Genomic DNA, 137,584 nt, shown 5'->3' with positions numbered 1-137,584 from the left:
CTTCCCTCTGAGTCAGTCTGTCCATATTCCCTCTTCTTATAAATCTACCCATTCTATTGGATTAGGGCTCACTCATATGAACTTATTTTTAAAATTCCTTAAGTATTCATAATTTTTTTGAAGACCCTACCTCCAAATAAAGTTACATTCTGAGTACTAGGGGTTAGGACGTCAATATAGAGACTTGGTGGGGGCAGGGAGAGCACTGTGGCCCTTCCTTTACCGCTGGAAAGTGAGACCTGGAGGTCAGAGTCTTTCCTGAGGCCACATTGTCATTGGACGGAGACTGCAACCCCAGGCCTTAGAGTCCCAGTTCTCTTTCCGCAGCAGACCCTGTCACAGGGTTGGCTGGACCTCCATTCATTGGGAGTGTGGGGCCTTCAGGAGAGCTACACTTAGAATGTATCAGTGATCTTGCTTGGAAAGCAATCCTTCCTGTATCTCCTGCCTTCAATTGGATTCCCATTCCCCTAAAAGTAGACCATGATTTGTAATTTTCCCCGGGGAAAGGAAACACCAACAGGGAGTGGGAAAGCGATGCAGGGAAGGAGGTGGCCTGTGAAAGATGCATGACTGAGCAGGTTACTGCTGTGGGCAGCTGGGGCTCCGTCCTGCTGAGGCACTCTGGGCGACTGTGTGCAACATGCCACAGAGGCGTCCTCCCAACACCTAGGATGAGGGATCCAGGCTGCTTATCCACTAACTGGTCATTGGTTGAGAGCTGCCCCCCTGGAGTGTCAGTTCCTCCAGCATGTCCAGCATACCCTGGAGAAGGCCGTTGGTAAGTACCACAAATTACCACAAACTTAGCAACTTAAAACAACACTTTTATCATCTCACAGTTTCTACAGGGCAGTAGTTGAACCCGAGCATGGCTTGGTTGGATCCTCTGCTTCAAAGTCTCTCTCAAGGCAGAAATCAAAGTGGCAATCTGGGCTGGGGTCTCAGCTGAAGGCTTTGCTGGGGAAGGATCTGGCAAGATGTCACCCTCAGTTCCTTGATACATAGATTTTCCTAACATAGTTATTTGCTTAGTCAAAGTACTCAAGCCAAGAAAGCGATCAAGAGAGTCAGCTAGTAAGATGACGAATCTTATGTAATGCGATCACAGAAGTGACATCCCATCCCCTTTGCTGTATTCTATTAGGAGCAACTCACAGGTCCCACCAGCACCTAAAGGAAAGGAATTACACAGGGCATGAACACCAAGAGGTGGGGACACTGTGGGTGTCTGTTACACTGCCATCTGTTCTCTTTACAAATTATTGCTGGCCAGAAACACTTTTGTAAAGAGATTTAGAGATTAGAAATAATTTATTGCAAATCAGCCAGAAAATCTAATTTTAAACTGGCCACTGGGAGCTAGCCAAATGTGATTTTCTGGGTGACATGGAGTCTCCTATGCTTTCCTGTCCCTGTTAAAAGCCAGGCATGTTAGACTGTCTGCAGTGGGAACTCCAAATACTAGGGATCTTCCCCGCACAGCCTGTGGAGCCAAATACGGTGATAGTTTCTTTCATTGGATTTCAAAGTGAATTTGGACTTAAAGGAGAAAGAAATTCAACTAAAATTTCATCTAGGCTATTAATATGGAAATTAATATAATAGTCTCATTTTCTGTCTGGCATTTGAACAATTCCTAAAGTCACAGGATGGTGCTGCTCTTCCCAGCACTCATAATATTCAGAGGTTGCACTCAGATGGCATCTGGGAGAAGCTGGAGGGATTATTTTTTTTTAGGACTGTTATGGCTAGACGAGCAGAATAACTTTTTTGGGTAAAGGAGAGCATATCAGCCTTATCAACTTTATCAGAAAGCCCTCAGAACAGTGGCAGGAGCCAAGAGTTTGCTATTATTAGTTTGAAAAGGCTAAATAATACACCAGGAAAAGAAAAATTTGAGTGATGGAAATGACCAAGGGAATTTATGAAACCTGTTATTTGTGGATTAAACAAAAATTCTCTACTCCTTTTTTGGGTTCTGTTTCAGAAAAGGGTCCACTATATCTGTGATTTCAGGGCACTGGAGAAGGCATTCCCTAATTCCCAGATATTATTAGTCCATAATGTTAATGCACAGATACTTAAAGTGTGTCAATAAACACATCACTTCTTGGTTCTGTCCAGACAGACCTTGGGTTCTGGTGGGTGAGCTGCTTATAATTGACATGATAATGGGGAGAGAGCTTGTAGACTCAGTGATTCTGAAGATGAAACAAGAATGAGTGAGAAGCTCTGAGGGGGGCAGGGTGGAGGGTGTGAAGCAGTGGTTCTCAACCTCCCTAATGCCGCGACCCTTTAATACGGTTCCTCATGTTGGGGTGACCCCCAACCATAAAATTATTTTCATTGCTACTTCATAACTGTAATTTTGCTACTGTTATGTCTTAGGTGACCCCTGTGAAAGGGTCGTTCGACCCCCAAAGGTGTCGTGACCCACACAAGTTGAGAACTGCTGGTAGAGACTGGGGGATGGAGGGATTGGAGGAGCTAAAGCAGAAAGACACAATTTACTCTGGCATCTGAAATGGGATCCCCGCCAGTTGTTTTAGGGTTGCTGTGCTAGGCATGCTCTCTCTCTCTCTCTCTCTCTCTCTCTCTCTCTTACATCAGTAGTGGCTTGCATAGAGTGGCATTTCTCAAATGTTAGTGTACAGAGGAATCACTATAGGGATGCATGTCACTAATACAGATTCCTGGGCTCACCTCCAGATTCTGATTCCGCAGCAGCACTGTGGTGGTGGGGTCTGGTGATTTTGTTGTTGTTAATCCTCACCTGAGGATAGAGACACATTGACTGGCTGCCTCCTGCAGGGCTCCCCTCAGGCCCTGGTCAAAACTGCAACCCAGGTAAGTGCCCTGACCTGGAATCCAACCCACTGACTCTTTGGTCAGAAGGTCAATGCTTTAAATGCTGAGCCAAACCCACCAGGGCAGGGTCTAGAGATTTTTAGGGGAGTATCTAAGGGATGTGGTGCCCCATAACCCAGAAGGAACAGAGGAGCCATAATCTTGTTGTTGGCAGTGACGAGAGGCTTTTCTGGAAGCTGTACTTGCCCTGAAATCACATTTTTAGAAACACCTGGAGTGAATATTTATTTAGAGGGTACCATTAGAGAGCTGGTGGAGATTATTGGGGTCTAAAGTCCCAAGATACCACTTGTTGTCCCTGCTTTCTGAGAAACACTGTCAGAATATTAGAGATGGGAGGTGCCTTAGGTACTGTCATTTTGCAGAGGAAGACAATAAGGCCCAGAGAGGTTAAGTGACTTCCTTGAAGCCACACAGCTAGTTAAAGACAGGTTGGAGACTGACCAAGTATTCTGATTCTCCACCCAGTTTCCCATTCATTACACACCCGTTTCCTCTAGGGTGGGGAGGGAAGAAGGGCAGGAGAGGAGGCAGAGAGAATTGGAGGGAGCTGGACCCACAGTCCTAGAGAGTAAGTAGGGCAACTACAAAAATCAGAATTAGGATAGGGGAATTTTGCCTTGGGATTCAGCTGTTATCATTAACAGTGTTGTCTTCTAAAGGCAAGATGTTCCCCCTAGACAAGAAATATTCCAGGTGTAAGACTTTTCTTTTTCTTTTTCTAAATCCCAGGAAGGTATCTTCTAAGGGAGCTCCCATTTCAGATTTTCTTCCTAGTAACAAAATGTTTATATTGGCTCCTGGCTGTCGGGGCAGTCCGTGGTGCTGGTGTGGACGTGGGCAGAGGACCGGGCAGCAGGACTGCGGCAGCGCGCGGCGGGCACTGCGGGCGGGGGCACTGCAGCACCAGGCCTCGGGCGGCCGGGCAGCGGCCCGCTGGAGGGGGCGCTGTGGGCACCGCCAAGCGTCCTTTTGTCAGCGCGCACCGCCAGGAGAGCTTTCATTTCCTCCCAGCCTCGTGCGGGAAATGGATTTAATTCTGACGGCAGGGCTGTAAGGGACGAGCGGGAACGAACGCCTTTTGTCAAGGAGTGGCAGTCTCTGTTGTCTGTGATCACCAGTGACGCCAGAAGCTGCATTGGTGGTGGGCTTCCAGCAGCTCTAGTGCGGGGCTGCAGGATGGGGAGGAAACATTGCTCTGCAGATTAGCTGGGTGCGTTCATTAAGCAGATCCAAAAGAGAGGGGGGAAACCAACAGCAGCCTGCAGTGGAAGCCCACAGATGGATAATAAGCCGTGCAGAAGGTAAGCCCGTTTCCGGAATGGGCGCCGCGGGCTGGCCTCGGTTTTGTTTGTTTGAATGGAAGGATTTGAGACCCCCCAGCATCCAGATCTGTGAGCGTCTGCAGTGAGTGCGTCTGCGATGCAGCCCTTCCCCGCGGCTGTGCTCTCTGCCTGAAGGTTTCTGTTGATGATGTAACCTTGGAGGTTCTTTGGAAAGCGGGGCTGCGGAGCGCTGGCCTCTGCCTGGGGACGGTCGGACCTGCTCGCCCTGAGCGCAACGCCTGACAGGTGGGGCTCCCTTGCGCGCAGGGCGGGCGGGCGCTGGGCTCGCTGGGCCGGCCGCCCTCCTCCCCTTCCGGCTCGGCCACCGCCCTCCGGGGCGCGCTCCCCCGGCCTCGCCCTCTCTCGGGCGCCGCGCTCCGCCGCAGCTGCGGGGAGAGCAGGTGGGGCGTCGACAGCCGCCTGCTTTTGGAGCAGGGAGCTGGCAAGTGAGCGGGTCCCGGTGGGCTTGGATTTCTATGCGACTCCACCACTTTGGAGGGAAAAAGACCACTGTCCCCGAGGAGGTCTTGCTAGTCTGTTCATCTCTTAGCTTCCATCTTCCCTCCCCTCTCTTCCCCCGCCTCTTCTCCCCTCCTCACCCCGGGTGGAGGCCACCCCGGAGGTGGGGGCGAGCGCCTGCAGGTTTTGAAACAGCGACCACAGCCTACCTGGTGTTGGGGGAAGGGCGGGAGGGGCAGACTGCTTTAGGATGCTGATCAGGCGCTCGGGTCTAGCCTATTGTCTTGCCTTTACTCCCCCTTCCTTTTCTTCTCTGATCTCCACCCCTGCCCACCTCTCCCCACTTTACCCCCCCCCCCAAAAAGGAGAGGGGAGAGAAAGAAAAAAGCCCCAGCCCACACCCTATCAAATTCTTTGAAAAATTGTCATTTATCTGTGACACATGATTACCCTTCTGTTTCTTTACACCCACTCTTGCCTCCTCTTGCAGTTTGTCATTTAAAATTCAACGGACTGAAATGAGCCTTAGAAATAACAGAAACCAAATCTCGGTTTCTGAAATAGACATTTTGTGTTTTGTTAGTAACCTCAAAGGAGGGAAGCAAATGATTAGAGAAAGCTAACTCCCCTCCTCTAGTGTGTGGGTCCTGCTGGGATACATGAGCTATTTAACTTGGGCCGGGAGAGGTGTCCTCAGGAACGGGATTTGAAAATGATGTTTCACTTGAAGGGAAAAATAGTTGGTCAACATTAGAATTGAAAGTACAGACATTAGAATTGTAGTTTAAATGAAGAAGACCAGAGAAGATAACTGAAGTTTCAGACTTGCAAGCCATCCACCCACTAGCATATGAATAATAAATGTTAGAGATTTTAATATGTTCACTTTATAATATTGTACCTTCATTCCGCAACGTGATCGGATATTTCTCCATGCCTGAAGCCCCACCCCCAATAGGGCACAGTGAAAATAAACTTTTCAGTATTAGTGTGCTGTCAGTACATTTTGGAGCATCGCTAACAATAAATCATTCTGTGATCCAAAATCCATAACATTTCTGTAGCAAGCCCTGTGTTGTTTCTTGTCCACCAAATTGCTTTACGCTGTTAGAAATGGACCTGTCACATACATAACACTGCCTCAAATGACATACTGCATGTAGTTTCTAAGCTTGGGCTGAATTTGCTTTAAATATTAGTATAGTGCTGGAGTTAACAAACCTCAGATATTCTTAAGAGTTTCAGGTGATTAAATGTGTTTATTGGCAGAGTTTAATGTTAAGATTTTAAAAGGCTTTGATACATATATTTATTACTTTCCTTGTTCCACAAAGGGTTTAAGACAGTTTACGGGAATTCATAAAATAGAGCAAGGCAGACTAAGAAGTAGATGGGAAAGAAAAACAGGAAACTAAGGGTAGAGACATACAATGGTATTCAGAGTGAGATTAATACAAAAATACAAGTATAAGACCCTCTACACCTTTCATGAGGGGGAAACAAATCCAGCTCTCAACTTTCTAGTAGCTCATGCAAAAGGAAAACTGACCTGCCCATGATCATTCTTTATTTATTTGTTGACTCATTCACTGGTTCACTCAACAAACTTTCAGTGAGGACCTACTATGTGCCACATTCTGTGGGACACAGACATGGTCTCTGCCCTGATGGCACTTACAGACGAATGCAAGAATCAGACTTTCATGACAAATCTCTCCAATGAATATATAATTACAAATTGTTTTAAGAGCTGTGCAGGGAAAACACAAACATAAAACATCACATGTTCAGAACATAAAAGCACAAAATAAGAACTTCTTAATGGAAGCACAACCATTTTTTTAAATTAAATTTATTGGGGTGATACTGATTAACAAATTTATACAGGTTTCAGACACACAATTCCACAACACATCCTCTGTACACTCTGTACAGTCCTTCCATCAATTCTTGACTCTAAGAGCAGAAAGGAATATTTTCCAATGTGAAACAGTGTTTGGAATGATGTCTCTTTAATCATGTCCTCATCAGACACAAGGGTGGGTTGTTTTCAGCTGTTTTTTGTAGTATCCCTTCATGTGAGCTCGTGATATCACAACACCGGTCTCTCAGACCCCTGGGGTTCTGAGGATACATGTCTTTTGAGGGATCTGTGTCTTCTCTAAAATTAGTGGTTTCATTTCAATGAAAATCTTAAATAATAAATAATAAAAATGTGTTCTGGATCATCTTGGAAGCCACCCCCAAACCAATGCTGGGCGGAACCCTCCGTATCTTCCCATGTGAGCCAGGGGCAGGGTGGCTTGGGTCGCAGCATGGATGAGGGGAGGGGAATTGAAACAGGGACATGTAGAGAGAGAGGTGAGCCCGCATAGGGCACAGGCTGCCAAATGCAAAAGAACAGCTCCTGGCAACCACTGCTGCATTGGCAAGGAACACAGCTCTCAGGCTGGGTCTACCCACAGCAGGTGTTGTAGTAAAAACTCAGTAAAAAGTTACTGGTACCAGTCCCAGCACTAATTGGATTAGACCCCATTTAATTTAGAGTTAATAACCCTCCGATAATCCAAAGCAATGCCATAGGTAATTTGGTGCAATGGTTAAGTGGAGCCAGACTGCCTGACTTCAAATCCACTTTTTTACTCACTAGCTGTGAGACTTCAGGCAAGTTAGTCAACTTCTCTGTTCCTCAGTTTCTTCTTATGATAACATGTGGATAAATATGTGGTATTGATTTCATATGCTATTGTGAGGATTAGAGAGATTACATGTGAAAGACTTGGAGCATATAGTAAGGTTCAATAGACGTTAGAGATCATTACCATTTTTATTAGTACAAAATGGCACCTCCTGTACATAGGCACTGCAGGATGGTTTTGATGGTAGACTCTTCCACAGACACATTTTGGATGTTATTAATATTGTTTTTACAGCATGCTTTATGCATTGTCTGCATTCGGATTGTTGATGTCAAAATTCAGAAAATGATAACATACAGTAACTAGACCCGAGGTTACGTCTTTCCATTGTTGAACCCAAAATGGTGGTGTAGTTTCAGCCAAACAATATTATCAGTGTACTTATTTGCATCTTTGTTTTGGCATTTTAGCTATGTAAAAACTATAAAGTATAAGTGTTTAGAACTGGCCTTTATAAGTGTAATATTTAAGTTACATTTCAATAAAAGTGACTTACGTCAACCCTGCCATGAGAAAATTTTTTATCCTTCAAAAGGAATTTCTATGCAGTAGATGCATTTTAAACTGTGTAGGACACACCCAAGATTCTTGGTAGAATTTTGAAATCTCTAGAAGAGAAATTGCAGCTCCCAACGTTGACTCTGTATACCTTAACTGCCATAGTTTTAGTCTGAAAGAGTTTTAAGGCAGTAATACCAAAACCTGCCTCTGTCTTCAGCAACATAAACTACACACGAAATGTTAGCCAATGTTATGAAATGAGAAAAGTCTATTCTCTGTTCAACTGTATGGATTAAAACATGTTTATTGATTGTATTCTTCAGATCTATTTTAAAATTTTCTTTGTACCTAAGTGATCTGTCAGAGATTATAAGAAATATGTTAGTCTCCCATTATAATCATGTTTTTGGTAGCTTTCCTTTTGATATATATGTATCATAGACATATGTACATCTCTCTCTCTCTCTCTCACACACACACACACAGGAGTTATATTTGATGCTGTGTCACTAGGCCCTGATGACCGGACCTGGTGCATTTTCTGGGATGAGGGACTTGCAGTACTAAAATCAAGACAGTGCCAGGCAAAGCAAGACCAAGACAGATCCATTTTCGTTTGAGAGAACAGGGAGAGAACAATGGGCCCAGATTCTTTAAGGACTCTCTAGAAGATATGGTACAGGTGGTGCCAACCAACATCAGCCAGCCCATGATTCAACAATGGTCCCTCCTGGGAAGAGGCAAGGATGTTCTCCCAGTTGAGTCCTAGAATATTCCTCAGCTCACTGCAGCAGGTCTGGATGGGGTTGTGGCATGGTTGGGGGAACAGGAACGGGGAGGACTCTGGCATCTCTATCAGCACCTTCTACTTTGAGTGTCTGGATACCCCAGTCTGGACATGTGCTGAGAGAGCCCCCGGTAAAGTGGGGCTTCAAGCCAGGTCAGTTCTGGTCACCCCACCAGTTGCAGCTAAAAATAAAGACACGTAAATAGATAAATAAATGCTGCATAGCCTAGCAGTAGGTATTTTTAATGTATTTGATGTGACACAGGACCTCACCTACAGTATCCCAGGCAGGACCTAGAAGCGAGGGACTTCAGGATGTGGCTGCCGAAAACAAATCTCAGTGCTCCAGGTGACGTCAGGAATGGTCTTCCCTAGGCCCAGCCTTGAAGCGGCTGGGAAAACTTACCAAGACATGTAGCAAATCCCTCTGGCTTCTATGAGTGACATGCTCTTAGGACCGTGTGACACCCTCCATCCCATCCCTGTGACAGCTGACTGGACCAGGCACGGACCTGTGAGGACTTGGCATCTCAGGGCTGGTGGCCATATCAGACCAAACAGGGAGGGGAACAGGTGAGGAGGCTGAAAAACAAAATGAACTCCCTCAAACAAAAAGCGGGCATGAGGGGAAACTTCCCTGGCCAGTTTAGAGAAGAAGCCACTGGCTGCCTTGAGGTGGTCACAGTGATTCCAGTTCCAGCTGCTCCCATGAGTCCCATAGACTCCGGGCCCCTTGAGGAGGCTGCCCGCTGTCCTGCCCGGGCTGGCTTGCTCAGTTCCTGTTCCTCGCTGCTCCTGGCGCGGACTCTGGATTACTCAGTCCCCCTTCTCCTCTGACACTGAGCCCCACCTCCCTCCGTCCATCCACAGCGACCCTTCCTGGGCAAACGTAGAATCTCCTCATTCCTCTACCCTCAGGAGAAAGCCCACCACATAGACAAACTGGTAGTAAGCCTAATTAGGATTTTAAAAATTTCACAACCCTAGAAATGATATTTGGAACAAAGGGGAGAAGACGAAATTTGGAATCATAAGAACACTATGCATTATTGTAACCTAAGTGAAAATCTTGATGAAATGGACAATTTCGCAGCAAATATGAACTCCCAATATTTACCCCAGAAATCACACCGTGTTCCTGGATGGGAAGAACTGATGTTGCAAAGATGTCGACTGCTCACAGATTTGGCCGAGGGGATGGCAGCTTCCTGGCAACCAGAAGGATGCAGATTTGTTCCCATTTTCATGTTCCGTTGGTGGTTTTCTGCGGAACTTTGAAAGGGCAGTTAAGTGCTGGTGCGGAACTGCGAACCAGTTTATTGAGGGGACAGTCGATACACGTGCATTTGAATGACTTTTGTAAATTGTTTTTCTCGAAGAGCAAATGAGGTTGTTAAACTTTGAAATGCATGGGGCTTTAATGAAGACAGAATGTCATTTAACAAGGGACATGCTTTTCCGCCCATTTGAGTATGAATTTCATCGTGTTTTCTTCCCTTGCTCAGCATGGAGCCCCTATAAGAATCTCTTGTCTTTTACTTTAAAAAATCTGTGGTGAAAAGACACCAGAAAAGTGAGGGTGGGTTCAGTTCTTCCCTCCTTTACTTGTGTCAGATGGCAAAGCATGCGGAGACTATCTCGGCATTCCTGTATGAATTTATCTCCTTCCCTCTTAGCACCACATTTCTCCTAGAGCCTTCCAACACCCTCATTTGTGTCCTAAATTAGCTACATCTGTTACCATAGCTACGCAGTATCCAGCTTAACCCATTCCACGCTGTTCCAATAGTACTGTGCGTGAGACTTCCTTTCTCATGTTTCATAAAACGTGCCATTATTTTTCTTTATCCTTCTCCTGTCCCCATACAATGTGCATAGTTAATCAATCAAATAGGACTGAAGGGCTGCTAACAAAAAGCAACAATTCCTGCCTCACCCCAAATCCTTTATCCACAGGCAAACCACTTTTAGCTGTGTTTTCTATTCTGCAATAGTTCCCTCTGTACCTCAAAATAATATGCAGATACAACTGCTCTTTTGAGTTGATCAACTTCGATGATCATCTAGTGACTTCCTGCCATGAGAGCCAAGGATGTAACTACTTCCACCTCACATCTTCTCACCACCTTCCCTCCCTGCGGCCCCAGACAATGCCTTCATTAAAACCAGATTTCTCATTCCGGGGACTGTCGACTGGGTCATTTAACTCTGCACTCTGTAAGACAGGGGTATTACCACCACCTCTCCTTGCCTGCTTCCTCCTTCCCTCTGGCCGAACATTTACTTTTGCATTATCAAAATGGATGAAATATTCATTCTGTTCCATAGCCATAGTTGGTTTCCATGATTTGTCTATGAGATAATTCTAAAAGCTGAAAACTCTTCAAGTGTCCATCATCTGACAGGGTTGACATTGTTCACTGCACAGTAAGTAACAGGTTAGGGTTTCATCTCCTTCTCAGGGACCCCACTATCTCGTCCCTTGGGCCACTCAGTGAAAAGTGCTCCCAGGGTGAATTTCCAAAGGATTCTGTTTCTCTGGGGGCACCAGCACCATCACAGTGTGTGAAGACCCATCCAGTGATCAGGTTGATAAGTTCAGAACCGGGCGCACATGCATACTATTTTCAGATACAAAGGTAATGACAGCTGAGTGTTTGGCTGTGGCCCACTGTAGGTGGAGGTAGGAGAGGGAGTGGAAAGGGTCTCCTCCTCCAATTAGAGACCTGCAATCAGTCTCCCTATTTTCTGTCCTCCATAATACCTGCCATCTCAGAGTGTGGGACATCGTTAGGGCTCAGCCAGACAGATCACCTGGCTCCTTGGCTGCAGCATCCTCTGCCTGAAATCTAGGCTGAGGCTGCAAACATTAGTCACCAGCTCCTCATTTGCTTTTTGTCCTCCAGAAGCTTGTTGAAATCTCTCCTCCGGTCATGAACTGCTTTAATTTGTTACTGTGGAATTAGGTATTTGTATTCCCTTATGATCAGTTTAATGGGGACTCAGGAGAGAATGATAGGTAGGACAGGTGGGTTAGGCCTGCCATCTGGAGTCAGAAGCCAAGGATAATCATTTTCAGTTGAGTTCTGCACGGTAGTGATAAACTGCTGGCATGGCTGTGATTTAAGTTCAAACTCTTGTGAAACGTTCCCTTCTGTGTCCTGCAAATGCCTTCAACCAGCTGCAGTAACTACCAACTCAAGTCCAATACCTTCTCCCAGCTAGAGAAGTCCAGGTACCGTGAAACACTCTTCTGTTCCACGCAGAGGTAATGAACTTTTAGTTGACATGCAGTCCTGACAAGCTCAGTTGCTTCTCTTCAGAGACTGCAGAGAAGTGGAAGTGGCAAGTTAGAAAGGAGAGTTTGGCTGACAGTCTAAAAGAGATCGGGATCACAATGAGGGTGAAGGGAAGATGGCAACTGCCCCCAGGGACCCGGGCCGCAGTTATGGCCCAAGTGATGTGGAAGATCACTTGTAGAGTTTCCAGTACTTGGTTGAGACCTAGAAAGTAAACGCCTGATGGAGAAAGTAAGTGAACTAACAGAGTGTGTCCTCGCAGGGGGAGGGGCGGCTGCCTTTCTTTACCTGGATGAGGGGGGACCTAAGGGTGCCTAAGGCCCTTTGTTCAGAAAGTAAATCTGCACAAGACATTTCATTTGCCTCTGTGTTGCCATCCAATTCGGAGATTATTGCTTCATTTTTCAGCCGTCGCAATCACTGTTAAGACTGAAACAGTCTGGGGATCCTGCTGTATATATCTTAACTGTGTTCAAGTCACCGGCCGTGGTCAGCCTCGAAGCCTGTACTTGTTATATTTAGTTCTGAACTGGAGATCTATCAAGCTGAGGGATGTCAAAGAATTTTTAAAATCTTCTTTTAAAAGTCTATTATATTTATGGGTGAAATGATGTCATAGCTAGGATTTGTATCAAAACCATCTTTTTTATTGGGGGATAAATAGGGTTCGAGGTGAATTAAGATAAGACCGTAAGTCGATAATTATTGAGGTTGCGTATTATTATCTATCATCTAAACTGGCACTTTTTAGTGTGAAAGAAGGTGCCATTAACAGCTGCATTGGAACAAATGGCGTAACCTGGCCCCTGTTAGGCAAACAGCAGACGGCTCTGAAGCTGGCTGGCGGGCCCTGGGGTACATTATAGCATGCTCTCTAATTTTGTATACTTACAAATTTTTCCATAGTTAAAAATGTCTGCTGCTTTGTTCTGTTTACTGTTTTATTAACATTGGAGCTTTTCATCTTAACCATGATGTTAAACATTAGTCAACGTCAAACCCCAAACGAAAATAGCTAGAGAATATTGTCAGAGGACGCGTCGGTGAGGGTGATTGATAATCATGGGATAAAAATTCATAGTTTCTGCAACTGGGACACCCAGGAAGCAGTGGTTAATTAAGTCGACAGTGTTATAAAGCAGATCTATAGCTGTAGTTATGCAAAGAGACCTCGTTTTCATTGTTTGGAATTGGGATCATCAGGATTTTACAGAAAGATCACGCCCGCCGGGAAATGGGGAGCCGGCCCACGCTGATCTGAAACTATCTTGGTGTCGCTCCTGTTGAGGTTCCCCATCACCTTTTACCTGCCAAAATATTCTTTCAGTTAGTCAGAGTTTGAGGAGAAGACATCCATTTCCATGCTGTAATGCCCATTGTCCGTCATTGCACAGGTGAGTGATGCTTTGCTGCCGTATTTGTGAGGTAGTGTGGGTGACGCATAGACAAGGCAGCAAGGGTGGGCTCTGTCTTTCAGGATGTCAGTCATTTTGATTCTGCCAGTCAGAGGGCTCAGGTGGCTGTGGATTAGAAGTAAGGTCCTTTGTGCCCTATTCAAGGAGGGGCTGAGATGGATGACAGCCCAGCTCCCAGAAGGCACCTTGAAAGGAGCCTGGGGTACTGCATCATCCGCGGGGTATTTCAAGCCGAGGATGCTTGAAAGCCAGGTTTTAAAAATGACCCATTCTTATGCCGTTTGTGTGGCTGGTATATTTACTATTGTGTTCCCCATTATTATACAGAAGATCCTTTTTTTAAACAGCCTTAAATAAAAACCATGCAACGACCACAGCTGGAGCTGGGTCTAGAAGGTCATTTTAAATTTTATTTCTTTTATTCATTTTTTTTTGGTAAATGCCCCTAGTGGGAACCGAACCCAGGACTCCTTGGTCCGCAGGCCGATGCTCCAACTGCTGAGCCAAACCGGCCAGGGCTATTTATTTATTTTCAAGTCAAGCTTATTGAGATATAATATACATATAGTAAAATTCACCTTTCTTAGATGTTGAGTTCTATGAGTGCTGACAAATGTATACAGTGGTGTAACCTCTACCACAATCAAGATAGAAAACATTCCCTTGTGTCCCTTTATAGTGTCTCCTCCATTCACCCACAGCCCCTGAAAAATACCCACCTGTTTTTGGTTTTGCTTTTTCTAGAATGTCACATAAATGGGAGCATACAGTGTAGTCTTTGTGTCTCACTTCTTTCACTTTGCATAATATTTATGAGATTTATCCATGTTGTCACAGTGTTAATAGTTTATTTCTTTTGATTGCTGAATAATATTCCTTTGGATGGCTGTACCACAATTTGTTTAGCCGCTTCCCCATTAAAGGACATCTGGGTTATTTCCAGTTTTGAGGATTATGGATAAAGGCACTGTGTATATTGGTGTGCAGGCTTCTGTGTAAACACAAGATTACAATTTTCTGCCCTGTGTATGCTTAATTCTGTAAGAAACTGCCAAATGGTTTCCAAAATGACTGTTCACACCATTTTGCATTCCCACCAGCCATGTATGAGAGTTGTAACTGCTCTGCACTTGGTATTGCTTGTTCTTTTGTTTTTAATTTTAACCATTATGATAGGTGCTGTGTATTATCTCATTGTGGTTTTAATTTGCATTTCCCCAGTGATCAGTGACATTGAGCATCTTTTCATGTGTTTGAATGTCACAGTCTCTCTTCTTTGGTTGTGTCTTGTCTTTTAAATGTCAGCAAGGCTCTGCCATTCTAAGGCAAACAGGGGAAGCATGTTTTCTTAGTCTCAAAGGGGGAGAGAAAGCATAGCAGAGGGTGGGGAGGGTGAGCAGAATGAGGGGATGTGGGGAGAGCTGCCGAAGAGGAAGGTGATGTCAGGGGAGTAAGGTCAGGTGCTGGGGTATCTGATCCTTCCCTCCTGCACAGGCTGCTTCTGGAGTTCTTCTCAGGGTGGGGGTGGGGATGTATTATGAGAGGCTGCTCCTTAGGGAGGGAGGGAGGAACTGAGGAAGACAGCTGAACAGAGGAAGACAGTTGTAAGAGTGATTTCATTATTTTTTATTTGCTTACTCCAAGTTCTGGTCTTTATACCATTAGTTCAGTAATATTGCTTTCAAATAGATACATTTGGCCCAGAGAGCAGCCCTACTATTAATTTTGGGGGGATAGAGAGAAAGGAAGATTACATAGAAAATGTATATTAAAAATTTTTTTTTTTTTTGATATTTTGTTCAGATAGAGTGGGAGGGAGAGAGAGAGAGAGAAACATCAACATGAAAGGGACACATTGAGTGGTTGCCACCCGCACGACCCAACCAGGGCCGGGGACAAACTGCAACCGAGGTACATGCCCTTAGCGGGAACTGAACCCGGGTCTCTCCAGACCGCAGGCCGACACTCTAACCACTGAACCAAACCGGCCAGGGCAGAAAATGTATATTTAAATTTGACTGATGTAGGGACTCGAAGCAATATTGGTACAGCCACGGTAATGGCAGCTCTACTCAGAACAGCTAAGACATGGAAGCAACTCAAGTGTGGGTAAGGAAGATGTGGTATGTACATACAAGGGAATATTATTTGGGATTGAAGAGGAAGGAAGTGCTGACATACTATAGCCTAAATGAACCTTGAGGACAGGCACTGCGTGAAATGAACCAGTCACAAAAAGACAAATACTGTATGATTCCTCTTCTGTGAGGTACTTAGAGTAGTCAAGTGCATAGAGACAGAAAGTGGTGGTGGCCGGGGCTGGGTGCAGGTGCACGGGGAGTTACTGTTTCATGGGCACATTTTCAGTTTTACAAGATGAAAAGCGTTATGGACGTGGATGGTGGTGATGGTTGAATGTAGTTAATATTCGCTGAACTGTACACATAAAAGGGTTAAGATGGTCAGCATCATGTGTATTTTACAGCAATAAAATTTTTAAAAATGGGATTGAGGTAGACTAGCAATGATGAGTAGAGTATCACGGTTGTAGGTAAGTGTGTAAGCTTCAACTGTGCATATCAGTCGGTCAGTTCACAAGTGTTTACTGAACACTCTCTATGAGCAGCTACTGACCCAGGAGCTGGGTGCCGTGGTGAACCAGGAGGTCACGCTCTAGTATAGAAAGATACTAAACATGTGAACAAACAGTACCAGACACTAATATCTGTTATGCGAAAGGTAAATTGAAGCAACTTCACTGGCTGAGAGTGGGGGTGAGGAGGATGTAGGGGAGATTTGCGGAGAGGTGAGAAGGTGAGAACTGATCTTGAAGAGTCTACGCCGAGGAAGGGCAGGCTGCCTGGTAATGGTAAGAAATCACTTGAAAGGTGTGCAGGGAGTTTTGCAATGAGTCCAGTCCACACAGTTGTGTGCAGGGGTCAGCTGCTCAGATGCCCACCTGAGGAAGGTCATGTAGCATTTAACCAAAGGTGGGACACTGTGAGGTGAAAACAGTGGAGGGGAGAGGGGCAGAAGAGTCAGAGGTGTTTTGCAAGGGAATGTCTACCCAGCTGGAATAATTTAAGTTAGATAAAGAGGGATGTGAAGAATGAAGCTTGGGGGTAGATAATGAAAAAGTGAACAGAGTTCTCAGAGATGTTGGAGATTTGCTAGAGGGGGTGGGGTATCAGAGTAGGTGGGCTAGAGGGGGATGGTCAAGGAGTAGGGTGTGAAATCCAGATGTTGGAAGTGGTGATCTTATTGGTGACATCAAGATCTAGAGTATATGACCACGGGAGGGGGTGGCTGAGGCTGGGGTGAATGGAGAGATGACTGGTGTTAGAAGCCAAGGAAATGTGAGGCTGGGTGGCAGGTGGATCATTGCATGGTGTGTATTTGAAGTCACCAGGAATGAGAAAGGATGTGATGGAGGGGGAGATGGTGGAGTCATCAATGCATGAGTGGAGTGACTGGGAGCGGTAGAGGACAGCCACAGGGGGAGTGTGATGGGAAGTCTATCTAGGAAGATGCGTGCTCCCAAGACAATGAGGTTTTTGAAGCAGTGGAAATAGATGGAGGTGGGTTTAGGACACAGGGAGGCTGTCTACACTGTATCCAGGCGCTGAGTGTGTGTGTGTGTGTGTGTGGGGGGGGTGTTGTGAGAGAACAGTGAGCTCAGGGGAGAGTCAGGCTTTAGAGCTTTGATTTTTGGATCACAGAAATGGGCTTTATGTAGCAGGATGAGGGAATGCAGTGAAGAATTATGTGATTGTTCAATGACATTGGTTTCCAAGCTCGAGGGAAGGTAACCAAGGAGACGTTATTGACATTAGGCTTGTTCAAAATTCACTTAAAGGCAATTAACAGTATGTGGTGGTGTTTACCAAAGCACTAGTCTCTTGAGAGACCTAGCAGTTCTTGTGAATTGTAGAAGGAAAAACTTCCTCTCTTGAGACATCCTGTGTGTTCATGTCATTAGAGTCCTGCATCACCCCCAGCCGTAAATCTCGTGAGTGAGACAAAAGGCTTCTGTCCTCTCCTTTCACCATCTTGCTGGGGCTCTCCAGTGACCCCTTGTCTAGCCTTTCTCCGCTGATGGTGACCTTTAACAAGTAACTGCCTAGGGAATGGTGAAGATTGATGGAGAAGATGCACTTTCTCATAATTCGTGGCTCATGCATTAGAACAGGACGTTTTTGGAGAAATGAAGCATGTGATGGGAAAGCGTGGGGTTTCTCCAATGCGTGGCCAAAAATCTCAAAAAAGCACCCTACATACACTACCTGGCAATCCTGAGGTGTTTACTTTCACACTCTCCAAAATCATTAATTCAGTCTCTCTTTCTTTAAATCTTCTTCTCTCCCCACCCCCACCCACCTTGCTGCATGCCTCAGACTTCATTGAAAAACAGAAGCAATCAGCTGAGTGGCCCTGCTTCTGTCAGGGGCTGACCTTTGGGCTCCTGGCCCTCATCCTTCTCATCTTCTCAAAAACACCACTCCAGCAATTGGTTGGTCGTTCTCTTTTTTTTGCATCATCAGTCTCTCTCTCTCTCTCTCTCTCTCTCTCTCTCTCCTTCTCTCTCTTCCTCTCTCAAGGACAGCATTTCCATTGGTATTCAGGCATGCTCCATGTCTCCTACCTAAACACTGCAGATACTAATCCACTTCTCTCTTTATGCTCTCAGCAAAACTCCTTTCAAGAGTTGCCTTTGCTCACTGTCCCACTTCCTCTTCTCCATCGTCTATACTTGGTCTTCTGTCCTCTCTATGGTACTGAGGCTGCTCTTGCCAAGGTCATTGATGACCTCTGTGTTGCCAAATCTTATGGTCTCTTCTCTATTCTTATCTGACTTAACCCATCAGCAGCATTTAACACAATGGACCACTTCTTGAAACATTCTCTTGTCTAGCTTCTGGGACCATTCACTCTCCTGGTTGTTTCTTTGCTTCACTGGATGTTCTTCCTCTTCCTCTGCGGGGTTCCCTTCTCCTCTCCAGACCTCATGGGAGAACCCCACGACTCCGCCCTGGGCCACCCAGTGTTCCTTACATACTCTCCCTAGGGGAGCTCATCCAGGCCTTAGCTTTAACTTCATTTATATGCTGAAGAATATAAAGTATCTGTCTCCCTAGAACTTAGCTTAGTGCTTCTCAAACATTCACGTGCATACAGATCACACAGGGACCTTGTTAAAATGCAGAGTCTGAGTCCATTGGTCTAGGGTGGGTCTAAGACTCTGCATTTCCAACAAGCTCCTAGGTGACGCTGATGCTGCTGGTCTTGGGATCTTACTCTGAATGGTGTTGAACAGTGAGGCTGCAGACATGTATACCCAACTGTCTTCTTGACGTCTCCACATGGATGTCTTACAGGCATCTCAGACCAAACTTAACATGACCCTATTAGAGTTCTTGACTTCTTTCTTCAAACCTGCTTTTCTTTGCATTACATCATCCCCCCAGTTGCTCATGCCCAAAATCTGGAATTGTCCTTGGTTTCTCTCTTTCCTTTCCTTTCCCTAATTCATCAGCAAATTCTGTTTGCTCAGTCCTCCCAAATATATCCCAAATCCTTCTACTTGGCTCCATAAGGATAGTAGTAGCCGACGCTGAGTACTACCTACATGTTAGACTGTGTTCGTGATTGCTATAGATTGAATGTTCCCGTCCCCCCAAAATTCATATGTTACAACCTATCCCTATTTGTGATGGTATTTGGAATTAGTGCCCTTCTAAAAGAGACCTCAGAAAGCCCCCCTGCCTCTTGCCCGTGTGAGGACACAGTGAGGAGATGGCTGTCTAGGAAGAAGACCCTCGCCAGACACTGTAACTGTCAGTCAGCTCCTTGACCTTGGATTTTCGGCTGCCAGAACTGTGGGAAATTAATTTCTGTTGTTTATAAGCCAGAAATGGGATTTTTGTTATAGAAGCCCAAGCTGATTAAGACAATAATATACATTTGTAAATTTTTGTATTTACAGTCTAAATATTATGGAAACCCTATAAGGTAATGATATTATTAATTTAAATTTTTGAATTAGAAAAGTAGACACGTAATAGGCAATACATAAATCTTTGTAGATTGAGTAAACAAATGAACTTTATAATTTATAACCCAACATAGTTTATGTCTTTAAAAAATCCAATTCATTCTTTTGGTTTATTTTTTAAAATATAATAGTCAATAGTGCTATTGACATACATAGAGAATTAGGGAGACAGTATCTTATTTTAAGATTTCTGTGTCCTTGCTAAGCACAAATTAGTGGCAAATGTCCACAGAGTGTGCATGTTAACAGAATTTATAGTCTCTTTGGCTTCCTGAAACCACCAATGACAAGGGTTATAAGCATTTAAAACATTAAAAGTACTTATGTCTGATCAGTACATATTGTGATGTACCCTATAAAGACATTGTGTCTAGTGTATCCTTGCAAAAAGCAGGGTTACTTTCATTTCTCATCACATCACTGCATGTTCTGTAACTTGTGGGATATATTGAGATAATCACATTTAAGCTCCAAGATATATTCCTTTCCTAAGCTCCCTTTGTGTATATCAGTTCTGAGAGTATTGTGCTCTGTGTTGAACATCACACTTACAAAGTATGATGAAAAGTGGCTGGGGTTCAGGAAAAGGCAACCTACCTGGTCAGGTGGATGGAGGCTAGTTCACATGAAGGCGTCTGAAGGAACAGGTGCTGTTTAGGTTGGAGAAGAACGGGTTAAGCTCGTTTGCTATGCTGTTTAATTTAAAGGATGTCTTTGGTAACCTTGGTTGTAAAATAAAAACAACTTTTGTTCTGTGAATAATATACTTAGTTTTATAAGTGTGAGTTTCTCTTAAGGGTGAGAAGGGGTGACGCGCATTCATTATTGTCCTGATTTCCATCACAGCCTCCTCTTAAATATCAGATGCCTCTTCTAGAACTTTCAATATGCCAAGGCAAACACTATACCAAACACAGCACTGCATTCCTTTCTCTAGATTGGTTCAAAGACATATCCTAGGAAGTGAGATTCTCAGGTATAAATGAACTCACAAAAGCTCAAAAGGAGCCCTAAGCATTAGCGAGGGCCTTGCTGTCTTTATGTTTCTGAGCGCATGCCTCACCTGTCACACGTGGGAAGCATTCCCACTGGAGTCCCAGCGTGTCACAGTGGAAGGGACCGTGGAGATCTCCAGTCCAGCCCCTGAGTCACAGAGATCAGACAAATGAAGCCGAGAGAAGACAAGGCACCGACCCAGGGCGAGGCACATAATTACTGGCAAATCCCGAGTTCCTGAAAAGCTGCTCTTCAGGGCTCTGCTTTCTAAATGTCAACGTCTTCATTTTTTAATGTCAGAGTTGTCAAGATGTCATTTATTTTAAGGAAAAGAGACAGGAGAAATATAAGTTCCTTACAAGAATTTAAAATATGACAGGAGATATGGGTGGGGCTGAGGCCGGCCCTCTAGATGGCCCAGCCTCCAGGGGGAAAATGACAACGTAAATTTTGTTATCATTTTACAAAGTATATTGATTTCCTAGGGCTGCCTTAACAAAGTACTACAGACCGAAATGTATTCTCTTAAATGTATAGAAATAGTAATGTATGATTTCAGGCTAGAGGTCTGAAATCAAGTGTGGGTCTGCAGGCTTAGGGAAGAACCCTGCCCTGCCTCTTCCTGCCTTCGGTGGGTGCTAGCGATCCTCGGTTTGGGGCTTGCAGCTGTAGCACTGGTCTCTGCCTCCGGCGTCACATGGCCTTCTCCTCCGTGTCTGTGTGTCCTCTGTGCCTCTCCATGTCCAAGCCTCCTTCTCCTTACCAGGATTTAGGGCTCACCCTGATCCACTATGACTTCATCTTAACATTATGCAAAGACCATATTTCTAAATAAGGTCCCAGTCACAGGTCCCATTTGGACATGAATCTTGGGGAGACACTATTCAGTGCAGTATGCAAAGTTATAATGATTTCACGTTTTAACTCGTGCTAAGAATTTATACTTGTACATGCTAGAAAGGCATGTTGTTTCCTGGGTCCAGAAAGGGGGGTGGCGGGGGAGGAGAGAGAAAGAGAGGGAGAGAGAGGTGCTTCCCAAAGTATATCTGGCAGAACTATTCTCAAGAAATGTCACATGAAATAAAAGTTTCCACGGTTAAGTTTCCATGTGTATGTATCCTTCTCTTGAAGCATCATCAAGCATCTATGATATAAAAGGTCGAGAAAGGTCCTGAAACAAGGACCTGTGTTTACCAAGTCCAAAGTTTATTGGACAGGGAACGCTTGCTTTGTTAACACTCTGTATTGATTAAAGATGGCCTCCAGCTTCATGAACCAGACACCCAGTCACAGTAGCTTAGTCCAATAAGGATTTAATTCCCTCGCCTAGAAAGTTCAGGGATTGGCAGTCTGGGGTTGGCACAGCAGCTCATGTTGGTACCAATGTGCCAGGCTCCTTCTGTCCCTCTGCTCCACCATGCTTAGCAGGTCGTGTTCTCTCGACAGACCAGCTCTTTCATTTCCAATCTCCTAACTGCCTTCTAGACAGAGAGAAAGAGGAGGACGTGGTGAGAGAAGGGGTAGCATTTCTATCGGGAAATTAGGCTTTCCCAGAAATTCCCCAAAGATTTCTGCTTCCACATTCTAACTTCAGGGAAGGCTGAGAAATGCAGAGTTGTTATTTTGTTGTTGTTGTTGGGCACACTGTACCTGGGACAAAATTGAGCTTCTGTTAGGAAAGAAGAAGGGAAGGCGAATACTGCCTAGGTGTTGTAGTGACTGCCACACAGTTCCCCATGGCATTAGTGACCAGGAGATCGCCCTTGTTACACATCTGTCCCCGTTGTCCTTCACAGGACAGCTTCCTATAGAACTGCAGGATCTTAGCGTCAGCCTCCAAGTTGATTCTGGCCAAACACTTTAGCTCAGTACACTTCAAGCCGTTAGAGTGCCCGTACTTGTGTGGCACCATGCTACACTAAGTGCCTTTTAAATTATTTAATGACTTGATGTGTGTGTGCACTCCTAAGCTAATTTCATTTTCTTTAATGTGCTTTAATGGAATTTGGAGCTTTCCTGTCTACACCACCAATTCCTTAAATACAGAGTTGTCACGTTTACAGTAATACACCCAGAATGCATTGTAGAGGCATCACTGCTTCTTCGGGCCAACATTTCAAGCAATAAAAAGGCAGAGGCTCCCACCTTCTCAGAGACCATGGATGCTGCCTTGTGGCTCAGGAGACCTTGTTAGTGGCAGGGGTCTTCAATGATCACCGCTGTGGTCACACATTCTAATCACCAGGGAGCCAAAGCACATGCCTCCATTCCCAGGTAGGACCTGCAACGAGGAGCCTATTGTAGGAGAAAGAGCCAAACAGGCCTCCTCCTCAGTTTGGTTCTCCCTCTTTTACTTTGTTAGGTCAGGCAGAGCCCGTAAGCCAGGGGGAAGGAGGCGAGGTGGTGCAGCATCATGCTAGCTTAGCCTAACAGACGAGCAGACAGCAATGTAAAGGTGCGGAGATGTACAGACCCCCAGAAGGTCTCCTTTTCACCTCTGCCTGAATATGGGACACTTCTAATCATACCGCTGGAGACGGGTGAGGAGGAGGAAGGACCCACGTGGTAAGGCAATCAAGTCGTGGAGATGGCGCCATTCTCCATTCTCTGCTGTGAAGATCAGCTCTTTCCGTAGTTCCGGGCGGAGACGACCGATCTAGGATGTCGAAACACCCGTTTTTCCTATCAGCAAGACGTCAAGATTTGTTTAAAAACACATTAGAATTTTCTGTGTGATAAGTTTCCAAAGAAGCATAGGTCACACTGGCCTGCACCCAAAGGCAGAAGCTGAAGGGAGCAAATGTCCATGTACGGTTTTGATAGTGGACCTACTGTACAAAATTGAATTTCAAATTGTAATCCCCCTCCGTGCAAAGGACATGACCTGCTTATCACTGAGTAACGTTTCAGAAAGGTCAGTATGAAAATTGTAAGTGGCCACTGACCCACAAAGAGATGCTGTCCCTGGAACACAGAGAGTGTAGAAAGCACAAGGAAAAGGATAATGCGGCGAAGACAAGATGAGTGTCTCTTGCCCAGGTGACTGCTGTGGCACGAAGGGAGAACGTGTGGCATGCTGGGAAAGTAGGTGGCATGATGGGAGAGCACATGCCATGGTGGGGAAACAGTGGCGTGATGGGAAAGCAGGTGGCATGATGGGAGAGCACATGCCATGGTGGGAAAACAGTGGCTGATGGGAAAGCAGGTGGCATGATGGGAGAACAGTGGCATGATGGGAAAGCAGGTGGTATAGAGCTGTGGCTTGTAATCTCCAGACTCTGCTGCCTTGTTTGAATTCATTGTTGGGCTCTTAGTTCCTGGAGAGCAGGGAGATTTGCTAAATTGTCTCCTGTCTCTAAGCACTGAGCGCAGTGCTCCATTCGTGGTCTTTACATGCTGTGAGTAAAGACATCAGGGAAGCAGTGATGCCCAAGTAAATTCATGCAAAAACATTTCTCTCATAGAAAACATTTGGCTCAGATGCTAATCCACAGCCAGGACATGCTCAGAGGTGTGAAGCCCCGCCAGGGGACCGTCGCTGTCTTGCAGGTGATTGTGGATGAGACCTGGCACACTGGGGTTACAGGGAAATCCGGGGGCCAAGCGGACTCAGTGAGCATCCTAGGGCTACAGCTAATAAAGTACCAAATAAACTCTGAACCCGAGGTATTTTGACTCCCAGGCCAGTGAGTTCCCATCTCCTCTGGGAGATGGCAGAGTTGGGCTGCCTGAGTTAGAATCCTGGTGGCTCCCACTTACTAGCATTATGACCATGGACACATCTCTTTGCTCCCTTGCTCAGTGTCTTCATCTTGGTGGTAGCTGCCTCTGTGGTGCGGACTAAAGGAATGAGTGCATGAAGTTAGTGTCTGGCCCCACGACTGAATTCTACTGTCAATGTTACCAGCTGCCAGCTCTGTAACTAGGGGTGCTTTTCATATTTGCATCTCCTTTAAGACACCAGAATGAGAAGGAAGCTGAGCAGCATGCTAAGTGCTGAAACTGATGAGAATCATCAGAGAGACTTACCATGATAAATAATTCCACTACCCACTGATGAGTGCCCTAAGGGCTCGCAGGACAGGCCTATTAATTCAGCTCGAGAGATCAGAGAAAACTTCACAAAGAGGTTGACATTTGAGCGGGGCTTTGCAAAGCAACTTGGAATACTCCTGCTTGATTTGATTCCTTCTTGGAAGACTCCTTTAAAGCACAGCAGCTTTTTAAAAAATTTATTGGGTGCTACTCTGTAAGTGATAATCACAGTTGCAGGCTCGCTAGCTCCTTATTGTTTGACTTCTGTCAAGGAGATATTTATTATTTACAACTTTTCTCCACCATTTACATAGCCTGTAGGTTGTTTTTTTTATTGTTTCATGGTGAATTTAGATGAAAATAGTTCTTGTTTTGGCAGTTATCTACATGGAAAGACATTTATGGAATATATACAATCAATCTGTTTCTCTAACTGTCGGCTACAGGGGCTGAACTCAATTTATCTCCTCTCTGCAGGGTCTTTTGCTGTCCTTGGATACTCACCTCACATATGTCCCTGAGAATATGCAACTGATTAATCATAAAAATGATGCCATTCCCAGGAGTCATTGGACATTATGGAAGAGCATCTGCTGTGCTTTCTCAAGAGGGAGGGGCAGGCAATTTTCCAGTCGCACAGACAGCTGCTGTCCCTGGGGGAATGTGTTCTGAGCCATAGTCTGTCTGTGGAAGGGCATCTGGCCCCCAGCACATGGCATTTCCCTGCTTTGTGCTGGGACATTAGAAACCCATCTCAACCTCAGAGATGTGGCCTTGTGTCCCAAGAGGAGACCCGCCCCTTTATGTCTAAGTACCATTTGCATACACCTAAGGCCTCCCTGCAGTGCAAACGTGCTGTCTCTGGTTCTGTATTTTGAGGCATTGTCTGGAAAAGGGGTGTGGGCATAAGAAACAAAACAAAACCCAAACCTATAGCAAGGATGGGATTGAGTAATTCACCTTGAAATCTTAGGTTCAGTTCCATTAACTGATCCAAAACTTAAAAGAAGAGAACCAGAGGGTACATTCAAGTCACCATCAAGTTCCATTTCCCTTTTTTTTTTTTTTTTTGTCTCCTAAACATCCCCAAACCCATGCACTTTCTCCATCTCCCTCATGCCCTGAGTCCAAGCTCCATCACCTCCATCTGGATAGCTGCACTCCTCGAATTGGTTCCCCACACCCACTTGTGTCCCACCCCCTGCTCTGTTCAAGCTGCAGCCAATGTGGGCTTTCAATGTGCAAATTTGACCTTGCTGTCCTCCTTTTTAAAACTGATTATTGCTTCTTGTTATTCTTAGGGGGGGAAAAAGGCAGAAATTCTCTCTGCTCAAATCTCATAGCACTTGCTTCCTTGCCCACTCAGCTTCAGCCACATGGGAATTCTTTCTGCTCCTTGCACCCACTAAGTGCTTTCCAACCTCAGGGCCTTTGCACTAGCTATTCCTCTGCCTAAACTGCCCCTTTTTGTTATTTAAAGCTCAACCTAAGTATCACTTCTTCAGAGGGTTCTCTCTCTCTCTCTCTCTCTCTCTCTCTCTCTATATATATATATATATATATATATATATATATCTCACACACTCACACATATATAATATTAATGAACTGTTTGAAGGTAAAGTGCAGACATAATGCTGTCCATTTTCCCTAAATACTTCAGTGTGTGTTTCCTAAAAAACAAAGACATTCTCTTACATGACCAAATATGATGATCATAACCAGGTTACTAATGTTGGTACAATCCAATGATCTAATCCATTCAAATTTTGCCACTTGTTCTACTAATATTCTCTATAGCAAAAGAAAACAAAAATTTTCCCTGGTCCAGTTTATTTTATCCAAGTTCATGTTTCTGGATTCCTTCAGTCTTTATCTTTCATAACCTTGACATTTTTTAAGGGTCCGGGCCAGTTATTTTGCTGTATGTTCTTCAGTTTGGATTTGTCTGATGTGATCTCATTATTAGGTTCAGATTACATGTTCTTGACAGGAATACCAGAGACGCTGTGTTCTCCATGCATCCTCTCGGGAGGCTCATATTGGTTTGACTTGGTTAAGGTAGCATCTTGAAGCTGGCTTTATCGCGTTGGTCTGGAACTGAAGCCATGGTTTCTTCAAGGTCTGCCCATACAGGTATTCTGGCATAGTCGTGTCTCTTCTGCAGGGCAGTGGTCACAGGTGCAAGTACAACAGTTTTTGTGATACTGGTCAATGCCTGTTTCCTGCACAAACTGTAACTCCCACGCTTGTTGGGATGTTGCCTGGTTTTTTGTTGTTTTTTTTTATCCTCATCCGAGGACATTTTTCCATTTTTTGTACAGACAGAGTGGGAGGGAGAGAGAGGAAGAGAGAGAGAGGGAAACATCGATGTGAAAGGGACACATCGAGTGGCTGCCGCCCGCACGACCAACCAGGGCCGGGGACAAACTGCAACTGAGGTACGTGCCCTTAGCGGGAACCAAACCCGGGTCTCTCCGGACCGCAGGCGGACGCTCTAACCACTGAGCCAAACTGGCCAGGGCGGGATGTTGCCTGGTTTTGCCGCCATTTGCCAGATGCTGGTTTTCCTCAGTTGAACCACTGGCGACATCTAACAACAGCATTTATTTCTTTCTCCAAGTGTTCAATTTGGATGAAGTTGATTGAATGAGCAATTCAGCAATTTAGATCTTCAGTGTTGGGTAGAAAATTAGTCTCAGTGTGCCTTTAGTTCTACAAAATGTTTAACAACACTATTAAAATTTTCTTTTGCCTATACTTCTCTCAGATATTTACTCAGAGTTTTAAAATAGCCAAATGCATTCTGTTTGGAATGTTAAGTCCAAATGCCTTAATTTTCAATGTTGAATGATTTGTAAGCAGGTAACATTATGACCCTAAATCGCCGAATTAAGCTCATTTTGATTTATTAAAAATATCAACATGATATGCAAGGTAGGTGCTCATATTATGTCTCAGAGGTATTTAGCGAAGTTTCTTATCAGCAAAATAAACTCAGAATAATTCCTTGCTTCATCTGAAATATTTACACCAGCACTTTGCCTGGGAATAGCCAAAACTTTGTGATGAAAAAATGAATATTCTGGAATTCACTCACCAAAGTATTTACCAGCAATTCTGAGAAGAGAGTATTTAAAGACAACATCTTTATTTGCTTGGCAAGTGAAAACTTTAGTTTGAAAGACATCGTCCCCTTCTTAACAGCTTGTGCCTTCCTTTGCCATGTACCGGGCTGACTTTGAACAAGCTACAGCGCGGCTTCCCAGAGGCCTCTGCTGCTGGTTTGTTATTTTATTTATTTATTTTTTTATCCTCACCCGAGGACATTTTTCTATTTTTTGTACAGATAGAGTGGGAGGGAGAGAGACAAAGGGAGAGAGAGAGAGAAACATCGATGTGAAGAGACACATCGAGTGGCTGCCACCCGCACGACCAACCAGGGCCGGGGACAAACTTGCAACCGAAGTATGCGCCCTTAGCGGGTACCGAACCCGGGTCTCTCCAGACCGCAGGCCGATGCTCTAACCGCTGACCCAAACTGGCCAGGGCTAAGTTTGTTATTTTTAACCAGATTAATTTAGAAGTAAGACTGACAAATCTTTCAGAATTTTACAAATATTTATAAATCAAAATTTGAGATTTTACACACTCATTAAGAAGAAAAACATGGCAGCATTTATTATTTATTATTACTATTAATCCTCACCCGAGGGTATTTTTCATTTTTGTTCAGATAAAGTGGGAGAGAGAGAGAGGAAGAAAGAGAGAGAGAAACATCACCATGAGAGGGACATATGGAGTGGCTGCCTCCCACATGACCCCAATCAGGCCTGGGCACGAATTGCAATCGAGATACATGCCCTTGACTAGAATCGAACCTGCAACTCATCAGTCCGCGGGCTGACACTCTAACCACTAAGCCAAACCGGCCAGGGCTACAGCATTTATTTTTTGCTCCTGCTACATGTCTATTGGTTTTGAGGGGGCCCTGTCCTATGTCTACTTACTTGGAGACTTAGGCTGATGGAGGTGCCACCTCCTGGAAGTCGCTAGTTGCTGCAGCATGACTGCAGACTCTAAAATGCTTTCACCTGGATGAACTCCTGCTCGTATTCCATCGATCACAAAAAGATACATAGCGTATTCCATCGATCACAAAAGGATACATAGCGCTGAACTGGAAGAGGGTGGGAAAGTATCATCCTCTTCTATCCCCAAACGGAGGGGAAGCGGCTCTGGTGCACAAGGGCGGCCGTCAGACGTCAGCCATGAGCTGGCCTCCCAGAGGACCTGCCCTCCTTGCTAATACGTTTGCCCTCACTCCACGCTGTCCTTTCCCCTTCACTCTCCCAAAGCACCGCTAACACTAGGCTCGTCTGCACGGCAGACTTTTAATCAAAGGATTAGGCAAACAGAAGGTATTTAAGGCACAGTGCCCGAAACAACTTTTAAATGCAACGTCAGACGTCAGTGATGCCCGGCACCGACTGGCCATTCTCCATCGCTGGGCATTGCTCACGGGCTGTTTTTTGGCTTCTGCTCTTTGCTGCGCTCTTCCCCCACCGCCCCTGCTGTCCTGGCATCCCCCATCTTCCCCACGTCTGATTTTTCCTGCAGGGCAATGTGTCCCTTTGTGTCGCCATCTTCTTCCACGTCAAGGCTGGGGAGGGTTGGCGAGTAAAAGGAAAACACGTTTTATTTATTCTACTCACAATGTTCTGACACAAATGGGTGGGTTATTTTCCACACCGACCACTTCTCTAACAGCGGCTACCCGCTGGGCATCCTGTACTTCAGTTTCATTCTGACACTGTCTACCTGGAGTTCCAGTCAGATGCTGTGAGTGAAGGGCTCAGTCCCACAAGGCTGCCCCCACGTCAGACCATTTGCAAGTCTGGGCAAAAAAAAAAGGTATTTCTGACTGACTGGCTATAAATTGGGTGTTCCCACAATGTCCTTCTTGGGTTCAATAATTTGTTAGAAGAGCTCACAGAACTCAGGGAATCACTTGTTTACATCCACCGACTTAGTCTATCATGAAGAGTATGATAAAAACACAGATGAACAGCCAGAGTAAGGTCTGGGAGAGTCTCAAGCACAGGAACTTCTGTCCCTGTGGAGTGGGGTGTGCTACTCTCCCAGCACCAGCCTGGAAGCTCTCCAAACCCTGTACTTTAGGGATTTTTATGGAGACTTCATCACACAGGTGTGGTCAGTTAATTCAATCTTTAGCTCTTCTCCCCTCTCCCGAGGATGGGGGTGGGGCAGAAAGTTCTAAGCTTCTAATTATAGCTTAGTCTTTCTTTTGCTTTTTTTAATAGATTTTTTTTTTTTTTTTTTTAGAGAGAGAGACAGAAACATTGATGTGAGAGAGAAACATAGATCAGCTGCCTCCTGCATGAGCCCGAAACTCGGGCATATGCCCTGACTGGGACTCGAACTGGGACCTCTCAGTCCATGGGACAACAGTCCACTCAGCCACACTCTCCTGGGCTATAAGTTGGTCTTTCTGGCGACCAGCCCCCATCCAGGATCCCAAGAGTTAGCGGGTTAGAACAAAAGATGCTCCTATAACTCGGGAAACTCGAAGGGATGTAGGAACTCTGTGTAAGAGGTCCCAATCACCCCCATCACCCAGGGAGTTACAGGGGTGTTAGGAGTTCGGTGTCAGGAACCTGGGTCAGAGACTAGTATATATATTTCTTTTTATTTCACAGCAAGGGTGGTAAGAATTCACGCTTCATTTTTAAGGGACCTGTTAAAAAATGTCTAAGACAAAAAAAACCCAAAAAAACAAAAACCCCACTATCTCCCTCAGGATAAACGATGCTTTTTCTGGAATGAAGAAATGTTTTTGCTGAAGTGTTTGGTTTAACTGGCATTTTACCCAGCTCTTGATGCTTGCAATGAAATTGCTTTCTATAATGTAAATGTTTAATATACATCTTGCCACCCAAATCTACTGGGTTCCTGAATTATAGCACGTGATACCTTTTAGTTTAATTAATTAGCCGATTTAGGTTCTTTATATCCTCCTTCTTCCTTTTTTAACCTCTTTAATTATATGTACTGAGAAGCAAGTTAATGTCATCTGTCATCTGAGATCCTGTTATTTTCTCACCAATCCTCAATAGTTTTTGCTTTATATGTACAGTCCAATACTAGGTTATTTGATGCATAATTGCTCAAAAATATGATATGTTCTTTGTGGTAATTACTCTTTTCAAATATAAAAATAATCAAATCATCTAGGGGTTTTTAGCTTGAATTTTGTTTTTGATATGAACACTGCAACCCATAGTTTGTTTACATTTATTTTCTCCTGGTGCATATTTATCCAGCTAATTGTTTGTGATCGTGTTGTATGACTCATCTTAGTATGTCTTTCTATAAGTAGCCTAGAGGTGAGTTTTGTGTGACTCCCACACCCATCCCGTCGCAGCCACTTCTTACCTGTCTGGAGTCTCTGGCTGCATCAGAGCATTGTAATCCACGCCTGTCCCTGGCCATGTCACCGGGCTGTCACTGCAGTCGTGGCCCAGGTGAGCCCCTGGAGATGCTCACAGGGGTGGTACGTGTGGGAAGTGGCTCTGGTCACTCAAGGAGCAGCTTCCACACCATAGTGGGAAGGTTGCGAAGTTTTCTGGAGGGTCTGAGCCTGAGCCAGGAGACAGGCAGAGGCGAGCAATGAGGCCTCACTTTCTGGCAGGTGGGTGACGGACCAGTGCCTGTGTCAGTCACTGTCTGTGCCTCTCCTTTCAATCTCATAAGTCTCGTGATGAGTAAACGTTTATTCACCATCCTGGCTCTGGCCTGTTGTTGGTCTTCATTTCTGGAGCTCTTGTGAGTTATGATCCGATTTTGTGTGTGAGTTGACTTTGGTCTGTGATGAAAAGTTCGGGGGGGGTGGGGTGGAGAGTTATAAATTGCTGCCCAGATTCTATCCTAAACTAGAATTTCTTATAATATTTGTAATCATTTAAAAAATTCTGGTCATCCCTTACTGGATTTTGGTTTTTAACATATAAATAAGTGTCCCAAGTAGTGTTTAATATATTTTTAATGTTTTTATTGATTTTTTTTTTTTTTTTTTTTTTAGAGAGAGAGGAAGGGAGAGAGAGATAGAAACATCAATGTGAGAGAGAAACATCGATTGGCTGCTTTCTGCACACCCTGCACTGGGGATTAAGCCCACAACCCAGGCATGTGCCCAGAATGGGAATTGAACTGGGACCTCTCAGCCCATGGGATGACATTCAATCCACTGAGCCACGCCAGCCAGCAATAAAAATATATATTTATATTTTTAATAAACAAGCTACAGAAACAACCGGAGGCCTCATACTACATCAGACTTTGGAACCAGATGACCCCGGGTCCAGTGCTCAGCTCTGCCATTTAGTAGATGTGTGTTCCTGAGCAAATTATTTAAACTCTCTGGGCCTCAGTTTCCTTTTCTGTAAAATGGGGATAATAATTGTCACTCTAAAGGGTGGAAGTGAAGATCAGAGGCAGTCTGTGGTGTGTTTGCCCGACTTGCCCCCTTTTGGCCTCACATGGATGTGAGAAGCTGAACCACACACACTCTGAAGAATTCTTAGAAAGAAGGAATCAGAACAGGGGAACTTGATGGATTGAGTGTTTTAAAACAGTATCAAGCCTGAAGTATCCTTTTAATAATGAGTATGGTTTCCTTCTCTTCTGAATTGTGCTTTAATGAGCATCCTGGGTGGACTACTGATTCTGTCTCCCTCCACACTGAGATTGAAGTATCCACTCAATTTTTTTAAGCAGGATTGGGAAGAAATAGATTCCCTTTGTGTCCAAAACAAGGAAAACCTTTATAAGATTTTTTGAACTAGGCAGCCTTCCTAAAAGGCATGTGAAACGTTATATAATAAGCTAAAAAACTGATCTCGGCACATAGCCCTTATTTGGTTTAGAAATTTCCACTGAATGTGATGGCAGACGTCAGGGGACTGCCATGCGCAGACCATGAAACCCAGAGGGGCATTTTGCAAAAATACATAAAAATTGTCAGCCCTGGCCACTGTTGCTCAGTGGTTAGAGCACTGGCCCTCGGACCAAAGTTGCCGCAAGTTCGATTCCTGGTCAAGGGCACGTACCTGGGTTGTAGGATCTCTGGTCCTGGTCAGGGTGCATGCGGGAGGCAACCAATCGATGTGTCCCTCTCACACCAGTGTCTCTCTCTCTCCCCTACTCCCTCCCTCCCTTTCACTCTCTCTAAAAATCAATGGAAAAAATATCCTTGGGTGAGAATTAACAGGAAAAAAAATTGTAGGTCAGCACAGTCAAGGAGCTGTCATAGGTTTCTGTCTACTCACTGGAGCGGGACCAGTTTAAATTTCATCATGCTGTGGGGAGTCATGTATGGAAACCTGAGTTAACTCACGCTGTTTCTATGGACACCTGATTGACTGCCTCTGCCTTTCCACATAAACTGGAGTTAATCTGTGCCTGTGACATCTTCATGCTGCCTGATAACGAGCGCTCCAGACATCTGCCCAGCTCGAGTCCAGCTACTGCCCCTGCGACTTCCCCTGATGCCTCCTGCCTGCCCAGTTCTCCTCCGGACACAGCCTTTCTTTAGGTGATGGGATGAAAGTCATTACCATTTATCTGATTGTCCTCAGCCTTCTGCTCCACTGGCAGGTGAAGAAGACTGTTTCTGTGTACACAGCTCCTTCCCTTGCCATCTTGTACCCTCCTGGGGGTGGGGGAAGGACTAGGACGTGACCCCTAGTCAGGCGTGTTCTTCTGGCTGCTGGGATGAAAGTGGGGGATGGATAGAGACAGAGCTCGGGAGGAGAGGTGGGCAGAGTGAACTTTTAAATTTGCATAATACAGCGAGGCTGTCTGGGAAAGGGTGAGAGGAAGGGGCTTGAGCGAAGTAGGAAGAAGGCAACGCTGGCTGAGGCAGAGTTTTTTGGGTGGGGTGGTTGAGGCTTGAGGAAAAGGCACGAGGCAACTGTGTATGTGAGTGCAATGAATCAGAAAGGAAAGGAAGGGTTTCCATTTTTTTTTTTTGTTTTGTTCTTTATTGATTTTAGAGAGAGAGGAAGGAGAGGGAGAGAGAGAGAGAAACATTGATGAGAGAGAACATCCACTGGCTGCCTCCTACATGCCCCCCACTGGGGCCTTGACCCACAACCTGGGCATGTGCCCTGACCCAGAATCCAAGTGGCGACCTCTTGGTGCCTGGGTGAACGTTCAACCACTGAGCCACACGACCAGGTGGAAAAGGAGGGTTTTATTTTATTTTTTAAATCCTTACCTGAGGACATTTTTCCACTGTTTGTTCAGATAGAGTAGGAGGGGGAGACAGGAAGAGAGAGAGAGAGAGAAACATCGATGTGAAAGGGACACATCAAGTGGCTGCCACCCGCACGACCCAACGAGGGCCGGGGACAAACTGCAACCGAGGTACGTGCCCTTAGCGGGAACTGAACCCGGTCTCTCTGGACCGCAGGCTGATGCTCCAAACGCTGAGCCAAACCGGCCAGTGCGAAAAGGAGGGTTTTAAAAAGCACAGGTGGAGACTCTAGTCTTCATGGTGTTTGAGAAATTCAAGCAAAGGATTTGAGCTATTGTAAACTTTGTGTTGCATGGATTAGGTGCCCGGGATTGTGACATCCTTCCAGGACTGACCCAGGTTTGTTGTGCTATTACACTGTCAGATTCAAGTCAAGACCTACTGGCCAAGGGGTCATTGTCTCTTTCAGTTAATCATTTTGTAAAGCTCTCAGGGCTTAATGCAGAGGACGTTCTTTTTTTAAAAAAAATTTATCTTTATTGTTGAAAGTATTACATATGTCTCCCTTCTCCCTCCCATTAACACTCCCCTCCCAGACGCCCCTCCCCACCACACCCCTTGCCTTCGCTGCATTGTCTGTGTCCATTGGTTATGCATATAGGCTTATGAGTTCTTTGGTTTATCTCTTCCTGCCTCCCTCCCCTTCCCTCTGAGGTTCGACAGTCTTCCCTGCTTCCATGTTTCTGGATCTATTTTGTTCTTCAGTTTACTTTGTTCATTAGATTCCACATATAAGTGAGATCATATGATACTTGTCTTTCTCTGACTGACTTATTTCTCTTAGCATAATACTCTCCAGATGCAGAGGACACTCTTAATTCCCCCATTTTCCTGTTCAGCTTCCCTGTGTTGACAAGAATCGATACCATCATTAATAACAACAACAACAACAACAACAACAACAACAACAACAATAATCAGGACAGTAGGATAAAGCACCGCTAGAAGTAAAAACCCAACTAATCCTCCAAATTCCAGAGATAGAAATCTTCAAATTCTTTCTCATAGTAACATCAAAATTGTGAGTGCTTCTTGTAGGTGATTTCACAAGGTCTAGAGTAAGAATTAATTCGTTCCCGAACACCCAGCAGACCCTCCTCAGTGCTGGGCTGTGCAAGCTGCTCCTCCAGGGCTGTGGCGGGTAGAGCTGAGCCAACCCGGGCCCCTGGGGCTCTTGGTTGGAGAGCACAGAAGAGACAGGCATCGGCACAGGTACAACGCGAGGTGGGGGGTGCTCACCTCTGGAAGGGGTACCGACACGACGTGGGCTCAGGGAGTTCGTAGGAGCAGGCACATTAACAGTTTCTTTGAGTGAGACTGTCCTCACCAGATGTCCTGGGGCCCGTTAGTTTATCCCCATGCTTGGTTTTCACAGAGCATCATATTCCTGAAGGTGCCGTTGTCCTCTCCCCTCTCCTGCCTGCAGCTGGTTCGGTCTTCTGTCTTTTCCTCTTTCCTTTCCATCGCAGACGGCAGACCTTGTCCTCCACCTGCCTCTCCGAATGTCCCCGCCCACCCACCCAGGAGCAGTTTACCAGGCCTTTACCCCAAAAGGCTTCCCTGGGCCCCACTCCCTGCCTCAGGTAGACACCAGGTTGGAGCCGCTGGTGGGCGCCAGTGGGCTGACAATGCCGCCTGGAGCAAGGTGAGGGGGGCGTTTTAGAGGGAAAAGTGCTGGGCGCCCATTGGGTAGTCAGTCCTATGTCCCTAAGCCATTCCCGGTAACGGGTCAATCACTCGCCAAGTGTCCTCTCCCTTTTCATGTGGATAAACTAACTTTTCCCACAGATGTGTTCTTGTGGCCCGTGCATCTGTCCACTGGTTGGTTTGGGGATTTCATGAAAGCGTCTTCAGTGTCCCTGGCGGGGAGGAGATGGGAGGCCCGTCAGCAGAAGTGGGCAGAAGGCACCGCTGAGGCCGGGCTCAGCCTTTCCAATTCTAGAGCTAAGAACAGACTGGTTTCCTTGACAACAGAGATGAAGTCTGCTCATCTGCTCCTGCGGGTGGGCTTTGTGTGTCTGCGGAAAGCGCAGGGACTTGGGGACGAGAAAGGCGATCCTTTCTTTCTCAGCGCAGCAACCTGTTTCTGAAGGCTCACCGACTCTTACTGTGTTATTAACAGTGTTAAAAACGACCCAGGTGGCACAGTGACATCGGTTATATAATCTGCACGCTGGGAATCCAGATACAGAATCTTCCTTTCCTTTCCACTTGAATTGCCTCTGACCCTTGGTGTATTTTACCAGATGTGCAACACCTTTTTGACAACATGTTTTGAGATGTCAGTCAAATACCTTCTCACCCCTAGCACGCCTGCAGGCGAAATGGAAGCCATTTCTTTCTTCGTCAGCTAGCAGTGATTTGTGCGGCCAGGCTGCTGGGAGGAAATGAAAACCGGCTCTTGACAAGCTGATGCTGGCTCAGACCTGCACTCATCAGATGGCATCTTCAGAAAACGCTTTTGCGTCCAAACCGTCATTCTTGATGTAAACTGGAAAACTCAAGGCTGAAAGCCAGTCCATTTGCTTGGCCCACCAGCCCTGATTTCAGGGCATCGTGTCTGAGCAATGGCTTGGTGTCTAATTCATGCACCGCCCTTTCCTTCCCATGCATTATTAAAGCCTCCTTAAAAAGCAGCCTACGGATCAGATCGGATCACAGGGGAGAAGACGTGCCAGGAGTAATCTTGAGTCTCCTGCAAGAAGCAACATCTGCTGCCGGAAAAACTCAGAAGAAAGGATCTACAAAATTCTGGCCTATTGTATATCTAACTACGATGGCCCTTGGACCATCTTTATAAAAGCAGCTCACTTGTTCAAAGGTGTCGTATGGTATGTGTGCCTCTGTCAGTGCACACATTCCTGAATGCTAGGTAACTTAGATGGGATCGTCAGTGGGACTCACGTGCCAAGGGGGACTGTGATGAGATGGGAATTAATGAGCAGGCGAAGGTAGGTTCAGACACGTATGAACAGGCAGATGGAGGCCAGAACCCGATACCTTCTCCGTGAGATGTTCCTCTTGTGAAGATCATGGCACTGCATGGCCCCTCCAGTCACCAGGGGGTGAGCTGGGGCATTCTAAAACCCTCCACAAGTTCCTTTCTTTTCTTTTGTTAATCCTCACCCAAGGATATTTTTTCCATTGAGTTTTAGAGAGAGTGGGAAGGAGGGAGGGAGGGAGGGAGGGAGGAAGAGAGAAAGAGAGAGAGACATTGATGTGAGAGAGTCACTTTGATTGGGTTGTCTCCCATACACGCCCTGACCGGGGCCAGGGATCGAACCCAGGACCCCTCAGTGCAAGGGCCGACACTCTAACCATTGAGCCACACTGGCCAGGGCAACAAGTTCCTTTCTTTATCTCCCCAAAAGAAAGACACTGACTCCCCCAGACAAACAGTGGACTCCCTTAGAGAAGGCTTCCTAGGCTGAATTCTTTGTTCAGGGGCAACCTCCCAGCTCCCAGGCCCTTGACACTCTGCCTCCAGCCGCGTAGGATCCCCCTGGCATCCCCACCTCCCACACCCCTGAGGGCTGTGGAGGAGGTGAGCCCAGGGGCTGTGTTTCCCACATGGACCAGGCAGAGACACACTGCAGCTGTTCAAATCACAGACTCACTGTCAGAGAGCACCTCTGACCTGGAAGGAACTTCAGACACTGCCTGGTCCTGCCCTTTATTTCACAGATGGGGAAGCAGAAACATAGAGAGGTAAGTGGCTTGCTGTTGACCACAGAGCGAGTTAGCTGGAGACCCAGTTAGTTGGTTCCTGGAGTCTGTCCAATGCTCTTTCCCATGACACACCCCTGGAAAGTGCCGCTAGGGCCCTGATATCTCAGGATGGTGTGTGGTTCAAGTGTGTATCTAGGGATTGGGACAGCTTTCTGTCTCATACATACAGGATCTTTATTGTCCTGATACACATGACATTCAAATGTTTCTCAATTGGAAAGAAAGTCATTGAGGAATTAGCACTGTGCAAGGTGCTTCTGTGTGGAACTGGATTTTTATAGATGGGCTTTAGGTAGGAGTGTCGCTGGCTAAATGCAGTGCTGTTTTTGATAAGTTGACAGAATGATTTTGCAAACTGTAAAGATCGTACTACATATTTTCCTACTGCGTCTTGGTTTGGTTACAGAACACTAACTTTGTTCTGCCTTCTACAAAGTCATGGCTAGGTCCTCATCTGCTGCGTGTGCCATTTAACCCTCTGAACCCAATGAAAGGGGAAGGGAAGATGGAAAATGTGGCCATAAGCATCACCTCGGGGCGTTGGGTCCAACAGAATATCAGCAGTTTCATTTTGCCTGTGGGGCCTTGACAATGAGGGATGGAAACACCCCCGGAGAATCCCCTTCAGCGTCTCCTGGTACGGAGCCCGCCGCCCATTGAATGCCAGGTTGGTTGAGGGAAACTTGGGGTCAGATGGTGCAGCATCTACTTCCTGTAATGGGCGTCGTCAGGGAAGATGTCTGGGCTGCCTGATGTGACAGGTGTGCTAGCCATTTACCAGATGCCGCCTAATGAAGGCAGTGACCCAGGGAACACAGAAAGCCACAGAGCTCAGCGCCTGTCTCTGCAGGGGTCTGCAGAGGGGTCTTCCTTTCCCTGGAGGCCCACCCATAACTCCAGCAAGAGACTGTGTAGCCCCAGCTGTCACTGGGCTTTCAGAAATGACTCCCTTAGAAGGGCCTTGAGGTGTCATCTCCTCGCACTTTGGTCTGTCCCCTCTCCTTCAGTTCTTACCGAGTACCGCCCATTTTTCAGGCACTGTTCTGGGGGCCAGGGATACAGTGATGAGCGAAGTCAGACGAGACCCTTCTCTCTTAGAACTTCCAGTCTAATTTTTGTTGTTTTTACAGTTTTGAGAAGGAAGATTCCACACCATAAGCTTTTCAGCAGTCACTCAGTCTTTCCTGTTATTTCTGTCTCCTGACTCTATGTGAGCCTCTTGCCCAGTCTTCTGAGCAGAAGCAGCAGCATCCCGAGGCTGTAGTGGTGAGCATGGTGGGAGCCTGTCCCTCCGTGGCTGCCCCGGGCGGAACCCGGGGTCAGCAGACTTTCCCACCTCCCTCCCACTGTGGTGCCCATCAGCCTCTGAGTATCTCTTTCCTCCACTCCCCGGTATCCAGGGCCCCCATCCCCATAAAGGAAGGCAGCCTGCACCCTCACAGTGCATCTCCCTAAGAGCTCCGTGTCCTCTTCGGCTCCCCGACCTATCAGCCCCGATCTCTGCAAACCTCCGGGAAGAAAAGCTGTCTCATTAGGGTCACACTGGTGCTGGCAGGATTAACAAGTATCTGTTCAACTCTCCCAGGAGTGCTGGCCTTTATAAAGAGGAGACATTAGCCAAATTAACCTCGACATGATCAAACTTCAGGCACGGAGGAGTGGGGTGAGGGTGTGGAGGCAGACTACTGAGATCGGGCAGAGCGTCCCCAGCCCCTACTCTGCACCTGTGGCTTGGTGGCCTTGCCTCTCAAGCTCACACACACTCCGGTCACTTTGCCCTACTGACGGTCTTTCTCTTACAAGTGCTGTGTGCATACATGTGTGCACATGTGTTTGTGCTTCTTGTTAGGTCACTGATGAACGTATGTGCCTCTGTGCAACTGATCTCGGCTCACTGGCCCTTTTGGAGGGTCTGCGGTGGTGCTCTGCTCACTTGTCCCCATCATCCAATTCCACAGGAGTCACCGCATTCTCCCACCACTCCATTCACACGGTGTGGAAGAGATGAAATACTGCACATATATTATCCCAGGGCTGCAAGGTGGGAAAGAAACAGGACTCATTTTCTTGATACCATCTCTCACCCGTTACAAAATTGTAACAATTGCCTGTGGGACTCTTGAGAAATGATGAAGTGTTAATTAGCAGAAGCACGGTGTATTTAAAATATATGGCATATTTAAGTATTAAATTAAACCTACTTTGCAAAGTTGAGAAACCATCTGGTCCAAAAATCTGAGGAGTTGAATTTGCTGCATATATCAAAAGAAATGTTTAACTGCTTCTAGAAATTGTAATTTCGTGTCACTTTTATTCCCTTAGATATGGAAACTGAGGCCCAGAAGCAGGTGGTGACCTGGCTATGGTCACAGCCTGGGCTCCTCTAATTGATATACCTCCGTCTCCGCCAGAGGAGGTTTACATTGCTCCTCCTGCCCAGAGGGCGTGTCCAGCCGGTGAAAGGACTGTTTCCAGGACTGTGGGTGTAACTTAAAAGTCCTATATTTCAAACTTGTTGATTCCAATGATTTGCAACTCTTTTGGCTTATAAGTGCAAAGTAAGCATCTGGCTCTTTTCTGCAGAGATAAGGAGGACAGAGCCAGGAAACCCAGTCCAGTCGCTCACAACTAAGGATCAGTGTATCTTTCTTTGGATAAAGCACATACCCTCTCGGTCTCAGTTTTCTCATAGGTTTAATGAAGGGGGAGGGGACGGGTGGGCTGAGTGCCAGTCAGGGTCACGAAGGAAAATAGGAACTGATTGAAGTATCTCAGTAGAGAACATTTAATGCAGGACGTTTGCTCAGGTCGTGGAGCTGCTGAAACAGGGCACGCGGAGGCTGTCCAGAAATTAGCCCCACTGAGAAGTCACTTCCACTGGAGGCTGGGAGAGAAGGGGTGGAGGTGATGTCATCCCAGCCCAGGGACCAGAGTCACTGGGAGCTGGAACATGGTGGCCTCTCTGGCAGGAGCTGGGGCAATGGAGGAGAGCCACTTGAGGCAGAGAGGGAGGGAGGAAATGCCCACGTCTCCCCGAGTCTTGGGTTAGTGCCTCCTATCGTCCTCACCCCCGCAGGAACCAGTGGCATGGCAGAGGTCAGCAGGAAGGCTGGGGAATGGTTAGGCTGAGAGGTTGCCTTTCAAGTACCCTGTGATCCTGACAGTAAATGAAAGCTTGAAGTTCAATGTGTCTTTGAGGGTTTGCCAATGGGAAAATCAGGCCAACAAGGCCAGAGTAGTCTTTTTTTTTTTTTCTTTATTGATTTTAGAGAGAAAGGAAGGGAGAGGGAGGAAGAGATAGAAACATTGATGAGAGAGAACATTGATTGGCTGCCTCCTGCATGCCCCCCACTGGGGATTTGGTCCACAACCTGGGCATGTGCCCTGACCGGGAGTCGAACCGGTGACCTTCTGGTGCATGGGTTGATGCTCAACCACTGAGCCACACCAGCAAGGCCAGAGTGGTCTTTAATGATACTCCCCTACTCCTACTATCAGAAACAAACATTCCCAAGGTGCACCTACCTTTTCTGCACTGGGCTTGCCTCTGTGCCAGGAAGTCAGGCATGCTACAGGGATGGTGTTTGTGGGTGAGGGGAGGAGGAGACGGTATAAGAGGGGGAACGATGAGAAAGAGGAAACAGGACAGAGGGCCTCATGTTTGACCAGAGGAGGTTAATGTCTGTGTGCAGATACTTTCCATCATAAAGTAATTCACAGCAGGGCAGTGCCCATAGCTGGCTTTCCTAGGATGTTGAACGTATTGTACACGAAGTGTCTTCAGCCAGTGCCTGTCAAACTGGATTGGTTTGAGATCCAGTGTGTCTGGAGCCTCCTCCCGAAGGAGAAGTGGCATTAGCAGCCACTCTGTCCTTGGCTCCAGACACACTTCTCACACAGGTGGGCATTTCAGCCACAGAAGAATCTGAGTTGCTAATGGACCCTCCTTCTCTGGCTTCAGGTTCTTCATCTGTAAAGCGAGGGGCTGAGCACACTTTCAGGGCCTTCCCAGCTCTGCCACACAGGACCCACCCTGGACCCTGCAGGCAGGTGCAGGAAATGGCCCTTCAAGCCACGCCAGGCGAGAGCATGTGAGGTGTGGATGGGACGCGCAGCGGCCACGAACCTTGAGGTCCAGTCAGAGCGCGAGGCTTTGGCATCGGGAATGGACTTAAGTAACCAGAAGCTCTTTGTACTAACTCAAGGTCTTGCATTCCTGGGCTGTGAATGGGGACTATGTAAACTACAGCAGTTCTTCCTGTAAGTCCATTTTCTGTGCCATCCGCTGCCCTCACACCTCACACAACTGCTCCTCTCTCAACACAAGGTTTTCAAAACCCGCCAGCTTCCTCGGAGGTCCCAGCCTCCCGCTCTCTCCCCACCTTCCTTCCCTGTCAGTGCTACATCAAGAAGCTCCAAAGAGCCAATGGGGCGAGGCCGGTGCTTCTTGGGGTTTGGGGGCGGGGGAGCTTGCGGGGAGGAGAAAAGCTAGGAATGCTCAGTCACTAATCACTGTGGTCCAGACTCATATAGAGAGATGAGTAATAGGGAAAAAGATCTCAGTTTGGTGACAAAGGAGAGGTCCCGGAGCCACGAAGAGGAAGCGAGTTAGACGCTGGAGAATGGAAAGACCCTGACCAGGAGATTAAGAGAGGTCTGGCCTGAGCCAGGCCACGTGGGGAGTTGGGGGCTGGCATGGGGTGGAAGGAGTGGCCCTCTCTGTTTGGCATGGGAAGTTCACGCAGAGGCAGAGTGGGAGATGACACCTCAGAGCTAGCTTGAAGGGTTTAAAAGCCACGATGACTTGATCCCGTTGTCTAGAAAGAAGCGGCATGGTGCAGCCCCCCTCCCCAAGCCCACGGCGCAGCCTGGGAATCAGCCCCCACGTGCTTTCCCACTGAATGCGGAGGAAGACTCGCTCTCTCCGAGGGCAGAGCCGCCGTCCACTGGGGTGGGTACATGATATAAAGCCTGGGGACCTTGGCCACAGACAAGAAGAAGTTACGGATGGCTTTTGTGAAGCATTTTAGAGATTGACCATATGTGTGGATTGGGTTGGAGGAGGGGCACTGAAGAAAGAAATCAATGGGAAAATGAATGTAGTGAGAATTCAGGCCAAGGGACATCTGTGTCTTCTGCCCGTTCCTACGTTGGACTTAGTGGACCAGCTTTAGAAAATGTTTAAACCTAGACGCTTTCAGTGGGTAAAGCTACCCCACTCCCACCCTTGTTCTGGGGCACTTCTGCCCGTGGCCTGTGCTCTCTTGTCTACCAAACTGAGCTTCTCCGTACCCAGTCACAAGAGCCCAGGCTACGCGGGAGGCGCATCCTTGTCTTCTCTTCGGACCAAGTGTTTTTCACTCCGTGAAAACATTGGGACAAAAATGCTGATTTATAAAGCTCCATCCAGTTCCTTGAAATTAGAAAACTAGGGTTCTGTCACCAAACTTGTCTTCCTCCCAGGAATTCTTCTGGGCCAGGGATGAAGAAATCTGTCAAGTTCTGTTTGTTTTTTCCCTCCTCTCAAAGGACGAGACCATTTCTTTGTTGACCCTGTTAGACAGGGATGAACTGGAGCAGGCAGAGGCCACCAGCGAACGGCTGTTCGATTCAGAAGCAGCGACAGTGCAGGGAGACATGCCACCAGGGCCAGTGACTGGCATTCACTCTTCACCCCGCAGCTCAAAGCTGGGCTCCTTCGCTGTCACACTGACCCAGCGTGGTGGCTGATTAGATCTACAACTTTCAGACCTTGGTTCCAGGGGTCTCCTTTGCCATCACGGTGCTGCTGATGACAATATGCTCTAACAGTGTTTCCTGCCAGCCGCAGCAGCATCACCCAGGAGATTTGGAGAAATGCAGACTCTCAGGCCCCACCCCAGACCCGCTGAACCAGAACCAGCAGGTTAGCACGAGCCTCAGGTGATTTGTATGCACATTAAGGTTGGAGAAGCCTGAGACAGTTCTGGGGGCCAGGGTGTGAAAGCGAGGTGTCGGCAGGGATTGTTCCCTCCAGGGGCTCTAGAGGAGGACCCCTCTCTGCCTCTTCCAGCTTCTGGTGGCTCCTGGAACTCCTTGACTTATGGCCTCATCACTCCAGTCTCTGCATCAGTCTCCACGGGGCCATCTTCTCTGTGTCTGTGTCTTATAAAGACACCTTTGATGGGTTTGGGGTCCACCTGGATAATCTAGAATGATTTCATCTTGAGATTCTTTATTTATTTACATCGACAAGATCCATTTTCTAAATAAGGTCACATGCTCAGGTTCTGGGAGTTAAGACAGACATTGTGTGTGTGTGTGTGTGCGTGTGTGTGTGTGTGTGTGTGTGTGTGCGTGTGTGTGAAAAAGCATCAGCTGTTGGACCTCTGCTTAGCATCCTTGGTACTTGAGTTCTGGCTAAGAAATAATGCAGAACAAAGACTCAAAGTTTAGAAAGTCACAGAGGTAGAAGAAGTAAACCATAGAAGAAATGGGCTCAGGAAATGAGTTACAAGAGGCAAAAGAAGGGCCCTTGGAGGTTAGGAGAGAGAAGTACTCGCCTTGAGAGACAGAGGACGGAGGAAAGAGAAGAGAGAGCATTGCGGGGGGAGGGGGGGGGGCTTGTCTTAAGGGCCTTATCTGGAGGTCTCAGGAACGGATCTCAATAGAATATGCATCAGTCATATTAAAAAAAAAAAAAAAAAAAAAGAATATGCATCAGCTTTCCAGGCGTGCCCCCTCAGGGTTGCGGTCTCCACTGATTGGTCGGTGCCAGGGCAGAGGCTCGTTAGGCAAAGCAGCTGGTCCTCATGTCAGCCATGGCGTTACTCCGCCTGATTTTGCTGCTTCTCTGGGCCCGGAGCGGGAACACAGCTGAGGCCTAGATGTCATCTCTAGGGGTTAATGCTTAAGGGAGTGGTCGTTGCTAGGCACCCAGGGCTCTCTCCCTGGTGACTGTGCCTGGCCTGTGGCTTCTACTCTGCTCATGCCTGACCGTCTGTAGAAAGCTCAACCCACTACCGGCTCTCTTGGAACATCCCCAGACGGTGTTCTTCTGAGACAAGCCAGCGCTTGCCCTCCTCAGCCAGTCCAGCTTGGTGTTCGGATTTCCCCGGACCGCTGAGGACTGCCACGCAATACCAGCACTATCGACGCCTCCTCTGTGCCAAACCTTGTCCTCTGTGTCCTGCATGGACGAATCCGTTTGATTGCAACAACCTCATGGGGTTGCTACTCCCACTTTACTGATGAGGAGACTGAGGCATGGGGTGGTTCAGTGACTCGTCTCAGGTCTCACAGCTAAGAGAGGCGGACCTGGGATACAAACCAGGCAGTTGGCCCCAGAACCTGTGTTTGTCACCGTATGTAATAATGCATCTGAAGTCGTGGGGTGTTTAAAAGCTGGAGAAGATGGCACCAGGGTCCTTTATCCATCTTCCCAGAGAGGCCGGGCACAAAGAAGGCCAAGAGGGAGTGGGGGCAGCTGTCCTGCCTCCACCCCACAGTGCAGGGAGGTTAGGGGGGTCTCCCACCCCAGCGGTTATTTATTCCACCCCCAAAACCTTTTTCATTTAACACGGTATAGGTACACACTTCCACAAGACAGCGTGTCCTAGCTAAATGCTTTGGGGGGGGTCATTACCGAAGGAGATCCTTAGATGGGTGTGTAGTGAGGCTCATGCCCTCTCAGTCTTGCTCCTTGGGCTAACACATCCCATCTGCTTACTAACCAGTATGTAAAACCTCATTTCATTTAAGTGCCCTTGTTTTGAGTGGTGAGAGGTGGGATCTCCCCTTGCGTATACCCTTCATGATCTTGGTCTGCAGTCCTTTGCCACCTTTATTTTTCTCAGACTAAAAATCTAACGCCTCTCTCTTCAGCTGCAAGCTTGACTGCCTAGAAGGGCCAGGAGCCCTTCCCGCGCCACAAACGTGTCCGATGGCTGGGCACAACCTTTCGTCCCTGTAATAAATGACCAGGTCAAGGGGGTCAGGGAATTAGCCAAAAAACCCTGCAGCCCAATCCAGGCATTTTCTCTAGAGATGCAAGTAGCATTGTGACCGGCACGGGAAGTGCCAGATTCCCTACTCGGGTGAAAAAAAATTGGAACCCACCATTTAAAGCTGCACAGCAGCCAAAAATCAACCTGTGTCTTTAATACAGAAGTTCAGCAGCAAACACAACCGGCCTGATTTTATTAAAGCCAGTTTTACAGATTCGTTGACATTTCCCTTGAGAACATTTGATGAGGCAGTCAGCCCAGATGTATACTTGCTGGCAAGATGGAATCCAGACTGTGATTTATAAAATTCAATTGTTACAGTGTCAAAAGACCACATGAAGAATGATTTAATAGTAGCACCTAACATTTATTGAGCCCTTATTATTTATCAGGCCTGTGCTCTCTCCCTTGTACAGATAAAGAAACTGAGGTCTAGAGAAATTAAGTAACTTGCCCGAGGTCACACAGCTAGAAAGATGCAGAACCGGGATTCTAGCCTGGGCCCTTACTGGTCTCCAGAGCATGGATGCTTAGCCATTACGCTGTATGGTAGAGCCACCTCCCTGGGTCCTTACTGTAATGAGATAGCTTTGGACTCCTATTGAGTTATTTACCATCACCAGCCCTGCCCTCCACAATAGTTCTTAATTTTTTCTTTGCCTCAAATCTCTTTACTCCCAACATTGGGAAAATGCAGAGCAGATGCGAATGGCAGATATGGGAGGGTTCTCGGAGGGGGGGGGTATAGGGGATTTGTCAAGCACTTACTCTGTGCTAGGCCTGGAGAACACTTCCAGCCATGGTGGTTTTCATCAGCTCAGGGAATCAGAAATCCAGGTAGTGAATCCATCTCCATCCTCATCTCATCTTGTGTTTTACGTGCTGGCCTTCTCATCCTAGTCTGCTCTCGCCTATGACACTGTGCTCCTGAGTGGGACCTTTTGGAAGCTGGACACATCAGTCTGTCTTGCTTCATAGACCTCAGGACACTGCATCTAGAAGAAGCAGGACTTACAGCCAGCACACCTCGTCTGCTGATAAACCCTGAGTCAGGGTGTCGAGGGGCTCTGCTAAAGCCTATGGCCTGTTTCTCCCGTCTCATCCTTCAGCTTCCTGACTCAGTGGATGGCCTGCGCCCTCCCTACCCTGCGAAGGGAAGGCCCAAAGTTGGCAATACTGACTACTAAGTTGGGTTCCCATACTTCCTTCATTAAGGCACACATTTTTCCCCACATGTCAACCTCTCTGAAAATAGGAAGTGTCCTCCAATTAATGATGACATGATTATACTTGGCAGTGGTTTTCCTTTCTTAGTGTTGATGTAAGAAACATCTAAACCTGTAGAGAACTTTTATACATTTATTTGAGCCAAACTGACAACATATGCCAGGGAACAAGATCTCAAATGCTCCAGAGAATGCTTCTTTTATGCATTTGAAATTAAGGAGGGGACGTAAGAAAGACTGGAGAAATCAAGGAGGGAATTGGATTATAGGATAGTTAAGTTTAGGTGCTCTCCTAAAGGTTAATATCCCCTTCCAGAGGTATTACTTCTGGTATTTCAAAGGTGTGTTAACCTAGATGCACAAGAACAATGGTCAGGGCTGACTTAAAACCTTTCACTAAAGAAGTTACCAGCCTAGGGCATGACTACCCACCATTACCTGCACAGTGAAGAATTTATGATCAGATCACCCTGTGACGTTACTTTCCATAGAAACTCCCCCCACCCCATACGTTTTGGTCACATTAGTAATATTTAAAATAATGATGTATTAATCAATGACATCTTATATTTGAAGATATAGTGATGCCAATATTTACTTTATTTTTACCCCTCACTATCAACTCAATACCTGAGCTGATATCTCTCTGATTTCACTTCTGAGACCCTTATTAAAGGTCGTCCTTTGCTCACCTGTGTGACTAGCCTCCCATGTCATTTCTTCAAGCAGGAGATGCCTGGAAGCAAGGCTGACCGAGTCTCCAGTGTCTGGTGGCCCTCAGATTGTTACCATGATGTTTATCTTTCACTCCCTCATTTCTAAATCTTGTCAAGAGTTCTATGAAACCTCAGGAAGTTATGAAGCAGAGGGTCCTATTTTAACATATGTGGGTTCACCTAAGTATTTATTTCCTTGAGTCTGATGTTAATAGACCAACTTCTCCACCACCTAGAAATGAGTCTGACTGAACTTCATTAAGTTTTCTATAAAAGCAGCACTCACTTTATAACCTGGATATAAGATCCGGCTGGTTTCCTTGTTAGTTGTCCTTTAACTCTCTGATCTTAAGTGGACTGATTATTAAGGTAATTGCTACGGTCAGTTTAGGGCACATATTGCCGGGAGGTATTCAAAGTCACCATTTATTATGTGTGGACCACATTTGATTCCCAGAAGTCATGTGATTTCCTGATCACCTTTTGCTAGAAGCTATTTTCCCTGTAGGTTGTATCCTAGGGGACTTGATTTCATCTTATTTGAGAATAACGGAATAGAAAAACAAGTGTCTTGAGAAAAGACACTTGATGGAAAGATAAATAATCTGAAAGACTCAAAAGAAGCACCTACCTCTTATAATAATCTGCTTTAGGAACCAGAAGAAAAATGTCAGAAGACTATTTGGTATCCTTAATACAGTTAAGAAAGACACAGCTTCTAAGAAATGGGAGGGTAGTCATAAGAAAGAACAAAGATGAATAGGTCTAAGGTGGAAATGAGATAAAATAAGGAAAGTATGCAAAAGATAGAATGTTCAATATTATAATGAAAATCCACATTATTTTGCTGAATAAAATCAGTGAAGATGGAAACAACATTGACAGACTATCAGAATGCAAGGAAAATGGACCAGAAACCAATATGATATTGTACATCAACTATAATTTGTTTTTGAAAAAGAGAGGGAAAAAAATTATAGAACAGAGATTCAACATATGGATAATTGGTGATCCTGAAGAAGACAGTGGAATAAGTGGAATGGAAAAAATAACCACAGATTTAATGGAAGACTATCTTGAGCTAAAGAAAGGGTGTGAGTATGTTTTCAGGGCAAGCTACCTTCTGTAACAACTGGAAAATTTCCAATCAGTGGGCTACCTTCAGCCACACCAGGCTCCTTCCATTTTGTGGCTGTATCATCCCAAGTGTCCCAGCATTTCCACTGAATTCTCTGCATCCAGCAGGGAAGCAAAAAAAGAGAAAGGAGAAAGTACCTCTAGTCATTGACCTCGGCTAAATGATGCACATCACTTCTGCTTACATTCCATTGGTTGACATTCCACTGGTTTACATTTCCATTGGCTGACGTTCCATGTGGCCCTATCCAGACTGGGGCGTGGGGAGGGTCAGGAAATGTAGGTGCCCAGGAAGAACAGGAAGTGGGTTTGGTGAACACATGGCATTGTCTCTGACACATGAATATGCAAATAGACATACAGATACGTATAGAGAGAGGTTGAAATAATTCTTTCCTCAATACCTTAATGATAAATTCCAAACCATATAAGATCATAGGGAAGACCATAGGAGGACCTCTCTCTTCCATCGTATTCCTGACAGTTTGTGACAGTCTGAGCCTCACTTGTCAGGCTTTTGGGGTGTCCCCACATGAATGTTCCAGGGGCCAGCAGAGTTCCCATGTGAGCCTTTAGACACCCCTCCCTTTCATATATTTTCTGAAGTTCCCACCTTACCCTCTTCCTGGGCCTACTGACTTGCCTTTCTGCCCTCCCCCAAGTCAGTAGGTCTCAGGTCTCACTGGAGTTGTCAATTTTTAGAGCTTTCTCAGTCTGGAGAGGGAGAGATGGCATCAGATCCCCCTCCAGTCCTAGATGCAAGGTGTTCTTCCAATTTTCTCGTATTCCCAATTAGTGAGAAAAGTCCCCCCACCCCCAAACAACAAAAAACAACAAAATACCTTTTACGGTAGTGTGCTAAAAGAGCATGTTTCTACCTCTGTGGCCTAGGATATGGTTTATTCTATTAGACATAGAAGGCCATGTCATCCATTGGCTGTTTCCTGGCTTTGTTCGCTAGGGTTGGGGGTGGGGACAGGGCAGCCCTGCCACACGATTCAGTGGGTTACACTTTACTTTCCATTGCAGGACATGTGCTCACAGATTAGGCCCAAGATCAGAATCAACTGTTTTATGTTTGAACTTGACCAAGGTGAAACTTTTCAAAATATAGCTCCATTGGTTTTAGATAGACTCTGCCTGAAGACAAAAGGTAGATAAGATCACCCTTTAAAAGTATCTGTGACTAGGTCCAACCGGTGTGGCTCAGTGGTTGAGCATCGACCCATGCACCAAGAGGTCGCCAGTTCGATTCCCAGTCAGGGCACATGCCCAGGTTGTGGGCCCGATCCCCAGTGGGGGGCATGCAGGAGGCGGCCAGTCAGTGTTCTCTCTCATCATGTTTCTATCTCTTTCTCCCTCTCCCTTCCTCTCTCTCTAAAAAAGAAATAAAGAAAAAAATTAAAAAATAAAAAGTATCTGTGACTAGATTCTAGAACAGCCTGAGGTGTGGAACAGTGGATCAGAGGACATGTCAGTTCAATCAGACAGCCTTTCTGATGAGCTTTTACCCACATCGTATGCAAGTTTGGCTGACCTTTTCACTGATGGGGCTGAGTATTTGAAGCTTTAGCCCAGCCATCCTGCTAGTTCAGCAATGTCCCTGCATCACTGGGGCTCCCCGCATCCCTTTTCCTTTCCCTTTCATGGAAGGCATGACGTCCGCGTGGTTTTGTGGCTGGTGGCAGAGCTGTCGGACAAGTGGGTCGGAGCTCAGTATTGGAGCCTAAGGTTGAGATCTCCGTGGAACCCACCATTCATGAGCCTCTGACTGAAGCACTGTCCCCTGTATTGCAATGATCTGTTTATGAGCTCCCCCTGCCCCGGCTCCATTGTGGGCCTTTTGAGAACAGGGATTGTGAGTTACATCCTTTGGTGTCCCTGTGCCAGAAATAGAAACCAGAATTATTGTTTAAGGTGCTGGCTAAATCCTTGGAGCTTCTTCCAGGAATATGGTACCTGGGCCTTGGGCTCCGGCCATTTGCTGATTTCCACTGACCACCTTCCTACCAGGCTCCTTGCACCTGCTCACCTTCGTTTGGATGAGGGAAGAAAGTGTGGTGATGTCAAAAGAGAGAATAGGTTTTGGAACCAGGTGGAGTCAAACCAGACCCTGCCCTTCACTAGTTCTGTGACCCTGATCAAGTCACTTCATTTCCTAGAGCCTCAGTTTCCTCCCCTGAAAACCAGGATGATGGGCCCTTCCCTGCAGCACTGATGGGAAGGCCCAGCTCAGCACCAACACCTATTTGGGTTTCACAGGCCAGTTTTCGTTGATTGAGTTATGTCTTCATTAAGGGTCCAACTCAGGACTGTGGCCCTCACAAACCTGGACCAAGGTTTCTACTCTCCTATTCTAAAAAACTTGAACACTTTCATTTATTTTCAGTTTCCTGTATGGTGTTGAACTTGACAGTTAATTATATATGCAACTGAAAATGCATGTGAGAGGTGGTGTGAAAAATAAATGTGTTCTGTGCTCGTTGAGAGTATACAGGGTGTCCTCAAAAAAGGGGTACAGGGTATCTGTAGATTCTATTACAGTTTTTTTAATCCTCGCCTGAGGATATATTTTTCTATTTATCTTCAGATAAAGTGAGAGGAGAGAGAGGGAGAGAAAGGGAGAGAGAAACATCGATGTGAGAGGGACACATCGACTGGTTGCCTCCCACGTGACCCCCACCAGGGCCAGGGACAAACCGCAACTGAGGTACGTGTCCTTGGCCAGAATCGAACCCGAGACTCACTGATCCTCAGGCCGACGCTCTACTGCTGAGCCAAACTGGCCAGGGCGATTCTATTACATTTTGAAAGTAAAATGCATTTCAATAAACACTGGCCTTATGATTACACTTTTTTGTGTATATATTTTTTGGGAACACCCTTTATATATTTTTCACCTTAGCAGACTGTGGGCCTCTAGCAGGCAGGGGCCAAATCCCCTTTCTTTTGGGAAACTCCCCTCTCATGCCCAATTCCAGTTTTTACTCACTCCTGGGCACTCGTAGATACTCAACAAATAACTGCTTGGCTAGCGACAGGGAGTGGGGCTGATTCCAAGTGTGAAAGAATTCTGGGTGCATTCGCCCCACGGCAGTGTGATTCCTGGAGATCAGAATGGACAGAATTGCCCACTAACCACTAGGTCTGGGCCCTTTGCTCAGCGGACTTCGCCAGGAAAGCATGCACCTGAGATGCTCAGGAATGAGTGCTTCTCTGGCCTGCAGCAGCCAGGGGGTTAACGGATTCCTCCAGCCAAGGGGGTTTCCAAAGATGGGGAGAGGGAGGCTTGATCATCTGTCTCCTCCCTTTCTGCTTTTAAACTATTTCTGTCCTAAATGGTTATAGCAGTTAATACCTAGTGTAGACATTTGAAAAAGTCAGAAACGTGATGATAAGCTTCACCCATAGTCCCACCACCCAGAGGTGCGAGCTTTCTCTTTATCTGAGCAGACCAGGCAGGGTGTGGCCAGTCCTTTATGCAACAGTCTCCGTTCACTCTGCTGTCACAGCGGCGAGGCCCAGCGGCTCCTCCCTCGCGGGAAGTGGCATTCCGGGATCGGTGAGTTTGGCTCTGGCTTCCAGAGTGAAGCTGGAGCAAATTCTGTGCTGCCCTTGTCTGGAGCTGACCCATAAGACTGGAGATGAGGGCTTTCAGAGGCTGGCACCCCCACGGGGCGGCCATGCCCAGGGCAGCGGTGGGAGCAGCTGGGAAACGACAACTTGCAGCCTCTTTCCACATGGGACTTGGGGTGCCGGGGGGTCCAGACTGTCTGCTCCTGTCTGGACACCCCCACTGGAGTGGCAGGAGAGAGGCACCCGCCTCTCCTCGGTGATCACAAGCTTCAACAGATTTTAACAAAAAGCCAGACAACTTGGCATCTGTTACTCTCTTTCTGGACCTTCTGTTTCTTTTATAGCTACAAGGAACGGCCCGTAGAAATGCGATTTCATACTCCAGTGATTACATATACCTGGTCTTCAGAGGGACAGGGAAGAAAATGACCTGTGACGGGGGATCTTTCATGATTTTCAGCTGCTCTCTGCGGATGGCGAATCCCAGGCAGAGTCCTTGCTGAGTAGGGTCAAGAGTGTGAGGATGCAAACCAGAGACGCCGAGCAGGGCTCCCCCGAGCACAGAGTGCAGGGCGCGGGCGGGATCGACAGGGCTGCTGGCGGGAAGAGGTGAGAGACAGGAAGGGCAGGACTGCACTGCCGAGAGCCTAGGGGGTCGTGGCGCCTGATGCTGAGGTATGATATTATCTTTTCTTGTCTCCCATAATCTGTTAACTGGGGAGCTGGACTTGGTAGTTTGAAAGTTGCAATCAATTGCTGAAATTCTGCTTCAAAATTGGCAAGAAGAATCGTTGCCAGAGGAGCCCAGCCCTTGGGTTATGTAATGAAAGAATGTTTTGTTTTACACGAGCTGGTTTAGGCACCAGGGCACCGGCCATGTGGCCTCCATGAACCCCGAGCACCTTGCCCGGACAGGGGCTGCTTAGGGGCCATGTCCCCACACTGTACTGTGAGCTCCCCTTGGGCCTTGCTCACTTCTGGGACCCCAGGGCCTGGACAGTGCTGCTTTGCTGAACCGGCCTAACTCCTCCCAATTCACTTGTTAGTTGAGTTTTAGTTCAACTTACGTGTATTTAGGACCTTCCCGGCACCAGGCCCTGTGGCAGCAGAGAGCATGGAGAAATGCTGGACACAGACCTTGCCCGCCAGGAGCCCGTGGTGGCAGGTTGTTACTAGGGGGCTGTAAGTGGAATGAAAGAGGGGAGCGTGGAGGCCTGAGAGCCTGAGGGCCAGGGGCGTGGGGGGAAGGCTTCTGGGAGGGACAACCTGAGCCGAAGGAGAGGGCAAAGGCGAGAGTGCTCCGGGTGGAGACCAGCATGGACCATCCTCAAGGTGGGACCCGGCCTGGTGCCTTCCAGGTCCTGGGAAAACCCCGAATACCAACCACGGGCACTGCGAGGCCCCGGGGCTCTGTGGGCCAGCTAGGAGCTTGCTTGGGCCTCACTCTACAGCACCGCAGTCCTCCAGAGCAAGCGGGTGGCCCGAGCAAGAGAGCCACGGCTCCCTGGTCCCCTGTCAGGAGGGGCGGGTTTGAATTTTCAACTTGGAGTGTATGTTTGGTTTGAAAAAGTGAATTTTATATTTAATAAGTGTAAAAAGGACACTTGTAGCTTTAGTAATACAATCTAAATTTGACCAAATTTTGACTAGAGGAATAGGAATTACAAAAGGAAAGGTAAAGGAACACTGCCCCAGGTGACAGGGCAGTGACAGGCATGGGCCACATTGACATTTTTAGAGCAGGGACTCTGGCTGCTGATTGGATGGGGGTACCAGGCAGAGACCATGAAAGCGATGGAGAGATGTGGGCTTATTCAGGGTGTGGTGCTCTGGATGGGGAGATAGTTAGAACATGAAACCAGAGAACTTGGTGACAGTGGGCGCCAGGGCGAGAAGAGGAAGAAGTCAAGGCTGCCTTCAGGGACCTTTGGCAGGGTGGCTGGCTGGCTGGGGGGCAGAGAGGAGGGGCTGGCTGGGGAAGAAGGCTCTGGTGCAGGGTTGGTCACAGGTCGGTTTCAAGGTGGCCGTGGGACATACAGGCAAAGGCCCCTACGCACCTGTGACTTGTCCAGGGTTGCAGCCCAGTGGATTCCCAGCTAGGGTTGGAATCCCGTGTCCTCTCTTCCACCTCCAGCCCAGCTGACTGCACACTGAGAGCAGGGAGCTGGCAGCCCAGGGGCCTTGCCTTCCAGGAGGGGCAGGTGCCCTGGGGGTTGATGCTGCTGTTCTCACTGTGTGGGGTGCTTCTCAGCCCTGCCCACAGGGCCTGGGTGGCTGGAAGCTGGGCTCTGGAAGCACATGCTGGGGAGAGCGAAGGCTCAGTGGGAGGCGGTGCAGGCCTTGGTACCACAGCAGGTGCAGGCTCAGAGGGCTGGCACGCCAGCGTCCCCAGAGGCTCACCGAGGGTGGCAGCCCCGCCCGCAGTGCTGGACCCTCCTGAGTGGCCCGGGCATCAGGCCTTCTCTTGCCTTTCCCTCATTAAGGCTTGCTGATCTGGTGCCTGTCCTGACGTTGCCGAGCCTGACTCTGCCATCAGAGATTTGACAGTTTGGGCACCACAGGAGAATGTTTTACAGATAACACATTTGCCTACAATGACTCTCAGGGTTATCTGCATTTTAATCAGAGCATAATCCCATAAGGCAAGGAAGGAAGCTCTAATAGTAGTATTTCAACACTGAGGGGATTGGGATGGGAATTTTTGTGTAAAGTGTACACTTATCTGAGGGACAGATGTCTGTCTCCTTACATGAATGGTACAAGTTACTTCTGGGGACAGAGGAGTAATTCTTTCAGTGGACATAAGAAATAGCTCAGACTCTAAGAAGTCAAACTGTAGCAGGTTAAGGGACAACCTCATACTTCTGTGGCAGGGACTACGGGGGAAGGGGAGGAAGCTGGTGCTTCAGGTAAGACAACTTACCTGGCTACAGGGTTGGTTCTGAGGGAGGGTCAGTGGCCACCCATCCAAAGAGTAGCATCCAGAGGTGTCAGCAAACCTCACCCTGGAGCCAGCCAGCCCTGGAAGGGAGGGCTCCCACGCTGGTGGGCATTGAACAGAAGCAGCATTAAGTGGTGGCCATGACCCTGTTCTAACTAAACATAAGACCAATGGAGGGAGGGTTGCAACTGGCCACTGACATGCAGAGCATAGAGAATAGCTTTTGCTGGTCTCTATCTGCATCCCTAACTAGAGGCATGATGGACTCAGGGGCCACCTAGGCACAGAAGTGCTGATCTCCCTTATGCATACTATACCTACCCAGATGAATTCTCCTTGCCCCTCACTGGTAAGACAAGTCTTCCCAGAGGCTCTGCTGTGGGCAGCACCAGGTCAGGGAAGGAGCTGATGTGGCTGGTGAGGCAGGGGTGGGCCCCCGAGCCATGGTGGGGGTGGGAGTGGGGTCAGGGATGAGGTAAGTATTTATGGGTCTGAACAACAGTGTTCCAAGTGAAAATGGACAGCTATCACTTGCCTTTAAATTTTTTTGATGATTAACCTTTTGACGACCTTGATCTCCAGGATTTTTGTAGTAAGTCACCCTTGTTTGTAAGTTACTAACAGCTTTGGATTCCTCCTTCAGTGGTACCTTATAACCGGATACCTAGTCATCAGCTGGGGCCCTCTCCCTTTGCGCTCCGGTGAGAGAGCCTTGAGCCACCAGTACCTGGCCTGGGCAACATCACCCCCTTCTTGCCGGGGGTGTGGTGGTCTTCAGGCTTCCTTTGTCTCTTGGGCTGCATCCAAAAACCACTCGCAAGGCACCTGTGAGTTCAGTGGCTGTTAGTGAAGAACTTGGGAGCGGGTTCAGGAAGGTGTCGTGTCCCGTCTGGTCCAGCAGCCCGCAGTCCCGCTGGGGTCACATCCTACCCGCAGGGCAGCTTCCCTCTGGACCCTCCTGGCCAACCCCCAGCAAAGGGCTTTTCCATTTCCTCTCTCTGAAAGGAATTTCGATCCCAATTATAAAGATAATGAAGCTTTCCTTACCTTTAAAAAATTTTTTTTCTTTATTGATTTTAGAGAGAGAGGAAGGGAGAGGGAGAGAGAGAGAAACATCGATGAGAGAGAAACATCGATGAGAGAGAACACTGATTGGCCGCCCCACTGGGGATCAGGCCCACAACCTAGCATGTGCCCTAGAATCGAACCGGCGACCTCCTGGTGCGTGGGTAGACGCTCAACCACTGAGCCACACCGGCCGGGCTTTCTTTACCTTTTTATGGATATAATTTGCTTTTAAAATAAAAATTCACTTCAAGTTCAGTTTACAGAATTTCCCAGCAGTCTTTAAACTCAGTCCACATGTAATGGTGCTGCGAAGGCAGGTGCCAGAGTCGTGGTGGTGCAGACCAGACCCTGATGTTTGTCATCTTGGTGTTTTCCAGTTTCCACCCAGACGTCTGAGCCCCTGTGGCTGTGGACAGCGTCCCTGAGAGCGGAGCAGGGCGCGCGCTGACCGCTGAGAAGACGAGCCTGGGACGAGGCTAGTTCCGCCTCCCGGTAATTAGCTGGTGGCTTTTGGAGGTGATGAGGGTGGGGGACACTATTCCGTTGGGTCTATCTCACCAGCATGGGCTTCTGGACACGCAAGCCATTGTGTGAATTCCCCAATCCTGCTCACTCAAGAGCTACCATGGAATTTGATGACCTTAGGGGCCACCCTCCAGCTGGGGCACAAGCCCCTCTGTAGCTTCCAGAGTCACCCTGATGCGAGGACAGCGCTCACCACTGAGAAGCCGCCAGTCCCTCCCCCCTTTATGAAGCAGCTCCTGCTGGTGGGAAGCTCCCCTCAGGCCCTCAGCTAGAATCTGCCTGTGGCAACCACGGTTGGTTCCGGTTCTGACTCCTGAGGCTCTAAGGAACCAGCCTAATCCCTCTTCCACCTGGCAGCCCAACAGATATCTGGGACAGCTGGAGTGGAGGAGTTCGGATCTGGAGCCAGAGACAGTCCTGGTCCAAATCCGGGTTCCACTGTGATCTCTGTGATCTCGGGCAGGTTAGTTAACCTCCCCGACGCAGTTTCTTTATCTATAAAACTGGGACAGTCACGTCTGCCTCATACAGTGGTCCTGGGAATGAAAAGAACTCATGAATAGCAGTTGTCTGGTGCTGTTTCGTCACCAATTCTCCGACACCCTCTGGGGGTCCTACAATGCAACTCAGCTCTGACACTCCCCAGAGTCAAAGGGCACACAAGTTAACTGGCACAAGTTAAAGGGCAAGGTGGCCCCCAAGACGGCTCCGGCTTCAGAGGCCACCGTGGGGTCCCGAGGCCACCCACTCTTCTGACTGACTAGGATGTAAGTTTAGGGGTTTCCACGTCCCCGCTTCAGTTTCTAGAATTCGCTAGAACAGTCACAGAATTCACTGAAGGCGCTGTATTGTGATTACAATTTTATTATAAAGGATCCAACTCAGGAACAGCCAAATGGAAGCAATGCATAGGGCAGGGTCTGGGGCTTGGGGACGTATGCAGAGCTTTGTGCCCTTGTGGAATCTGGTGTGTCACCAGCCCAGCGCAGTCATGTGCTCACCAACCAGAAAGCCTCTGAGTCCAGAGATTTTTTTTTTTAACAGTAAGATTTTATTCTTGTTTTGTTTTAATTGACTTTAGAGAGAGAGGAAGGGAGAGAGAGAGAAAGAGAAACATCGATGAGACAGAACATTGATTGACTGCCTCCTGCATGCCCCCCGCTGGGGATTGAGCCCACAACCTGGGCATGAGCCCTGACTGGGAATCAATCTGTCGATCTCTTGGTGCATGGGTCGACGCTCAACCACTGAGCCACACTGGCCAGGCTGTCCAGAGATTTTTAATGTGTGTAGGGGGGCTCACCATTGGGGGGGGACTTTATTACTAGGCATAATGGTATAAATTGAACTCAATCTCCAGCCCCTCCCTCTCCCTTACTGTGAGTTGGGCTGAAGTTGCAACTCTAATCAAGTGCTAGGTTTTTCTTGGTGGCCAGTTTCTCCCTTGAAACTATCTAAGGGCCCACCATAAGTCACCTCCTAAGTGTAAATTCAGGTTTGGTGAAAGGGGCTCTTTATGAATGACAGAAGACACTTCCAATGTCTTCGGGCATTTTAGAAGCCCCAAGCATTTTTGAAGCTCTGTGCCTGAAACTGGGGACAAAGACCAGATATACTCTACGATGTCACATCTGTGCAACAAGCTGGCCTCCTCTGATCTTGAGCATCCTGCTTACTCTCCTTCCTGTGATCTCCAGGTCGGCACGTTCCCACTGTCCGGTCAGAGAACTGGGCATCCTCATCAGCCTTTTCTCCATTCTCTTCTTCTTGTTCATATAGCTCAAGATTGGATTTTTTTGGACTAAAACATATCATTACAGTTATTTAGTGTGCACCTGTTTACAATAGAATCGTAAGCCTCTCATTACTCGAGTTCTTAATGCTATGATGATTCTAGCCTCTAAATAACACATGATGAGAGCAAATGCTTAACAGCACTTGCTATGCACCAGGCACTATTTCAAGTATGTACTTCATATACAATCCAATCCTCATAACAACATGAAGTGGTAGCTAAATAGTTGCAATCTCCATTTTATATATGGGGAAACTGAAGCACAGATAAGTTAGGTAACTTGCCCAAGATCACACAGCTAATAACAGACATAGCTGAAGTTTGAACCCATTGTCTTGCTCCAGAGTTCATGCTTTTAACCACTAAGCCACTCTGCATACAATTTTGATCACCTAGGAAATATTGTGAGGAGGAAAGGAAGGAGCATAAAAGGATGCCTCTGGCCCGGCCGGTGTGGCTCAGTGGTTGAGCATCAACCCATGCACCAGGAGGTCGCCGGTTAGATTCCCGGTCAGGGCACATGCTCAGGTTTTGGGCCAAATCCCCAGTGGGGGGCATGCAGGAGGTGGGCCAATTGATGTTCTCTCTCATCAATGCCTCTATCTCTCTCTCCTTCTCCTTTCCTCTCTCTCTAAAATCAATAAAAAGAAAAAATATATATATATATATAAAAAGGATGCCTCTGGTTCACAAAGTCAGAGGGTTTTGAGGAGGCCCCTGTTGTCATGGTGAGAGTCAGTGTTTCCTTTTCCTACCCCACCCCCCCAGGAGCACCTCTGGAGCAGGCCTGGCGGCATGGTGGTGTGGTCCATCAGGCCCAGGTTTTCTTTGTTCTTGATGCTTCAGGGAGTGAGGGGCTACTTCAGAGCCTTCTTAGACCCACTCCTGGAAACACAGCCACTCCAAAGGGAAGCCAAGAGAATCAGCATTTTCCTACCTGGATGAAAGGATTCAGGCCAGGAAGGCTCAGTACCAGTCTATGCTGGTCAAAATCCTAGTCCATTAGCTGAGAGTTCAGGTGGTCCTGGAGCTGGTGGAACCTGGAATCATAAGGACCCAGAGATCTCCAAGTTCACATCCAATGCATCCATTAGCGGGCGAGGGGGGTTGCTTGTTGCTATTTTTAAAAGGATCTGAGGCTGTGAAAGTGCCAAGGAGAATTCAAAGGGGTGGGGTGCAGTGGGCGATGCCTGTAGAAGAATTTTGGTCTGCAGTGCTGCCTGCCCAGAGAACAGGTAGTGACTGCATGTCTGCAGGGCTCTCATGCGTTCCCATTGTTTGACCTTGCAGCCTCTTCTTACTCCCCAAGTTCCAGGGCTGGGGCTGGGTGGGAGCATGATGGAGGTGAAGGATTCTTAACTCACCCCATCATGTGGGATTGACTTGAACCCCCGAGGCAACTGTCAGTAGGTCATTTTTGCTCTTTGCAGGTGTTTCTCTTTTGGCCTTTGACTTGAGGAAGAGGCACTGGGGGAAACTGAAAACAGCATCCTCCGCCCTTGTGACTTTCTACATAAATCTTCCCCTCTCCCTGTAGTGTCAGAGCTCGGAACAGCCCCTGAGTCATTCTGTCCACTTCCTCATTTAGGGGCGGATGAAGGGAGACCCAAAGAGGGAAATTACTTGCCCAAGTCCATGCAGCTAGAGAAGGACAGAATTGGGGCAAAATTGCAGACTCTGACTCCTCGTCCTGAGTTAATTCCACCACAGGCATCCTTGGTGGACTCAATCACTCTTTCTTCACTAAATTAAAAATCTGGCTTTCAGTGTTAGGAAGTACAACCTCAACTGTTCTAGCAACCTGACAAATATGTTTGGAAATATTTCTTTAGAGAAGGTTTGTTTTGTTTGTTTTGGCTGCCGTTCCCAGTCTGCCTGTCCCTCCTCCATCCCATGGACACGACTGGTAAGGCTGGTGCTGGCTGGGGGAGACCTGGTGAGGGCTTTCATAAAGACATGACTAATTAGTGGAAGAATTAAGGTCAGGGATCATGGTTTGGTAAACTCTCAAAAGCGAGTTTCAGAGGCATTTGGAGCACTCGTACTGTCCCAGGTCAAGTGTATGGTGGCAGGTGGTGGTTGGAGTGGGGAAGGGGGCCGGAAGAACCATGGGAGGTGGCACCTGGCACTAGTGTTAGAAACACGAGGCTTTGTGTCATCTTTGGCAGGCTTGCTAGATATGGCCAATACCTGGAATGGATACCTTTCATCACACATTACAACCACTAACATCCTGCCAGTGGTATTTCAACTCTGGCTGCCTATTAGAATCACCTAGGGAGCTTTTAAAAATCTTAATATCCAGGTCACACCCCAGACTAATAACATTACAATCTTTGATATCAGTATTTTTTTAAAGTTCTCAAGTGATTACAATGTGTACTCAAGGTTAGAAACCACTGCTGTAGGCCAAAGGTTCAGCCCATCAGCTGATTCTTAAGGGACCCTGTCCATGTACCTTCCCTTGAACTTGCTATATGCCCGTCTCCCAAAGGGACGAATGCAAAAAAGAAAAAGTCAACTGAGTGTTCAGGGCTGACAGGGTGGACTCCCACTTGTGCTCTTGCCTAGTGCAGAGGAACTGTAGGGCGGAAGGGTAGAGTCCTGACAGCTCACAGACAGCAAGGATATGCTCTGCTAACAGCCAGCAAGGCCTCTTTTGCAATGAGCTGCTGGAATGAAGGCGAAGGCTTGGGCTCCCAGGATCAGCCCTGGGGGCAGAGCAGATCAGGACCAGGGAGGCCAGGACCCCTCTGAGAACAAGAGAGCACTCCACCTCCTCGCCGGAGGGGAGCCCTTGGAGGTAAACTGAGGGATGGAAGCCCGGTGTCCTGATCTCAGGGAATGCTCTTTTGTTAGTATCTCTCTACTGATGTTCAAAAGTTAATTATTATTCATTCAAGACACTTGCTTTCCTTTGCTAAGAGGGGCATCAGCCAGCAAGGAGAAGGCTACCGCTCTGTAAGGCCCCCTGGGTGTGGAAGGGGAGGTGACGCAGATCTGAGGGCCTAGCTGTGCTGACACAGAGGAAGACTGGCTGTGTGGCATGTGGCCAAAGCCCACAGCTGGTAGGTGGAGGCTGGAACTGCAACCTGCTTCTTCTGATGGGCTCCAGTATGGCATCAGAAGACATTCCTTCATCCAGCACGCAGGCATTTAGAAAAGCATGCTCGAGTAGAAGAAATACGCCTTTCCCGCAGCCCAGGCCTCCAGAGGCTGCCCTGGTCCTCGCTCCAGAGACCAGGTCCTGATAAATGGGGCCTGGCAACCCGGTGCCCTTCAAACAGTGTTTAATCTTTTGCTATTTCTCAATATTGACTTAATTGGATTTTGGAGGAACTAATTTTCATAAATGAAAGTTGCAGACCTCTTTTAAGCGTGGAATAAGAATCTGATTCTGGCCCTGGCCGGTTTGGCTCAGCGGTTAGAGCGTCGGCCCTCGGTCCTGAGAGACCCGGGTTCGGTTCCCGCTAAGGGCGCGTACCTCGGTTGCAGTTTGTCCCTGGCCCTGGTCGGTTGTGTGGGTGGCAGCCACTCGATGTGTCCCTTTCATGTCGATGTTTCTCTCTCTCTCTTTCTGTTCCTCTCTCTCCCTCCCACTCTACCTGAACAAAAAATGGAAAAATGTCCTCGGGTGAGGATAAAAAAAAAAAAAAAAGAATCTGATTCCGCATTGAGGCACGTTTTCTGAAACAGAGTCACCAATCGTCCCTTTACAGAGGCCGGGGCAAGTCAGCGCTGTGCAGAAAGCATCGCACAGACCGTTCTCACCCCTCAGCATTCCCGCTCTCTTCTTCCGTTTTCTTTTGTGAATTTCCCACCACAATTTTTTTAGGTGGCATCTTAGGGGCTTGAAGTTTTAGACGAAGTACCGATCCCCAGCAGAGAGCTGTACTTTGTGTGAGATGTGCATCATAGAAATGCTCGAACAGATCTGCCGGCCATGCTGGCACTGGGACACCTGTCTACCTCAACCGGAGGAGGGTGGCCATTTACGCCCGGCAGGATAGTCGGGGAGGAGTGGGCTCACCTGAGCCAGTGCCCTATTTTCACTTAGTCAGATGATGCATTAGCCCCCCTATAGATCAGCAGCTGTCGGCGCCCTGCCCTCGAACCCGCGGCTCCGCCTACCGCCTGCTGGGGATGGCCGCATGCCACTGTGAACCCTGCCCACTGTGAACCCTGCCCACTGTGAACCCTGCCCACTGTGAACCCTGCCCACTGTGAACCCTGCGGAATCCCACCCCTCCGCCCTCGGACACGTGTACCCGGGCTGGGCCTCCAACCTGTACGCCCACTCTGCCCTTCTCTGCAGGTCCCAGGAGTGAATTGTAACCCACAAGGACAATGAGTGAGGAGACTGTCCCCGAGGCCGCCTCCCCGCCGCCCCCGCGGGGGCAGCAGTACTTTGACCGCTTCTCAGAAAACGACCCCGAGTACCTGCGCCTTCGCAACCAAGCGGCGGACCTGCGGCAGGACTTCAACCTGATGGAGCAGAAGAAGCGCGTCACCATGATCCTGCAGAGCCCGGTGAGTGGGGCCCACCCAGGAGGGCCCGGCGCTGATTCATCTGGGTGAACCTGGAAGATAACTCTTTAACTTGCTCAGGGTCCTAGCAATTGGAAGCCTGCTGAGCTAGACGAGGGTGTTCGATTCTCTGTCGTCTTTGGTGGGTGGCAAAAACTGGTTATTTGCAGGTGATTTGGCTCGGTAGTGGGAGGAGGTGGGTCTGGAGCCCCACTTCAGTTTCCAGGGCCCCTTCGGATCCTCAGCTTCCAGTCTTCCCTCCTCCCCAAAAGCTGTCAACAATGAACAAATTTGTGTAAATCGGAGGCCAGCAGAGGGCGCCACGCGGAAAGTTTGCGATACCCCTTCCTTAACACCAGAAAGGATCCACTGTTGGAGCGGTTAGGCTGTCAAGCATGGGAAAGGGGTGAAGAGAGCCTGGAAGCCCCAGGAGATTGGGGGAGTGGAGAGTTCAGGGGATTACCTGGCTGGGGCCCCGGAAGGGAGAGCAAGTCACGATCATCCCACCAAAGCTCCAGACGAGGTCAGTTGGTGCCGGCCTGGCATGGACACAGAGCTCATCCTTGAGGCAAGGACAGAACGTGGGCCGAATGGACCACCGAAGTAGGAGGGTGGTGGTCCACGCTCCTGGGCATGGGGAAGAAGAGCCATGGGAGTCTGAGGGCTGTAGAGCTGAGGGGTCAGTGCATGATCTTAAGGTCTGGGAAGTTCAGGGTTGGAGCTGGTATCTCCGGCACTTGCCAGGATGGGCTCTGCCTCAGCCCCCACTGTGCTTCGGGGAGTCAGGGCATTACATGGGCCATGTGTGACCCTAGCTGAGAGCACACAGCGAATGCTGAGGCCTCACAGAGGAGCACGGAGGGATGGGCCTAGGGTCTTGGTGACAGGCGACGTTGTGTTGGGGATCCTGAAGGAATGTGGCAGGTGTTAAAAGCATTGGGGTGATGGAAAAACCCCAGGGTGTGAGTAGGAGGGATAGTAGGTGTGGGAGAAGTGGCAGAGTTAGTACCAGCCCAGGTATTGGGCCTGAAAAGATGGGACTCTATTCTCAAGCAGGAGATGGGAATGGGAGGAGCTCAGGTTGAGTCTCTCCTTTTATAGATTCACCAACTCCTAAGCAGCTTTCTAATTTTTCTCCTGAGTGTTCCCTGCTGCCACCTGGTGGACAGGCATGCTTTGTTCATAGCCTGATGGTTCTGAAAAGCCTGTGGGACGTCAGAGTGAAGACCTCAGAGGTCATCAAATCCTTTTGAAACTGAGGAAACTGAGACGTAGAAAAGCCATAGGCATGGCTAATGGACAGGGAAGATGGCATACTCATGGCTAATGGACAGGGAAGATAGCATACTTTTTCATTCAGTTCTTCTTTTTGAAATGTCTCAATTACTAAAGTGAAGTCCTGCCATGTCTGATGGGGGAGGGGTCTTGATTCTCTCAGACATAGGAAGGACCTGGAATCTGGAGTATTGCCTACAGGGCAAAGGGAGCAGGATCCATCCCCAGCCTCTCCTTGTTGCTCCCCCAGTAGCAGTTTGGAGAGGCTCCTAAAATCCCATGGAATTGCCCAATGTCCTTCGGAGCCCAGGGATCCCACCTGTGGCCCTGGCCTAGCTGACCTGGGGTGGAGTGGGCACTTAGAAGCGGGGCCCTCGGTCTCCTGCCTGAGATGCACTGGGGGGACCAGCACCTCTGGGTCTGCTTTTAGTCTTTCAGGGAGGAGCTGGAAGGCCTTATCCAGGAGCAGATGAAGAAGGGAAACAACTCCTCCAACATCTGGGCTCTGCGGCAGATTGCGGACTTCATGGCCAGCACCTCCCATGCGGTCTTCCCAACATCTTCCATGAGTACGTGGGCGTGGGGAGCTGCCAGGAGCAGAGGGTGGGGGAAGTGGGGAAGAGAGAAAGGAGCAGCAAGAAGCAGCTTGGTTGCCAGGCTACCGGGTGAGTGCTGCAGTTGCATTAGTAGACCTGGGGGAGCTGAGCAGCAGCCAGAGAGGTACCTGGCTCTGCTTCTGATGCTGCTGTGATTTAAAGACAGGAAAACGATCCCTGATGCCCAGAAATAGGAGGGGGGTGTTGTGGTGACTCAAGGAGAACGAGGTTCTGGTTCTGCTGGGGGAGAGGACAGGATAACACAATGTCCCTCCTCTGACAGGCAGGGCAGCCTATATATAGGAACCTCCCCCACCCCATCTCATTAGTGGGTTAGCATGAAGGGAAGAGCTTTGCAACTCTAGGCTCCTCACATGACCTCTGCTTGAAGGCCCAGGAAGTGGAGAGTGAGGATTCTGCTCCCTGATAACTTTAGCTATGGGTACAGAACGGAAGAAAAATCTTTCTGCGCTAACAGCATTCCCTGACTCAAGGCTGCTCTTCCCTAATCCCCGGGAGCCATTACCTTGGGAGATGGAGTTGGGGGATGGGAGGAGGCCACTGAAGCCAGTGTCTCCAGGCCCCAGTGGAAAGGCCAACTTGACTACAGACCAGGGCCAGCGGCAGCCAGGGCTGGGCATGAACTCATCTTCCTGCTCTGAAACTCTGCCTATAACCTTTGAGAAACAAACATCAAAAAATACTTCCCCTCAACATGATGAATACAGGATTATGGTGGAAATTAGGAAAATATTCTAGAAAGGGAAATTGCTGTCCTTGTTCTTCTAATCAAGAAACTACTGTTATCAACATTTTGATATATAGCTTTTCAGCCTTTTTTTTTCTCTTAATGTATATAGATTAATCAAACAAAGTGGGATTACATTGTCCATACACATTTAATAGCCTTAATATGTCTTGACTACTTTTCACATAATAAATTATGGTTCTATAATGTAACTTTGAGTAGATATATGCTATTCTTTGGCATGGCTAAATACATCATCGTTTAATCAATTTCCTGTTTTTTAGACATTTAGGTTGTTTATAATTTTTTGCTATTATGAGCAAACAATGCAATAAACAATTTTATAAATAAATCTGATTACATCTATGACTATTAAGATAAATCACTAGAAACAGAATTGCTAGATTGAAGTATATGCATGTTTTAAAGACTTTAATGCAGCCCGGTTGGAGTGAGTCGGTGGTTGAGTGCCGACCCATGCACCAAGAGGTCACCAGTTCGATTCCTGGTCAGGGCACATGCCCAGTTTATGGGCCAGATCCCCAGTGGTGGGCATGCAGGAGGTGGCCAATTGATGTTCTCTCTCATCAATGTTTCTATCTCTCTCTCTAAAATCAATAAAGAAAATAAATAAATAAATAAAGAAAGAAAGAAAGAAAGAAAGAAAGAAAGAAAGAAAGACTTTGATGCATAATTACCAAATTACCCTGGGGAAAGATGGAACCAATTTACATTCGCAGCAGCCATGCACTCGAGTGCCCATTTACTCCACCCTGATCCAAAGTATGTGTTACCATTTGTTTCATCCTCATGATTTGACAGGTGAGGAAAAGTACTTTGTATTTTAACATGCAATTGCTAATGAGGTTGGATATATTTTCATATACTTATTGGACACGGTTTTCTTTTTGTACTAAATTGCCTGTAACATCCTTTGCCAATTTTCCTACTCATATATTCTTTTCTCATAAATTTTCAAGTCTTTATAAAGTCAGACTATTTCTCTGTTATCTGTCAAGTATATTTCAGTTTTCTCCAGTGTCTTGCTTGCCTTTTAATTTTGTTCATGATGTTTTTGTCTTTTTGAACTTTAATTTCCATGTAGTTGAATCCATTGTTATTTTTCACTTTTGATTGCATGCTTAAGAACATCTTCCTGTGGTTTATCATCGGATAAAATACCCTTAATTATTCATGTGCTAATTTTTTTTCAACTATTTGTAAAAGTTGATTCCTTAAAATAACTTTAGAAGTATTTTGTCAAGTCTTTCCTTCACCTCAAAAAATTCCTCTTGGGATTTTGATTTGATTACATTAAATGGATAGATTAAATTGGTGGAGAATTATTTACTTTACAGTTTTGTATTAGAATGCAAGCTCCACAGGGGAAAAGGTATTTATGTTTTGTCCCCTGCTATATCCTAGAATAGTGTCCTGGACTTAGAAAAGGGTCTGGAACACAGTAGGTGCTTAAAAAATGTTTACATGAATGAATTTTAAATCTTTTCATAAATGATGTATGTCTTCTATTTATTTACTTTTTCTTTTTTTGTTATAAAATACTCCTTTTTTTTTAATTAATTAATTTTTGTTACAGATGTTTCTCCTTTTTCCCCCACTGATTCCCCCCTCCCCCCCCCCTCCCTGCCCTTTCCCCAGATTGTTGTCCATGTCCACTGTTCATGCATACATGCATATAAGTTCTGTGGTTTATCTCTCCCCCACCTCCCCCCTCTTTAGGGGATTGTCAGTCTGTACCCCACTTCCGCGTCTCTGGGACTACCCCATTCCTCAGACTGTATGTTCATTATATTCCACAAATAAGTGAGATCATATGAAACTTGTCTTTCTCTGTTTGGCTTGTTTCACTTAGGATGATACTTTCAAGGTCCCTCCATGTACTTTTTCTTTAATGTCCATCAGAAAAAATTTAGGAGTTATTTTCAATAGTCCCTACTAATTTCCTGTTACGTTTATCCTGAAAATTTTATGTAATTTTGTTATTTTAAATGATTCTTTCTTCACTTAATTTTTTTTCTGGTGTTTTCTGTAATCTAAGGAAATCATTGATTTTATATATATATGTAAACTAGCCCCTTATCAAACTCTTAAATTTTAATATCTTCTCATTCAATTCTTTGTTTTTTGTATATAGAAAAATAACATAATTTGCAAATAATGGTCATTTTGCATCCCTTATTCCAACATCTACTCTTTGGTTTATAGTTTCAGTTTTTTTCATTGCATCTGTTAGAACTCTCAGAACAATGTTCAGTAATAGGCTACAGAGTAATCTTCCTGGTCTTGATTCTCTGACTTTAATGGAAATTCTTTTACCACAAGAGTTTGAGATAGTTGTTCTTTATTACATTCAGGAAATATCTTTTTATTCTGGTTTAATATGGGTTTTTCTCAGCAATGGATGTTGAATTTTATAAAATGCTTTTAGGCGTCTATTGATTTTTCTTTCCTTGAACTATTGATAAGATGAATTATATTAATAGATTTCTATATATTGAACTCTTTTTTCATTGCTGAAACAAATAATTCCTGGTCTTGATGCATTATTTTAAAAAGACTTCTGGATTTGATTTGCTAAACTTGTTTTAAATTTTTTTTCTCTTTATTGATTTTAGAGAGAGAGAGAAAGAAAGAGAAACATTGATGAGAGAGAATATAGATTGGCTGCCTTCTGCATGCCCCCCACTGGGGATTTGGCCCACAACCTCGGCATGTGCCCTGACTGAGAATCGAACCGGTGACCTCTTGGTTCTTTATACCTATGGGTCAACACTCAACCACTGAGCCACACTGACCCGGTGATTTACTAGACTTTTATCAAGGACTTTTGCATCCGTACTCACACATTAGATTGGTCAGCAGTTTACTTTTTGGGCAATCTCTATTTTCTTTGTCCTAATGGAGTTTAAATAAAATGAGAAGTCTCTGTTCGTTGGAGATTTATTAAAAATTTAATAAAAGCCATCTAGATCTGGAATATTTTTGATGAACTTTTTTTTTCTCAGTTTTATCTATGATTTTTAAAAAATCTATTTTGCTGGTTCTTGAGTAAATTTTGGTCATATATTTTGTATAAATCCATTTTGTGGAGCTTTTCAAAATTATAGTGACTTACAATATTATTTTTATCATTTAAACTTTCTGCTGGGAATGAGATGACTTCCCGTCTCACTCCTGGTGGTGTGTATTCCCACTTTCTCTTTATTGGCCAAGCCAGATATTAATTTATTTCTAGATCTTCTCACATAAGCCAATTCTTAGATTTCATATAGGTTCTACTAATTTTCTTGTTCCCAATTTTGCTTTTGTTTTTATATTCACTCATTCTTTTCCATAACCTTCTTTTGGATTATTTTGCTGTTAATAATTTTTTCCTAGAGAAGAATAATGGGTGATTTCTTTTCATGTTTAAGTCAATAATAAAGATATTTAAGGCTATGAATTTTTTGCTCTGAGTATAAATTTGGTCTTACCCCATGAATTTTGACACATTGTATTTCTTTTATCACTAATTTCTAGTTAGGAGATGGCTGTTTTAATTTTATTTTTATTCTAAGAGCTCTCTGGAAGTGTATTTTCTCATTTTCAAATGGTTGAATTTGCATTCTTTTGTTGATAATGTCTAATTTTATTGTATTATGTTTAGAAAATGTGGCCTATTTAATGTCTGTGTTGGGACTTTATTGAGATTTTTTTTGTGTGGCCTAATAATATCATTTAAAAATGATATATAGGTATGAACTCTACATCTAGGGCATAGTATTTAATCTGTATCTTCATATATTTGTTTTTATGTTGTAATAAATGAGAGTTGTGTTATGTCTTCCACTGTATTTGAATTTTGTTCATTTCTATTTGTTTTCCTGGTAGCTTTTGCTTTGGATATCTTGATGAAATGTTATTGAAACCCTAAGTGTTCTTTATACCTAAGGGCTCATTTTGGATTAAACCTTTAATCCATGTAAAGTGACCTACAAAATGGCCCTCTGTCCAAAAGAATATTATTTTCCCTAACTTCTACTTTGATAATATCATGACCTCTGTTTAATTTTTTGTTTATATTTGCCTGGCATACTTTTTAAAAATTAATTAATTTATTCTTGTTACAGATGTTTCTCCTTTCCCCCCCAATGACACCCTCCTCCCAATCCCCAGCTCCGCCCCCACCCATGCCCCGCTCCCAGCATTGTTGTCTATGTCCATTGGTTAGCTTGGCATACTTTTGATGATTCTTTTGTTTTAACCAGCCTTATGTTACTTTATTTTAGTGTTTGTTTTTTGTAAACCTCCTAGAGCATGGTCTTCTGGCATCTATTGCTCTAGTAGAGAAATCTGAAACAACCTATTTTTTGGTCTTTTGTAGGTAACCAGAATTTTTTTCTAGATGTTTGTGGATTTCCCCCCTAATCCTTGTACTTCAGAAATGGTGTTAGGAAACATATAACTGTGGACTGCTTTTTACAATGGATTCCCCCACCCCACCCCTCCTGCCACCTTTCCCGGATTGCAGTACATCATTAGAATGTATACACATAGGTTGTTTTTCAGTCCAGAAGTTTTCTTCTCTTAGATCAATACTGATTATCTATATGCTGGCTCTTTGATATCTGTCTCCCATATCTATCATATTCTCGCTCATTGTTTTCATGTCTCTGTCCTTATACTCTTCCATTTGAGAGAGAAACAGGGCTGACCAGCATTCCCATTCTCTCACTGACCAGCATCTGTCAGGAAGACAGCTGGACGACTGGAAATTTGATTAGTGCTCATCCAGGGTGTCTGAGTCAGGGAATGTGGAGAGGGGAAGTCACAATGTCATGAGTTCAAGTCCAGAGAGGTTGTTCTTTGTCCAGCTCCATTTGCCTTAGAATTTCCTTCCTTCCTTCCTTCCTTCCTTCCTTCCTTCCTTCCTTCCTTCCTTCCTTCCTTCCTTCCATAATGTGTCCTTTAGTTTTAGCTTTCAGGGAGTTTGATGGACTTTCATCTTTTTCTGTGTTTAATTAATAGTTTGAATAAATGGATCAGTTAGATCTGAGTCATAAACCTGGTATTCAGCCATCCTAACTTTTTAAAAAAATGTTTTGTATTGATTTTTTAGAGATAGAGGAAGGGAGAAAGAGATAGAAACATTGATGTGAAAGAGAAGCATCAATCCCTGCCTCCTGCACCCCCCCTGCTGGGGATGGAGCCCAAAACCCAGGCATGTGTGCTGACCAGGAATCAAACCGAGACCTCTCAGTCCATGGGACGACACTCGAACCACTGAGCCACACCGGCCAGGCAGCCATCCTAACTTTTGTTAGGCTGGTCAGAATGAGCATTTTTTAAAAATTAATAACCTGAGAGCAGAGGATGGGACTCCCGTGGGGTCCTCTGTCTCTTCTCCTGCCCTCATGCCTGTAGGTCGAAATTGGCACAGAGAGGTGGTGGGGCCTCTGATACAGGATGCGGAGGGTACCATGGGTGGGGTTTAAGACCTATTCTGACCTCTTGAGTATTACTGGGATTCCATAGTTATTTGTAAGAGAAGGATTCAAAGAACTCTGTATCTGAAGACTCTCCCAACAATAATGCCTTCCCAACCTGGCTCTGTCTGGGGGCCTTCTGCTTTTGATGTGCCTCCCTTCTTGCTGCCTGGGGAGAAAGAAAGAGGTAATTTCTTGTCAGGGTGACGCACAGGGAGGAGGAAGGGATCCCAGACTGGTCCATTAGAATTAGAAATGATTGACCTTGGAGTTTTGTTATTGCTCCTCTTGCCTGCTGAGCTGGATCTTTGGATCACTTCTGCCCCTGTCAGCTACATTTACTGGACACCTGCCCTGGAGGTGTCCTCCCGGTAAGCACAGGCCCTTTGGCCGCGTTTTCCTGACATGGGTGTTCAAGTCTTGCTCTGCCTGCGTGCTATCTCATTATTTCAACTAAAGGCACAGCTGGTCCAGGATGTACGTATGTCACAACGTGTAGCAGCGAGGTTTATAGAGATGGCAGGAATGTCCAAAGAGCATTTTATTTATGTATTTTATATGTTTCTATTGATTATTTAGAGAGGAAGGGAGAGAGAGATAGAAACATCAGTTGGCTGTCTCCTGCACGCCCCCCCACTGAGGATCGAGCCCGCAACCTGGGCATGTGCCCTGACCAGGAATCAAACCCAGACCTCTCAGTCCATGGGACAACGCTCGATCTTCTGAGCCACACTGGCTGGACCCGAAGAGCATTTTAATCCTTTAAAGTTTTTAATGAGATGCTGGGAGAGGCAGCATCAGGAGGCTCCCAGCCGGACACTGGTTTAGGCTGGAACACTTTCCTATTGGTTCTCTTACTGGTTCCTAGACACCGAAAAACCGGAGTGCTGGGGCTCGGTGCCCTCTTCTGCCTTCTTGAGGCCTGCGGGCAGCAATCATCGTGGTTAATGGGACAGGCTGCTGTCAACTCCTAGACCCTTTGGGTGCCCTGAGGACAAGACCAGCAAACCTTCTAGGTCCATTTCCAAATCCTTCCACAGCGCCCAGAATTCCCAAACAGAAGCCATAAAGAACCAAGGGACTCACGTCTAGAGGGGAGCACATGAGGCCTGAAGCCGACCACAGCCACACTAGCTTCTAGAAGTTTATGACTTGTCAGAAAAAGTTGAGGAATTTACTTCCTGGCTGACTTTGGGGTTCTATTTGCCGCGTTTCCAAATCAGAGGAAAAGTTATCACATGGTATAGTTAAAACAGTACGATTAATGGGTCTAATAATTAATAACCTCTTCATGAAAACTGACTGATGAAATATACCCATACTTGCACTCAGAAACTTATTCTTGCTTTTATTTAATGTCCATCTTTAGGATTTATGGAAAGCTTGGCTTTCTGGGAACCCTTCATCTGTGATCTTAAGCCTTGTCGTGGTTTTTGACCAAAAACAATGCCATTCTTACTCAAATAAACAGAGGATATTTGGATTTTCTCCCCCTGGGTACAGGTGGAAAAATGTTGACTTCCCTGCCTGTTGAAGTCTCTCATGCAGTTGTAGTGCCAGTGAGAATTTGGAGAGGACTAGGGCAAGGAGGGGGGCAGATGGGACCCCCTGACCCTGAGAGCTGCCCTGTCCCCGCCTCTCCGCCTGCAGACTTCTCCGTGATGACGCCCATCAATGACCTCCACACGGCGGACTCCCTGAATCTGGCCAAGGGGGAGCGGCTCATGCGGTGCAAGATCAGCAGTGTCTACCGGCTCCTGGACCTCTACGGCTGGGCCCAGCTGAGCGACACCTATGTCACGGTGAGGACAGCATCTTGGAGTGGAGTGGGGTACAGTGTGTGGCCCCCTAAAAATCCAAAGGGAGGGCTCCTGTCTGTTGGTGTGGCCATACCACTGCTGGTAGCCTTTGGTCAAATGCTGAGTCCTTCCAAGGTTTCTAACCACTGTGGACACTTGAAATAACCTGGCCAATGAACATTTCTCTGGAGAGGAGCTGGGAACTCCTGGGCCCTACTTCCAGGGCTACCCTTGACCCTCAAGAGATTCTCCTTGGAGCACCATTTCTTTTCTTTCTTTTCTTTTTTTTTTATCCTCACCCAAGGACATTTTTCCATTTTTTGTTCAGATAGAGTGGGAGGGAGAGAGAGACAGAGAGAAAAACATTGACGTGAAAGGAACACATCAAGTGGCTGCCACCCACACGACCCAAACAGGGCCGGGGACAAACTGCAACGGAGGTACATGCCCTTAGCGGGAACCGAACCCGGGTCTCTCTGGACCGCAGGCCAACGCTCTAACCACTGAGCCAAACCAGCCAGGGCGGAGCTCCATTTCTTTAGTTCCAAATAGAGGCCAAGTTCTCTCCATCTCTCATGGCTTGAAGTGGGGGATGGGGAGATACCGATTCTTAAGAGGAGGATTTGGGACTGGCAGATTCAGGAGAATAGGGGATTCAAGCCGAATGTCCTTGGAAATGACCCCTGCCTTCTTGCCACTGAGAACACACATCTTTCCTTCAGATGAGAGTCAGCAAGGAGCAGGACCACTTCCTCATTAGCCCTAAGGGAGTTTCTTGCAGTGAAGTCACGGCATCCAGCCTGGTGAGTACAGTCCCCGGCCCACTGCTCGTTCCTATGGCAATGACAGCACCCCCGTGCTCCTACTGTGATAGGCCACCTCCCGATTCACCGCTGCTGTGCTGTCCCTTGTGGGGCCTCCAATCTGGTGGGACAAGAGGACACATGGACGCCCAAACTGAGTGCCCAGAGCATGATGCCACCAGGAGTCCAAATGTGAGGTGTGGCAGCAAGCGCAGCAGGAGGGAGAAGAGAGGGGCCTGGTCCTCTGAGCCTGGGGTTGGACCACAAAGCCTGGCAGTGGGGAGGCCTTTCTGGATGGGGGACACGTGCGAATGGCAGCCAGTGCTTTGTCCCCAAACAATGCAAGACTGCCATTAGAGATAGCTTCTGGGACCCCTTTCAGTTCTCCTCTCCTTTAGGTGTGGTAGGGAGAAACTGCCAGAAGCTGGTTTCAATCAAGGAAGATGTCTGGGTGTGAGGAGGAAAGCAGTAGAAAGGACTGCCTAGAAGCAGAGGAGGCCCCGTGTTTCTCAGATGCGTGGGCTATAGCTGTCGTAGCGGCTGTCACACCTGGGAGAGGACGGTGCCACCTCAGGGGCTTCCGCCAGGCTGCAGACACTCAGATGTTGAATCCAGGTACTCAGTATAAAGGGTAGGCTGACAAAGTCACAGAATCTCTGGGCAGGGCCAGGCCCCGAGGACTGCCAAGACCACCTTCCAGGCAGGAGGGGACACTGGTGCCGGTGAGGGGGAGGGATTTGCACAGGGCCACCCAAGGAGGTCATGGGAGAGTCAGACAGGGACCACAGACACAAGGTCAGCACAGGCTCTGTCTTTGGCGTTCATGGTTGGGCAACCAGGGATTAAACTCCAGCTGAAGAGTGCTCTGATAGAGACCTAGTAAGCTTGCGAGTCTAGGGAAGGGGTGTGGGCTCCTGGGTGCTGTAGGAGGGAGAGGGGGCAAAGGGGGAGCTTCTAGGTTGAAATGGTGATGAAGGAATAGAGTCCTCAGGAGCTCACTAGGGATAAGCAGACTTAGACCAGGGCAGCAGGGAAAGACTGGACAGAGGTGCCCATGTCCTCAGCAGGAAGACAGCTTGCACCAAGCCCAAATGCATACCAGGTCCCAGTGCACTTGGGAAGACAGGTGCATGGCTGAGTCTGGCCCCCATAGTCAGTGTCTGGAGGTGAGGCTGGGGAGGTGATAGGGACCAGATGATAAATGAGACAGCAAGTCTATTATGGAGTTTGGCTTTATTCTGCTGGGCACACAGAACCTCTGAAGCACTGTCAGCAGGTGAGTGGTGCAGTCAGATTTCCATTGTAGAAATTGCCCTCTGACCACTGTGTAGAGGCAAATCAACACGCGACAACTGGTCGGGGCTGTTCTGTTCTGCCAGGAAGGAAATTCTGGGCCAGCAGCCTTAGTGGGCCTGGCGAGCTGGGGTCGGGGATGTGGGGTTGAGTTTGAAGAGCTGGTAGGATGCTCAGGAAAGAAGTCAGTTGGCATTTGGTTATCCTAGGTTCAGAAAGATATGGTGTAGAGATACAGGTTTGAGAGTCGTGGGCATGAGATGATCAGGTGTGTGTGTAGACTCCGTGCGGTTGTGTATGGTTGTGCAGCTTGTGCACAAGGGAGCCTGGCTGGTGAGGGAAGGAGAGAGGGTGGAAACCAACCTGTGCTCCACTGGCTTGTTTTTCAGGTTTGCTCAATGGAGGCATCCACATACCAAGCCTTGTGCCCCAAGGGGGCTGTTCTCATTGGAACAGAGGCACTGTGGGATCGTGGCTGTTCTATTAAGCTGTAGAGATTCTCTCTCTCTCTCTCTTAAATTCTTACCTGAGGATATGTTTTTATTGGTTTTAGAGAACAAGGAAGGGAGAGAGAGGGAGAAACATCAACCGGTTGCCTCCTGTACACACCGCAATCAGGGATTGAACCTGCAAGCCAGGTACATACCCTGACTGGGAATCGAACCCACAACATTTTAGTGTACAGGACGACACTCCAACCCACTGAGCAACCCAGCCAGGGCAAGGCTGTAGAGATTCTTAAGTGCAACAGATCACACATTCAAGGCTAAGATAAGGATTGTGTGAGATCAGAGAGAGACCATCCCAGACAGGGAACTCTGAGCAGGCCACACATCTGAGGAAGTGGGCGATCTGGGCTGAAGGGGAACCAGCGGCAGCACTAAACACGTACAGGTTTGAGATACCTGAGGTGGGACAGTGGCTACCACTTCCAGAGGTCAGCCACTTTGAAGTCATGTTCATTCCGTGAATCTCACTTAACATAGAATTTTGTAAGAGGGATTTGTTGAACGTCATCCTGATGCTTCTGCGTAAACAAAGGATGTCAGTGGCCGATTTCTTCCCCAGCTGAGTCTGTCCCTTCCTTTGGTACTGTCTTGTCCGCTGGGCCTTCTGGAACTGCCCAGTGTGCTGCCTTCAGAATGTCGTGGTGGTACACTTCTAAGGGAAAAGTTGTCATGATGTTTAGAAACTAAAATCTAGTTTGTTAACAATGCCAGGAACACCTGTCGTCAATGAGTTAGCTAACTACCAGCTGCTGGGGACCAGGGGGCATGTTCAGTAAGAGGGTGTCAGGAGGGGACTCATTTCAGGGTTTGGGATTGTGTCGGGGGATTTGGGGAGTGTTCTGAGAAGGAGGTGCTGCCTTGGCTGGTAGATGCAGATCTACACTGTCAGATGCAGGGGCGAGCCTGTGAGAGGGGGAGGGGCAGGGTGTGGGAGGAATGGAGAAGGTTGAAGCCGCCATCGGTAAAGAAGCTCCAGGGCCTCCTGTTAGCCAGGAGGGTGATGTCGGTCATGTTTGTGCTTAGACATGATTAAGGAGCAGTCACAGGCAAAAGTGACCTTCTCTGATGGTGATGTTCTAAGAGCTTGTTTGTGTTAAGCAAGGGACACCACAGCCTAAGTGTGTGCCAGGCCAGCCAGAGCCATTGGCAATTGTACATGGGCATGCATGTGCATACACACTCACACACACACACACACACACACTCACACACACACACAGCAGCCTATGATTTTTAACCATGACCCCTACTAGTCCCTCGGAGTCAAAGCTGATTATAAAACTAGTGACTACTTTCTACTTGCCCTTTAAGACCTAGCTTTTGGGTGATTGGTAAGTAAACATTTATTATACTGTTCTCTTTACCTTTGTATGAGATGTTTTAAAATATATAAAAGAAAAAGAAAAAAAGAAAAGGTGATGGTAATGGAAGGAGACTTGTCCCTGGGTGATGAACACAATACAATATACAGATGATGTATTATATAATTGTGTATGGGAAACATGTAATTTTATTAAGCAATGTCACCCCAATCAATTCAATAATTTTTTTTTTTTTAATTTAAAAAGAAAAAATAAACAACAAAAAAAGAAAGGGCACAGCTGAGCTATTACTCTCCTGGGAAGGCATCTCTGATCCCCCATTTCACCAGGAACAAAGACTCTGCCCAGCTGCTTTTGGAGAATTTGACGGACGACTCTGGTCCAGACCTGGCTGCGCAGTGTGGTCTGCAGCCCAGCAGCCTGCGAGTCACTTGGGGCTCGTTAAAGGCAGGCTCTCAGGCCCCTTCTTGGCCTGCTGATCAGAACCTACACTTGGACAGGGTCTCCAGGTGGTTCTGAGGCACAGTCAAGTCTGAAACTCTGCTGTAGCACTTTTCATGCTGGATTATGACCCCTGTGCCCCCCGTTAGCCTGGACACTCCCTGAGGACAGGAGCTGGGTCTCTTTCCTTCCCAGTACCAAGCACAGCCATTGCTCAGGTGTGGTGAATGATTGAATACCAGTGGGTAGCCTATGCTGGCCACTACTGGAGGGGTGGTGAGGCCTCTGCTTGTCCTGTGGCTGTAAATCTCTCCTTCCCCGGCCAGATCAAGGTGAACATCCTGGGAGAGGTGGTGGAGAAGGGCAGCAGCTGCTTCCCAGTGGACACCACGGGCTTCTGCCTGCACGCGGCCATCTACGCAGCCAGGCCCGACGTGCGCTGCAGCATCCATCTGCACACGCCGGCCACGGCCGCGGTGAGTGTCGGCTCAGCCAGCATTTCACTCCCGGGCGGCACAGACCCACATTGCCTGCTTCTCTGAGGTGCCCCCAAGGAAAGACACAAGACCCCAAGCTAGTAACAGTCTCATCACTGAAACAGTTCTGGAAAGATTTCCTGGAACTCACGCCAAAGTAAGGAGAGGGAACACCCAATGTGGGGACCCTAATCCTCTCCACTTTAATTTTTTTCTTTATTGATTTTAGAGAGAGAGGAAGGGAAAGAGAGAGAGAGAGATAGAAATATCGATGAGAGAGAACATTGAATGGCCATCTCTGCATGCCCCCCACTGGGGATCAGGCCCACACCTGGGCATGTGCCCTGACCGGGAATCGAACCAACCACCTCTTGGTGCAAGGGTCGACCCTCAACCACTGAGCCACACCGGCTGGGCTCCTCCCCACTTTTCTAACTACAGAAGTCTTGGTTTGGGGAGAGAAGGTAAAAATGTGTAATGTTTGCCCTGCTACACCCCCCAATCTGCCACATACACAGACTGGCACCATGTACCCAGGTGATGGCACCTCTTTAGTCTGTCTGCTCGGGGCTGTCCTCTTGGACCGAAGGCTGGCGCCTGCCTACCTCCCTTTCCCCAGCCCAGGCTCTGATCGGGAGAGATCTTGATAGAAGATGTTGGGAACCTGGACTTGCCCACTTCTCATAGGCCAGATGGGCTGAGATCTAGGGCTGGGGCAAGGAAAACGGGAAGAGAGTTGAGCAAAGACCCCCAAGGAGCAGGTTGTCCCCTCAGGGCCTCTGGATTTCCCCATGTGTGCCTAAGACACTGGGACATCACTGGAAAAGACAGCAGACAACCAGTTCTAGTTGTCTCAACCTTTACCCCATCCTATCCGCCCCCGCAGGCCACACACCCACAGGGACAGTGCAGACTTGTCACTGGCCTGTGGTTTTCTCAGCAAAGCACAATCGTTACGAGCACTGAGACTTTCCAGAATTTGGACCAAGACTGGGTGATGCCTTTGTGCCAAGTGTGTAGAGCCTGGGCTTAGTTCTGGGGCAAGATGAGTGGAGGAGGCCAAGAGGCTCTTCTAAACCTGTCCTCGCTCTTAATAAAAGGCAGGGCGTGGGGCACGGGGTCCCAGCAGGGTTCCCCTGTTCCCCGGCACCCTTGCTGCCCGTTGCTGGTAAAAGGCGGCTTCACAGTGGGCCTCCCTGTGAGTGAGGAGTCGGGACTGTTTCTGCACTGACCTCAAGGCTGAGGTCTCACCAACCCACTGCAGGGGACCCCAGCCTCGTGCCAACTCCACCCCCCCTCCCAGAGCCCTAGGACAAGAGCCAAGTGGGGGGGGGGGCAGCTGCGATAGCTCGCTCCAGTGCATTCGTTCCAGCAATTTGGGAAGGTGAGGCATTGACACGGCTGCTGTCAAAAATGATGGGATGACATTAGCGGAAGCAGCCAGAGAGCAGCACCCCAGCCAGGTGGAGAGTCAGAGGGTCCCCACACCCATCCCCAGAGTAGAGCCTGACTGGGCCACTCAGGAGTGTGCTGGGGGAGCTGCAGGTGCTAACCGTCCCGTCGTCTCACTGAAGGTGTCCGCCATGAAGTGGGGCCTCCTGCCTGTCTCCCACAACGCCCTGCTGGTGGGGGACATGGCCTATTACGACTTCAATGGTGAAATGGAGCAGGAAGCGGATCGGATCAACCTGCAGAAGTGCCTTGGACCCACCTGCAAGGTTTGCCCAGCTGTTCTGTTCCGGGAAGATGCTTCAGGGTGGGATTGTCAAAAGCCGACATTACAAGTGACACATGTTCATTGGACGATATTTAGAAATTGGGCATAAAAAGTGAAATAAAATTCTCTCTTTTGCACTACCCTTAGATTTTGGTACATACCCTAAACATATTCACAAAACTAGGATCATAAAATATATTCTCCTTGTCCCCCTTAGCAACATACAGTAAACACCTTCGTATATTATTAAATATTTTCTGCATCACTATTTTAAATGGTTGAATTACATCTCATTGTGTGAATAATTGTGCCATCATTTACCTGAAAGTCCTTTATGATTGGACATTGAAAGGTTTTCTCCCCAAATTTTCTCTTGATATAAACAACATTGTTATGAAAACCCTTTCCACCAAATCTTTGTATATGCTTGAGATGATTTCCTGAGGGTGAACTTCTATGGGTGCACATTTTAAAATTCAAATATACATTGGCCAAATTGTTCTCTCTGCCCGCAATGTTTAGTATATAAGAATGCTCTGCGGTCTCCCCAACTTGAGTGTTATCATTTTTTTTTTCTAACCTGGTAGAGAAAAAGAGAATCTCATTAATGTTTGGTTAAAGTCAAAAGACCTATTTTATAACAGTACATAATTGGGGGTGGTCAGCTTAGTACAGGAAGTTTAGGAGCTGAACCTGGGTTGACGGATGCCTGCTCCCATCCTAAAAGGCACTCCCTGTCATTTCCGCCTGACAGTCCCTGTCTTCCGGTCTCTGGCACAGAGAAGTCCCTGCCGCTCTCTCCTGACACTCTCCGCACGAGCAGTGCCCAGGGAGGGACGAGAGGTTTACCTCTGTGAACTGCTACAAGAGTCTGAAAGATGGGGCATTTGTTCTCAGCAAAATCTTTTGTGGGCCAGAGTCATCATCTCTTTCCATTTCTCTGGCACTTGAGAGGAAAAACCTCCACAGTTTTCAGCAAGAGAGGATGTGATGATCAGACCTGAGCCCAGGTCTGCACGGACAGAGCTGATACCTGGATCCGCATCCCAGCTCCCAGCGGGGCATCAGCCAGTTTCAGAGAGATCTCGAGGATAAACCACCAAAGAAAGTTAGGCACCTGGACCTTGGGGAGTCAAACTCTTGGGATAAATTTATTTCTGAGTATTCTCTCCTTTTATCTGCCTGCCCCTGGCTGAGTCAGAAACATTGCACTAACACTGAGAATACCTGGGTTCTAGTTCCCATTCTGCCCCTAGATAGCTGGGAAACTTTCCATTGCTTTAGGCTTTTATTTCCTCGACCGTAAAAACAGTGAGTTAGATTAGAAGGTCACCGTGGCCTCGTTCATAGTAGGATCTTCGAGCTGCCCGGGCCTCATTGAGTTTATGGAGAGAACGTTTATGGAGAGGAAGGCCCATGTCCAGAGAGGTCACGGGACCTGCCATCAGGCACTCGGGTTCCCTGCCTGTTTCTGCAGAGCCACCTCTTAGAGGGCCACCCCTCGGGTATTGATTCCCAGGTCGACTAACTCACAGAGGTAAGAAGTTGCTTCTGAGGTTGGATCCTCATGTTGGACATCAAACAATTTCATTTACTTTAACTCAAACATTAGTTTTTCAGACTACTAAGATTTCCAAGGCCTCAAAAGCCGGTCATTGCCCAAAGAAATTCACCAAATTATTTTGTTTCAGTAGTAAAAAAAAAAAAATCTTCTATTTCTTTCTTCTTCTTCTTTTTTAAATCCTCACCCGAGGATATTTTTGCATTTATCTTCAGACAGTGTGGGAGGAGGAGAGAGAGAGAGAAACATCGATGTGAGAGAGACACATCAATTGGTTGCCATCTGCATGGCCCCGGAGGGGTTGGGCACAAACTGCAACCGAGTTATGTGCCCTTGGCTGGAACCGAACCCACGACTCTTTGGTCTGCGGGCCGACATTCTAACCGCTGAGCCAAACCAGCCAGGGCAAAAAATCTTCTATTTCATAGGTGATTACTTAGGGTTAAAATCACACATGATTTTACACATGGGGTATATTGGGGTGTTTGTGTTGGAAGAAGGAACAAGGAGTTGGGGGGTGATGCTCTGGGATTGGATATGGAAATTGATCTGAATAAAATGAAAATCTCTCCCTCTTGGGTTTAGAAGGCTTGAAGTTTTAATTGGCCATTTGCTCCTCTGCAGATCCTGGTGCTAAGAAACCATGGCGTGGTTGCTCTAGGTGACACCGTGGAGGAGGCGTTCTATAAGATCTTCCACCTGCAGGCTGCATGTGAGATACAGGTGAGCGAGTTCCTCTGCGGACTCTGGGGAGTGGCTCTCACAGTGACCCTCAGCAAAGCACCCCTCCCTAGCTGTGATTCAAGGAGGTCTAGTCATCCAAAAGCCAGGCCCTATTTCTCTGCTCTATTTGTCTAAAGTTTCACACTCAGAGCAGTTTTGTAGCTTTAAAGTATATATCACTGTTGTCTAACAACCAACACCCAACTCATGGAGGTCAGTGTCCAGACTGGGAAGCTGTCAACTGGACAGCAGTAGAAACCATAATAGGGCAGATACAAGGTCTTACCATGTTCATATATTGCCTGGGGTAGACCTGTTACATCTGGCTATGCCCAATAGACACCACACATGTAGGTGACCTTCCTTCCTTCCTTCCTCCCTTCCTTCCTCCCTTCCTTTCTTCCTTCCTTCCTTCCTTCCTTCCTTCCTTCCTTCCTTCCTTCCTTCCTTCCATCTTCCTTCCTTCCTTCCTTCCTTCCTTCCTTCCTTCCTTCCTTCCTTCCTTCCTTCCTTCCATCTTCCTCCCTTCCTTCCTTCCTTCCTTCCTTCCTTCCTTCCTTCCTTCTTCCTCCCATCCTTCCTTTCTTCCTTCTCTCTCTCTCTCTCTCTCTCTCTCTCTCTCTCTCTCTCTCTCGGGCTAGTTTGCAAAGACCATGAACATGGTCAAACCCAGAAAGAGAAATGGGTCAAGGTGGAGTGTTGATATGACAGACTAAACACCGGACTCCCAAGGTGACGTTCAGGGAGCCCATCATGAAGTTCTCCCAACCAGTGAGAGGGTGGAGGGAGGGTGGGAGTGTTAGTGGAGACGGGACCCCTAGCGGAGCTGGTGAAGAAGCAGCAGGAAAACATACCCTCCCGCTTTGTCAGGCCGGTGGTGTTGGACAAGCCAGCACGCACTCCTTCCAGGGTGGCAAGATGAGAGGTGCGCGGGGTGGGGGGGCCCTGCACAGCTGCTGGGCTCCCTCCTCCCCAGCGCTGGTTCGTGTGCCCTGGGTCGGGACTCGCCCTGTCTCCTCACCTGCAGAAGTGGAGCCTGTAGAGTCCTTGTGAGGACAGCCTTTCCGACGAAGGAGAGGGGTTGCTGATGCCATTTCGGGGACTCGGTGGGCAGAAGGGGACTCTTGCTGCTCCCGGATGAGTCAGCTCTCTGCAGGCTCTTGAGGGGTTCCGTCTGCCCTCTGCTGGCTGGTCTGGGCAGAGCAGCGCCCGGGAAGAAGGCTGCCTTTCTCTTGGGAGTTAAGGGAAGCGGATTATCCCAGAAGCATCGCTAGTGACGGCTTTGCAAGCGGTTCCTTTCTCAGTGGTTTTTAAAGGCGTATGTTGAGAGGATAGTTGTTAAAGACAGTGATGAAGAGGTGTTAGAGGAAGTGGTATGAGACTCTCTCCCGACCCCACTCCAAAAAAAAAAAAAAAAGGAAGAACAACAAAACACAAAAACAACAGTGGTCAGAACAGGAGATGGTGGAAGTAAGACCAAAGCGGCGCCTTTCTGATGTGGTGGCCTCCCTGCCCCCTACCCAGCGATGCTGGCCCTGAGCTCTGACCCCTGACTGGTGCGGGAACCTGGCAGAGTCTCTGATATGCCCACTTTCCCTACCCCACATCCGAGCTCTCTAAGAGTTCCCTACCTTCCTTCTGAGGAAGAGACTCCTGTGAGAAACAGTTCTCATCTCTTTGCAAAGACAGCACGGCCCTAAGAATGCATGGAGAGAGGCGCCCGTGTGCCCCCACGCTGGTGTGAGGCTCCAGGCCCTCAGAAGCGGGCCCTGTGCAATGTAACGGGAGGCAGGATGGCCGTCTAGCAAACATGGAGCTAAAAGCGCAGCGCTGACAGCCCGCCGGCTGCTTCTCTCGGCTCTGCCAGCTGTCATTGCCTTTCAGTCGAGACTGTATGATGTGACCTTGTTAAAATACATCGTGATGAAGGCACATAACCCCAGAAAAGCTCCAGCGGCTTCTTTTAGCCGGTGGAGCAGGGAGGCTTCGAGAGAGAGACACTAAGCTGGGAGGTGGGGAAGGAAGCCCGGCAAGGTTAGGCCCGAGGTTCCGGGCGTGGAAGATCCTGGCAGGTTCGGGCGCTTGCAGATGCTGTTGGGTCATTTCCGGTCGAATGGCCAGCACTGACTTTCTCTTTCCATTGTGAGTGTAGTTTTCTCCCTCAGCGACTTTGGCAAACAAGCAAATGTGTTTGTGGTCATTTTAGTGGTTCGAGACTAAGAGCCTATTTTGTTCTCTTGGGACAATGTTCGCTTTGCTCCCCATCAGTCTGGGGTTCCAGGAATCTGGGTCACCCCCAGCTGAGAGAAGCAGCTCCCTGCTCTGCTTACAGGCAGATGGAAGAAGCTTAGGCAGTTCTCCATCTGCTACCCATCACCGTGGAAACCGATGGAGGAAGAGGGAGGCGGGAGGAGGAAGGTGAGGGCAGTTCTCTTCCTCAGTGAATGACAAGTGCTCAGGGGATATTGCTTCTCAACCTTCCACGGTAAAACCTCATCCTCTGTTTTTCATAAATACTTACATGGCACTTATATTCTAAGTGCTTTACAAATATTGTCTTCAATAATCCTCATGAGGTAGGTAGCACTATTTTCACTTTACAGATGAGAAAACTGAGGCTCAGAGAGTAAATCACTGCCCAACGTCACACTGTAAGTAAGTGGCAGAGGCAGGATTCAAACCCAGGCAGCCTGGTGCCTGAGTCTGTGTTCTTAAAAACTACACCGCATTGCACTGCCTCTGGGCAGTAAGAGTTGGTGGGAAAGGTCAGCTGACAGGACCTCTCTTCAGGGAGTTGGCATTTCAAGTCAGGGTTTCAGGTCCCAGGCTGAAGTCCTGTCTGGACAGGATGGGGTTCAGGAGGAGCAAGGTAAATTGATCAGCCAGGTAGAATTCACTACCTCTGAGGGTGCCTGAGCCTCAGTGCTGGGTGTGAGAGACTTCAGAATTAGCAAGCATGGCAGCAGAGTGCAGAACGGGGACCAGTAGATTTCAACTCACTGTGATCTGTGTCAACTCACTGTGATCTGTGTCGTCAACTCACTGTGACCCTCTTACACTTGGAGAGCAGTACAGTAGGCTGCCTCCCCCAGCCTGGAGCTGACCACCTTCTAGGGAAGTCAGACAAGGGCTCTTACTGTTGGTGGGAGGATGGAATAAATGATCTCTAAGGTCTCTATCTTTGCCTGGATTAAAAATAGAGCCTTCCACTGGACACAAATCTTGGATAAAAAGGGCGTGGAAAATTAGTGTTTTAGCTTTCTCCTCTCTACAGGGTGATGGGGTCTCCTTGGGAAGGTGGCCTGGCTGACCTCCAAGGGGGCCATTTGTTACACTGGTGAATTTAACACACTCCAGGGTGTGTCTGGATCCTCATGGGATCATAGACCTGTGTTCGTCAGCAAGCTGAAGTATATCCTTTCATTTTCAGTAAAAAAAACAACAACTGTCACAAAAGCTGCAACTCTGGGGACACATAGTAGGAGCTGTTCCCCTGTAATAAGCAGGCTTACGTGGAGTATCAAATAGTGAATAGGATGATGCCCGAAACTCCTGGCTCAACTGCTTGCTGTAGTTGAACTTGCCCAGGAAGCCAAATCATAACCAGTTATATCCGAGTGGCAGACATGAGGAGTAAACAGAGTGTACTAGCAGGTGACCACGGGATATATGCCTGTATACATAACCCCTGGACACAGACAATAGCATGGGGAAGGCCTGGGGTGGGGTAGGGGGGGACTGGAGGGGGGCAAAAAGGGAGAAAATGGGAGACATCTATCTGTAATACTGTCAACAATAAAATAAAATTTAAAAAAAAAAGAAAAGAAAAGAAGGGACTTAGTTAGATCGATGAATTTTTTTAGGATCATCCTAAAATCGCCTGCTGTACACACACGCCTCTTGCCCGAATCCTCAGCCTGTTGCCTGCGGCCACCCGTATCATCCCCTCCCCAGGAGCCTTGACAGTGGGACAGTCCTTCCAAGTCCAAAGCCGCCTGTCCCTACACAGTGCCCGCTGTGCACCGTCAGCATTTCCTCTGTCTCTGCTGGGGTTCTCGACCGGCTGACCCCACCTTGGAAGATGCATTCTTCCTTCGACCTGTTAGTTCAGCCCACCTGGCTGCACTCATATTTCATGGCCTAGAAGCCAGCCGACTTCTCCCGGGTGACTTTTCTTTAAAACGGGAGATATTTCCAACACACCGAAAAATGCAGAGAATAATGTAATGGTATATACCGGCTGCCCACCACTCCGATCTAACAAATATTAACAGCCTCTTCACCTCAGATCCTTTTCTCTTAAAGAAATACAATGTTACAGACAAGACTTAGTGCCCCGTGGAGTCTTTCAGTCCCATGCTCCCACCTCCCCCCGAAATAACGCAATGTGAAGCTGGTAACCCAGGCAGGTCACTTTCAGTTCCCTGGATTGTTTTAGTCTTAAGGTTTAACACTTACCATGTCCTCTACAGTCTCTAGGAAGTGACATTAAGGAAGAAATTGCTAATAGCTCTTTCCCTGGAGTGCGTGCATGCCCGATAAATTTGGGGTGGCCCTTCCCCTGGGAGGAAGGGGCCGAATGCAGCTTGTTTTTCTAGCCCATTTCTGTTTCTGATCTCCCCTTATCCCCATTCCCGTTACACACGCGAGCTTACATAAGAGCACAGGTGTGTGTGTACACACGCACGTGCGCACACACGAGTTGAGGGCTCTCTGCTCTTTGCCCAGGTGTCCGCCCTGTCCAGTGCCGGGGGAGTGGAGAACCTCATCCTCCTAGAGCAGGAGAAGCACCGACCCCATGAGGTGGGCTCCGTGCAGTGGGCTGGCAGCACCTTCGGGCCCATACAGAAGAGCCGGCTGGGGGAACACGAGTTCGAGGCCCTCATGAGGATGCTGGACAACCTGGTGAGTCTCCCGCCACTGTCCTTGAGGCCAGTCTGTTGAGGCTCAGCGCCAGGACCAGTCAGTACGAGGTGTTAGGTGGGCATCAGAATCGCCAACGTCATGGTTACAGTGATAAAGCCTCATTGATTGGCAACTTGACTTAGAGTTTGTGGTCATTGTAATAGTAGTTGAGATGGCCTTTGCCACCCCTGCTCAGGGCTGTGGATGTCATCATACGTGCAGAGTGCTCTTTGGAGAAGGGCAAGAAGACACTGGTTGGTAAGAGAAGTAGTAATTCCATCAAAGTCAGAACCACAGAGCCCCTCTTACTATGTGACTCAGCTCACTCTTTTGTAGTTAGTTCTGCCTTTCCTATCGCACGACTTTAATGCAGAAAACACGTAATACCACACGTTTCCTTATTCCTGGTGAGCCGCACCGTAGCAGCATCCTATTGTTATGATTGTCGCTACAGGAGTTAACTGGGATTTAAAGGATTCAAAATAATTTTAAGACATTCTTCCTTCTTCTAGAAACGAACAATTTAGTTGATGATGTGATATGTAAATAGGAGACAATTCAAGAACAAGAGGAAAGCTTATACCATGAGGAGCTAATTGCAGGAAGAGACTGACTTCCTAGATTGCTCAGAGTGGTGAAAGATGAGACCTGTCTTTGTAACATTTCTATATTTGATTCATTTTCCCCTCTTCACGGCTATGATTTCAGACTCTCTTCATTGTGTCTAGGTCATTGTAGTTATTAATACTTTTATCTTTGCCTTCTGCACCTTCTCATCATCTCCATCTTGTTACCAGGCTGACCACGAGGGTCCCTTTATAATAATGAAAGGTACAATCCACAATGAAAATACAACTCCCAGCAGCATGTGTGTGCTGAATAGTCTGTGCCTAAATAAAGCACCAGAACCGGAGGGTTTCACACAGAAATTTTTTTTTCAAATCTTTAAGAAACAGACAGTTCTTATGCTACTTATACTGTTTCAGAGAAGAAGAAAGAAGGACACAGCCTGACTAGTGTGGCTCAGTGGTTGAACATCGACCCATGCACCAAGAGGTCGCTGGTTCCATTCCCAGTCAGGGCACATGCCCAGGTTGTGGGCCCGATCCCCAATGGGGGGCATGCAGGAGGCAGCCAATCGATGTTCTCTCTCATCGATGTTTCTCTCTATATATTCCTCTCCCTAAAATCAATAAAGAAAAAATTTTTTTAAAAGAAAGGACATCAAATCATAACAACTATAACAGTCAGACAAACCTTACTTCAAGTTGAAAAATGCCACATGAAAACTAGCAAAGAGTACCCAGCATAATATTAGAATAATAATCCACAGTAACCAAGTGAGGGTTCATTCCTAGTGTTCAAAGATATTTTAATATTATACATCTTTTAAATACATTTCATGAGATTACTGAGTCTAAGGATAAACACCTTTTGATCATTTTAATAAATATCAAAAGGCAGTTGAAAAATTTAGTACCAATTTATAAAAATAACTGAAATAGGACAGGAGGACACTTATTTAACATGATTAAAATACTTTTTTTCAAAACATGAGCCAACATCATGATAAAACACTAGAAGTATTTCCATTAAATTTTTGATCTTAGTCAAAAGGCCAAGAGGCAACCTATTCAATTTTGAAACAAAAGAATGATTCCTGCTCTCAGCACTCTTATTTAATATTGGAACTCAATTCAAAGCAGTAAGGCATAAAAATAAGAGGCATGCATTTTGCAAAGGAAACAAAATTACTCTTCTTTGTAGATAGTATGGTTACATGCCTATAAAGTCCAAAAGAGTCAACTGAAAGAAAGAAATAATGAGTGCATTTTAAAGTGGTCACTTATGAAAATATATACAAAATTAGTAGTTTTTTGTATCTTAACATATAATATATTTGAAAATATAATTATGGGAGAAAATAATCTTGTTTACACATGCAACAAAATCCTAAAACGTTAAGCAGAACCCATCTAAAGAAAAACCATAAAGCTTAGCCAATTGACATCAGAGAAAACCTGAAATCAGTGAAGAGCTAGAATTTATTTCTGGTTAGAAAGCTTCCATAGGGTAAAGAGGTCACTTTTCCAAATTAATCAATCCACTCAACCCAATTCCTTTAAAAACGGGGGAAGGTGTAAGGACTTCGCGAACTGTTCCTCCAGGTGGACTTCAGAAAGGCCAGGAAGTCCTATAGAGAAGAAAAGTAGTTGGGGATACCCGTCCCCACACGGCGCCGCACGCTGAAGCCTGAGTAACTGACGGAGGAGCAGTACTGCGGGGTGGCCAGGCCAATCCGTGCCGCAGCCCCAAGAATCCCGAAGTAGAGCCCGAACAATGAGAACCACACAGGGCAACCCGGCATCTCACAGGGCAGCGGGACAGAGAGACGACTACCGCCTGGAGAATAGGACCGGTGGATTGCTACCACACTCCTTTCAGCAGGATAAATTCCTGATTTAACAAAAGTTAAAACATAAAAAAAGCTCACACAGGTATTAAAAACATAGATTAATATTTGTGATGCTGTCGTGCTGGGCAGACCTTGTGAAGCATGGGGGAAAGTCTGGAATCATGATGGCAAATATTGACAGCCATGATTACACTAAAATGCAAAACTTGCATTTTTCTAACCCCCCCCCCCCACACACACACACCATAAGCACAGCTGAAAGACGCACTATGGAGGGAAATTTTTGACACCTGTGGCAGTCAACATAATGTAAAGCGATATTATAAATCAGTGTGAAAAAGAAAAACATCTCAGCAGAAAAATGAACTGGGAATACAAACAATTTACAAAGGAAGAGATTCAGTGGCCATTGAATGTAATTTAAAACATCCAATTAAAAAAATCCAATTTTTCTAGTAACCCCAAAAAGAGCAAAACAGAGCAAGACAGGCAGAGCTAGGAACTGCTCCGTCAGCCGCCGAGAGTCCCAGGTGTTCCTTCTCACCGAGCGACACTCAGGTCCGCCTTTGTGGGACATGGTCTCGCTTAGAAGTCAGGAACGCTCCTGAGTCAGATTTCAGGGATCTAAGAGGGAAATAGTTAGGAAGCCTTGGAGTAGAGGAAGGGAGGGCTGACTGTTAGAATCAGCCGGGGAAACTCTAAAGGCCTGTGGCCCAGACCGCGCCACCATCCAGTGAAATGGGCAGGTCTGGGAGGGCCCAGCGGCACCGTTTTGAAAGCTCTCGTGTGGTTCCAATGTGCAGCCGGGGTTGGGAACCACTACACTAGACACCTAGTAGGAGCCCTTTTTAGGTAAGGAGCTCTGTCTGTCTCCTTCACAAAGTTCCAGGGATTTTCTCAGCCTTGATCAGAGGCTCTTTGGGGTGGAGGAAGGGAGGGGTTGGAGCCCCGAGACAGGAACAGCCGAGACACACTGGAGAAGCAGCAAGGTCTAGGTTGTACTGTGGAGATTTGGATTTAAGCCCAGTCATTAGATAGAAGTGAACTATAAATCAAAGGTGGGGAAATAAATATAAAATTTTTTGAAATCTTGGCCAAAAGGATAACAGCACAAATAGCATAAAATTCATAAAAACTCCATTTGTGGGCAGGTCTCGCAGACACACCGAATGCCTAGAGCAGGCACCTCCCTTCCCCACACTAAGTGGTTCTGTTTTTGTCCTCATTAGGGCTACAGAACAGGCTACACATACCGCTACCCCTTTGTTCAAGAGAAAACCAAACACAAAAGTGAGGTGGAGATTCCGGCCACTGTCACAGCCTTCGTGTTCGAGGAGGATGGCACCCCGGTGCCCGCCCTGCGGCAGCATGCCCAGAAGCAGCAAAAGGAAAAGACCCGCTGGCTCAACACGCCCAACACCTACCTGCGGGTCAACGTGGCTGACGAGGTCCAGAGGAGCATGGGCAGCCCCCGGCCCAAGACCACAGTAAGGCGGGCAGAGGGGGAGCCCAGGGTGGGGGAGAGGGCCTGGTAATGTTTATGCATTAAGCAACTTTAAGACAGGGGAACAGAACAAGTCTCCCCCGGGCGAGTGTTAGTACAAGCCCCGCTTAGGGCTTCCTATCAGGCATCTGGGAGCAGTGTCTGTGCCCATGGCGCCTCTGATCACTTGTTTCTTGCACCTCTGCACTGAGTTTTTGGGTCCAGAGGATGGCTGGACCAGGTCACCCCCAACAGCATGAAAGCAAAGAGCAATTGATTTTTGATTTTTGCTCCCACATCCAGAGGGGAATTCTGGGAAGTTCAAGGATGGGTACCCAACATTTGAACTACACATCTGATGCAAACCCAGGAGCTGGGTGGGAGATTCATTTCTATTATGTTGTCCTCCTCACCACATACACACCCTGACTCTTAATTTAATTTTCATTAACATTAAAGTAGCTGGCAGTCAAATAGACTGAGCTCTTCTTAAGAAAAAAAAAAAGTGAAGCCTTGCAAATTAACAGAGTCATCTAATACTTAAGCTCAAGTGGCTGCCTGTCTGTGAACGCTGGTTACCCAGGTTCTGACCCCTACTCTTTTTTTATTTTTTTTTTATCCTCCCCCGAGGACATTTTTGCATTCATCTTCAGATAGAGTGGGAGGGCGAGAGGGAGGAAGACAGAGAGAGAAACATCGATGTGAGAGAGACACATTGGTTGCCACCCACATGACCCCAACTGGGGCTGGGGACAAACTGCAACTGAGGTACATTCCCTTAGCGGAAACCGAACCCGGGACTTTCTGGTCCACAGGCCAACACTCTAACCACTGAGCCAAACTGGCCAGGGAATGACTCCTACTCTTAAGGGTTCTTTATGGCTATTGACCTGGGGCCTTCTTTGGCAGCTGGGTCATTTGTGGCCCATCCTGCTCTGGGAGACAGATAGCACAGGCTTGCTGACCACGTAGGCCAGTGGGCCCAGATCTCCGGGGACAGGCCACTGGGGAGGACGCCTGGCCTTATTCTTTTGCCTTACCCGCCCGGCCTTGTGTGTTCAGTGGATGAAGGCTGACGAGGTGGAGAAATCCAGCAGTGGAATGCCAATACGGATCGAAAACCCAAACCAATTTGTGCCTCTCTACACCGACCCCCAAGAAGTGCTGGACATGCGGAACAAGGTAGGGTGGTAGCTAATTGTCTGGCCATCTCTTTTCCTTCAAGAGTGGGGGGGGGGGTGAGGCGGGGTCAGGATGCACCTCATGGGAAAGAAACTTGTTTGATTGCTGTGTTCCAGGCTCTGTCCTGAGTGCTGTACCTGTGTGGTCCTGTAGGACCCCCTTACAAGACAGGTGCTTGCTTTAGGCATTAGATGTGTCTAAGAGACCAGCCCACAGATGGAGTTTTTATGAATTTTATACTATTTGTGCTATTATCCTTTTAGCCAAGATTTCAAATTTTTTTATATTTCTCTCCCCACCTTTGCTTTACAATTCACTTACATTTCTAATGTCACTTTAAAAACTTAGGTTGCAGCCCACCGCCTCCAGTAGGTCAGGTACACTCCCAGAACCGTGTCAGTGTGTGGTTTGAGGGCCCTCTGCAGTGCTTGTTTAAAATGCATTCCTGGGCCACCCCACCCCAAGAGATTCCAAGTCAGTAGTTGTGGGGTGGCTCAGGAATCTGTATTGTAAACAAATCCCTCAGGGCTTCACAGGAAAATTAAAATTTGAGAATCTCCCTCAAGGATCGGCTGTGCCTCCTTGTGCTCTTCACCTCCTACAGTTACCTTTTCCGAGTCAGCGAGACTGTTGCAGGTAAACTGCTCATTCATTCTGAAACAGACATGGAGACTGTCAGAGTGGATGGGCTGCGTTAGAAACGGAGGAGACCCTGGGAGTGCCCCTCGGCCTGACACTGCACACTGAGCTTACTCTCCCCCTCCCTTCCATACAGATTCGAGAACAAAACCGGCAAGATGTGAAGTCGGCAGGGCCGCAGTCCCAGCTCCTGGCGAGCGTCATCGCTGAGAAGAGCCGAAGCCCGGTACAGCAGAGGCGGCCCCTGTCTGGAGGGGAACCGAGTTTGCCTTCCGGGTCTTCAGTGCCTGGGGCTGGGCAGCAGGACCCCTGAGTCCTCATGCCCACCGTCCCTGTGATCTCGGGTGCTGGTCTTTTTGCTGCAAAACGGATGCCATGAGGACCAGGGACAGTGTCTAATCACCCTCTGTGGGCACTGGGTGGGGCAGCAGCTGCCCAGCCCACCTGTGGGAGTGATGCCGACTTCCATGCTTCCCCCGTGGGACTCCCCTCTGCCCTCTATTAGCATCTCGCAAAGTGGGGATCACAGAAATGTGCTGGCAGCTCCCAGCTGCTCCAGACCTGCCTGCCCTGAGCATTCTGGCCTCTGCATGGTGATGGCAACATGAGATTGCAGCCTGGGGACGATGCTCGTGTGCTCTCAGAGGGAAAACATGTGTATAAGGACCGGTGCCCCTCTGAGGGAGGGGCAGGTAGTTGTCCACACAAACCCAAATAGTTAGAAAGCATCCAGTCATGGTTTCCATGCTTGAGATAGAACAGTGTTTGTCTAGTGCTTCGCAAAAGGGGTGGAGGTCAGAATCCTGGCTCACGTTGGAAACAAGTGCTGCTCGTTGCAAACCAGCGGTGGCATCTCCCTCAGCAGCAGGGAGGGGCAAAGGCAGGACCGTTCCTGCCTGCCCAGCAGACAGGCGATGCAGTAGTTTCCACCAGGCTGCAGCCTACAGGGTGGGTGTCCACTGGCAGAAGTGTGAAGGTCGCTGCGCCCACCTCCGCCTCCACCCCACCTCCACCCAGCCAAGATGAGGAACACCAGATGTGCTCCGGGATCGAGGATAGAAATACTGCATGATGGGGGGTGGGGGTGGGGGGTGGAGGTGAGAGTTTAAGACAATGAGCAAAATTGTTAAAAACTGCCATTTATACCAAATGCTCTCCTTAGAGTCCCTCTTCTTGGAATCCTGGTCTTGGGCTCTCTTTTGAACCCCATGATTTCTTAAGATAGGCCCAGTGCTGCCCTCTTTTGGAAGGAGCCCATGGGAAGGGTGGCCTGGGGTGCGTGGGCCAGCTGCTCAGGGCTCACCTCCCTGCAGAGCACTATCCACAAAGGCCAAGGGGAGGATGCTGGACTAGGAAAAAGGACTGTGGCACCGGAACTTGACTCCCTGTCTTGAGCTAGAGGGGTCAAAGACTCCTGATGTTTCCACAAGCTTGCCCAGCTGGTGAGCTCCCCAGGGCAAGGGGCTCCACAGAGGTGGTGAAACAGTGATCTTGGCAATGTCCCCACAGGGACCTGCAGTTCAGGTGGTTGAAGGTCCGAGATTCAGGACCCTGGTTCCCTTGTAATTTATGACTGTGTGCAAAACAGGACTGACAGTTTGGACCGAGAACGCTGAAGCCACTGTGTGTTTTTCTGCTGTGTGCTGTAGCTTGTGCTGCAGCTTGTGCTGCTTGGCGGGTGGGGCGGGGCATGGTGGGGAACAGCGCGCATGAAGCTGGTTGAGCCAAGCTTGGCTTGCTGGGTTTGACTGGCTTTGGGCCGCTGACTGTGTTTGCGTAGGGATGGCTTGCAAGCGTCCACAGGAACGATTGCAATAAAGGTGTGTCTTCCTTCTGCTTGGGAGCATCCTTTGAATTTATTTCTGGGGCACAGGGTGGATCCCCTGCATTCATCTAGGCAATTGCAAAAAATGTGGGTCTGGGGGTGAGGTAGCCATAGGGAGGAGCGAGCAAGCACCACCCTGAGGCCCTGTGCTGTTTCCGAGGAGCTGCATGCCACGCTATCCCTAGCAAGACCGCTGGCAGCCACGAGTCTGAAAGGAAGCTCGGGCCTGGGCCCCAACCCCGGCGTTCAGAGAGCAACACACACTCTGTGGTTAACTTTCAGTCTACAGAGAGCCAGCTGATGGCCAAGGGCGACGAGGACTCCAAAGATGAGTCAGAGGAGACGATGCCCAACCCCTTCAGCCAACTCACTGACCAGGAGCTGGAGGAATACAAGAAGGATGTGGAGAGAAAGAAACTAGAACGTGAAGGTAAGGAACCCAGGGCTTCAGGGTCTCCAGGGTGGAAGGGAGAGCCTGGGGAAGCCCAGAGGGAGAGCAGAGCAACCAGCAGCCTCGAACCCAGGACTCTTCACCCTACCCCCAACCTCCACAGCCCTCCCACCCCGGCTCAATCTAGCCTCTGTTTCTTTTTTAATCCTCACTTTCTTCTCTCTCTTTCTTCTTGCCATAGGCTCCATTTGACCTGCCTGCCCAATCACCAGAAATATTCTTATTGGCATATACTATTAATCACAATAATGACCCGCATTGTTCAATGCCTAACAGTTACATAGTGTCTGCAGGACCTCATCCGACCCTCTCAGCTGGGTATAAAGAGTCGATCCTTGCAGTGCTTAGAATAGTGCCTGAGAATATGGCACAGGGCAGTAAACACCAGATAAACGTTAGCTGTGATAGAGAATTGTAACAGTGGTAATAATTAGCTTTCAGATCTGGTATAAACTTTTAAGGCAATCAAAACTCTCCACTAGCTGACTTCTTTATGTCTTCTTCAAACTCCTGTAGTTCAACCCATCTCTCTCTGTTGACTCCCAGATAGATATTCACACTCACGACAGTTCGTATGTCCTTGTTATGCCCCTGTCCCCTCCTGGCGTGGCTTCCCTTCCGGGCCAGACTGACCCAAAGTTATCTACACTTTAGGCTCCATCTCAAATGCCCTCCTGCTATGAAGCCCGCTCTGTGTCTCCCCACCCCCCACACTGAGCTGTCCCTTCTCTTTACTTCAGGAGCACTTGGGGTCTGAGCCCCGGAGCTCAACTCTTGGTTTTGTCCACCAAGCTAGGCTTCCATTCCCTCAGGCAGGGTCATCCTCCGCCACCCCGTTCCCCACCCAGAGTCAGACCCCTTCCTAGATGCCAAGCAGGCACTAGAGCCACCTCAGTAGCTTGCTCAGAGTTCTAACGTGCCAATTGGAAAAGTAGGTAGGAAAATATGGTGCTTTTTATCCCTAGGCATTGTTTGCACTGAACAAATTCGATAAACAAAAATGAGCTGCATGCCACCAAATCATGGTGGGAACTCTCCTGCAGTCTTGCTGTCCACACCAGGGTAACACTCCATAGATGGACGTGCTTTGATGGAGGAAACAGAATACAGCAGACTCCTCCCACTGGCTTCCCCCAGGATGGAGCAGAAATAACCAAAGGTTAGGGGAGCAGCTAACTCTAGGCAGGAGAAATGAGGACCAAATAGAAGAAAGCAATTTTTTTTTAATTCTCTCTCTCTCTCTCACTCTCGCTCTCTCTCTGTCAGTCTCGCCTCTGCTTGACCTCTACCTGAAATGGTTTTCTGTATATTTTTCAGGAGAGAAAGAAACCACTGCAGAGGAGCCTGGCTCACCTGTAAAGTCAGCACCTGCTTCTCCAGCAAAGAGTCCAGTGAAGTCGGAGACCAAGAGCCCTGTGGTCTCTCCCTCCAAGACTTTAGACGGTGAGTGGAGCTGAGCAGCCAGGAGGGAGGGAGATGCACCCACAGGCAGAGAGAGGGGTCTGCATGGAAGGCGGGGCAGGCATGCACACTACCGGTACCTGCTTTCAACAGGTGTCGTCCCCACCCCCGAAAAGCTTTTCCCTCTGCCATTTCTAGGGAATCCCACATAGGGGTTAAAATCTTAAGCTTGTTCCATTCACAAGCTGTGACCGTGCACCTTACAATTTAAGCAATGATGAGTAAGTTCACGTCTGACTCATAGCCTTCTCACCTCTAACTCAGACTGGGTTGGCTGATGGGCCTTTCTAGATGTGCCAGCCCAGGGCTCAGAACTTAATGTGACCAGGGATCACCTAGGGATTTTGTTAAAATGAAGATTCCGGTGCAGCAAGTCTGGGCTGGGACCCGGGGCTCTGCATTTCCAACAAGCTCTCAGGTGAGGCTAATGAGGTCGTTCTCAACCTTGACTGCACTTGGGAATCACAGAGGGTGAGGGTGGGGACTTTAACTGTTCTGATGCCAGCCTGGGTCCCACCCCCAGTGGTTCTGAGTTAAATGGTTTGGGGGTGAGGGTGGAGGGGAAAGGAGTGGAGCCTAGAGTTTTAATATCCTCCCCCCATGAATCTAATGTGTAGCCCAAGCTGAGAACCACTTTACCAGCTAGTAGTTTAGAGAACTGAGTTCTAGGCCCAGCTCAGCTTCTAACTAATAGTAATTCAACTGCTAATTTTAGATCATTTCTGTGCCTCAGTCCTTTTGTCTGTCAAATGGGGCTACTATTTCTCCTTTTTAAGGTTCTTATTTGATAAGGGAAGTTGTAGATGAAAAATGCTTTGAAAAAGTAAAAGCATGATTTAAATGTAAGACGTAATCGTGGTTATAATTAATAATATAAATGAAGGAGAAACATTTGTAACAAAAATACATTAATAATAAAAGATAAATATAATAAGAAAAAACTAATAATAATATAAATGATGGATAATAATAGTATTACAGTCCATACTACCTGTCTTTAATGAGCTCCTGGAATTACTCCTGGCATGAACACTCCTCCCTGGACCCCTAGAGCCCTCACCACAGAGGGCTGTACTGCCAAGCAGGGAGCAGCAGCTTGGTGGCCTGGTGGCCTCTTCTCCCTCCGGGGTAGAATGGCCACCTTTTGGAAGCGGCTAGAATTCCCCAACCCCTTAGCGCCCTCTATTGGGGAATTGCTGCCTCAAGTACAGGCCCAGTGTTGCCAGAGGAAACCCATCTGCTTGAGGCCAGAGCCCCAAGTGGATGTCCCCCAACTGTGTGTGTTCACTGTGTCTCATCGTGGTGTTGTCAACCTGTCTCCACAATGTCTTCCTTTCTCTTCCCATTTGTGCCTTCATCAAAGGAGTTTCCTCCGATTCTGAATACTTGTCTCTGTAGTAAGTATAGAGAGGCTGTTTACTAACTCACCAACACCTGCAATGGGGGAGGGAGGACTTTTTCAAAAGAAATATATTCCCCCCCACTTTTTTTTTTTTGCAACTTACAACCCTGCCTGTGGGAGGTTTCCTGGCTATAAAATTTATGACCAATTTCATATGTCCTATGGATAAACAAGACTTCCCTGAAGGATATACACTAATAGGACACACACATGCAAAAACGCACAGAGATATGCACACAGAGCATGCCACCCAGAAGAAACCAGCTCCCATAGTGAGTGGGCAGCGGGACCAGTTCCTGGGTGCTGCCGGTCGTAGAGTGCTTATGGTCCTCAGGGGTATATCTACATCCCTGTTCCGAATGCACAGGCACCTCTGAGGAGCCCGTGACCTCTTCTAGGGCTACGGGCTAGAGCCCGAATGACCTAGGGACCAATGACCTTATCGGGATGCATAAAGCACTGGCTTGACTGCTGTCTCCAGCATCTCTCAGGGCATGCATACCTACTGCACAAAGGAAATGCAGACTGGAGAGGAGGCTCATGTCAGGACTGGGACGAGGGCTGGCAATTTCATTTTAGCTCCTGGGAGCCCCTTGGAGAGACCTCAGGTGCTCCGTGGGACAGGGGGCAGGGAGAGGGCTGTTTGATGGGTGGGATAACTGCTTCCCCACCGCCTGACATCGTCCCCACTGCTGCAGGATTCCTGCTTCTCTCCTATACACTACATGCCCCTGTGGAGGGCACAGCAAAGTTGAGTTGTTGGAAAGGTGAAGGTCTCCCCTGAAGACTCATTCTGCAATGCAGACAGAGTTGGGGAGTGTACGTCTCTTTGGAGCAGACTCCACGCGATGAGATATTAGCTGTTGCAGGTGACCAGGGTGAAGTAGTGTTGATGACCCTGGCCAGCTGCTCAGTGGCTTTCCCAGCTCCTGGGGGCAGACAGGGTTGACCCTCCAAGCAGCATCTGCAGTTTCACATTCAGCTCACCTACGTGGCTTTTTCACCGTGTGTCACCATGCTCTCAGGTCCTCTTGTGCTGAGTCACCTCATTGTCACTCTTCATCTGTCTCCCTGCCTTCTACCCCATCGGCCTCTCTGAATGCAAGTCTTTCAGATCCTCTCCCTTCAGATTTGGCCATCTCTGCCATTACCTTCTCTTTGACCAGCTCCTGACTGTCCCTGCCCCTGCTGACTCCATTCCCCAGTGATCTCCCAGGAGCACTGGCTACACCTACAAAGTAGCCTTGCACTTAACATCAGAGGATCAACTCTGCCACTTACTAATTTAGCCATCCCAAGTAAGTCACTTAAAAACACTGCAGAGCGGAGGAACAACACGAATCCTTGCTTTTTATAACTCACAGCATTATTATCAGGATAAAATGAGCCCATGAATATAGGAGGATTTTATCACATGTGCTTAGACACATGGTTCTCCTTGGGGACTTCATTCTCAGGATTTTGAGAGAGAATATACCACTTGTTATTTTAAGCCACTCAGTTTTAGCATTGTTTGTTATGCAGTAATAGATAATTATTAAACCTTGGTACATAATAAGAACTGGTTTTATGAAAATTAGTTCTTCTGTGGGTTGACTGGGCTCAGCAGGATGGTTCTTCTGCTCCACCATTGTCAGCTGGGGCTGCAGTCACCTGGGAGCTTGACTCAACTGGAACTTCCAAGATGGAGTATTCACATGTCAGGTGCCATGACAGGGGCAGCTGGAAGGTTGGGCTCAGCCAGAACACTGGGGTGGTGTCTGTCTCTCTGTCTTTATCTCGTCCCTCTGTCTCTGTCTCTGTCCATGTGGTTGTAGGGCCTCTCCATGTGTATTTCCATCAGGGTAGTTGGACTTTATACATGATGGTTAAGGGCTCCCCAAATTATAAAAGCAGAAGCTGCTAAGCTGTTTCAAGTCTTCAACCTGAGGCTGGCTCTGTGGCACTTTCTCTGCATTCTGTTGGTTACTGTGAGCCACAGGGTCAGCCCAGATTCAGTGTGTGTGGGGGGGGACCACACCCAAGTGTAGGCTCTTAATAAAAAGATAAATGACACATGCAAATGTAGAATGAATATATTGCCAGTAGGTTTTGAGGAGGGCAAGATCATTGTCAAATGTCAAAGGAGGCTTGAGCCAGACCCTGGGGCTATATATCCTTGGACAGGCAGATAGGAGTAGAGTGAGCTATTCAGGGGAGGCGGCCAGGAAGCTAGGGGAATGAACATTCTGGAAGGGACACTGGAAGATCGAGGAACAGTGAGTAGTTGGAGGCTAAGGGATGGTGAGAAATCTAGTCTAAGAGATAGAATGTACAAACAAGCACAGGACCTCCCTATAGAAGTACCTCCCTTCCTCATCCATCCTCTGAAGGCCTTTTAGCCCTTTTTATCCCTATTCACAGGAGTCTGGATGTGGATCCTGGCTGCCAAGTTTAATCTTGCTTCAAATTACCCACTCTCTAAATTCCCCCTCCTTCTCCCCCTTCTTCCTGGCCACCATCCTTGGACAGAACCACCTGTTTTCAGCCTCACATCTGTCCCGTACTCCCAGAGCTCTAAGTGTCTGCCCAGGAGAGAAAGCCAGTTCTTAGGAGATACTAGAAGACAAGCTCTCAGCTGCCCGTAGCTCCTGGAGCTCTTCCTACCCTGTCTTCAATTCACTGAAGACCAGTTACGAGCTCTGTGTAATCCCAGCCTTAGCTCTCTTGGGATATTAACAGAGAAGGGGTCCATACTCTCAAACCTGGTCCTTGATACTTTCCAGGAGCCCAGTAAGTGTTTATTTCTGGAGCCCTGACCTGTCACCCCTTCTCCTGGCCAACCAAACTCTCCAGTGGTCTCTGTCCCTTGTAGCTTGTAGCTGAGGGACTGGTGCCCACTGTGCCTCTATTAGCCCCACTTTCATTTACTGCTCCTCTCGCAAACAACTGATAACGTGGGACCTCTGAGATCCAGGTGGGCGTGCTTGGTGTGGCCTTGTTTTCTGGAGAGTGAGAAGAAGTTTGAGTGCCACCTACTAAATCAAGACACAGACCGGAGGCTGAGGCTGTAGATGAGGCTGACAGCAAGGTGAGCATGAGTGAAGGGCAGGGATGCAGGGCACTGTTGGAGCTAGGACACCCATCCACCAGGGAAGGAAAGGACACGTGGACAGAGTGTGGGAGCCCCTCTTATGTACAGTTATGCTCATGGAGTTGGAGGCAAGTATCAAAATCGTCTGAGAGGGTGAAACATGGCCTTGTGTGTCATTCAAAAGAGTGGCCTGCAGTGAGAACCTGGACGGAGATTGCAGAACCATGGCAGGACATGAGCCCAGGAGGAGGAGGAGGGATAGGGGATTAGGTATGGGAAACAAAGTCCAGCACTCAGGGCAGCTGTTGATGTCCATGGCTGAGTCCAGATCAGCCTGGACGGCTCAGGAAAGAAGATGAGAGGTGGTGTTGGCTTGGTTAGAACAAATCATTCACACGTTCGCTTGTTTGCTCATGCATTTGACCATTCGTGGGTTCCACATTTTTGGGGTGCCTCCTATGAGCTAGTTACACAGATAATTTAGACACAGCCTTGCCCTAATTAATTTCCGTTTTTGAGGGGGAGCTATGCATAAACAAGGAAGTGTTTTACAGTGTTTATGATGAAGTTTATATGATGGGGCCAGAAAGGAGGGAGTGATCAATTCTACTTGGAAGTAGGGAGGGATCAGGAAAGACTTGAAGGAAGAAGTAACACCCAAGCTGATTCATTGTATGGGGTGAAGGTTAGGGACACAGGAGAGAGAAGGGGCTTACAGACAGAGGAAAACAGGCTGGGGTGACAGGGCGGGGCTCAAGGGACCAGAGAGTGATAAGGCCAGATAGCAGGTGAAGGGAAGAGAGTAGACAGGGAGAAGGTTGTGTCTGCTGGTTTGCTGCATTCGGGAGTACTGCAGGTAACAGCCGCGGGAATACAGAGGAGGAGGGACTATAGGAGTCAAGGGCATTGGGTATCTTGGTAGTTAGATGATGACAGAATATGGGCTGGACAGGAAGAATAAAATTCGATGGCCAAGGTCATTGGAACTAAGAGAGAGGCAGTCCTCAGAAGTCGCCTGGGAGAGGACTTTGACTTGTCCAGGCAATTTCAAAAGTTACGCAAGACTACCCTGGCCGGTTTGGCTCAGCGGTTAGAGCGTCGGCCTGCGGTCCTGAGAGACCCGGGTTCGGTTCCCGCTAAGGGCATGTACCTCGGTTGCAGTTTGTCCCCAGCCCTGGTCGGTCGTGCGGGTGGCAGCCACTCGATGTGGCCCTTTCACATCGATGTTTCTCTCTCTCTCTCTCTGTTCCTCTCTCTCCCTCCCACTCTATCTGAACAAAAAATGGAAAAATGTCCTCGGGTGAGGATTAAAAAAAAAAAAAAAAAAAGTTACGCAAGACCTCATTATAAGCCCTTGTCCAGACAGCTAAACCAGTCCATTCTAACTGTCCCCAAACTTACCCCTCTCTGTCCCATCTTCCGTGTAACCATACATTTCTGTAGTCTTCACCCCTGTCAAGAACCCTAGCCTTTTCCTAAAGCCCATCGTCACCCACTCTCTCTGTCGCCAGCCTTACCTGTCCCCATTACATTCCTGTGCAGCAGAGCGTGCCAGGCGGGGCTGTCTCTCAACTAACACCCTCACTCACACTCTTCAGTTCCCGAGTGGAAAGGACACTGATACCGATGTCTCGTCCTCCTCTTTCACTGTTTACTCAGTGTTCATATCTGTGAAATGGGAGGAGGTGAGCTAGATTATCTTCATATCCTGTCGTACTTTTCAATGTCTATGGTTTTGTGATTTTCCCTCCTCCCTCCCCACCCAGGTATTTCAAAGCTCCGTTGGAAGCAGGGTGGAGTGAGAGCGATGGGGGAGGAAGGGCTACAGGAGGGTTTGGTTTCTGGGGTCTGAGCAGTTCTGGCCTTGAAGACAGTGCCAGTCCTAACGGGCTTCCTCCAGGCAGGGTAAAGAGCTGGGGTGCGGAGTGGGGTGGTGGCTGCCAGAATGGGCCAACCAGGTATCTTCCCCTCCTGGTCAATCCTTATGTCTTAGAAGTGGGTCCATGTCACTCAGGAATTCCATCCTCCTCCTGCCTTCACCTCTTATGGAGAGGGAAACTCTCCATTCTTTTAAAAGCTCCTCACTCGTGTAGGAAATGAAATGGGTATGAAAACATATAATTTCCATACATTTACTGGTGAGACTGAACCAGTTACAGTGCTTAGGTGCCTCCACTGAGTTGCCCATGACACTGCCCTCCCCGCTCCTACGGCCTCTGTCCTTGCCTGTGTCTGCTCCCTCGTTCTGTGCCCAGAAAGGCTCCTGGCTGGGCCCTAGCTGGGCCCCCTGCCATGTTTGGACACCATTACCCTTTGCATTTGTCAACAAGAGCCCAGAGTTACTGACCTGCCAAGGGCTTGTTCCCAGGCGGGTCATGTGGAAGGGGTGCAGGTCCGGATGAGAGCCTGCCTACCCCCTGCCCCTACTTCAGCCCACTCTCCCGCTGCTCTGGGCTTACTTTGTAGAACTGCCTAGAAGTGATTCTGGTAACCCCAGGTGGAAGCTCTCACCCGAATGACATCTTATGGGTCATGTCTTTTGATCTTTTTCCAGAAGGTGCTAAGACGACAGAAACAAGCAAAACCACCACAGAGCCCGAAGCAACGCAGCCAGAAGGGGTGGTGGTCAATGGGAGGGAGGATGAGCAGACCGCAGAGGAGATTCTCAGCAAAGGCTTGAGCCAGATGACCACCAATGCCGACACGGATGTTGACACCTCTAAGGACAAAACCGAGTCCGTCACCAGTGGCCCCATGTCCCCAGAGGGCTCACCTTCCAAATCTCCCTCAAAGAAGAAAAAGAAATTCCGAACCCCATCCTTCCTGAAAAAGAGCAAAAAGAAGGAGAAAGTGGAGTCCTGATTTGTAGCCCCCTGGGACTCCCATCTGCATCCTCTCTCCCACCCTCCCTTCTCCCATCTCTGTCCCTGGAAACACAGGGCCAAGGAGGGATAGAGTAGGACCCTGGACCACACTCTGATGGGGAATGTAGAGATTGCCCGACCAACCCCTCATTTACACTTGCCCCAGAGAAATCAGGTGACTTTCCCAAGGTCACACAGCTAGTTAGTGGCAGAGCCTGCACTAGAATTCAGGTCTTCTGGCTCCCAGTCCAGTGCTCTTTCCACTACACAACACTGCCTAGTTGTGGGCTGCCTTCGTGAGGGTGCTGCCCACTGAGCTGAGCCCTGGGCCAGAGGGCCAGAGTGGGCCACAAGCTCTCACAGGCTCAGGCTAAATCAGGTCGAGGCTTCCCCTGAACAAGGTCCTTTTCCTCGTGGGAACCCAATCTCCTACTGATGGAGTTATCACTATGTTTAGAAATCTTTTTCATAGGGTCCCTGCCTTGCTGCTCACAGTAACCAGACAAATTGACCTGTACCCTCCACCAAAAGTTAATCTTTGTTCCCAAGGGCTGATGGCTTAGCTTGTGCTTCCCCAACCACTAACCCTGAGCTTTCTTCATGGAACCTCCTGAATTGCGGATGAAAGAGTTGTGAGAGTTGTCAGACATACATCAAGCCAAGTCAGCCATAAAATGGAAGATAATGTAATCAATAAGGAAGCCTGGAGCTTGACCCATGCAAATTGTGTATCTCAGGAGTTTCAAAAGTAAAACCAAATTCAGCTTAGAAAACAGTTGTCTCATGCTCAGGACAGAAATTGGGGGAAATTTCGATCCCCTGTTTGCTTCCGATCATATGAGGATGATCAAAATAGCACAGGAAATGCTATGCCTTTCCAGCTTTGCATGACACATGGAGCTCTACCCACCTCACCCCTGCCCAGCAGTGAGGCGTCCCCTGACCTTCCCTCGAGCCCAGAGCACTGGTTCATAGACTAGAACTGGCATCTGACCCGTAGCACCTTGGCCTTGGCTCCTTTGGGTTCCAACTCAGTCGCTCTGGTCCCAGCAGAGGAGAATGAGATGAGCCTTTCAGGATTATCAGTGATGCTTTGGTGTCCCTGGCCCTGTCACTGTCTGTCCATCCTGGGGCCGGTACTAGCCACAGCTATTGTTTTAAATGCCAATACTACCTTTTCACATTCTTCTGTGGAGTATTGATTAATTAGCATTGTTGGCTCCTAAAAAATAGACAATCCATTCTCTTTACAGCACAGTGTCTTCAAAGAATATTTTTCCTTTTTGCTCTGAGTATTGTAAACATATTTTTGAAAGTTCTTAATCATAGTTTTCCATGTTTGAGCACTTACTGTATATATATAGACACTGTGTAGGCTTTATATACATTACATCTTTTATCCCTCATGATAATCCTGTAAAGTGGGTAAGATTAGTCCCATTTTAAGGGTAAAGAAACTGAGTCCCCAGAAGGATCACTGGTGCCAGGCGACTTGGCTAGAGAGATCCAGAGCCTGGATTTAAATCCAAGTCAGCCTGAGTCCAGGAGCCTTTGCTCTTCATAGCCATGGTGATGAGAAGTCTTTAACCCCCAAGGGTGGTGGTTTTAGTCCAGGACCCATTTTCGTGACTGGTCTCCACTGCGTAATGTCGGTAGTTGAAATGAAGGCAAGAAATTCCCTGCATCTCCCTCATCCGTGCATGTAAAGTTCCTGGTTAACATGGACTGTGGCCGGGCCAGTGTGGACCTCTGAGAGAGGAGATGCAGGGCCTTCTGGTTGTGGCAGGAAAGACCATCCATAGTTGGACTATTTCTTGAGCAGGAAGGAAACTGACACATGACTAAGGAAAACCCAGTGCTGCATCTCTGCAGTGCAGATTCCCAGCTGCCACCCCAGTCCCCTTCCCCTGCACCCCCTTGCACCCCTCCCCGTTCCACTTTCTGATTGGGTCTTGTGGTGGACAAGCCAATGATCAGGGGCACTGATGCCTCAGAAAAGTCTGTGACATGGGAAATGCCTTTAAAAGCCAATCCTTTGATGCCTTCTTTAAAAAAAGTAGATTTCACATTCATTCATCCCTTCACAGTATTTGTTAAGCACCCACTAAATGCCAGGCATTATGCTGACATTAAAAGAAAACAATCATTGTAACTAGAATAATCAGTGGCAAGCAATGTTACGGAAAGGGTGGAGTGGACACAACCGTTGATGCAGCTTTTGTGTTTGAGAGGTTGTAGCTCAGAGACATGTTGATTCCACAATTCTCTTTATTCCCTTTGCAACAGTGAGTGTGCCAGTGTTTGCTGGACTTAGAACATTGTTTCTGGACTTTATACCATGGGTCCACCTAATTTTAAAAAAAAATTTATTTTTTTATTGATTTGAGAGAGAGAGGAAGGGAGAGGGAGAGAGAGATAGAAACATCGATGAGAGAGAACATGGATTGGCTGTTTCCTGCATGCCCCCTACTGGGGATCGGGCCCACAACCTGGGCATGTACCCTGACTGGTAATCGAACCAGCAACCTCTTGGTGCATGGGTCGATGCTCAAGCACTGAGCCACACCAGCCGGGCGGGTCCACCCCATATTCATTTATTTATTTGTTCATTCCTTGTACATTCAAAGAACACGTATGAGCTTGGATCGTGGGCCAGCCCTGAGGTAGTTCCTAAGTCAAGGAGGCACGCAGACAAGTTACAAGCAGGCAAGGGTGCAGAGGTGGCGTTAGGAAGCAATGATTTACTGTCTTCTGAGCCAGAGAAACCTTCCTGAAAGGAGTGATGGCTGAGTTAGGTTTTCAAAACAAAGGAATTTTTCAGGAGGACAAAAGGTTGGGCAGGACATTCCGTGATGCGGGAAGAGCATGTGCCAAGGGCACGGAAGCACGAAACTCCACGCTGCGTGCAGAGCAATTCAGTGCAGCGAGAGCATAGGTGTAAGAGGGCGGGGCAGAGATGGGGTGGTTCATTTCACTGGTGGGCAGGACTGGAGCATAAAGAAACTTGTAGAAAGTCTGAAGGAACTAGACTATCATGTAAGGGGTTTGGAGCTACTGAGGACTTCTAATGAAGGCAGAGCACCGGATGTTAGGAAACCCTTGGTGGCTGAGTGGAGAATGGACTAGAGAGGGTGGGCTGGAGGTATGGGAGATCTCACAACGCGGCCTTTCTGATATATCAGCACTAAGCCATGTTTGGTGACCTGCCTTACACTACATTTTTCCTTTTAGCAAAATGTGAGCTTCCAGCACGGAATTCATTTCCATCAAATCGTTTCAATAAGGCATCTTAAGAGAGATTGTCAACAAAAAGAGAGAAATACTCAAAGAGCTCATGCTGAGCACGGTTTCCAGCTCAGCCGGGCTGTGGAGTTGCTCTTCCCTTGTCCGTGTGGGATGAGATGGGCGTGGCTCCAGGCTTGAGGCCCTGCCCTGGATGCTGTTGAAGCACGTGTACCATCCAGACGGGATCACAGGCAGAGGGGATATTGTCTTTGGCTCTAGTTAAAAGCTGGCTGAAAGCTTAGACCAGAATCTGTCTGAAGAAAATGTATCTGTGGAGAGCTCAGAGTTCGTAGGCAATAGGTTCATTTCAAGTTTGGATATGCTGCGGAAAAGGAATGAGAAAGTGGAACCCATCTGTTGGCTGTGGCTGGCTGAACTGAGAGGTGGAGAGGTTTTTGAGACTGTTTTCATGGGAAGATGGGCAGGAGTTGGGAGGCAGAGGAAGGGGGAGTTACAGAGAGATAAGCGTAGTGCCAGTGACTCCATGCACCTGTGGCTGACACCCATCCACACCGTGTGACCTTTCCTCAAACTCTGCAGACAGTGCTGCCAACATACAGCCCCCAGCTCAGATCTGGGTGCATAAGAGCCTCCTGGCCTACAGACGACCCAGGTTCTACACAGAGAAGCGTAACCTCCCTCCACACTCCTTCGGCAGACAGAGAAGTTCTGTTTGAAGGACGAGGTGTGTTTGGATGAAGCCCACTGGAAAGCATTGTCCTTATACCGCGGACTTCCGTACATGCTGAGCCTTGAACCCCGCTCCCTGTGACCAACATTCCTGAATGTGACAATACAGTCTCTCAGATGACGTGTGTCAATGTCACAACAGGGCCACTGCTCTCTCCGAACCGGGAGAACTGCCGTAAAGGCACTTCTCTGATGGCACGGATTTTAAAACCCATTTGCCCAGGAGCACAGTTCACTTCTGAAAGTCTGAAAGATGAAAAAGAAGTGGACTTTTCATCCAGGCACGCACAGGGACAGATGGACACCCAGCCCACCCGTGGCCTCCCTGCCATCTTTTGCACAAGTGTGCCATTCACGTCCTAGTTCCAGGCCGAGAGTATTCGGTGTCTGTCTATCGAACGAGAGAGAAAACATAGCGCCCACTCATTTCTCTCATGCGGGTCGGCAGATGCCCCTGAGCTGGCTGGCACAGGTGCAGTTGACTTTGAGCACAGAGGAAGCAGGTCTTACATCTCTCGCCCCTGGAGCGCAAGCAAACTATCAAGACAGTACATTCAGAGAGGTGGAGAAGACACGAGAGAGAAGATAGACGGGTGCCCTGCACTCCCACAGGAAGGCCAGGGTACCTCACAACTCACAACCTGATGGGGCATCTTAGTGCCGGTGTCCCGATCTATTCCCCAAAGCAGAATGCAACATGAGAAGCCAGAGGCCCCGAACAGGCTGGGGTGAGAGGTGCCCGCGGGTGTCCGCACGGGCCCACCTGTGCTGCAGACGCACACGGAGCGGAGCGGCTGTTTTTCACCCGCAGGAAGAGGCCTGCTGTCCTGTGCAAATCTCCCATCTCCGAGGCGTGTAAAGAAAACGTGGGGGCCCTGGCCGGTTTGGTTCAGCGGTTAGAGCTTCGGCCTGCGGTCCTGAGAGACCCGGGTTCGGTTCCCGCTAAGGGCGTGTACCTCGGTTGCAGTTTGTCCCCGGCCCTGGTCGGTTGTGCGGGTGGCAGCCACTCGATGTGTCCCTTCACGTCGATGTTTCTCACTCTCTCTCTTCCTCTCTCTCCCTCCCGCTCTACCTGAACAAAGAGTGGAAAAATGTCCTCGGGTGAGGATAAAAAAAAAAAAAAGAAAACGTGGGGGTTCGGGTGGTGGTGGTGGGGAGTAACCATAGAAGAACCCTAAACTCGTTTCCCCTCCAGCAAACCTCCTTGCATAACTGTTAGAATCCCACTGGCCAGACCTTCCCTTTCCAAGGGAATCAGGAGGGTGGCTCAGAAGTTGGACCAAGGACAGAGGGGCCACATTTAAATACATCAAAGCACTTATAAGATGGAAATGTGTTTTGGGGACCCCACCCCCACATTTCATCTCCACCTTATGCCTCTTGGGCTTGCTTTGTGAGCGATTGTTTGATCTCAGTGGTCGGCTCCACCCTCAGATTCCCGGATCTGTGCTGCAGCCACCAAGTCCTGTGGTCGTCCTCCCCGGGGGCAGGAACAGTGAGAGCCTGGGCTGGGCTGGCCAGGGCGTGGGGTCTGGTAGAGAGTACAGAGTTCTCTAGAGCTGTGGATGGTTTCAGTGAAGTGTCTGTGTCTGACAATCGTTTCCCTCGTGCACACATTGTCTGTGTTTAGCTTGTCCTCGTACTGTGAAGTTTCAAATAGGGGTTCCATGTAAATACCCTTCCTGCTACTGCGATGCCAGCCCCCACCACACAGCAGCCCCACAGGTGGTTTTGCCTGTCTCTGTGCTAACACTTTTTGAGCCACTGATGTGCAGATTGATGATTAGTTTCTTGGGCTTTTATTTTGCAATTTTATATATATAACACACATATATAATATATATATATATTTATGGGTTGATTTTGTATCATTTTCTGTTTGAATCTCTGAGCACCAAAGCTGCCCTTGGATTTTCAAGAGACTGCCCCAAGGCCACTTCCGGACCCCCACCTCTGCTTTGGTGTTCGTGGTGCCGGGTGGCATCTCTGCCCGTGGAGTTCTGTATGTGCGTGCTGTTATGTCACTGCAGATATTACCCGAGTAAATCTACCGTGCTTGGCTTCCCGGTGTGTGAGCCGTCTCTGTCAACCACAGGTTCTCCCAGCAACCAGGGGAGCAGAAGCCAGAGAGGGGGCGCACTTAGAGAAACATCCAAGCACACCTTTGTCCTCGAAACCACTCCTCACATGGAAAACTGGACACATGAATCGCCGAGTTCTGACTGGGGAGGGAGGCGACAAAATGGTCTAGTCCTCTGAGAAGGCCAGGACACATGGACTTGCAAACAGGCCAGCGGAGGAGGCCCCTTTTAGATGGGTGGGGTGGGGCAGAGGCAGACTGGGGGGCGGGGAAATGGAAAGAGGTGTCAGGGCAGAATCGGGGCTGGGGAGAGCTCAGTGGCGCCCTCAAAGGGCGAAGGGAATGGAGATACTGGTGGTGGGGCGGGGAGGAAAGGAAAGAGCCTATCTTGTCCCTCTCAGCTCTATTCACCAGCAAGGAGCCCAGGGCTTACTGCAGGTGCACACACGTAAGTCAGGGTTAGTGTCTCTTACACAGCACCTCGTTAATCCCCCTTGACCCCGAGGGTGGCCTATCATTGTTACCCACTTTACAGGTGAGGAAACCGTCTCTGACATAAGGAGTGTTTTGGGAGCCACAAGTTAATATGTGGTGAAATGAAAATCTTCTAGGTAACCAAGCCCCTTACTCTTCCTACCCTCCCCCTCCCTGCCCCCGTGCCCCAGCGAGCTCCGCAAAGGCAGTCTGGCTCACCCCTGCCAGCCCCCTGCTCCCCAGTGCGGCCCTACGTCCAGGTCCCCTGAAGCTCCCACGGGTTCTTGTGCCCCTTGCCCCAAAGCCATCAGTCTTTCCTGTCCTGAAGTCATCGAGAAAACGGCCTGTGAACAGCACAGCCTCTCTGCTCTGAAATCTCACAGCTGTGTGCACGGACCAGGCCAAGCAGAGACTGGGTGCGACACCCTTTATAAAGCAGGGGAAGGTAGCAATGCAAACCAGCCAGTCAAGCTCTTCCTCCTCATCCTCTTGAATTTCCACTGCAGAGACCAAAGGGTTACAAACACGGGAGCGGCGTGCCCTCTGCTCGCCAGGAAAGCTGAGGAATTTCTTCAGAGTGTAAAACATAGCGGAGACCAGCTTCCACTCAGACACTCGGAGGTAGCTGGCAGCAGTGGGCAGAGGGCCGGGTGGGGTAGGTGGGAACACCCAGGAAGTGTGGTGGGTGCAATCCTGGCCTCAAGAGCGGTGAGCAAAATGCAGGAACGTTGTTTGCAAGGTTGAAGTGATAAGGCAGAGACAGGGGTGCCTCAGCACCCAGATCCTGACGAGCCAGCTACCTCCGGCTACCCTGATAAATATGAAAGAGGGAAATTTCAGCCAAGTTATTATGGATTCTGATGCTGCCACACAGACAACTAGGTCTCCAATCTGATAAAATGTAACCATTAGACATCTTTCCTGTTCTCTTCCTTTGGGCCGTGTTGGACAGGGAGCCACACATCTCTGATCTGATAGAGGTCTCACTGTCAAGAACAAGATAGAGAAAAAATGTGGTACTGATTTAGTAGCTCAAAAGCAGAAACCATTCTGAGAAATCAGGAGATACATTCCTCAATGAAGTCGAGTTAGTGCAAGGAGCAGGAGGAAAGTTAAGAACATCTCTATTGTTAATTTATCAGGAGAGACCAGCCAGTCACGAAAAGAGAACACTTTAAATCAAGAGAGCGTTTTCTTCTGGCGATGAAAAACAATACCATATGTTAAAATGAGGCATGGGCCGTCACCAGCAGGTTGAGTGTTGTTGATGAATGAGGAGGAGAGAGAGATATTTGCTTAGACAGTGAAGATCCCATGTCCACCACTTCAAAAAAAATTAACCAATCATGTTTCCAGTTGATTGGAAAATCAATGTAAGTAAATAACTTCAAGAATGGGAGAGACATGGGATTACAAAATAGTGGTGAGCAATTAAATCAAATAAATTACAGCCCAGTCTAGCTTTTCATAGTTAATTTAACCAACTTAAGGCAATTGTTTAAAAAATAGTTATTGGAATACACACACACACATAGAGCAACACAGAGGCATAATATACTAAATTTATCATTATTGATAAGAGGAATATAATAGATTATTTCATTTTTTTAAGTTGTTAGAGGAATACTGGTTCAATTACATATAGAGTTGTAAACTTACAAGTCATTTATTTTAATTTTATTTTTTTAATCCTCACCTGAGGATATTTTTCTATTTATCTTCAGACAGAGTGGAAGGGAGAGAAAGGGAGCGAGAGCAAAACATCGATGTGAGAGGGACACATCGCCATGCTGCCTCCCACATGACCCAACCAGGGCCGGGGCGAACCATAACTGAGGTACGTGCCCTTGACTGGAATCGAACCACGATTCATTGGTCTGTAGGCCGACACTCTACCACTGAGCCAAACTGGTCAGGGCACTTATAAGTAATTTATAAAAATTTAAAGAAAATTTTAATTAAAAGGCAATATAGTTTCCAAATCATTGAAGAGAAAAATAACAATAAAAAGTGAATCAATAGGCCCAGCCGGTATGGCTCAGTGGTTGAGCGTCGACCCATGCACCAAGAGGTTGCCAGTTCAATTCCCAGTCAGGGCACATGCCCAGATTGTGGGCCAAATCCCCAGTGGGGAGTATTCAGGAGGCAGCTGGTTGATGTTCTCTCTCATTGATGTTTCTATCTCTCTCTCCCTCTCTCTAAAATCAATAAAGAAAAAAAAAATTTTTTTTAAACTGAATCAACAGAAATCCAGGTAACAGTATCAGAGACTATGCTTACCATCCTGCTTACAATAACCAAAAAATTGTTAAACTATCTGAAACACTGAGTTTTAAGACACTTGAAAACGATCATCCACCAGGAGATAAGATCAGTCCCTTCTCTCACCACCTGCCTGTGTCTACTACTCCTACTGCCACTATCAAAGACTTCCACCAGGAGGCGACATTTTCCTTCTCTGCTTCCACTTTGCAGAAACAGTCCCAGGTAGCACTTGTTCCATTTTTTGGCCCCCAGGAGTGCTCTCATGGACCTTAATCTCTTTTTGTCACCAGCAAAGGGATCAAGGATCAAGGATATTGACAGTGAGCCTCTTACTCATCCAAGACCTAAGAACCTATCTGATATCTGAGCAGCCCTAACACTTATGTAATATCCTGGTTTCCAGAGTCCCCATCTTTGGGCAACCTGCCCCATGGCCCCAGCACACTGGATCTGATCCCCCAGCCAAGAGGCCATGCATGATAGAGAGCAGGGTTCCAGAGCTCTGGAGCTACACTGTTTGGACTGACTTCTGGTCCTGGGTTCATGAGCTCTGTGCTCTTGGGTAAGTCTTGTAACATCTCTTGGCTACAGTTTTGTCAGCTGTAAAATGAGGAAATAAACAATAAGCAGGGGAAAAGTCAGAATTTTAGGGGGACTAATTGTTGATTATTTAAATTTTGAATTATACATTAAGGGGACACCATAAAATTTTCACTGCTTCAAACTTCTATTCTTTTTTTTTTCCCCAGAGATGGCCGTTTAATGAAATCTGGGGACACAGCGTAGCCCTGTACAAAAACACAAATTCGATCACGGAGAAAAGACAGAAAAGTGGACTTGCAGTGGGAGGGAGAGGCTTTGCCGTTGGCTGGGGGGAGGGTGGACCTCTTTCAGGGCCCTCGGAGTGCAGTGGCGGTCTCAGCACCGGGGGCATGAGATCTGGGGCGTGGACCCTGGTTTTGGAGGGGTGAACTCCAGGAGGCTGGAGGTGAACGCCAGGGGCTAGACGATGAACTCCTGGCGGAGGTGGGGTGGACCCCAGGAGGCTGGGGTTGGTCGGAAGAAGCTGGTGGGTGCCTTAGGGCCTGGGGGTGGACTCCAGCAGATAGGGGAGGGTGGACACCTGGGGCTGGAGGGTGAACCAGGGGCAGGGGGATAGACCCCAGATGTTGGTGGGTGGACCACCGGTGCTGGGGGATGGAGCCTGAGAGCTAGAGGGTGGACCCCAGGTGTTGGTGGGTAGACCACCGATGCTGGGGATGGAGCCTGAGAGCTAGAGGGTGGACCCCAGGTGTTGGTGGACCACCGGTGCTGGGGGATGGAGCCTGAGAGCTAGAGGGTGGACCCCAGGTGTTGGTGGGTGTACCACTGGTGCTCACGGGTGGTCCCTGGGAGCTGGCGGGGCATAGCTAAGGAGGGCCTGGGGGTCCTGCAGGTGTAGACCCACCGGGTAGCATGGGGGGCAGAGGCAGGCCTCCTGGTGGGGATGGAGGCAAAGATTCAGGCAATGGTGGCTGTGGGGGTGAACAATTCATTAGTGGAGGTGTGGCCACTTCACCCCAAGAGGCCCAGTGGGGAGGTTGGGGGGGCAGGTGGCTTTTCCATCTTAAAGTGGAACTGAAGGAAGAACTGCTTGGTTTCCCCGTTCCAGTGAGTCCAGTGAGTCCAAAACTTGCCCTTGGCCTTGTCAGTCTCTTTGCTCAGCACCTTGAGGACAATGGTCTCATAGGGCTCAGCAGCCATCAGCAGGTGCTGCCAACACTGACCTGGGGCTCGATCCTCTGCCCGTAGGCAGACATGAAGTGGTGGCCCAGCATGATACCATCAGCAACCTCAGGATACTCCATCTGGAAGAGGAGACTCTGCTGGCCCACCTCTGTGTCCCTCTGCTTGGTCACTTTATAGCCCAAGCAGCCGACCTTCACGAACTTCTGCACTTCCACCTTGACCTTCTCCGGTGCTGGCCCGGCGGAGCCTCCTTGCCGTTTGCCAGGCCAACTTGGCCTGGGCTTTCCCTCCTGGGGGCGTGCGAGGCAGCACCCCTCCTTGTTGGGGAGTGTCAGGCACAGCTCGCATTCAAGTGAGCCCAGGTGGTTCTTCAGGAAATAAGGGTCCTTGCTGATGTCTGTGGTCTCCAGGGCCAGCTGTCGGAGATGGTCCCTCCAGTCACAGCTGCTCTCAAAGAGGAGGCCACGCCCCCACTCCCGGCCTTGCCCCCCGGACAGTGCTGGAAGTCCATGGTCAAGGCCTTGGGGCTTTACTGGACTGGGGGGATTCCTGCACCCAAGGCTGCCACGCCATTGCCTTTTCACCCACCACTGCCACTGCGACCGACGTCTGTTCTTAAAACTAATGCCTGCACGTGGACACAAACACGCACAGACACACCCACACACAGCAACATGCACGTAACAACATGCTCCCCCGGACACACACACAGTCACACTCATGCCTCCCACACCCACACACATACATACACACAGCTATATCCACAGACACACATACACAGTCACGCACCCCCCCACATACATACACACAACTACATATATCCACAAACTCACACACACATACCCACAGTCATACTCATGCACTCCCAGCATCATTTTTAAAAACTTAAAATTATGCCCAGCTGGTGAGGCTCAGTGGACTGAGCGTTGCCCCATGGACTGGGAGGTCCTGGTTTGATTCCTGGTCAGGGCACATGCCTGGGTTGCAGGCTCGATCCCCAGTAGAGGGGTGCAGGAAGCAGCAGATCAATGTTTCTCTCTCACATTGATGTTTCTATCTCTCTCTTCCTAAAGTAAAATCAATAAAAACATATTTAAAAAACTTAAAATGTATTATCTCCTTTTTCAGTGTTTTATCTGTTCCTAAGATCCTGTCTTTAGAGCAAGCAGCACGGGCGCCCTCTAGGGGCGGGTCTTTGTCTTGTAGTCTTAGCAGGCAACAAAGGTCACTGACCAACATAACTGCCTAAACCTTTGGGGTGACGGACCAGAATACACTGGGAAGCTTACATATGGTATATCTAAAAACTGAGGAGTTTTAAATCAAGTTAAATGATGCTGGCCAATTTGACTCAGCGGTTAAAGTGTTGGCCCACAGACCAAAGAGTTGTGGGTTCGATTCCGGCCAAGGGCACGTACCTCAGTTGTGCTTTGTCCCCAGCCCTGGTCGGGGTTGTGCGAGAGACAACCAGTTGATGTGTCTCTCTCACATGGATGCCGCCCCCCTTCCACTCTATCTAAAGATAAATGGGAAAAATATATATCCTTGGGTGAGGATTAAAAAAATTAATAAATAAATCAAGCTAAATGTTTTAAGTATGTTCTATCCTCCTGCCTTTACAAATAGACACTCACACTGAGGAGGAAGGCCAGGCTCAAATGTAGAATTCTCAGACCCTCTGGAGTTCCGCAGAGGAGACTGGCAGTGCAGGGAGAGCTGATCCATCTCCGACCACTAGCCTGAGGCCTGTTAGACTTCTCTTCCCAGTGCTGGACCCATCCCTGCCACAGTGGCCTTGTGTGCTCCGGTGTGGACACCTGGGACTCGTGTTCAGGCTCTGTCCATACCCCCAATGCAAACAGCTGCCCTTTGGCCACTCTGAGTCCTCAGGAATATGAACTCTGCAAATAACCTGTGCCGACAATAGGAGCACACGAGAGGCTGTTTGAGCAGGGCATCCTGGGGTCCCGGGTAGCCAGAGTGTGGGGCAACACAGGTGGGCATGTCCCTTTGGCCCTGCTGACTCCACCCCATGGACAGTGTGGCCAGAGAAAGGGACCTTCTGTGGTGCGGGGACCCTCTTGGTGGTGCTACAGGCACTACTGCTGTCCGGAGTCCTGAGGAGGAGCTACCCAGAGGCTTCCCTCGGTGAAGTTCCCGAGAAGGCGGTACAATAAGACACAAAATTTCACCATGGGCTTGGGTGAGATGTGTTTTGTTATAACCAGCAAAGACAAACACTTAATAAGATCTGGTCCTGGATGGCTGGTTGATTTGCCAGGTTAATGGGGGCTGCAAGAAACCAAAACCTTCTTTGCCTTCTCTGGGGTCTAAATCTCAGATGAGTCTCTTTCAGTGATAATGAAGAATGGAGTAGGACATGGAACCCACTCAGCCTGTTAAAATCTTAATGGTGATATGACTCATGAATCTATACAAATTCTAGAAGAAACTGTAGGCAACAAAATTTCGGACATCATACGCAGAAGAATTTTCACTGATACATCCCCTAAGGCAACAGAAACAAAGGAGAAAATGAACACATGGGACTACATCAAACTCAAAAGCTTCTGCACAGCAAAAGATACAATCATCAAAATGGAAAGGCAACCCACTGAATGGAAGAGCATAATTGCCAATGATATATCAGATAAGGGGTTAATTTCCAATATATATAGAGTGCTCATACAACTCAACAAAAGAAAAACAAAGAACCCAATTAAAAAATGGGCAGAGGAACTAAATAGACACCTCTCCAAACAGGACATACAAATGGCCGAGAGACATATGAAGAAATGCTCAACATCACTAATCATCAGAGAGATGCAAATTAAAACAACAATGAGGTATCACCTCACACCTGTCAGAATAGCTGCCATCAACACATCATCAAACAACAAGTGTTGGCAAGGGTGTGGAGAAAAGGGGACTCTGGTACACTGCTGGTGGGAATGCAGAGTGGTGCAGCCACTATGGAAAACAATACAGTGTTACCTCAAAAAATTAAAAATTGAACTTCCATTTGACCCAGTGATTTCACTTCCAGGAATATACGCTAAGAAGCCTGAAACACCAAACAGAAAGAATATATGTACCCCCATGTTTGTAGCAGCACTATTTACAATAGCTAAGATCTGGAAACAGCCCAAATGTCCATCAGTAGACGAATGGATAAAAAAGCTGTGGTATATATACACAATGGAGTACTATGCAGCTGTAAGAAAGAAAGATCTCTTATCCTTTGAGATGACATGGAGGGACCTGGAAAGTATTATCCTAAGCGAAACAAGCCAAACAGAGAAAGACAAGTATCATATGATCTCACTTATTTGTGGAATATAATGAACATAACAGTCTGAGGAATGGGGTAGTCCCAGAGACGTGGAAGTGGGGTACAGACTGACAATCCCCAGAAGAGGGGATGGTGGGGGAGAGCTTATATGCATGTGTGCATGAACAATGGACATGGACAACAAAGCTGGGGACAGGGCGGGGACGGAGGGGGAAGGGGGATCAGTGGGAGAAAAAGGAGAAACATCTGTAACAAAAATTAATTAGTTAATAATAATAATAATAAATGATTGAAAACAAAAAAATCTTAATGGTGAGCTATTTCTGGTTTCTCCCCCTCATTCTTGGCTACAGAACATGATAAACACAGGTAGGAGACTGCCTGTTGGTTAGTTCGCCATCCATCTGCTCTCCCTGTTGTAAGGCCAGAAACGGACTTTTATCAGATCACCCAGGAGTGATCTGGCTGAAGAGTAAGCTTATTTCCCACAGGATGCATTTTTAGGTGGCTCCTTCCTGGTGACAAAAAGGGAGGCACCTCCATCTTACCCTTCGGCCATCTCCCAGACACTGGGCTGCTCCTGGGAGCACCTGCTAGGCCTCTGATCCCAGTCTCTCATCACAATTCTCGTTAGTGTCACTCCTGAGAGTGGTGTTCGCTGACCTGGCCTCTAGTTCTGGGTGCGCAGCCTTACTGTATTGTCTGTAACTATCATCCGTGAACCATGACTAAGTCCCAGACGTGATCATGTCTCTTACTTTTTTTCTCATTGATTTTTTTGGTCATGTTGGCAAAGCCAGCATTCTGTTCTTGAGGTCTCCGCCAGCTGTCTCTAGAATTGTCCCAGCACCCAGGGGAGGACTGGGTCTGGATCTGGCATTCAGACATTGGGAAGACAGACATGAATCCCCTTCTGCCATTGTGACTTTACTGGGCTCAGTGTGGGATCCCACTCGGTCCGAGGGACACCTGACCGCAGCTGCGGTGGAGTTCTGACATTGGCCCAATCCCCACGGAGATCAAAGGCTCCCCAAGGCAGCCCAGCCCTGTAATATAGGGGCTCCGATATGTATCAAACTAACTCAGAGCAGCAGAATATCAGAGCTGGAAGGAGTCTCTGAGATCACATAGTTTACTGCCCCTCCCTCATTCTGCAGATGAGGAAACTGAGGCACAGAGGAGCAGCAGCTTGCCCAAGGTCACCTTGCTACTCAGTGATGGAGATCTGGAGGTGCCAAAAGTTAAGACTCTCTCCAGAAAAATGCACATATGTGCTCCTAGGTAAAGAACACACCTGTATGTAGGGTGCAGTGCCCCTAAATGCTGGTCTGTGTTGAACATGTCAAGTGATGAGCCGGCTGTTAAGGAGCTGAGAGGGGGCTCTGGAGCCAGCCTGCTTGGGTCTAAGTCCCAGATCTTCCATTTACTAGCCGTGTGGTTATTTAACGTCCTCACCCGTCAACTGGAGATCGTCATGGTGCCCACCTCCCGGGCTGTGGTGAAGACCTAATTAGTTGATTTAAGACATGTGGTAAGTTCTCTATAAGTGTCCACAGTGATCATGTTATCACCAAGCGAACCCCTAAGTAAAGAACAACAGCATCAACTATTTATTTTTATTTTAAAAAAAGTTTTTTTCCCTTTATTAATTTTAGAGAGAGGAGAAGGGAGAGGGAGAGAGATAGAAGCGTCGATGAGAGAGAACATCTATTGGCCGCCTCCTGCATGACCCCCACTGGGGATCTGGCCCACAGCCTGGGCATGTGTCCTGACTGAGAATCGAACCGGCGACCTCTTGGTGCATGGGTCGACGCTCAACCACTGAGCCACACCGGGCCATCAACAAAATTTTTAATAAGGATTTTAAATTTTCATGAAAAATGTTTGACTTCATCTATTCAATTTTGCAATTCAAGACTCTAGCAGCAATCACAAAATGACTTGCTTTTGAAGAAATCTTGCTTCATGCCCTAAATTCTCACGAACTACATAGGATATTCACTAGGCAGCAGTTGCTTTTTCAGAAAGTTAGACAAAAAATGTTCAAAATAGCACATGCATCTGGGTCCCAGGTGAGTTGGTTGAGACCTGTCACCCAGCTTGGGGGAAGCAGCCTGCCCCTTCCAGCTCCCTGCACTGCCCCGCGGCCTCCAGGGGGCGCCCTACCGTGCAAATGCTGTTCTTTCATTCACAGCTTTGCTTGAGATCCTTCAAGACTGCCCATTCCCCATGGATCACACCACTTGTTTCACACGATTTACAAAGATACCTTTTGGATCTGGCCCAACAGAGTTGCCAGCCTCACCTTCTGGACTCCAGGGCACCAGCCTGTGGTCCCATGCCCTCTTCACCTTGCCCTTCAATACTCAGAGCAAGGGTGGGCTTCCACAGGTCACCCCCCAAGGCTGGGATCTCCTCATCTTCCGGTCCCATACAGCACCCAGCTGTGCTCAGTGAACCTGTGTGGAGGGAGGAAGAACTGAGAGCCCAGGTGCTGAGGGGCTGCCTTTTCCATTGCAGGGCGTGTGATGGGCCCCGGCGAGTTTTCTCCTGGCTGGCTCTTCACAGGCACTCGGCGGAGAACTAGTGCCCTGGTGCTGTGGAATCTTGATGTCACCAACCTGAAGTGCACCGTTGTTAATGACACAGTGAACCATCTTTTCAGTTAACAAAAGCAGAAAAAAGCATTTCACATCCCACCGCCAATTTTTTCCCCCACCATCAGATAATGTGTCTCAAGCCCCGGGAAGGGGTAGAAAGCAGCACACAGTATGATGACATGTTTCAGTTATCTTTCCGCTTGCACAGTTGCTTCTCCAGAACTGATTAAGGCTAGGATGCGTTGGCTTTCCTTGACTGAAGTGTTCAGAAGCTGTGTGGAGGGCTTGGAAGGGAACAAAACATTTTAATCTAGGACAGTCTATGCCATTCCTCCACATAAGCCGCTGGAAGTCTGACTAAATCTTGCACAAGCACCAGCAGCAGAAAAGTTGGACCCAGAGATACAACCGTCTGCGGTCTGGGATGGTCGGCAGGACAGCAGCCTGGGACAGAACACTGGCTTCGAAACTCCCCTTCACTTCTGTATCGTGTGGAACTTTCCCAAGCACTTCTACGTACCGTGTCTCATTAGATTTTCTTACCAGCCTAACAGCCCTGGCTTTCATGTACCAGCATCTCAACTTTCCAGCAAAGTCAATCATTCTCTCCAGGCCTCGGTTTTCTCATCTGCACAATGGGCTCCATTGTAGTACCAGCTTCCTGAGGTACAATTTGGGCCTCTGGGATAAGGCAGCTCTTGTGCAATACCTGGTACCAGTAAGTGCTTCATAAAAGCTACTGTTTATTATTGTTGTTGTTATTTCTCCCATGAAACCAAGAGTCTGGTTAAGGGATTTGCCTAAAAAACCACTGTGTTGACAGGGCTGAGGCCCTCTCCCGGTTCCAGTCCCCTCTCCTGAGTCCAGCACTCCTTCCCAGCAAGCCCAGATGTCCTGCTGTGGCGACAACCACATGGGTCCTTCTCCATCCAAAGGGAGGAAGGCATAATTAACGCTTATGAGAGATTCCAGAGGCTCAAATGAAAGGAAGCTCAGACATGTCATTATCCAGCGTTTTTGTCTTATCTCTGCCTTTGAAGTTTGTTGTGATGGAAGAACATGATGGTTTCCCTACGTCTGGTCCACGGGGCCAGCTCTTGCCATGGCTCTTGCCAGCGCCCGGGTCTCCCCTCACACCCTTCTCCAGTGAGGAGATGGGGCTCTGGACATGAAAACCCACAGTCCTCATCAGTTCTGAGCAGAGTTAGTGGGGGGCTGACTGGAAGCCCTCCCACTCCCCCAAATCACCTTCTTTGTACAAAAGGCATTGTCCCCCCATGTCCCTCTCGCTGCTTTGTTCTTCATTAGCGCAAAGCCCCCTGGGAAGAACGGCACCGGTTAACACAAAGGCCTGGGCTACTGCTTTCAGAAGGAGGGGTGCAGCCTATGGCACCAGGGGGAGAAAGGGCGTGAGGAGGGGAAGTGGAGGCCCCAAGACAAATTTCTCCTCCCTCACTAAGGGGAAGGCTGCATCATTAAAAACATGAATCAGATTTATTCTCGCGGTTTTAAAAATAAACACCAAAGGGCCAGCATGACCTGACAGCCTGTTCTTACCCCCAGAGGGCTGTGGTCTCAATTAAGAAATGAGAAGACAGCACGTTCCAGCCCCAAAGATTATGTCATTCTAAAAGGGTGAGTCTGTCACTCTCGCTCTTCCATGGCAAGAGAGGGACCCGTGACCCTGGGCTCCTGTTTCTGCGTCACTGTGGGCCTGGCTGGGTCATCGTGGCAACTGGAAGGGAACAGGCCTCTGGATGCAGGCCAGAGAGGCACAGGCCCCGAGTGACAGGATGAAGGTGAGCTTTATGGGAACGTTGTATTGTCACCTGCTTTTTCCAACCTCCCAATCACAGCTGGGGCCCTGAGATGTGGGGGATGCGGAGGTATGGGAAACATACCTATGCTCTTAGCTGCACAGGAGTATTTCTCTCCCCAAACACCCACCTTCACGGCTGAGCTCATGAAGTGTGATGGAGGAACTTCAGGGAGGCTGCATCTTCCACATTGTCCTTCACTGAATTTGAAACTCTGTCTCTCATTTATCACCTATTCCATTTCTTTCTTTTTTTTTTTCAAATCTTTATTGTTGGATGTAAAATGTATTACAGATGTTCCACATTTTTCCCCCATTGACCCCCTCCTCCCCACTCCCGCTATTCCATTTATTTCACTCTCAAATGAATCTTTGGGTTTTCAGAGCCTCTTTTAAAATGCAAACTCACCTGCCCAGCTGGTGTGGCTCAGTGGTTGAGCATCGACCCATGCACCAAGAGGTCGCTGGTTCGAGTCCCGGTCCGGGCACATGCCCAGGTTGTGGGCCAGATCCCCAGTGGGGGGCATGCAGGAGGCGGCCAATCAATGTTCTCTCTCAGCAATGTTTCTATCTCTCTCTCCCTCTTTCTTCCTCTCTCTCTCTGTAATATCAATAAAGAAAAACAAATTTTTTTTTTAATGAAATGCAAACTCACCTTTAGGCGGTAATATTCAGGTACCCTATCAGCGAGCTGGAAGAGCTGTCTTTGAGGGGGTGGGAGCTGGGTGGAGCCAGGCCGTTCAGCCCATGTGACCCAGGTAAACCTGCCATTCTGGGGGTAGCAAGTCTGTTTTCCATGCTGTAATGGGTTCACTTATGCCCCTGCCCCTCTAAAGGTATGTCCAAGTCTTAACTCCTGCTACTTCAGAAGACGACTTTATTTAGAAATAGGATCATCACAGAGGCAGTTAGTTAGAATTAAGTCTTACTGGAGTGTGGCAGGCCTTGAATCCAATATGCTCTCTGGCCTTATAAAAAGAAGATGTGAAGATACAAGGGGAGCATGTTACGTGAAGACACGAAGATGCCCAGGTACAGAGGGAAGACAGCCATGTGCGGGCGTAGGCAGAGACTCGAGTTAGGCTGTGACAAGCCAAGGAACTCCTGGGGCCACCAGACCCCGGAAGAGGTGAGGAAGGATCCTCCCCTAAAGCCTTTGGAGGGTGCATGTCATGCCCACAACTTGATTTTGTGCTGGATGATGAGAGAATACCTTGCAGTTGTTTAGTGCCAACCAGGTTGTGGAATTTGTTACAGTGGCCATAGGAGACTCATACACATGCCTCCTTCCGCATCTAACTTACCAAGTGATCGGAACAAATGTTGGCTCCTATCAGGGATCCTGCAAAACCGGGTGGTTGGACTAAATGAACTGGGATCCCTCCAGCTCTAACAGTGGTTAAAGGATTGTCCTGAATTAGAAAGGCAGTACGTTCACTAAACTGTCTCTGAGTGTTCTGCGTCGGGCTGGGGATGAGCAGGAAACTGCTCTCAGGGAAGGTACGACTCCAAGACAAGATGAGTGTGTAAGACAGGACTAGACATGAGCTAAATCCAGGGGGAGCGTGAGCCCCTCGAAGTCCTCCAGAACGGGTCCTGAGCTACTGGGAGGCCATCAACAGACTGAGAGCTGGACTTCTGTGCAGGAAATGCAAGTGGGGAAAATTGAAAGGGAATTAGCCACATGATAAATTAAGATTGATCATTAGAAAGGTGTTTAACTTGCAATTAAATGTTTTCTGCAAGCACTTAATAATTATAGTTACAATTTTCTTGCCTGCAATCCCTTTCTTCATTCTCCCTTATATTTTATATAGGTCATAGTTCTTTAAAATAACAGCACACTTTAAGAAACATATACCTATAGAAAAATAAGAGGTGTTTTTTTGTTTGTTTGTTTTTGGTGGGATGTAGGGAGATGGGATTGTTGTTTTTTTATGAGACTTGCCATTGGGCCAGGGCAGCTAGGAAAGGGTCCCCCAGTGTAGAGAAGCAGCCACAAGATTTATAAGCAAAGGTGCTAGGAGAAATTAATCAGTTTTTAAACTTAATTTTTGTTTTAACCGTACACATATGTAGTTCAAACATCAAATTGAACTAAACTATTTATAACAAAATATGATTTCCTGTTCCACTCCCCTCATTCCACATACTTCCCTCCCCAAAGGCTACTTGGGTCAGCTGCTGTTTTCCTGGGTTTACTCATCTCTATGTTTCTAAATAACAAGTATATGCTGCTATATCTCACTCTATCAGTTTAGATGCTGTCTCCTGGCTTCCTGTGATGGTAGATGAGGATCTAGATCTCTGCACCACCGTCGCACCCTGTTTCCCGTCCGCTGTACCTCCCCATGTGGTTCGATGGCAGTTCTTAGATCGATAGTCACTGTTGACAGAGTACGTCCACACAGATATTATTCACAGCTGAGCACTGCAGGGCGCTGAGATTACATTTCCATCCTCAGGTTTTGTTTTCTCTGTAGTTAGCAATTGCCTTGTTTTTCTATTCACTTATATATTGTTCGTACTTAATTGCTAATTCACCCCACAACTTCCAAGAGTCTCTCGGAGCATTTTTCTACAAAGCCAACAACCTCAGTCAATCCAGTTGTTTTTTGCTCTTGGAACCATCTCTCATGAAGACCTGCCTTCTCACATCCGGGCTGGTTACTCTTTAGAACCGCTGCAGAGCTGTCTTCCCGGGACTGGCCGTCAAAGGTGCCTCTTGTCTCCGAAAGGGTCCTCTGCTGCCTTTTTCTGAGGGCTGTGGCCAAGGCACTTCTGCCTCTAAATAAACACCGCCCTCGAACTCCAGGTTGTGGCAGCGCTTTTGCCTATCGTTTGGACTGGTGTTTTAGTTGTCTCTAAGTGTCTCTTGAAATGGAGTTTACATTTTTGTTTCTCATTCTCCGTGTTGCTTTTGGATAAATGCCAGGAGGAAAGAGGGAGGGGAAGGTAACTTTGAGCAACAATCTCCAAACCAAACCTTTTTTAGTCCTGTTGCACAACTTCATGTTTACTGAACTCTGGTTAGGTCTTCCATTTATATCTTGTGTATTGCTCACTCTGATTTTTTTTTCTTTTCCTTTTCCTCTGGTTGTTGCTGGTGTTTCCTCAAGAAGTGTGCATAAGAGGTAAACTTTCTACTAGTCTGGGGCCACTGAGAAGTAGATTTCAAGCTAGGATTAAATATGCCTGCATAAGGAAAACTAGGCAAGAAGCTGATCAGGCCTGGAGAACTATCAGACCATGACGCAGCAAAACCTGAGTGATGGAGAGAGGGAGAGAAGGTTGAGAACAAGTGTTCCAGACTGCCATCTAATCAAAGGATAGGCTAGGCAGAGACACTGGAGAGTCACCTGTCTCACAGAAACAGATCTGCCTCAGTATCTCTGCTACATTCAGTCACTGGCTAACAAATGTGTCGATGGCTTTCAGGCACAAAAGTGGGGCCCACGTCATTTATACTCCCATAATCAGAGCTGTACAAGATGCATTCTTGTGGCAGACACACTTTCTTTGCTCTGCATTTGTGAAAACACCTTATTTCAGCCTGACATTTGATTGCTAGTTTAGCAAGATACAGAATTCTAGATTCAAAATCATTTTCCCTTAGAACTTTGAAGGAACTGGATCCATTGTCTTCTAGAATCCAGTTGTTAATGAGAAGTCTGATGTCAATCTGACTTGGATTTTTAAAGAATGTCACTTTCTCTCCCCTCCTTCCTCTCCCTCTCGCCCTCCCTTCCCTTCTCCCTCTTTCCACTTTAGGATATACCCCATCCTCAGTGTGTAGAGATGTGTTAAAGGTGTGTGTGGTTGTCAGCACTATATGAACTTCTTAAATCTGAAAACTGTTTCTTTTGAGCCCTGGGAAAATGTTTTATATTATTTGTTTGATTCATTTTTTTGTGTTATTGTTTTTTTCCCCTCTGGAACTTCTATTACATGAATCACTTTCCGAATCGATACTTTAAGGTCTTCTATCTTTTTTCCCTAAGTTTCCATCTCTTTGACTTATGTTATGGAAAATTTCTTTGTCTTTATCTTCCAGCTATTCTATTTGTTTTTTCCAATTAATTTTCTGATTGTTCCTTTATAACAACATTCAGCTCTTGTATTTATTCACATCCCTACAATATCACAAAAACACTGAGGATATTAAAGAGTTGTTTGTTTTTATGTTTTCTTCTCTTCACTGAGTTACCTGTTTCTTTTGACGTCATTTGTTCTGTTTGTGTATCTTTGTCATTTCATGCTCAGGTGTTTGTCTTCTATCTGATGATTGTCAATTCCTTCTTAATAACGGGGGAATGGTGTTGATTTTTCTGTGGAGCTGTTATGGGTTTCCTTGCTTTTGTAGAGGTGTGTCTATTTTTCTCCCTAGGTGTCTCCTGGGAATGGATATGCTGCCTGGCCACTCTGTAGTGTTGGCAGGGCTCAGCTGCAGACACACTGGCTTAGCATGTACATAGCCAGACTTTAAGCTGGGACTCCCCTAATGCATGAGTGGAGGACTTGCTCTCCAGTGCTGGGACCCACCCTGGCAGTCCTGCCTGGGCCCTGGAAGTAAGGTCAATATCGTTAGAGAAGAGACCTATAATTTTTTGCCTGAAGGAAAGTGCTGAGCTTCCTACAATCTAATTCTTGGCAATAGAGCTGAAAGGGGGAAGGAGGAAAAGACCACTGTGAATTAATCCTTTCATTTTGGGGACTCTCCTGCTCACCTCTGCCCTCCATCACACCTGCCAGCTGTGGTCTGCTCCTGGAGCCTCTCTGGGGTATCTCGTGGCCATTGGCTTTCTCCTTTGCTGCTGTTTCCTCCTGCATGTTCTGGGTTGCTTGTTTCACCCTGTTTACATTCTCTTTTCAGCTACAAGAAAGTTGTGACGCCTCTCACCAACCAATGGTTCTTTTCCCATTTTCTTTTATAATGTGACATTACGCTTTATTAGTACTCAACTGGGGTCTCAGGTGGAAAGGAAGAAAAGTGTGCTTAGCCTGTTCATTTCAATTCCAAAATCCCCGTGTTACTTTGCTTGTTCCACACTAAGGACAGAATTAGAATGCTTCCTAATTCACATTATGAATGGGGGCGCTCTCCTAACCCTCACCCTCACCCTCACCCTCACCCTAACCCTAACCCTAAGCCTAAGCCTAACTCTAACTCTAACCCTAACCCTTACCCTAACCCTAACCCTAACCCTAACCCTAACCCTAACGCTTACCCTAACCCTAACCCTAACCCTAACCCTTACCCTAACCCTAACCCTAACCCTAACCCTAACCCTAACCCTAACCCTAAGGACACTGTGTCCTCTCGTGCTTTCTGAAGTGAAGGCAGCTTTCTCTCACCTCCTTGCACGACTGAGCCTGGTGGGGCAGTGGGTGGCCTCCTTGCTCCTCATTGCTGATGTTAGACTGGCCTTTTCTGTCCATTAATAACGAGTCATCAGACTATATCACCCACTTCCCCCCTTGTGACAATCATCTACCACCAGCTAGACATTTCCCTTTATTCCTTGAAGATCTTAGCTCCTGGCTCACCATCACTCTCTCTAACACTACTCCTTTCATAAATCATGATGTTTTAATAGCCACCCAGATGGCATCTCCAATATCCAACATCTCCATTCCTTGTTTTTGTCTCTTTCAATGATTGTGTTTTCCAATGTACCTCAGTTACTCACTTGACCTTGTTACCAGCAGCCAGTTTCAAGCATCTACTCTGATCACCAACTAAATGTCCAGCTTACTTCTTCTAGTCCTCAAACTCCAATAATTCTTATCAGATTTTTCAGTCATTGATCCTACTACCTTCCACTGCTCCTCACGGTCTTACTTTGTGTCTTACCAAGTGTAAATGCCATGATGCACTCCTATAATCCCCGAAAACTCCCTTACTCTTTATCTCTTCACATTGTTCACCTGGAAAAATCCCAAACCTAGTTACATCTGACTCTCTGCTTGCTTTACCTAAACACACAGAAAAGATTTAGGCTGAATATCAACAGAAAACCATGCTGACTTAGGTTACACTTATCATTTTGATTCTTTTACTTTTGTTGAAGTGTGTTCAATAGTCCAGATTATGATATATCTTGAGGAACATTCCCTGTCATTAAAAAAGAATGTCTATTCTGCTGATGCTGGATGGAGTTTCCTATTGGTGCCAATTATGGCAAGTTGAATGTTTGTGCTGACCGGGCCTTCTAGACTGTCACTTATTTTCTGTTTATTTTTTCTTCAATTATTGACAGTGGAGTGTTAAAGTCTCCAACTATAATTGTGGATTTGTCCATTTCTTCTTTCAGTGCTATCAGTTTTCTTGTCATTTCCTTTGAAATTCTGTTATTAACAAGTGCTGGTGAGGGTGTGGAGAAAAGGGGACTCTAATACACTGCTGGTGGGAATGCAGACTGGTGCAGCCGCTGTGGAAAACAATATGTTGTTACCTCAAAAAATTAAAAATTGAACTTCCATTTGACCCAGTGATCCCACTTCTAGGAATATACCCTACGAAACTTGAAACACCAAACAGAAAGAATATATGTACCCCCATGTTCGTAGCAGCACTATTTATAATAACTAAGATCTGGAAACAGCCCAAATGTCCATCAGTAGACAAATGGATAAAAAAGCAGTGGTACATATACACAATGGAGTACTATGTAGCTGTAAAAAGGAAAGATCTCTTATCCTTTGAGACGACATGGAGGGACCTGGAAAGTATTATCCTAAGCAAAACAAGTCAAACAGAGAAAGACAAGTATCATATGATCTCACTTATTTGTGGAATATAATGAACATAACAGTCTGAGGAATGGGGTAGTCCCAGAGACGTGGAAGTGGGGTACAGACTGACAATCTCCAGAAGAGGGGGCGTTGGGAGAGATAAACCACAGAACTTATATGCATGTGTGCATGAACAATGGACATGGACAACAAAGCCAGGGACAGGGTAGGGAGGGAAGGAGAGAGGAGAATCAGTGGGGGGGAAAGGAGAAACATCTGTAACAAAAATAAATTAATTAATTAAAAAAAAAGGAAAAGAAATTCTGTTGTTAGGTGCATACACATTGAGGATTGTTATGTCTTCATGGAGAATTAACCCTTTATCATTATGTAGTGTCTCTTTAGTGTCCTTACTAATATTCTTTGCTCTGAGGTCTTTGATATTAATATAGCCACTTAGGCTTTCTTTTTATTAGTATTTTCCTGGTATATCTTTTTCTATCCTTTTACTTTTATCCCATCTGTATGTTCACATTAAAAGTAGATTTCCTGTAGACAGCATATGTTTGAGTCTTTTTAAATACAATCTGACAATACCTGCTTTTTAATAGAGGTGTTTAGACTATTTATATTCCATCTAATTGTTGGTATGGTTGGGTTTAACTCAACCATCTTGCCAGTTGCTTCCTGTTTGTCCCATCTGTTCTTTGTTTCTTCTTTCCCTTCTTTTCCTGTCTGCTTTGGGATTCAGTATTTTTAATGATTTAATTTTCTCTCTACTATAGGCTTATTAGTTATATACCTCTTTAAAAAAACATTTAGTTGCTACCCTAGAGTTTACAATGTATGTTTTTAATCTGTTGCAGTCTACCTCTAAATCATGTTATACCACTGCACGAATGCTGTAGAACCTTACAACAGTGTACTTCCAACTCCTTTCTGCGATCCTTGGGCTATTTTTGTCTTACATTTTACTCTTACATATTTTGTAAACCCCACAATACAGAGGTCAGTAAATGACACCTCTTAGGTCAGCCACACATTTTTGTAAACAACGTTCTGTTGGAACACAGCCATGCCCACTTGTTTACATATTGTTTGTGGCTACTTTCAAGCCACAGTGGTGGAGCTGAGTAGTTACAACATAGACCAGATCGCCCGCAAACCTGAAATATGTAACATCAGGCTCCTTAACAAAACATTGGTTGACCTTTGCTCTAGAATATTATCTTTTAGATCAATTAAGAAGAATAACTTTTGCTTCCTTCTTGGCATTTCTGGAGCTCTGTATTTTATTTCTTTCTTTATGTTTTGTGGACCTGAGTTTCTGTCTGATATCATACTCCTTCTAACTGAAGGACTTTTAACATTCTACAGATCTATTGGCAATGAATTCGCTCAGCTGTTGTTTTTCTGAAAAAAAAATTTATTTTGACTTTGTTTTTGAAAGACATTTTCACTGGTAGAGTTCTGGATGAACAGCTTTTTTCTTCCAGTATTTTAAAAATATTTATTTATTACCCCAGACCACTCCATTTACATTTTTCCCAGTTTTTTAAATTAAATTGAATATGGTGACATTAGTTAATAAAATTATAAAGGTTTCAAGTGTATTTCCATGACACATAATCTGTGTGTTGCAGTGTGTGTTCACCACCCAAAGTCAAGTCTTCCAACACCGTACATTTGACCCCTTTACCCTTCATCACCCCTCCAACCCCTTCCCTCTGGTAAACACCACACTGTTATCTGTGTCTATGAGTTGTATTTTTTTTATTGTTTGTTTATTTATTTGTTGCTTTCAGTTTTATATCCCACATATGAGTGAAATCACATGGTTCTTGACTTTTTCTATCTGACTTATTTCGCCTAGTATGGCATACTCAAGATCCATCCATGGTGTTGCAAATGGCAGCATTTTATCTTTTCTTATGGCTGAGTAGTATTTCATTGTATATATGTACTACATCTACCTTATCCGATCATCTGCTGAGGGACACTTTAGTGTTTCCATGTCTTGGCCACTGTGAATAATGCTGCTATTAACATAGGGGTGCATATGTCTTTGCAAATAGATGCTTTCAAGTTTTTCGGGTAGATACCCAGAAGAGGGGTTGTTGGGTCATATGGTAATTATATTTTTAACTTTTTGAGGAATCTCCGTACTGTTTTCCATAGTGGCTGCACCAGTTTACATTCCCACCTGGTACAGTATTTTAAAGATGTTGCTTCACTATCTTCTGCTTGCACACTTTCTGGTGAGATTCTTGTAATTCTTTCCTTTGTCCCTTTGAATATAATGTGCCTTTTCCCCCCCACCTCTCCACTGGCTGAACTTCAAGATTCTCTCTTTAATACTGGTTTTCAGCGATGAGACTATGATGCGTCCAGGTGACTTTGTTATTGTTTGCTTGATGTTTATCCTTCTTGGTTCTCTAAGTTCGGGGATCTCAGAGATTTGATGTATTTCATTATTTTTATGGAATTCTTGACCACCATCTCTTTTTTATTTATTTATTTTTAACTCATCTTTATTGTTGAATGTTTTACAGACGTCCTCCCTTTTATCCCCATTGACCCCCTCCTCCCCAATCCCACCCTTCTCCTGCCTTCCCCACTCTATTGTTGGTGTCCATTGGTTATGCACATATGCATAGAAGTTCTTTGTTTTATCTCATCCTGCCCTCCCTCCTCCCTTCCCTTTGAGGTTCATCAGTCTAACAACCAATTTGTACTTCTACATTTCTTCATCTTTTTCACCCATCCCCCGAGCCCCCCCCCACCCCAATCTGGCAAGCAACAAAAAGTTCTCTGTATCTATGAATCTGCTTCTGTTCTGCTTGCTCATTTTGTTTGTAGATTCAGTTGTTGATAGATATGTATTAATTGCCATTTTATTGTTCATACTCCCCTTGTGTCTAGAGCACTCCGCTATTTTGGACCCACACACTGGCCCACACTTGGCCTTTGGCAGTTGGTTAAAACTTAAGCTTATTTCTTTGTCCCCACTTTACCTGCAGACACCCCTCTTCCCATTCCCTACCTCAGGTGACACCATCAGTGAGTCCTGTCTCCCCTCAGAAAACCTCTCTCTTTGGAATTGCAGTAGTTTGCTCCTTGTGAGCTCAACTCTCTGATAGTTTCAAGAAAAGTTGTGACTGTATAGCAGGCCGGGGTGGGTTACCTGCTATCGGATGCAGATTTACATCCTAAGCAGAAGTGGCATCTCCACTGACTGCACCTTACATTCAGACCTCTTACCACTGCTGGGCAATCCTACTCTGTCCGCCTGGTGTAATCATTCTCTCATTCTCCCGGATGACTGTTTCAAACCTTTCCCTTTCTCTCCCTGTAAACTCACACTGATGAACTTGCTTTCTATCTTGCTGATAAAAATCCAAACAAATCTTCCACCAGTTCCCACTATGACACCTACCCACCTCCTTGTGTCTACACTCTGCCTTTCCTTCTGTTATAGGATGAAGGGGACATGATCCTAGCAGAAAACACCACCCTATTTGTCTATCAGATCCCATCCTTTCCCATCAACTCAAGGACATCACTCCAGCATTCCCGCCCCCTTTCTTATCATAAACATTCCCCTTTGCTGGATCATTCTCACCAGCAAACAAAAATTTATAAATGCTTCAATTTAAAAATACCTAAAAATTTTTTTCACATTTCCCTTTAGCTACTTCTCCCTTTTCTTCTCCCATTTTCTCTTGAACTCAGTCCAGTTGGGCTAAACTCAACCTCCAGGTTCACAAAACTTGCTCTTGGAGAGATTACCTGTGACCCCTGAGTTGCTAAATCTGGATTCAAGTCTCAACTTTTATTTCACTTGACTTCTCTGTAAGGTGACTGTATATCTCAGTTTGCCTAGAACATCCCTTAGTTTATACCTGTTGTCCAGGCCTAGTTGTTAATGGTGCTCGCTTTTGCTCTCAAAAGGACCCCACGTTGTAAGAGGAAATAATGGTGACCCTACTATCTGTAGCATCTGATAGCTCTCTCTTTCTTAATACACACCTTCTTCATTTGGCTTATAGACACCATTCTCCTATTTTTTTCTCTCCATCGTTGGCTATAAAATCTTCCACAATCTGGCCCCTCATTACCTGTCAGATCCCATACACCACTACACATAATTGTGTGATTAATTGATTATTTGTCGGCTATTGCCATAACAATGCTTATTGTGACTTACAACCACAGTTATTTATTTCTACACTCAGGTCTAGAGAGTGGCTATGGTTTGGCAGGGTCAGCAACACCAGGTTGGACTCCAGACTTCTGGTTGGGTTCAGGACTGCTCTGTGTGTCCCTTGCTCACTGCACTATAGTCACACTGGTCTCCCTGCTCTTCCCAACATGTCAAGAGTGATTCCTCCTATGGCCTTTGCATGTCTATGCCTCCTGACTTGAGCATTTTTCTCTCAGGTATCTGTCTGGCTCACTTCCTCACCTTCTTTGGCTCAGGTGAGGATAGATTGGTTCATAGGTGTGTGTGTGTGTGTTGTGTGTGTGTGTGTGTGTAATGGTTGGCTAATCTTAATGCTTGACTACTTATCTTTTTGTTGCTCAGCAATGATTAGCTACTTACTTATTGGATTATGCCTATGTGAAAAGTCCTACCTTCAATCTCCTAAATTCCTTGGGGTCGACAGTATACCAAAAAAAGTGTTTTAAGCCACCAAATTGGATTTGGTTGAAAATTAATGCAAGCAGAATTTATTACTCTGCCAAATCCAGAGTAGGCATTTCTGATTGGTCAATACCTTTAATTAAGATACATTTACCTGCCAAATAAAATGAGATGAGAACATAAGTGCCAAATTAAGTAAAATTGGTCCATCTGCCATTGCTGGTGCTAGATTTTTAGCCTCTGCTCCCTTCTAAATTTTTCCAGGTATACTACATAACATAGATCTATATTTGTATACTTTACTTTATCATAATGGTTGGACTTCATTGTCATATAAAAATGAAGGTAGGCCTAATAAGCTTTCTTTGGATTTACTAATCCTGCAAGTTGGCCTGCAAATAACTAAAAAGCTTCTTGATACCAGCAGAGGGCGCCCGCATTGTGTTCACTCTTCTTCCAGGAAGTGCATTCAGGAGTCCAGGGAAACTTTGGTTTGAGAAACATTTGCCCTGGGTTCCTGGTTATCACATTTCCCCAACAGGCACCTGTTTGACTGGCATTTCCTGGCAAGCACCCATTTTAGCATATTTCTTTGTTGGTTGAGTTTGGCTTCAAGGGAGGCTTCAGTTATTCATTACTTCACACCATCAGGTAAGTTTAGATTTCCTTAACTTGGAAACCAACCTAAGCAGTGATGAAAATAAACATGATCTTGAGTAACTCTACATGGGTATTGCTGTTATACTAATAGGGTGTTAATTAGTAAAGAGCGCTTAACTTTTTTACTGCCAACCTAAATAAGCTGGCTTTGTTTTTGGCTGTGGGCCCTACAACTGCATCTCAAAGAGATTTGCAAACATTAATTAACTACTTCAGTGCACATCCAAGTAGTTGGTATCATCAAGCCCTTTCCCAAGAGGTGGAAAACAGATGCCCTAAGCCAGTCTATGACTTACCTAAGGTTAGCACCCAGCTGGGTTTAGAATTCTGAGAAGGATTCTAGACTCTGTGCACCCATTTCCCCAGCTCTTTCTAGCAAATTATCATCTTTCAGTGGACAAGAACACCTCTTCCTTTGGCAGCAACGACAGCATCAGAATTTTCCAGGGTGGTGCTGATATCTTGAGCCCTGCCACTTGTCCCTATTGATGCATTATAACCTGTCAGCTTCTGTCTGCTAATTTCCATTTCAAAAAATGCAGTCTTCAAGAGAATGGTTCACATTTGATGCCCAGACTTAGCCTGAACGTTTCACAGTAATGACTACACTGTGAGCACATTCCTCGCAGCCATCTAATGTTCTCTTTGAAAAGGGAGGCTTGGTCTTTTTATCATGGTGGGGCCCAGGTTCTGACCCATGGGGCTTGGTGCTTGAACGTGGGAAATGCACAAGCTCTATGAAAACTACTGGGCTCCATTTCTTTTTCTTTTATTTTTTATTAATTAATTAATTTATTTATGTTACAGATGTTTCTCCTTTTCTCCCCATTGACACCCTCCTCCCCTTCCCTCCCAGCCCCATCCCCAGCTTTGTTGTCTATGTCCATTGTTCATGCATACATGCATATAAGTTCTGTGGTTTATCTCTCCCCCACCACCCCCTCTTCTGGAGATTGTCAGTCTGTACCCCACTTCCACGTCTCTGGGACTACCCCATTCCTCAGACTGTTATGTTCATTATATTCCACAAATAAGTGAGATCATATGATACTTGTCTTTCTCTGTTTGACTTGTTTTGCTTAGGATAATACTTTCCAGGTCCCTCCATGTCGTCTCAAAGGATAAGAGATCTTTTTTTCTTATAGCTGCTTAGTACTCCATTGTGTATATGTACCACAGCTTTTTTATCCATTCGTCTACTGATGGACACTTGGGCTGTTTCCAGATCTTAGCTATTGTAAATAGTGCTGCTACGAACATGGGGGTACATATATTCTTTCTGATTGGTGTTTCAGGCTTCTTAGGGTATATTCCTAGAAGTGGGATCACTGGGTCAAATGGAAGTTCAATTTTTAATTTTTTGAGGTAACACCATATTGTTTTCCGTAGTGGCTGCACCACTCTGCATTCCCACCAGCAGTGTACTAGAGTCCCCTTTCCTCCACGCTCTCGCCAACACCCTTGTTTGATGATTTGTTGATGCAGTTCTGAGTCATCTATTCTCAGAGAACAAATAGCACAGGGGTCCCAAATCAAGGAGTTCCCCCATGCATTCCATGATGGTATGCCCAAGGCAAACTGTTTATGCTCTGCCCTGCCTGGGGTGCAGTGGCTGACAGGCAAGCTTGGCCAGTTTCGTAGAGAAGGGGGTGGAACCACCTCCCATGCAAAGAGGCCAGCCTGGCTGCCGGGAGTGAGCCCCGCAGAGTATCGGGCTCAGCACTTCCGTTCTGTCTACCTCGACACGTGCTGCAGCTGCAAACCCGGAGGCTGCAACACACCCTGGACTTTACTGCCTGGCTTCCAGATGTGATGTCAGGCTGACCTGTCCAGCTGTGACAGGTATCTGAGAGCAAGCTAATCATTCCACTCTGCTGAGTTAGTAGAATATTCCCAGAAGAGGTTTCACACCAGATGAATCACATGACTTCAGGATGTGGTTAGCCAGGTAGAGGTCACACCTGGCTCTTCCTCTAGGAATGCGCCCCATGAGGACCCCTCTACCTTTAGTTAGTGAAGCAAGGGGAAGCTCAGGGGAATCCTGACCTCCAGCTCAGCAAGGGCTGCCTACCTGAGATAAGAGATGTCACCTTCCTGAAGAACCGCGCCTGTTGGTAGCTCCCTTTCACCTGCTCTCATTGCTTTCCTTACTTTCCTAAGACAGAGCAGAACCATGAGTAATGAGCCCTTCACAAGCTGCGTCACTAGACTTCGGCTAGTATGGGATTAGGACATTTAGCTGAAGCAGCTCAGGTGTGTAAAAATGCTTTATGGGTTTGTGGAGCTTTTGGCAATACCCTGCAAGGATTTCCTGAGTCATCAGCAGAACATGCAGGTAGGTAAGAGATTCTTGGGGTCCTTCCAGCCTCTACATGCCTGAGCCTTGCTAGAGCTGTGAACTAGTTGGCACACTCTGTCACTGTGTATATGGACAGGGGCTGGACTGGAGTGGACAGTATGAATGACTGAATAAACTCATTGTGGAAGTCATTGGACACCAGCTCAATGGCCAGATACCTTCCTCCTACACAAATTAGGAACAGATTTTGGTGGCATCGTGTCATCTGACTGACCCCCATAACCACTTCTGGAGCCAATGGTTCTAGGAGTGATCGTCATGCAGCAGTTGGAAAGTGTTTCATTCATTCTGCTATTGTGTGTTAGGCCAAAAGGAAGAAGGAGGGAAGAGAAAGAGAAGCAGGAGAGTAAAAGAGAGGCTCCTAGAATTTGGTTAAACAGAACGTTGAAATCCTGAGTTTGGCAAGCTCACGATGGCAACAGATGGAAATAATGACAGATGTAGGGTCAGTCCCCAGGATATACCCAGCTGTATGGATAATCAAACTTACAGTATAACACAATGCACAATACAAATCACTGTGAAATGCTGGATTAAAAAATGTTTTCAGCCCTGGTCGGTTTGGCTCAGCGGTTAGAGCGTCGGCCTGCGGTCCTGAGAGACCCGGGTTCGGTTCCCGCTAAGGGCATGTACCTCGGTTGCAGTTTGTCCCCGGCCCTGGTCGGTTGTGCGGGTGGCAGCCACTCGATGTGTCCCTTCACATCGATGTTTCTCTCTCTCTCTCTGTTTTTCTCTCTCTCCTCCCACTCTACCTGAACAAAAAAAATGGAAAAATGTTCTCGGGTGAGGATAAAAAATATATATATTTTTTCAAATGCAGGCTGTCAAGAAATCAGGAGCCTCTAAAGGCCCCAAACAAACAGGAGGAGGAGTCCAGAGAGGTGAGACATAAAGTTACGGTGGTCCCAGGGGCTTATGGTAATCCCCATGACCTAGAACTTCATTTGTATGGCCAGTGCAGGACAGCATGTCCCCAAGGCTGGGACATTATGTTGGAGACTCAAATAAAATAGTGACTTCCAAGGGCTATACCATCAGTTACAGGAAGAATAAAAAAAATTTAATTCCACACACACATGAAAGGCAGCAAGAACATAGGTCTGTCAGCCTTGGCTCTAGGTAGAGGGGAAAGAAAAAGAAAAAAAAAAAAAAAGATCTTTCCCTCCCCCTAAGAATTTATAAATAAAAGTTGGCCTGATAACAGTTTGGGGCCTGAAATCATACTATCCAGATGGTTTAAAGATCCTCAAGCTTCCCTAAGTAGTGATATGCATAAGAATTTAGGGGAAAGTACTGATGCCTGCAACTTACTTTGCAGTGCATCCAAAAAATAAGGTGGGCTGATGGCTGGATGCATAGATGTGTAGATGCACAGATGTGCATGAAGCACACGTAATGCAATGGCAATAGTAGAATCCAGGTGGGCATATGAAATCTCTATGGTTTTGAGTTTTCTCATCCATAAATGTGTTTTAAATCCCCATTTCTTTAGGTCTTCTTTAAT

At 47.3% G+C, this 137,584-nt stretch overlaps 1 protein-coding gene and 1 pseudogene across 5 annotated transcripts; one reads left to right on the top strand and one right to left on the bottom strand.

Annotated features, from left to right (window-relative positions):
- Positions 1 to 52,050: 52,050 nt before the first annotated feature.
- ADD2 (adducin 2) lies at positions 52,051 to 104,224 on the top strand. Of its 5 annotated transcripts, XM_036263570.1 has the most exons (16): positions 52,051 to 52,131; positions 56,532 to 56,646; positions 62,790 to 63,004; positions 64,707 to 64,845; positions 72,757 to 72,908; positions 73,628 to 73,708; positions 77,600 to 77,749; positions 79,324 to 79,467; positions 81,652 to 81,750; positions 86,479 to 86,655; positions 90,301 to 90,558; positions 91,617 to 91,736; positions 92,512 to 92,601; positions 94,483 to 94,630; positions 95,969 to 96,094; positions 103,142 to 104,224. In XM_036263570.1, the coding sequence occupies exons 3-16, from the start codon at positions 62,822 to 62,824 to the stop codon at positions 103,447 to 103,449; spliced, it is 2,175 nt and encodes a 724-aa protein (XP_036119463.1). In that variant the 5' UTR covers positions 52,051 to 52,131; positions 56,532 to 56,646; positions 62,790 to 62,821; the 3' UTR covers positions 103,450 to 104,224. The 5 variants fall into 5 exon arrangements, with proteins under 5 accessions (XP_036119463.1, XP_036119465.1, XP_036119466.1 ...); XM_036263572.1 differs by lacking the exon at positions 77,600 to 77,749; XM_036263573.1 differs by lacking the exon at positions 86,479 to 86,655.
- An 8,562-nt stretch (positions 104,225 to 112,786) lies between these two features.
- On the bottom strand, positions 112,787 to 114,484 carry LOC118630549 (annotated as a pseudogene).
- Between the last annotated feature and the right edge of the window lie 23,100 nt (positions 114,485 to 137,584).

The sequence above is a fragment of the Molossus molossus genome, unplaced genomic scaffold, assembly GCF_014108415.1.
Source record: "Molossus molossus isolate mMolMol1 unplaced genomic scaffold, mMolMol1.p scaffold_m16_p_15, whole genome shotgun sequence".
NCBI lineage: Eukaryota > Metazoa > Chordata > Mammalia > Chiroptera > Molossidae > Molossus > Molossus molossus.
The sequence above is the reverse complement of the archived record's forward strand: the minus strand, read 5'-3'. Positions and strand labels throughout refer to the sequence as shown.

What these genes read in the sequence shown, in the direction of transcription:
- ADD2 (XM_036263570.1), top strand. Translation starts at nt 62,822, where the DNA reads ATGAGTGAGGAGACTGTCCCCGAGGCCGCCTCCCCGCCGCCCCCGCGG. An exon ending in AGGCTGCATGTGAGATACAG is followed by an intron (nt 81,751 to 86,478) that starts GTGAGCGAGTTC and finishes CTCTTTGCCCAG; the next exon opens with GTGTCCGCCCTGTCCAGTGC. An exon ending in TGAGGATGCTGGACAACCTG is followed by an intron (nt 86,656 to 90,300) that starts GTGAGTCTCCCG and finishes TGTCCTCATTAG; the next exon opens with GGCTACAGAACAGGCTACAC.